At 43.0% G+C, this 121,896-nt stretch overlaps 2 protein-coding genes across 2 annotated transcripts; one reads left to right on the top strand and one right to left on the bottom strand.

Moving 5' to 3' along the window:
* Positions 1 to 792: 792 nt before the first annotated feature.
* On the top strand, positions 793 to 96,971 carry gabrd (gamma-aminobutyric acid type A receptor subunit delta). Its single transcript, XM_072244751.1, has 9 exons — positions 793 to 845; positions 51,162 to 51,274; positions 63,947 to 64,014; positions 78,133 to 78,353; positions 79,781 to 79,863; positions 80,687 to 80,824; positions 91,802 to 91,957; positions 93,105 to 93,316; positions 96,640 to 96,971. Exons 1-9 carry the CDS (start codon positions 793 to 795, stop codon positions 96,937 to 96,939), a joined length of 1,344 nt encoding a protein of 447 aa, XP_072100852.1. The 3' UTR covers positions 96,940 to 96,971.
* An 11,891-nt stretch (positions 96,972 to 108,862) lies between these two features.
* Positions 108,863 to 109,819, bottom strand: LOC140188461 (olfactory receptor class A-like protein 1). The gene has a single exon (XM_072244750.1). The coding sequence runs from the start codon at positions 109,817 to 109,819 to the stop codon at positions 108,863 to 108,865; it is 957 nt and encodes a 318-aa protein (XP_072100851.1).
* Between the last annotated feature and the right edge of the window lie 12,077 nt (positions 109,820 to 121,896).

Genomic DNA, 121,896 nt, shown 5'->3' with positions numbered 1-121,896 from the left:
TTAGCTCATAAGACCATAAGATATAGGAGAAGAATTAAACCAACACTCTATCTCCTTCACCATAACACTAGAGAGGGATAGGAGCAAACAATTTGGGAAAACATTCGATTGGGGTACGGGGAAAATATGATGCTATTCGGCAAAAACTTAGGAGCATAAATTGGGAGTAGATGTCATCAAAAGGTTTAGGTCATTGATAAAGTAATTTCTATGAGGGCATCCTAAAGATCGCTGGCCTGGGCAGGTGACTGATGCTAAGGTAGATCTTGGACACAGTAGGGGTCTTGGCAAGTTCTACTCATAATAACTATTACAGGATGTCGGGGCTTCAAACAAGGATATTTACTCCGTTCTGAGAACAAGGAAATTCTTCACATGATACCGACATCTTGTATCTGATGTAGCATTAAGTTAGGCACATGAGATTCTATAAGTACATTAGGAGCCAACAGGGTAAATGGGGAAAGGATCTTGGTCTGTACAGTTGACTGTTTATTCCTCTCCATGATGCAACCCGACCTACTGAGTTCCTCCAGCTTTTTGTATGTGTTTCCCTGAAGGATCAGTGTGGTTATCTGTGTCTGGAGCCATGGAAAGTGTGCAAGGTCTTAAATGAATATTCTCTCATTGACTATGGAAAAGGTTAAGGAAGCTAAGAAATTTAAGGAAGAGAACAGTGATGTCTGAGACACTTGGGCTTCGGCAATAACGGGTCGAGGTGAGGTAAGTTATCTGTGAGGAATGGAAACAGGAGGTATATCCGTGAGGCCAGTGTTTTGTACTGGTTGTCAGATGCGGGAAGTCCGGGAGACTCCCAGCCTCCCAGACGGCCACTTCTGTGCCAGGTGAGTCAAGCTGCAGCTCCTTAGGGACCGCATTAGGGAACTGGAGATGCAGCTCAATGACCTTCGTCTGGTCAGGGAGAGTGAGAGGGTGACAGAGAGGAGTTACAGGCAGGTAGTCGCACCGGGGCCTCAGGAGACAGATAAGTGGGTAACAGTCAGAAGGTAGAACGGGCAGGAGTCAGATACTAGAGAGTACCCCTGTGGCTATCCCCCTTAAAAATAAGTACTGCTGTTTGAGTACTGTTGGGGGGGGGAACAACCTACCTGGGGGAAGTTACCTCTGACTTAGAGTCTGGCTCTGTGGCTCAGAAGGGTAGGGAAAGGAAGAAGGCGGCAGTAATAGGGGACTCTATAGTTAGGGGGTCAGACAGGTGATTCTATGGATGCAGGAAAGAAACACGGATGGTAGTCTGCCTCCCAGGTGCCAGAGTCCAGGATGTTTCTGATCGCGTCCACAGTATCCTGAAGTGGGAAGGTGAACAGCCAGAAGTCGTGGTAGATATTGGTATCAACAACATAGGTAGGAAAAGGGAGGAGGTCCTGAAAACAGACTACAAGGAGTTAAGAAGGGAGTTGAGAAGCAGGACCGCAAAAGTAGCAATCTCAGGATTACTGCCTTTGCTGCACGACAGTGAGAATAGGAATAGAGTGAGGTGGAGGATAAATGCGTGGCTGAGGGATTGGAGCAGGGGTATGGATTCAGATTTCTGAATCATTGGGACCTCTTCTGGGGCAGGCGAGACCTGTACAATAAGGACAGGTTGCACTTGAATCCGAGGGGGATCAATATCCAGGCAGGGTGGTTTGCTAAGGGGAGAGTTTAAACTAGAATTATTGTGGGGTGGGAACTGAACTGAAGAGATGGAGGAAGGGGCAGTTGGCTCACAAATAGAGAAAGCTTGGAGACAGTGCGAGAGGACAGAAAGGCAGGTGATTGAGAAGGGATGTGCTCAGACCGATGGTCTGAGATGTGTGTATTTTAATTCAAGAAGCATCTTAAACAAAGCAGATGAGCTTAGAGCATGGAACAGTACTCGGAGCTACGTTGTTCTGGCTGTTACAGAGACTTGGATGGCCCAGGGGCAGGAATGGTTACTTAGAGTGCCAGGCTTTTGATGTTTCAGAAATGACAGGGAAGGAGGCAAAAGAGGTGGGGGAGTGACACTGCTGATCAGAGATAGTGTCATGGCTGCAGAAAAAGAGGAAGTGATGGAGGGCTTGTGTACTGAGTCTCTCTGGGTGAAAGTTAGAAACAGGAAGGGGTCAATAACTCTACTGGGTGTTTTTCATAGACCACCCAACAGTAACAGGGACATTGAGAAGCAAATAGGGAGAAATATTCCGGAAAGATGTAATAATAACAGGGTTGTCATGGTGGGAGATTTTAATTTCCCAAATATTGATTGGCATCTCCTTAGAGCAAGGGGGTTAGATGGGGTGGAGTTTGTTAGATATGTTTAGGAAGGTTTGCTGACATAATATGTAGGTAAGCCTACAAGAGGAGAGGCTGTACTTGATCTGGTATTGGGAAATGAACCTGGTCAAGTGTCAGGTCTCTCAGTGGGAGAGCATCTTGGAGATGGTGATCACAGTTCTATCTGCTTTACCATAGCATTGGAGAGGGATAGGAACAGACAAATTAGGGTTAGGGTTAGGGTTAGGGTTGGAGTGAGGGGAAATATGAAGCTATCAGGCAGGAACTTGGAAGTATAAATTGGGAACAGATGTTCTCAGGGAAAAGTATGGAAGAAATGTGGCAAATATTCAGGGCATATTTGTGTGGCGTTCTGCATAGGTACATTCCAATGAGACGGAAAGGATGGTAGGGTACAGGAACTGTGGTGTACAAAGGCTGTTGAAAATCTAGTCAAGAAGAAAAGAAAAGCTTATGAAAGGTTCAAAAAACTAGGTAATGATAGAGATTGAGAAGATTATAAGGCCAGTAGGAAGGAGCTTAAGAATGAAATTAGGAGAGCCAGAAGGGGCCGTGAGAAGGCCTTTGCGAATAGGATTAAAGAATACCACAAGGCATTCTACAAGTATGTGAAGAGCAAGAGGATAAGACATGAGAGAATAGCACCAATCAAGTGTGACAGTGGAAAACTGTGTATGGAACTGAAGAAGATAGCAAGGGTACTTAATGAATACCCTGCTTCAGTATTCACTACGGAAAAGGAGCTTGGTGCCTATAGGGATCACTTACAATGGATTAGAAAGCTTAAGCATATAGACATTAAGAAAGAGGATGTGCTGGAGCTTTTGGAAAGCTTCAAGTTGGATAAGTCTTCGGGTCCGGATGAGATGTACCCCAGGCTATGTGGGAGGTGAGGGAGGAGATTGCTGAGCCTCTAGTAATGTTCTTTGCATCATCTCTGGGGACAAGAGAGGTTCTGGAGGATTGGAGGGTTGTAGATGTTGTTCCCTTATTCAAGAAAGGGAGTAGAGATAGCTCAGGAAATTATAGACCAGTGAGTCTTGCTTCAAGCCGGCTGGTGGCGTAGTGGTACCAGCGCTGGACTTTGGTGCGAAGACTCCCAAGTTTGAATCCAGCCGACTCTCTTGGATGCTTTCCATCTGTGCTGGGTTGAGCGTCGAGCTAGCAACTTGGCCTTGTAAAAATAAGAAAGCCTGCTAAAAAAACGCCATCATGGCAGCGTTCCGAAGACCCCATTCGGAATTAAGAGTGGGAGGGGAGGCTTACTTCAGTGGTTGGTAAATTGATGGAAAAGATCCTGAAAGGCAGGATTTATGAACATTTGGAGAGGCATAATATGATCATGAATAGTCAGCATGACTTTGTCAAAGGCAAGTTGTGCCTTACGAGCCTGATTGAATATTTTGAGGATGTGACTAGACATGTCATTGAAGATAGAGCAGTAGATGTAGTGTATTTGGATTTCAGCAAGGCATTTGATAAAGTATCCCATGCAAGGCTTATTGAGAAGGTAAGGAGGTATGGATCAATGGGGACATTGCTTTGTGGATCCAGAACTGGCTTGCCCACAGAAGGCAAAGAGTGGTCGTAGACGGATGACACAAAGGTTGGGGGTGTTGTGGATAGTATAAAGGGACATCGATAGGATGCAAAACTGGGCTGAGAAGTGGCAGATGGAGTTCAACCCAGATACGGGTGAGGTGGTTCATTTTGGTATGTCAAATATGATGGCTGAATATACAAGCGTTTGTAGTATTAATGGTAATTCTCTTGGCAGTGTGGAGGATCAGAGGGATCTTTGGGTCCGAGACCATAGGACACTAGAAGCTGCAGCGTAGGTTGAGCCTGTGGTTAAGAAGGCATACGGTTCATTGGCCTTCATCAACCATGGGATTGAGTTTAAGAGCCGAGAGGTAATGTTGTGGCTATATTGGACCCTGGTCAGACCCCACTTGGAGTACTGTGCTCAGTTCTGGTCACCTCACTTCAAGAAGGATGTGGAAGCCATAGAAAGGGTGCAGAGGAGATTTACTAGGATGTTGCCTGGATCGGGGAGCATGCCTTATGAGAATAGGTAGAGTGAACTCGGCCTTTTCTCCTTGGAGCAGCGGAGGGTGAGAGGTGACCTGATAGAGGTGTATAAGATGATGAAAGGTATTGATCGTGTGTATAGTCAGAGGCTTTTTTCCAGGGCTGAAATGGCTAACATGAGTGCTTGGAAGTAGGTACAGAGGAGATGTCAGAGGTCACTTTTTTTATGCAGAGGGTGGTGAGTGTGAGGGGGCAGGGTTTTAGATTTTTAGATCATTGGGATTTCTTCTGGGGAAGGTGGGACCTGTACAGATTGGATGGGTTGCACGTGAACTCGAAGGGGAGAAATATCCTTGCAGGTAGTTTTGCTAGCATGGTTTGGGAGGGTTTACACTAATTTGCGAGGGGGATGGGACCCAGAGCGATAGAGCAGTGAAAGAAGTGCATGGAGTAAAGCCAGATCTAACATACAGAGAGGCTTTGAGGAAAGAGAAGCAGAATAAAGGGTGTAAAGGTAGTAAGGTAGAAGGGCTAAGGTGCGTGTACTTGAATGCAAGAAGCATCAGGAACAAAGGTGATGAACTGAGAGCCTGGATACATACATGGAATTATGATGTAGTGGCCATTACAGAGACTTGGCTGGCACCAGGGCAGGAATGGATTCTCAGTATTCCTGGATTTCAGTGCTTTAAAAGGGATGGGGGGGGGGTGGTAAAGGGAGGAGGGGTGGCATTACTGGTCAGGGATACTATTACAGCTACAGAAAGAGTGGGTAATGTAGCAGGATCCTCTTTTGAGTCAGTATGGGTGGAAGTCAGGAACAGGAAGGGAGCAGTTACTCTATTGGGAGTATTCTATAAGCTCCCTGGTAGCAACAGAGATACCAAGGAGCAGATTGGGAGGCAGATTTTGGAAAGGTGCAAAAATAACAGGGTTGTTGTCATGGGTGACTTTAACTTCCCTAATATTGATTTGCACCTGATTAGTTCCAAGGATTTAGACGGGGCAGAGTTTGTTAAGTGTGTCCAGGACAGATTCCTGTCACAGTATGTTGACAGGCCGACTAGGGGAATGATTAGATTATTTCATTAGATTAGATTATGAGGACACGCAGTCCTCTTCTATTGTCATTTAGTAATGCATGCATTAAGAAATGATACAATATTCCTCCGGTGTGATATCACAGAAACACAGGACAGACCAAGACTGAAAAACTAACAAAAACCACATAATTATAACATATAGTTACAACACTGCAACAATATCATAACTTTTTTTTAATATAATTTTTATTGAGTTTTCAAAATGATACAAGAGAAAAAAATATCTACCCTCCCCTCCCCTTAACCCTCCCCCCCAATATATACTCCTACCTAAAAAGAAAAGAAAAAAAGAAAAAAAAGGAACCGCCTGACTATTGGAAGGTTTGCACATGCTCCATGGGATAAAAATAAATTTAATATATGTTTGTTACTTTACCCCAAGGAACAAGATCTTCATCATCGGAGCTATAAATAAGGGCTCCAAATATTCAAAAATGTTACATATTTATCTCCTAAAATCTAAAACATTACTTAACTTCTCAGCTCTCATAGTTCCCTGGGGAATCTCTTTGAACTTCACCATGTTGCTATGTGTTTCCCTCCCAATCATCCAGGCAAAAAGAAAAAAAAGATAGATAAGATACAAAAAAAGAAAAAAACAAAATACCCCCCCACTAATGTTGTGAATGAAAGATACACAACACTACCCCCCTCCATTGTGCGGGTCGTGGCTATTGCCACGTTTGCACACATGAATAACGTAGCGATTGGTCAGTGTTTCTTCCAGCTCCCCTGTAACAAAAAATTATATATATATATAAAAAAAATTAATGTTATTATTTCCAGCTAATATTCCTCAAATTTTAACCTTTCTTCCCCTCCCTCATATAATTAATAATATATTTATATATTCATCTGCCTAAAAATTCAACAGGCCTATTCCTTGATCCAGTCTTCATCTTCAATCCATCTCGCTCCCGTAAGTTTGTTCTTGTATCTGGTGAATATTCAAAGAATCTCGCACAAACTCCTCTGCTTTCTGGTAATCGTCAAGAAATCTTTTTTCTCCACCAGGCAAAAAGATTTTCAAGGTTGCAGGATAACGCAATATAAATTGATAACCGTGATCCCATAGGGCTTTTTTCACTGAATTAAACTTCTTCCTTCTTTACAAAAGTTCATAACTTATGTCAGGGTAGAAAAAAATTTCCTTCCCTTCTATCATCAGTGGCCCTTTTCTCTTCTTGGCAGCTTGGGCAGCTGCCTGTAGAATCCTTTCTTTGTCTTGAAATCTTAAGAATTTTATTAAAATTGATCGTGGATATTGGTCATCTTGTGGTTTTGGTCTTAGAGCTCCATGTACCCGCTCAATTTCAATTGACCGGTCTTCCTCTTTCATTTGCGAGGTTTTCGGGATCCATCTTTGATAAAATTCTATTGGATTATCTCCCTCTATACCTTCTTTAAGACCAACAATTTTAATGTTGTTACATCTACTAAAATTTTCCAACACGTCCACTTTCTCCAAGAGTCGATTTCTTTCCGTGTTCCAGACAAGCACATTATTTCCTGTTTTTTCCACTCTATCGTTAATATGCTGCATTGTTCTTTCCATCTTCTGAAGTTTCTTATCCATTTTATCCTGTCTTTTCATAGCTTTATCATAGCACATCTTCACGTCTCTAAGCTTGGTTCTTAATTTTCTTAGTTCAGCCGTTAATTGCAATAAAGCCTCTCTTATGTCTCCGTCGTCTCCTTTACTTCCCATCTCTTCCAGTTCTTCCTCCTCCTCTTCATCTGTATTCTCTGCGATATCCAATTCTGACTCTGAGTCACTTTCAGTTGCAGTGGCCGTCGGTTCTTGTAGTTTAAATTGTGTCGATTTGCGCATGCGTACTTCTTTATGCATGTGCAATTCCGACATCTTCTTCCGAGAGACCGCTACCGCCGCCATTGCTCCCGTTCTTCTACGCCAGAGATAAAATGCGTCTCCTCTGAAGGAGATCCAACCTGAATCCGAGGCTCCATCACTGCAGTAGGCCCTTTTTTTTTCCCATCTCGCGGCGACTTTACAACAACAGACTTCTTCTGTTGCGGTTTACGAGGCATATCGTAGAGTAGTCTTACGAAGTTTATAAGTAGTTTTCGGAAAGTATTTATTAACTTTACTTTGTTTAATGGTACTTTGCTGATTTTTTATGGGAGAGCTGGATTTACACGTCTCAATCCCACATCATCACGTGACGCCCCCCAACAATACCATAACTTGATGTAGAACAGGCCATGGGCACAGTAAAAAAGTTCAAAGTCTCTCGAAAGTCCCACATCTTACGCAGGCGGGAGAAGGAAGAAAACTCTCCCTGCCATACCTGACCACAGTCCGACTCTGAGTTGTCCGAAAACTTCGAGCTCCGATCAGCCCTCCGACACCGAGTACCAAGCACCATCTCTGCCGAACGCTTTGACCCCAGCCTCAGTCGCCAGCAGCAGGCAAAGCCGGGGATTTTGGGGCCTTCCCTCTGGAGATTCTTGATTGCACAGTAGCAGTGGCAGCGAACCAGGCATTTCAGAAATTCCTCCAGTTGTTCCTCTGCGCTTCTCACGTCTGTTTCCATCAAATCAGAATTGTGCACAGCATCCTACAATTATGATATCATTTCACCGGAGAGCTGCGCACGCTGCGACGTGCCGCCATCTTCTCCTCCCGCGTCCCACCTAGAATGCCATACTAGATCTAGTATTAAGTAACGATCTGGGTCACGTCACAGATCTCTCAGTGTGTGAGCATCTGGGGGACAGTGACCACCGCTCCCAGGCCTTTAGCATTATCATGGAAAAGGATAGAATCAGAGAGGACAGGAAAATTTTTAATTGAGGAAAGGCAAATTATGAGGCTATAAGGCTAGATCTTGTGGGTGTGAATTGGGATGATGTTTTTGCAGGGAAATGTACTATGGACATGTGGTTGATGTTTAGAGATCTCTTGTAGGATGTTAGGGATAAATTTGTCCTGGTGAGGAAGATAAAGGAAGGTAGGGTGAAGGAACCATGGGTGACAAGTGAGGTGGAAAATCTAGTCAGGTGGAAGAAGGCAGCATACATGAGGTTTAGGAAGCAAGGATCAGATGGGTCTATTGAGGAATATAGGGAAGCAAGAAAGGAGCTTAAGGAGGGGCTGAGAAGAGCAAGAAGGGGGCATGAGAAGGCCTTGGCGAGTAGGGTAAAGGAAAACCCCAAGGTATTCTTCAATTATGTGAAGAACAAAAGGATGACAGGAGTGAAGGTAAGACTGATTAGAGATAAAGGTGGGAAGATGTGCCTGGAGGCTGTGGAAGTGAGCAAGGTCCTCAATGAATACTTCTCTTCAGTATTCACCAATGAGAGGGAACTTGATGATGGTGAGGACAATATGAGTGAGGTTGATGTTCTAGAGCATGTTGATATTAAGGGAGAGGAGGCGTTGGGAGTTGTTAAAATATATTAGGACGGATAAGTCTCTGGGCCGGACGGAATATCCCCCAGGCTGCTCCATGAGGCAAGGGAAGAGATTGCTGAGCCTCTGGCTAGGATCTTTATGTCCTCATTGTCCACGGGAATGGTACCGGAGGATTGGAGGGACGTGGATGTTGTCCCCTTGTGCAAAAAAGGTAGCAGGGATAGTCCGGGTAATTATAGACCAGTGAGCCTTACGTCTGTGGTGGGAAAGCTGTTGGAAAAGATTCTCAGAGATAGAATCTGTGGGCATTTAGAGAATCATGGTCTGATCAGGGTCAGTCAGCATGGCTTTGTGAAGGGCAGATCGTGTCTAACAAGCCTGCTAGATTTCTTTGAGGAGGTGACCAGGCATATAGATCAGGATGGTGCAGTGGATGTGATCTACATGGATTTTGATAAGGCATTTGACAAGGTTCCACACCGTAGGCTTATTCAGAAAGTCAGAAGGCATGGGATCCAGGGAAGTTTGGCCAGGTGGATTCAGAATTGGCTTGCCTGCAGAAGGTAGAGGGTCATGGTGGAGGGAGTACATTCGGATTGGAGGGTTGTGACTAGTGGTATCCCACAAGGATCTGTTCTGGGACCTCTACTTTTTGTGATTTTTATTAACAACTTGGATGTGGGGGTAGAAGGGTGGGTTGGCAAGTTTGCAGACGACACAAAGCTTGGTGGTGTTGTAGATAGTGTAGAGGATTGTCGAAGATTGCAGAGAGACATTGATAGGTTGCAGAAGTGGGCTGAGAAGTGGCAGATTGAGATCAACCCGGAGAAGTGTGAGGTGGTACACTTTGGAAGGACAAACTCCAAGGCAGAGTACAAAGTAAATGGCAGGATACTTGGTAGTGTGGAGAAGCAGAGGGATCTTGGGGTAGATGTCCACAGATCCCTGAAGGTTGCCTCACAGGTAGATAGGGTAGATAAGAAAGCTTATGGGGTGTTAGCCTTCGTAAGTCGAGGGATAGCGTTTAAGAGTCGCGAGGTAATGATGCAGCTCTATAAAACTCTGGTTAGGCCACACTTGGAGTACTGTGTCCAGTTCTGGTCACCTCACTATAGGAAGGATGTGGAAGCATTGGAAAGGGTACAGAGGAGATTTACCAGGATGCTGCCTGGTTTAGAGAGTATGGAATATGATCAGAGATTAAGGGAGCTAGGGCTTTACTCTTTGGAGAGAAGGAGGATGAGAGGAGACATGACAGAGGTATACAAGGTATTAAGAGGAATAGATAGAGTGGATAGCCAGTGCCTCTTCCCCAGGGCACCACCGCTCAATACAAGGGGACATGGCTTTAAGGTAAGGGGTGGGAAGTTCAAGGGGGATATTAGAGGAAGGTTTTTTACTCAGAGAGTGGTTCGTGCGTGGAATGCACTGCCTGAGTCAGTGGTGGAGGCAGATACACTCGTGAAATTTAAAAGACTACTAGACAGGTATATGGAGGAATTTAAGGTGGGAGGTTATATGGAAGGCAATGTTTGAGGCTAGGCACAACAATGTGGGCCGAAGGGCCTGTACTGTGCTGTACTACTCTATGTTCTAATACAACCCGCAAGAGACATAGACAAGGGTGACCACTGTGTCAGACTCTGTTTGGTAGAGTTTAGGAGATTGGTAAAACTTTCTCAAAAAAAATTCTTAAAGTTCCTTGTTACTGTAATGCCAAGATAAATGAATTGATTATTAACTACTTTAAAAGGGAGGTCCTGAAATACTAAAGTTCGTGCTTCTATATTGATTGGAAAGAGTTCACTCTTATGTAACTTAAGTTTATAATTGGGAAGTTGACTAAATTTATTAAGAAGTGAAAACATTGAGGGTAGGGAGGTGGTCGGGTTTGATATAAAAAGTAAAAGATCATCAGCATAAAGGGAAACTTTGTGCTCAACTCCTCCCCTCCAAATCCCCGTCACTTCAGCACAACTACGAAACGCAATGGCAAGTGAAGAGTGAGGTCCTTAAAGGCAAATGAAGAGTGAGGGACTTAAAGGGCAACCTTGACAAGTGCCGCGTTTAAGACTGGAAGTCTGGGATTGCTGAGAATTGGTCAAAACAGAAGTGGTGGGACATGAATAAAACAATTTAATCCATGTAATAAAACTTCGTCCAAAATCAAATTTTTCTAAAACCGCAAAAAGGTAATTTCAGTCGACACGATCGAACGCTTTCTCCGCATCGAGAGAAATAACACATTCAGGAATTCCAGTTGAAGGTGAATATAAAATATTAAATAAGCGCCGTATATTAAAAAGGGAAGACGATTTTTGATAAAACCAGTTTGCTCTTTGGAAGTAATAGAGGGTATAATGTTTTCTAATCTACGAGCCAAACTTCAGCCAAAATTTTAACAACGACATCTAATGAAGTAACCGGCCTATAGGAAGACACTCTGTCGGATCTTTACCTTTTTTGGCTAAAAGAATAATATATGGAAATTTTTGTATTTTCCTCAGCTACAGTTGAGGTTAACTCTATCATGGCTGCCAAAGGAAGAGGGTTGGGCAAGAGATGAACAATCTCATCCCCTAAAAACCCACAACTACAGAAATACTAACAGAAACTCCAGAGACCTCATACCTGGGATTCAAAGATGGGTTACACCTAGGGACATCTTACAAGACTAGCCCAAGACAGAGGAGTGACAAGTAGCTGTCAGTGTCCTATGCCCCAGTAGGGGTGAAGGACTAGTTATGGTTGAGGTGCTAAAAAGACTGGATGGTGTCTAATGGTGTACTTGATTTAAGAAGGGTTTGAAGGACAAGACCAGGAATTACAACCTGGTTTACCTAATGTTGGTGGTTGGTAAATTACTGGAGTGGATTCTGAGAAACTGTGTCTATCTGCATCTGGAAAGACAAGGATTGATTAGGGATAGTCAGCATGGTTTTGTGCCTGTATGATTGTTTTTCAGAAATGTATTGAGTGTTTTGAAAAAGTGACCAAGAGGATCGATGAGGATAAGGTTCTTAACAATGGCAATGCACTGTAGAGTAAAAAGTGAGAACACAAGGGATCCAGGGTAAGCTGGCTACTTGGATACAAAATTAGTTATTGGAAAAATTCGAAGGGTGATAATCAAGGGCTGTTATTCAGCTTAGAGGCCTGTGACCAGTAGTGTGCTGCAGACACCGGCGCCGGATCTCCTGCTCTTTGTCATATATTGTATATTAACAGTTTGGATGAGAATTTCGTAGGCAGGATTATTAAGTTTACGGATGTCACCATATTGGTCGTGTGCTGCACAGAGAGGAGGTTGTCTAGCGTTACAACAGGATCTAGATCAACTGGGAAAGTGGGCAAGGGAATTGTAGATGGAACTTGAATCAGATGAATGCAAGGTGATGCATATTGTAAAGTTAAATCAGGGAAGGAAGCATGTGCATATACCCTTGGGTCTGCCAGGAAGTGTTGTACACGGTTCCCTGAAAGTAATGATACAGGTAGACAGAGTGGTGGATAAGGTGTATGGCACACATCGAAGATATTTTTCAGGAGCACTATGTATGCATGGCCCTTAGCATTGTCAATATTCCCTCCCATTTGCCCAGAAATCTCTTAGACCCCCTATCGTCAAGCAGGAGGTACCGTAGCATTATGACAAGGACTTTTAGGAGGGAAGCAGCTTTTTCCCCCAGGCTGTGAGACTACTGAACTTGCTGCCATCACCCAGGTCTCATCATGTGCAAAGCACAGTAGCATTATACTCGCAAACAACAGGAATTCTGCAGATGCTGGAAATTCAAGCAACACACATCGAAGTTGCTGGTGAACGCAGCAGGCCAGGCAGCATCTCTAGGAAGAGGTGCAGTCAACGTTTCAGGCTGAGACCCTTCGTCAGGACTAACTGAAGGAAGAGTGAGTAAGAGATTTGAAAGTGGGAGGGGGAGGGGAAGATCCAAAATGATAGGAGAGGACAGGAGGGGGAGGGATGGAGCCAAGAGCTGGACAGATGATTGGCAAAGGGGGTATGAGAGGATCATGGGATAGGAGGCCCAGGGAGAAAGACAAGGTGGGGGGAACCCAGAGGATGGGCAAGGGGTATATTCAGAGGGACAGAGGGAGAAAAAGGAGAGTGAGAGAAAGAATGTGTGTATAAAAATAAATAACGGATGGGGTGCGAGGGGGAGGTGGGGCATTAGCGGAAGTTAGAGAAGTCGATGTTCATGCCATCAGGTTGGAGGCTACCCAGACGGAATATAAGGTGTTGTTCCTCCAACCTGAATGTGGCTTCATCTTTACAGTAGAGGAGGCCGTGGATAGACATGCCAGAATGGGAATGGGATGTGGAATTAAAATGTGTGGCCACTGGGAGATCCTGCTTTCTCTGGCGGACAGAGCGTAGGTGTTCAGCAAAGCGGTCTCCCAGTCTGCGTCGGGTCTTGCCAATATATAGAAGGGCACATCGGGAGCACCGGATGCAGTATATCACCCCAGCCGACTCACAGGTGAAGTGTCGCCTCACCTGGAAGGACTGTTTGGGGCCCTGAATGGTGGTAAGGGAGGAAGTGTAAAGGCATGTGTAGCACTTGTTCTGCTTACAAGGATAAGTGCCAGGAGGGAGATCAGTGGGGAGGGATGGGGGGAGAGCAGAAAGCATGGATGCAGAAAGCGGGGGGGGGGGAGGGAAATATGTGCTTAGTGGTGGGATCCCGTTAGAGGTGGCGGAAGTGCTCTCTGCTTTCCGCAGGGATCGCTCCCTACGCGACTCCCTTGTCCATTAGTCCCCCCCATCCCTCCCCACTGATCTGCCTCCTGGCACTTATCCTTGTAAGCAGAACAAGTGCTACACATGCCCTTACACTTCCTCCCTTACCACCATTCAGGGCCCCAGACAGTCCTTCCAGGTGAGGCGACACTTCACCTGTGAGTCGACTGGGGTGATATACTGCGTCCCGTGCTCCCGATGTGGCCTTCTATATATTGGCGAGACCCCACGCAGACTGGGAGATTGTTTCGCTGAACGCCTACGCTCTGTCCGCCAGAGAAAGCAGGATCTCCCAGTAGACATACATTTTAATTCCACATCCCATTCTGATATGTCTATCCACGGCCTCCTCTACTGTCAAGATGAAGCCACGCTCAGGTTGGAGGAACAACACCTTATATTCCGTCTGGGTAGCCTCCAACCTGATGGCATGAACATCGACTTCTCTAACTTCCGCTAATGCCCCACCTCCCCCTCGTACCCCAACCGTTATTTATTTTTATACACACATTCTTTCTCTCACTCTCCTTTTTCTCCCTCTGTCCCTCTAACTATACCCCTTGCCCATCCTCTGGGTTCCCCCCCCCCCCAGTCTTTCTCCCCGGACCTCCTGTCCCATGATCCTCTCATATCCCCTTTGCCTATCACCTGTCTAGCTCTTGGCTCCATCCCTCCCCCTCCTGTCTTCTCCTATCATTTTGGATCTCCCCCTCCCCCTCCCACTTTCAAATTTCTTACTAACTCTTCCTTCAGTTAGTCCTGACGAAGGGTCTCGGCCTGAAACGTCGACTGTACCTCTTCCTAGAGATGCTGCCTGGCCTGCTGCGTTCACCAGCAACTTTGATGTGTGTTGTGACATTATACTGTTAGGTTTTTAACTTATGTTGTAAATACATATTATTTGTTAATTTATTTGTGGTAATACTTTATGCATTGTACGTGAGTTATATGTACACTGTTGTGCTCCTTGAATCGGAGGAACATTGTTTTGTTTGGTGGTGTACGTGTATACGGTTGAATGAGAATAAACCTGAACTTAGCATGCTAGCCTTTGTTGGACAGGGCATTGAGTACAAGAGTTGGATGTCATGTTACAGCTGTTTGGGATGTTGGTGAGATCACATCTGAAATACTGTGCACAGTTCTGGTCACTATACTATAGGAGTGATGTCCCAGTGGAGGTTGATGAGAGTAGGCAGTTTAAATGGCTCAGTACAGAAGGATGGGCCAAAGGGCCTGTTTCTGTGCTGTACTTTTCTATTGACTATGACTGTATGTGAGTATGCTGAAGGGTGCAGGAAAGACTCACAAAATGTTGCTGGATTGAGTTATGAGAAGATGCTGGATTAGGCTGGAATTGTTTGCCCTGGAGTGAATGAGGCTAAGAGGTGACCTTGGAAAGGTTTATAACATCACGAGGGGCATAGATAAGGTAGATGGTCACAGACTTTTTTCCCTCTTTATGTTGAGGAATCTAAAACTAGATGGCCAGAGTTTAAAGTGAGAGGGAAAAGATTTAAAAGAGAACTGAGGGGCAAGTTTTTCACACAGAAGATGGTGGGTTCACATAAGTGGTTGAGGCAGGTACAATTACAATTTTTAAGTAACATTTTAACAAGTTCACAGATGGGAAAGGTTTAGAGAAATATAGGCCAAATGCAGGCAAATAGGACAAGGTGGCCCAAAGAGCATGGAAACAATAATATAACACAATGAAAAACACAAGGGAATCTGAAGATGCTGGAAATCCAGAGCACCACACACAAAATGTTGGAGGAACTCAGCAGGTCAGGCAGCATCTATGGAAATAAATGAATAGTCGATGTTTTGGGCCGAAACCCTTCATCAGGATTGGAAAGACAGGAAGAAGGAGGCTGGGGATAGGGGAAGGAGGACAAGCTAGAAGGTGATATGTGAAGCCAGGTGGATGGGAGAGGGGGGAAGGAAATGAGAAACTGGGAGGTGTTGACTGGAAAGGTAAAAGGGCTGGAAAAGAAGGAATCTGATAGAAGAGGAAAGTTGACCACGGACCAGGGGGAGGTAAAAGGCAGGTGAGGAAAAGACAGAAGAGGCCTGAGTGGGGAATTGAAGAAGATGGAAGGGGGATGACTCCGATTAGTTGATGTACACAACATAATACACCCTACTGCACCTACTTGGCTCCGAACCCTCTGCTCATTGACATGCACCGCTTCCTGGTCAGCAATGACTCATTTTAAAATTTTCACAATTGGCTTCAAAGCTCTGTGTGGGCTCATCCCACCCTATTTATCCAACCTCTTCTGCTCCACAAGCCTCCATGATCTTCATGCTCTCCAACACTGGCACTTCACTCTTCAACAACTTCCAGTCAAGGAGTCACCGAGGGATGGGTTTGGGGACATAGAAGGGAGTTAGGGGTCAGGTGAAGGTTTAAGAACAGGGATGTGGTCAGGCATTTGCTCCATGCTCGAAGGCCAGTGATGTGGAAAAGACAGAGGTCTGTTGTCCATAAGTCTGCTGGAAGACAGGAGCCCTGTCCTGAGGTTGGAGGACTGTCTGTGTGTGTGGGTGAGTCTGTGGGTGGGGGGGAGGACACATGGGCTGTCCCCAGCACATACTTAGGTTGTGTTAGTTGTTAACACAAATAACACATTTCAATGTATGTTTTGATATACAGTAGATGTGACAAATGAATCTGAATCTGAATTCACTCCATCAGCACTGGTGTCTCTGCTGTCTTGACTCTTGAACTCTGGAAATCTCTCTCCACTACTCTACCTCTCTCTCTCTCCACATGTTACAGGAGTTTATCCATAACCATAAGACCATAAAACAAAGGAGCAGAAGTCGGCCATTCGGTCCATCGAGTCTGCTCCGCCATTTTATCATGAGCTGATCCATTCTCCCATTTAGTCCCACTCCCCCGCCTTCTCACCATAACCTTTGATGCCCTGGCTACTCAGATACCTATCAATCTCTGCCTTAAATGCACCCAATGACTTGGCCTCCACTGCTGCCCGTGGCAACAAATTCCATAGATTCACCACCCTCTGACTAAAAAAATTTCTTCGCACTTCTGTTCCGAATGGGCGCCCTTCAATCCTTAAGTCATGCCCTCTCATACAAGACTCCCCTATCATGGGAAACAACTTTGCCACATCCACCCTGTCCATGCCTTTCAACATTTGAAATGTTTCTATGAGGTCTCCCCTCATTCTTCTAAACTCCAAGGAATACAGTCCAAGAGCGGACAAACGTTCCTCATATGTTAACCCTCTCATTCCCGGAATCATTCTAGTGAATCTTCTCTGTACCCTCTCCAACGTCAGCACATCCTTTCTCAAATAAGGAGACCAAAACTGCCCACAGTACTCCAAGTGAGGTTTCACCAGCGCCTTATAGATCCTCAACGTCACATCCCTACTCCTATACTCTATTCCTCTAAAAATGAATGCCAACATTGCATTCACCTTCTTCACCACCGACTCAACCTGGAGGTTAACCTTAAGGGTATCCTGTACGAGGACTCCCAAGTCCCGTTGCATCTCAGAACTTTGAATTCTTTCCCCATTTAAATAATAGTTTGCCCATTTATTTCTTCTGCCAAAGTGCATAACCATACACTTTCCAGCATGGTATTTCATTTGCCACTTCTTTGCCCATTCTTCCAATCTATCCAAGTCTCTCTGCAGACTCTCCGTTTCCTCAGCACTACCGGCCCCTCCACCTATCTTCGTATCATCAGCAAACTTAGCCACAAAGCCATCTATTCCATAATCCAAATCGTTGATGTACAATGTAAAAAGAAGCGGCCCCAACACGGACCCCTGTGGAACACCACTGGTAACCGCAGCCAACCAGAATAAGATCCCTTTATTCCCACTCTCTGTTTCCTGGCAATCAGCCAATGCTCTATCCATGTATGTAACTTTCCCATAATTCCATGGGCTCTTATCTTGTTAAGTAGCTTCATGTGTGGCACCTTGTCAAAGGCCTTCTGAAAATCCAAATATGCAACATCCACTGCATCTCCCTTGTCTAGCCTACTTGTAATTTCCTCAAAAGATTGTAATAGGTTTGTCAGGCAGGATTTTCCTTTAAGGAATCCATGCTGAGTTCTACCTATCTTGTCATATGCCTCCAGGTACTCTGTAACCTCATCCTTGAGAATCGACTCCTACAACTTCCCAGCCACCGATGTCAAGCTAACAAGTCTATAATTTCCTTTTTGCTTCCTTGCCCCCTTCTTAAATAGCGGAGTGACATTTGCAATCTTCCAGTCCTCTGGAACCATGCCAGAATCTATCGACTTTTGAAAGATCATCACTAATGCCTCCGTAATCTCCACAGCTACTTCCTTCAGAACACAAGGGTGCATTCCATCTGGTCCGGGAGATTTATCTACCTTTAGACTATTCAGCTTCCTGAGTACTTTCTCTGTCATAATTGTGACTGCACACACTTCTCTTCCCTGCCACCCTTGAGTGTCCGATATACCGCTGATGTCTTCCTCAGTGAAGACTGATGCAAAATACTCGTTCAGTTCCTCTGCCATCTCCTTATCTCCCATTACAATTTCTCCAGCATCATTTTCTATCGGTCCTAAATCTACTCTCACCTGTCTTTTACTCTTTATATACTTGAAAAAGCTTTTAGTATCCTCTTTGATATTATTTGCTAGCTTCCTTTCATAGTTAATCTTTTCCCTCTTAATGACCTGCTTAGTTTCCTTTTGTAAGGTTTTAAAAACTTCCCAGTCCTCTGTCTTCCCACTAATTTTTGCTTCCTTGTATGCCCTCTCCTTTGCCTTAACTTTGGCTTTGACTTCTCTTGTCAACCACTGTTGCATTCTGTTTCCATTCGAAAATTTCTTCTTTTTTGGAATATACCTGTCTTGCACCTTCCTCATTTCTCGCATAAACTCCAGCCGCTGCTGCTCTGCTGTCTTTCTTGCCAGTGTCCCTTTCCAGTCAACTTTGGCCAGTTCCTCTCTCATGCCACTGTAATTTCCTTTACTGCACTGAAATACCGGCACATCAGATTTCGGCTTCTCTTTTTCAAATTTCACAGTGAACTCAATCATGTTATGATCGCTGCCTCCTAAGGGTTCCTTTCCCTCAATCTCTCTAATCACCTCCGGTTCATTACACAATACCCAATCCAGTACAGCCGATCCCCTAGTGGGCTCAACAACAAGCTGTTCTAAAAAGCCATCTCGCAGACATTCTACAAATTCTCTCTCTTGAGATCCAGTGCTGTCCTGATTTTCCCAATCCACTCGCATGTTAAAATCTCCCACAATTATCATAATACTGCCTTTCTGACAAGCCTTTTCTATTTCCTGTTGTAATTTGTAGTCCACATCCCTGCAGCTGTTTGGAGGCCTATAAATAACTGCCATCAGGGTCCTTTTACCCCTGCTATTTCTTAGCTCAACCCATAAAGATTCTGCACCTTCCGATCCTATATCACCTCTTTCTAATGATTTAATATCATTTCTTACCAATAAAGCCATGCCTCCCCCTCTGCCTACCTTCCTATCCTTCTGATACATCGTGTATCCTTGAACGTTCAGCTCCCAGAGACATGCATCCTTTAGCCACATCTCAGTGATGGCCACAATATCATCCCTGCCAATCTGTAGCTGTACGACAAGATCATCCACCTTATTCCCTATGCTGCGTGCACTTAAGTACAACACCTTAAGACCAGTATTTGGTAATTTTCACTTTGATTTCACTGCAACTTTATTGCACTGCAACTCATCCCAATGGCTACAAATTTGCCCCATCACCTGCCTGTTTTTCCTGACATCTTTACTGCTCACTATCTTAGATTTATTTCTGTTTTCCCCTTCCTCCGCTCTATCATTCTGGTTCCCATCCCCCTGACGAATTAGTTTAAACCCTCTCTAACAGCTCTATTAAACTTTCCCGCCAGGATATTGGTCCCCTTCGGGTTCAGGTGTAACCTGTCCTTTTTGAAAAGGTCATACTTCCCCCAGAAGAGATCCCAATTATCCAAGAATCTGAAGCCCTGCCCCCTGCACCAGTCTCTCAGCCACGCATTCATCTGCCTGATCCTACTATTCTTGCCTCGCTAGCACGTGGCACAGGTAGCAATCCCAAGATTACTACCCTGGAGGTCCTGCTTCTCAGCTTCCTTCCTAATTCCCAGAAATCTCTCTTCGGGACCTCCTCCCTTGTCCTATCTATGTCATTGGTACCAACATGTACCATGACAACTGGCTGCCCACCCTCCCCCTTCAGAATATTCAGGACCCAATCCGAGACATCCTGTACCCTGGCACCTGGGAGGCAACACACCATGCTGGTATCTCTATCAGGCTCACAGAATCTCCTTTCTGTTCCCCTGACTATGGAATCCCTTATGACTACCGCATTCCTCTTCTCCCTCCTTCCCTCCTGCACAACAGCGCCAGGCTCAGTGCCGGAGATCCGGTCACCATGGGCGACCCCTGTCAGATCATGCCCCTCAACAGCATCTAGAACAAGATACTTGTTGCTGAGGGGGACAGCCACAGGTGTGCTCTCCACTATCCAGGCATTTTCCTTCCCTCTCTTGACAGTGACCCAGTTTTCTGACCCCTGTAGCTTAGGGATGACTACCTCCCTGTAGCTCCTGTCTATCACCTCTTCACTTTCCCTGATAAGCAGTAGGTCATCAAGCTGCAGCTCCAGATCCCTAACACGGTCTCTGAGGAGCTGCATCTCGGTGCACCTGGCGCAGATGTGGCCATCGGAGAGGCTGGAGGTCTCCCAGGATTCCCACATCTGACACCCTGAACAAAGCACTAACCCTGCAGGCATGCTATCTAATTCTACAGGAGTGAAACACGAAAAATAAGTCTAATCACCCACTTACCTCGCCAAACAGATGAACTTTTTAAACCTTTAGCTCGTACTTTTAGCTGTGAGAGCCCTGCTGCTCCTGTTTGTCTGGGCCGATTCATGAAGGGGGAGGGGAGAAAAAAAAGAGTTAGTGCCTCGCTCTCGCCTCTTCCCATTTACCAAAGCCCTACACTCTGCTACCACTCACTCCGCTGCCCGTTGCATAGGGTTGTCTCCTTTTCAAACTCTCTGCGCTGTCTGTTACGTCACACGCCTGTGCAGTCTCCTCCTTCTTGCACTCAAAGAAGTTTTTAAAAAAACTGCCTTCCTTCAGAATTCAGCTCCCACGCCACTCTGTGGTCCCGATCCAAAAGCCTATCTCTTTTACCAAGCTTTTGATCATCATCCCCTTTATTTAATAACACTCTTGCAATGTTTCTACTAAATTAACTATGCTGTATGCTCCTTATTATGTTTATTTTATTTATTTAGAGATGCAGCACTGGGAACAGTCCCTTCCGGCCCAACAAGCCACATCACCCAGCAACCCATCTATTTAATCCTAGCCTAGTCACAGGAGGTACAAACTCATTACAGACAGCATCGGTGTTGAACTCCAAATTCTGGCGCCTTGAGCTGTAATGGCATCAGCTAGCCGTTATGCTACCATGGTGTTCTAGTATTTTAAGCCTCTCTCTGTATATAGCCTTTATACATTTTGCAGTGATCTACCAATACACTAAAGATTCCTGAATGCACATTGACTGAAAATAATACTTATTATTCCACCTAATGGTTGCTAATTTATAATGTCAGTTACTATTTTTCATTATGTTAGATTATTATTCAATTAAGGTGGGTGTCTCCGTATGCTCCTGATGTATGGTGCACTGGTCATCACTGCTTATGCTTAGACAACTGAAGTATTTACTATTTTTAATGAGTTTATATGTTCACTCGTCAAGATATGGCAAAATGGAACCGAGCTGCAAAGTCCATCGACAATATGGCTCAGACTTTGTAATTTTATTTTGGTTTGGAGGGATGGCCTTGGAAACAATTCAGGAAGTTAGGGGGCAGGTTAACATTTAGGGACAAGGATGAGAGGGAGTTAGAAGACAGGTTATGGATTGGGGACAGGGGTGAGGGGGAGTTAGAGGACAGGAAGTTAGAAACCAGGAGCCAAAAGATTGAGCATAGTGCTACCAATGCCCTGAGCTGCGTGTATTTCAATGCAAGAAGTATCCTAGGGGAGGTAAATGAGCTCAGGGCATGGATCAACAACTGGAATTAAGATATTGTAGCCATTAGTGAAATATGGCTGCAGGAGGGGCAGGACTAGCAGCTCAATATTCTGGTTGTTCCGTTGTTTTAGAGGCTACAGAGGGAAAATGTCACGATAGTGCTCAGTTAGGACACACTGGAGAATTCATCTAGTGAGGCATTATGGGTGGAACTCAAAAATAAGAAGGGTATGACCATATTACTGGGGCTATATTAAGAGCACCTTATAGTCTGAGGGATTTAGAGGAACAACTTTGCAGAGAGATCAGAGACTGTTGCAAAAAACATAGGTTGTTACAGTAGATGATTTTAAATTTTCGCATATTGACTGGGACTCCCATAATGTAAAAGGACTAGATGGGATAGAGTTTGTCAAACGTGTTCTGGAAAGTTTCCTTAATCAGTATGCAGAAGTCCCAATGAAAGAGTGTGCAGTACTTGAACTTTTATTTGGGAATGAGACACGGCAAGTGGCATAAGTTTGTGTAGAGGGACACTTTGCATCTACTGCTCACAAAGCCACTAATTTCAAAGTAATTATGTAAAAAGATAAGTCCGGTCCACAGGTCGAGATTCTAGATTGGAGACAGGTTAATCTTGATGGTATCAGAAAGGATTTTGCGAGTGTGGATTGGAACAAGTTGTTTTCTGTCAAAAATGTACTTAGTAAGTGGAAAGCCTTCAAAAGAGAAATTTTGAAAATACAAAGCTTGTATGTATCTGACAGAATAAAAAGTAAAGATAACAGGTCAGCATCAGAATCGGCTTTAATATCACCAGCATATGTCATGAAATTTATTAAGGTATAGGGAACCTTGATTTTCAAGAGCTATTGAGGCCCCAGTGAAGGAGGTGCAGAGCAGGTATGGACTGCGAGGAACAATTTAGATACTTATGGAGTTTAAGCAATGCGAGAGAACATTTAAGAGAGTAATCAGGTGGCTAAACGAAGGTATGAAGTTGTCTTTGCAGATAAGGTGAAGGAGAATCCTAAGGGATTCTACAGACATGTTAAAAGCAAAAGGATTGGAAGATCAGAATGGTAATTCATGAGTAGAACCAAAAGACATGGGGAGATCTTAAATGTATTTTTACTCGGGAGACGGGGGACATCTTAAATGCATTTTTTACTTAGGAAAAGGACACAGAGTAGATCGAAGTGGGGCAAAGTGACATCAACTTCATGGACCCTATACAGATGGCAGAGGAGAAGGTGTTTGCTCTCCTGAGGCAAAGTAAGGTGGATAAATTCCCAGAGCCTGACATGATGTTCCCTTAGACCCTGCAGAAGGCAAGTGCAGAATTGCCATGGCCCTAGCAGAGATATGTAAATTATCTTTAGCAACAGATGAGGTACCAGAGTATTGGAGGATAGCCAATGTTCTGCTGGTCATGAAGGGCTCTAAAAATAAATCAGGAAAGTATAGGCTGGTGAGCCTGACATCAGTAGTGGGAAAGTTATTGGAAGGTATTCTGAGGAACCGGATATATAAGTATTTGGATAGATATGGCTGATTAAAGATAGTCAGCATGGCTTTGTACATGGTAGTTCACATCTAACCAATCTTGTAGTGTTTTTTTTTGAGGAAATTACCAGGAAAGTTAAAAGGCAAAGCAGTGGATGTTGTCTACATGGACTTCACTAAGGCACTTGACAAGGTCAACTCGGCATTCAAGATGGGTTGTAAATTGGATTAGATGTTGGCTTTGTGGGAGAAGCCAGAGAGTGGTAGTCACGGGTTGCCTCTCTGACAGTAGGCCTGTGACTAGTGGAGTGCCGTTGGAATCGATGCTAGGTCTGTTGTTGTTTGTCATCTATACCAACGATCTGCATGATAATGTGGTTAATTGGATCAACAAATTTGCAGATGACACCAAGATTGGGGTTGTAGTGGACAGTGGGGGAGGCTATAATGACTTGCAGTGGGATCTGGATGAGGTACCAGAGTAAAATGGCAGATGGGAATTTAACGCTGGTGAGGATGAGGTGTTACACTTCAGCAGGACCAACCAGGGCCGTCTTACACGGTGAACAGTAAGGCACTGAGGAGTGCTATAGAAAAAATGGATTTGGGAATACAGGTCCATAATTCTTCTGTATTATGTATTACATTGAACTGCTGCTGCCAAGGTCCAAAAGTAACATTACAGGTAGATAGGATCATAAAGAAATCTTTTGGCAACTTGGTCTTCATAAATCAATGTACTGAGTACAGGAGATGGGATGTTACATTAAAGTTGTATAAGACATTGTTTTTTTTCAACCATCCAGAATTGATCAGGCCTTTTTTAGAAAATGAAAGGAATAAACTGTTTTCGTGATTTATTTATGGATAACTGTTTTATGTCTTTTGAACAGTTATCTAATAAATACAATTTACCTAGATCACACTTTTTTTTAGATATCTGTAGATTAGAAATTTTTTGAATGTTACTTTGCCCACCTTTCCGATGTCACATCAAATCGATATTACGGAAAAAAAATTTAAATTTAAATCCCTTACAAAAGAGTGTAATAACAAATATATATGACTTGATCATGAAAATTCCTTCAGGGGTATTTGATAAAATAAAGAATGGGAATAAGAACTTCAAGTAAATATATCCATTGAAGAATGGGCAAAGATTCTTAAATTAGTTAATACTTCTTCAATATTAGCTAGACATACTTTAATACAACTTAAAGTGGTTCATAGAACATATATGTCAGAAGATAAACTAGCCCGTTTTTATTCCCATATAAACCCTATGTGTGACAGATGTAACTCTGAGGTTGCTCCTTTAGCCCATATGTTTTAGTCCTGTCCTCTTTTGAAAAAAAATACTGGATAGACATCTTTGATATTGTTTCAGCAGTTTTACGTTTTGATTTACAACCTCATCCTATTACTGCAATTTTTGGATTGCCAATGATTGATTCTAATTATTTATCATCTTCAGCCTGACGTTTGTTACACTGATGGCCAGAAGATCCATTTTATTTAAATGGATAGATTTTGATCCCCCTACTACACTTCAATGGTTTTCTCAAACTATAGCTTGTTTAAACCTAGAAAAAATAAGGAGTAGCACGGTTAATTCCTCAATTAAATTTGAGGAAACTTGTGAGTCCTTTATTCAATATTTCCATACATACGACTTGAGTTGATTTTCTTTTTGAATCCTTTTTCCTAATACTTAATTGTTTATGGAAGGAGGAATGGAGTCAAGGACAGAATAATTATAATTGACAAATTATGGCAGCCCGGTTTTTTTCTGTTTTGTTTTCTGTTTAGTTTGGGGGGGGTTGTTTTTTTTTTGTTTTTTTTCTTGAACAAATCTTTTGAACTTTTTTTTTCCAGTTTCAATTATCAAGAAATTGGGAGGACCAAAGGGTTTCTATAGTTATATTAATAGCAAAAGGATAGTGAGGGATAAAATTGGTCCCTTAGAGAATCAGAGTGGACGGCTATGTGTAGAACCAAAAGAGATGGGGGAGATTTTGAACAATTTCTTTTCTTCGGTATTCACTAAGGAGAAGGGTATTGAATTGTGTAAGGTAAGGGAAACGGGTCGGGAAGTTATGGAAACTATGATGATTAAAGAAGAGGAAGTACTAGCGCTTTTAAGGAATATAAAAGTGGATAAGTTCCTGGGTCCTGACAGGATATTCCCTAGGACCTTGAGGGAAGTTAGTGTAGAAGTAGCAGGGGCTCTGACAGAAATATTTCAAATGTCATTAGAAATGGGAATGGTGCCGGAGGATTGGCGTATTGCTCATGTTGTTCCATTGTTTAAAAAGGGTTCTAAGAATAAACCTAGCAATTATCGGCCTGTGAGTTTGATGTCAGTGGTGGGTAAATTGATGGAAAGTATTCTTAGAGATGGTATATATAATTATCTGGATAGACAGGGTCTGATTAGGAACAGTCAACATAGATTTGTGCGTGGAAGGTCATGTTTGACAAATCTTATTGAATTTTTTGAAGAGGTTACCAGGAAAGTTGACGAGGGTAAAGTGGTGGATGTTGTCTATATGGACATCAGTAAGGCCTTTGACAAGGTCCTACATGGAAGGTTGGTTAGGAAGGTTCAATTGCTAGATATTCAGCAGTGGCTGGATGAGAGACACCAGAGAGTAGTGGTGGATAACTGTTTGTCAGATTGGAGACTGGTGACTAGTGGTGTGTCTCAGGGATCTGTACTGGGTCCAATGTTGTTTGTCATATACATTAATGATCTGGATGATGGGGCGGTAAATTGGATGAGTAAGCATGAAGATGATACTAAGATAGGTGGCGTTGTGGATAATGAAGTAGGTTTTCAAAGCTTGCAGAGAGATTTAGGTCAGTTAGAAGAGTGGGCTGAAAGAAGGCAAATGGGGTTTAATGCTGATAAATGTGAGGTGCCACATTTTGGTAGGACTAATCAAAATAGGACATACATGGTAAATGGTAGGGCATTGAAGAATGCAGTAGAACAGAGTGATCTAGGAACAATGGTGAATCTCATGTGGATAGGGTGGTGAAGAAAGCTTTTGGTCTGCTGGCCTTTATGAATCAGAGCATTGAGTATAGGAGTTGGGATGTAATGTTAAAATTGTACAAGGCATTGGTAAGGACAAATTTGGAGTATTGTGTACAGTTCTGGTCACTGATTTATAGGAAAGATATCAACAAAATAGAGAGAGCACAGAGAAGATTTAATAGAATGTTACCTGGGTTTAAGCATCTAAGTTACAGAGAAAGGTTGAACAAGTTGGGTCTTTATTCTTTGGAGCGTAGAAGGTTGAGGGGGGACTTGATAGAGGTATTTAAAATTATGAGGGGGATAGATAGAGTTGATAGGCTTTTTCCATTGAGAGTAGGGAAGATTCAAACAAGAGGTCATGAGTTGTGAGTTAGGGGGCAAAAGTTTCGGGGTAACATGAGGGGGAACTTCTTTACTTTGAGAGTGGTAGCTGTGTGGAACGAGCTTCCAGTAGAAGTGGTAGAGGTAGGTTTGATATTGTCATTTAAAGTAAATTTAGATAGCTATATGGACAGGAAAGGAATGGAGGGTTATGGGCTGAGTGCAGGTCTGTGGGACTAGGTGAGAGTAAGCATTCGGCACGGACCAGAAGGGCCGAGATGGCCTGTTTCCGTGCTGTAATTGTTATATGGTTATAATTGATAAATATGACTCCTGAGCAGGTGATTCCACCCAGAGTGCAGAATTCAGGGAAAAGATATGTGAACACCGAGAGAGGTAAAGAGAGAAAGAAGTCAGTGCAGGGTCCCCCTGTGGCCATTCCCCTCAGCAACAGGTAAACATCTTTGGATTCTGATGGGGGGATTACCTATCTGGCCAAGGCAGCAGCTGTCAGACCAATAGCAATGTGGTTGGTTCTGAACCTCAGAAAGGCAGGGTGAAGTCAGGTGGAGCAATAGTCATAAGGGACTCGATATTTAGGGGAACAGAAAGGAGTCTCTGCGGCAGCAAAAGAGATGCCAAGATAGTGTGTTGCCTCCTGGGTGCTAGGGTCCAGGATGTCTTTGAGCAGTTGTACATATTCTTGAAGGAAAGGGTGAGCAGCTAGAAGTTGTGGTATTTATTGGTACTAATGACATGGGCAGGAGAGGGGTAGAGGTCCTGTGCAGTAAGTTTAGGGAGTTAGGAAGGAGGCTGAAGAGCAGGATCTCCAAGATGGTAATCTCTAGATTACTCCTGGTGCCACAGGCTAGGGAAGGTCAGAACAGGAAGATAGCACAACGAATGAGTGGCTGAGGAGCTGTTGCAGGAGGTCGAGTTTCAAGTTCTTGGATCATTGGAACCTTCTCTGGCGAAGGGCTGACCTGTACAAGTGGGACAGGTTGCACCTGGACTGGAGGGGAACCGATATCTTGGGAGGGAGGTTTGCAAATGCTATTGGGGAGGGTTTAAACTAGATTTGCAGTGGGGTGGGAACCTAAGTGAAGAGGCAGTGGATGGGGTGGTTGGTGCGCAAGTAGAGACAGCTTGCTGGGAATTTGTGAGGAAGGTTAGGCAGATGATAGAGCAAAGGTGCACTCATCCAGATGGGTTTGAGGTGTGTCTATTTTAATGCAAGGAGTATCATAAAGGCTGATACTTATACTTTATACTTTATTGTCACCAAACAATTGGTACTAGAACATACAATCATCACAGCGATATTTGATTCTGCACTTCACACGCTCTGGATTAAAAATATTAAATATTAAAAATAGTAAAAATTAGTAAATATTAAGAAATTTAAATTATATATCATAAATAGAAAATAGAAAAATGCAAAGTAGTGCAAAAAAACTGAGAGGCAGGTCCAGATATTTGGAGGGTACGGCCCAGATCCGGGTCAGGATCCGTTCAGCAGTCTTATCACAGTTGGAAAGAAGCTGTTCCCAAATCTGGCCGTACGAGTCTTCAAGCTCCCGAGCCTTCTCCCGGAGGGAAGAGGGACGAAAAGTGTGTTGGCTGGTTGGGTCGTGTCCTTGATTATACTGGCAGCACTGCTCCGACAGTGTGCGGTGTAAAGTGAGTCCACGGACAGAAGATTGGTTTTTGTGATGTGCTGCGCCGTGTTCACGATCTTCTGCAGCTTCTTCCGGTCTTGGACAGGACAACTTACATACCAGGTTGTGATGCACCCTAGAAGAATGCTTTCTACGGTGCATCTATAAAAAATAGTGAGGGTTTTAGGGGACAGGCCAAATTTCTTTAGTTTTCTCAGGAAGTAAAGGCGCTGGTGGGCCTTCTTGGCAGTGAACTCTGCTTGGTTGGACCAAGTAAGGTTGTTTGTGATATTGACCCCAAAGAACTTAAAGCTTTTGACCTGTTCCACTTGTGCACCACCGATGTAAGTTGGGTCGTGCGGTCCGCTACTCCTTCTGAAGTCAACTACCAATTCCTTCATCTTGCTGACTTTGAGGGATAGGTTATTGTCTTCGCACTATGCCACCAGGTTCTTAATTTCCTCTCTGTACTCAAACTCATCATTACCTGAGATACGGCCTACAATTGTTGTGTCATCAGCAAATTTATATATTGAGTTTGATAGAAACTTGGCTACACAATCATGGGTGTACAGTGAGTACAGCAGGGGGCTGAGTACATGGCCCTGTGGGGCACCGGTGCTCAGAGTGATTGTAGAAGAGAGCTTGTCCCCTATTTTTACATCCTGGATCCTGTCTGTGAGGAAGTTGAAGATCCAGCTGCAGATCTGAGTGCTAAGGCCTAGGTTCTGGAGCTTAGGAATCAGTTTATTTGGAATGATGGTATTAAAGGCAAAGCTATAGTCAATGAAACGGAGCCTTACGTATGCGTCTTTATTCTCCAGGTGTTCTAAGGAGGAATGTAGGGCCAGAGAGATGTCATCTGACATTGACCTTTTGCTCCGGTAGGCAAATTGCAAAGTGTCGAGGTTGACCGGTAGGCTGTGGTTGATGTGTGCCATAACCAATCTCTCGAAGCACTTCATAGCAATTGATGTCAGAGCTACAGGTCGATAGTCATTCAGGCATGCCACCTTGCTCTTCTTCGGCACTGGGTTTATCATTGCCTTCTTAAAACACGAGGGGATCTTAGACTGATGCAAGGAGCAGTTGAAGATGTCAGCAAACACTCCAGCTAGCTCGCTTGCACAGGCCCAGAGAACCCGTCCTGGGACGCCATCTGGGCCCGTCGCCTTCCTTGGATTTACCTTCAGGAAGACCCTTCTAACGTCCTCCTCGGTGATGATGAATCTTGATGCCACCAGTTCCGGTTCATTCAGAGGGAGCGGGACGCTCCTCTTCTGTTCGAATCTTACGTAGAATACGTTAAGTTCGTCAGGAAGAGAAGTGCCACAGTTATTGATATTCCCAGCCATTTCTTTGCACCCACTGATCTCATTTAGACCCTGCCATAGTCTACTGGCATCCCTTTGGTTAGCCTGGGCTTCCAACTTGGCTCAATATTGCCTCTTGGCGCCCTTAATGGCTTTCCGGAGTTCACGCCTGGATTCCGTGTAGCGACTGGTATCCCCGGACCTAAAAGCCGCAGCTCTAGCCTTTAAAAGGGACTTGAGTTCATAATTCATGCAAGGTTTCTGGTTAGGGAATACCCGGATCGTCTTGCGAGACACACAGTCCTCCGAGCATTTCTAAATAAAGTCTGTGACAGCTGAGGCATACTCATCAAGGTTAGCTGCCGAGTCCTTGAATACTAACCAGTCCACCGATTCAAAGCAGTCACGGAGGACCTCATCACGTTCCTCCGTCCAACGCGACACTACTTTCGACACCGTGACCTCCCACTTCAGTTTCTGTTTGTAAGCCGGGAGGAGGGGTACGGCTTGATGGTCCGATTTTCCGAAGTGAGGTCGTGGGACGGAACGGTAGGCATCCTTGACTGCTGTGTAGCAGTGGTCAAGTACATTCGGGCCTCTAGTGGGGCAAGAGACATGTTGGTATAACTCTGGCAGCGCCTTTCTGAGGTTAGCCTGGTTAAAGTCCCCGGCTGTAATGAGCAAAGCCTCCAGACTCCAGATACCTGGTCTCAAGTGTTGATCAGTAGGCAGACACCACCTTCCCTTGTCTAGCCCGAAACGCCGTGTGGTCTATCCGATGGATCGAAAATCCCTCCGATCGGGGGGCGTCACGTGATGATGTAGGATTGAGACGTGTAAATCCAGCTCTCCCGTAAAAAATCAGCAAAGTACAGTTTAAACAAAGTAAAGTTAATAAGTACTTTCCGAAAACTACTTATAAACTTCGTAAGACTACTGTACGATATGCCTCGTAAACCACAACAGAAGAAGTCTGTTGTTGTGAGGTTGCTGCGAGATGGGAAGAAAAAAGGGCCTACTGCAGCGATGGAGCCTCGGATTCGGGTTGGATCTCCTTCAGAGGAGACGCATTTTATCTCTGGCGTAGAAGAACGGGGAGCAATGGCGGCGGTAGCGGTCTCTCGGAAGAAGATGCCGGAATTGCGCATGTGCAAATGGACACAATTTAAACTACAAGAACCGACGGCCACTGCAACTGAAAGAGTCAGAATTGGATATCTCAGAGAATACAGATGAAGAAGAGGAGGAAGAACTGAAAGAGACTGGAAGTAAAGGAGACAATGGAGACATAAGAGAGGCTTAATTGCAATTAACGGCTGAACTAAGAAAATTAAGAACAGAGCTTAGAGACGTGAAGATGTGCTATGATAAAGCTATGAAAAGACAGGATAAAATGGATAAGAAACTTCAGAAGATGGAAAGAACAATGCAGTATATTAACGATAGAGTGGAAAAACAGAAAATAATGTGCTTGTCTGGAACACGGAAAGAAATTGGCTCTTGGAGAAAGTGGACGTGTTGGAAAATTTTAGTAGACGTAATAACATTAAAATTGTTGGTCTTAAAGAAGGTATAGAGGGAGATAATCCAATAGAATTTTTTCAAAGATGGATCCCGAAAACCTTGCAAATGAAAGAGGAAGACCGATCAATTGAAATTGAGCAGGTACATAGAGCTCTAAGACCAAAACCACAAGATGACCAATATCCACAATCAATTTTAATAAAGTTCTTAAGATTTCAAGACAAAGAAAGGATTCTACAGGCAGCTGCCCAAGCTGCCAAGAAGAGAAAAGGGCCACTGATGATAGAAGGGAAGAAAATTTTTTTCTACCCTGACATAAGTTATGAACTTTTGAAAAAAAGGAAGAAGTTTAATCCAGTGAAAAAAGCCCTATGGGATCACAGTTATCAATTTATATTGCGTTATCCTGCAACCTTGAAGATTTTTTTGCCTGGTGGAGAAAAAAGATTTTTTGACAAGTACTGGAAAGTGAAGGAGTTTCTGTGAGATTCTTTGAATATTCACCAGATACAAGAACAAACTTAGGGGAGCGAGATGGATTGAAGATGAAGACTGGATCAAGGATTAGGCCTGCAAACAACAGGAATTCTGCCGATGCTGGAAATTCAAGCAACACACATCAAAGTTGCTGGTGAACACAACTTTGATGTGTATTGCAAGGATTAGGCCTGTTGAATTTTTAGGCGGATGAATATATAAATATATTATTAATTATATAAGGGAGGGGAAGAAAGGTTAAAATTTGAGGAATATTAGCTGGGAATAATTACATTAATTTTTTTTATATATATATATAATTTTTTGTTACGAGGGAGCTGGAAGAAACACTGACCAATCACTATGTTATTCATGTGTGCAAGCGTGTCAATAGCCACGACCCGCACAATGGAGGGTGGTAGTGTTGTGTATCTTTTCATTCACAACATTAGTGGAGGGTATTTTGTTTTTTCCTGTTTTGTATTTTATCTATCTTTTTTTTTCTTTTTGCCTGGATGATTGGGAGGGAAACACATAGCAACATGGTGAAGTTCAAAGAGATTCCCCAGGGAACTATGAGAGTTGAGAAGCTAAGTAATGTTTTAGATTTTAAGAGATAAATATGTAACATTTTTGAATATTTGGAGCCCCCCTTATTTATAGCTCCGATGATGAAGATCTTGGTTCCTTGGGGGAAAGTAACAAATATATATTAAATTTATTTTTATCCCATGGAGCATGTGCAAACCTTCCAATATTCAGGTGGTTCCTTTTTTTTTCTTTTTTTCTTTTCTTTTTAGGTAGGAGTATATATTGGGGGGGGAGGGTTAAGGGGAGGTGGGAGGGTAGATATTTTTTTTCTCATGTATCACTTTGAAAACTAAATAAAAATTATTTATAAAAAAAAAGAAAATCCCTCCGATCGGATGGCACAGTCGGGGATTGCAGGGGAGAGCCAGGTCTCGGTGAAACAGAATACACAGCAGTTCTGCATCTCCCTACAGTAGGTGAGTCTCCCTGATGAAATTAGAGAGTGGATCAATTTGTGGAACTATGACATTGTGGCCATTATAGAGACTTAGATGTCTCAGGAGCAGGAATGGCTGCTGAGTGTGCCGAGCTTTAGATGTTTCAAAAAGAACAAAGAGGGAGGCAAAAGAGGTGGGGGGGGGGTGCGGGTGGCATTGCTAATCAAGGGTAGTGTCACAGATACAGAAAAGGAGGAAGTCACGGAGGGATTATCTACTGAGTCATTGTGGGTAGAAGTCAGAAACAGGTAGGGGGCAACAACTCTACTGGGTGTTTTTATAGACCCCTTCCCCAATAGTAGCAAGGAAATCGAGGAGCAGATAGGGAGGCAGATTCTGGACTGGTGCAATAATAATAAGATTGTTGTGATGGGTTATTTTAACTTTCCTAATATTGACTGGTGTCTCCTTAGGGCAAGGGGTTTAGATGGGGTGGATTTTGTTAGGGGTGTTCAGGAAGGTTTCCTGACACAAAATGTAAATACAAAGTGTAAACGAACTAGGGGAGAGACTGTACTTGATCTTGTATTGGGAAATGAACCTGATCAGATGTCAAATCTCAGTGGGAGAGCATTTTCCATGTACTGATCACAACTCTATTTCCTTTACCATAGCACTTAAGAGGGATAGGAGCAGACAATTTGGGAAAACATTTAATTAGGGTAGGAGGAAATATGATGCTATTAAGCAGGAACTTGTGAGTGTAAATTGGGAGCAAATGTTCTCAGGGAAATACACAGCAGAAAAATGACTAACGTTCAGGGAACATTTGCATGGTGCAGGGAAAGGATGGTAGGGTAAAAGAACCATGGCGTACAAAGGATGTAGAAAATCAACTGTAAGGGGTTTCTTCTTTGTTATGTTAAAAATAAAATGGCTTCTCTGTAATATTAACTGCTGAGACGATGGTTCTCTCTCTAGCAGCTTGTTTGGGTTATATTACTGATAATGAGAATTTTATTCATTTGCTGACCAATTGGGATAGATGTTATTCTTTCTTGTGTGTCTGTAAACTATTGTTTTCGCGGGCTTTGGGGCAGAAGGCGCGATGGGGACAGAGAGAGGAGACACGTTGCTGTAAGCTGGGCGACGTAGCGGACCCCGAGCGGGAGTTCGAGGCACAGGGTCTTCGGCGAGGAGAGGAGACGAGGACAGAATCATGTGGAGCATCTGGTCGACCACCGTGGTTGGTCCCAGGTGGCGGGTTGAGGAGGTAGGAGGGGATCGAATGGTGGAAAGAAGACTCCATTAATTGAGCTCCAATGGTTGTGCACGAAATGGTTGAACTTTGATAAGATTGGCACTTTTTACTTTCCTTTTATATTGTATATCTATTAATTACATGGTTCCAGTAAGATCTATAAAGTGTAATCATTTAATCGCATATGGTGTACTGTCTGTTATTTGGTGGGGTGGGGTACATCACACAGCATCCACACAAACTTGATTACCCAGTTTGGTGGGGCCAAAGGCTGCTCTCCCTAGATGAAAGCGAGCTGAGCGAGCCTCAGGCTTACCAGGGGGCTACACTACTTAAAAAGAAAAGAAAAGCTTACGAAAGGTTCAAGCAACAACGTTAGAGCTCTAGAAAATTACAACTTTGCCAGGAAGGAGCTTAAGAATGAAATTAGGAGAGCTGGAAGGGGCCATGAGAAGGCCTTGGCAAGCAAGGGTAAGGAAAACCCCAAAGGCATTCTACAAGAATGTGAAGAGCAAGAGGATGAGCTGTGAGAATAGGACCAATTAGGTGTGACAGTGAAAATGTATGCATAGAGTCGGAGAAGGTAGCAGAGGTACTTAATGAATTCACTAGGAAAAAGGACCTTGGTAGTTGTGGGAATGACTTACAACAGACTGAAACAATTAAGCATATAGAGATTAAGAAAGAGGATGTGCCGGAGCTTTTGAAAAGCATTAAGTTAGATAAGTCGCCGGGTCCAAACGAGATATACTACAGGCTACTGTGGGAAGCAAGGGAGGAGAATGGTGAGCCTGTGGTGATGATCATTGCGTCATCAATAGGGACGGGAGATGTACCAGAGGATTGGAGGATTGCAAATGTTATTCCCTTGTTCAAGAAAGGGTAGAGATAACCCAGGAAATTATAGTGAGTGATACTTCAGTAGTGGGTATGTTTTTGGAGAAGATCCTGAGAGGTAGGATTTATGAGTACCTGGAGAGACAGAATCTGATTAAGGATAGTCAGCATGGCTTTTCAAGGGCAGGTTGTGCCTTACGAACCTGAATAAATTCTTTAAGGATGTAACAAAACACACTGATGAAGGTATAGCAGTGGATGTAGTGTATGTGGATTTCGGTAAGACATTTGATAAGGTTCCCCATGCAGGGCTCATTCAGAAAGTAAGGAGGCATGGATCCAAGGAGACCTTGCTTTGTGGATCTAAATTGGTTCGCCCACAGAAGGCAAAGGGTAGTTGTAGTTGATTCATATTCTGCATGGAGTTCGGCGACCAAGGGATATGTTCTGGGACCCCTCCTCTTTGTGATTTTTATAAATGACGTGGATGAGGAAGTAGAAGGGTGGGTTAGTAAGTTTGCTGACACAAAAGTTGGTTGTGTTGTGTATAGTCTGGAGGGTTGTCAGATAAGATGCAGAACTGGGGTGAGAAGTGGCAGATTGAGTTCAAACCAGATAAGTGTGAAGTGACACACATCAAAGTTGCTGTTGAACGCACCAGGCCAGGCAGCATCTCTAGGAAGAGGGACAGTCGACGTTTCGGGCCGAGACCCTTCGCCAGGACTAACTGACGGAAGAGATAGTAAGAGATTTGAAAGTGGGAGGGGGAGGGGGAGATCCAAAATGATAGGAGAAGACAGGAGGGGGACGGATGGAGCCAAGAGCTGGACAGTTGATTGGCAAAAGGGATACGAGAGGATCATGGGAGAGGAGGCCAGGGAGAAAGAAAAGGGGGGGGGAAACCCAGAGGATGGGCAAGGGGTATAGTCAGAGGGACAGAGGGAGAAAAAGGAGAGAGAGAGAGAGAGAGTGAGAAAGAATGTGTGTATATAAATAATTAACGGATGGGGTATGAGGGGTAGATGGGGCATTAGCGGAAGTTAGAGAAGTCGATGTTCATGCCATCAGGTTGGAGGCTACCCAGACGGAATATAAGGTGTTGTTCCTCCAACCTGAGTGTGGCTTCATCTTTACAGTAGAGGAGGCCATGGATAGACATGTCAGAATGGGAATGGGATGTGGAATTAAAATGTGTGGCCACTGGGAGATCCTGCTTTCTCTGGCGTACAGAGTGTAGATGTTCAGCAAAGCAGTCTCCCAGTCTGCGTCAGGTCTCGCCAATATATAAAAGGCCACATCGGGAGCACCGGACGCAGTATATCACCCCAGTCGACTCACAGGTGAAGTGTTGCCTCACCTGGAAGGACTGTGTGGGGCCCTGAATGGTGGTAAGGGAGGAAGTGTAAGGGCATGTGTAGCACTTGTTCTGCTTACACGGATAAGTAAATTAAATCTCTTCCCACCCTGTTACTTGTAAAAATGCCATCCCCTTCTTTCAATTCCTCTGTCTCCGCTGCATCTGCTGTCAGGATGAGGCTTTTCATTCCAGAGCGAAGGAGATGTCCTCCTTTTTCAAAGAAAGGGGCTTCCCCTCCTCCACCATCAAAGCTGCCCTCAACCACATCTCTTCCATTTCATGCACATCTGCCCTCACCCCATCCTCCCACCACTCTACTAAGGATAGAGTTCCTCTTGTCTTCACTTACCATCCCACTAGCCTCCACGTCCAGCATATAATCTCTAGAACTTCCGTCACCTCCAACAGGATCCTACCTCCAAGCAAATCTTTCCCTCCCCCAACTTTCTGCTTTCTGCGGGTATCACTCCCTACGCGATTCCCTTGTCCGTTCATCCCTCCCCACTGATCTCCCTCCTGGCACCTATCCTTGCAAGTGGAACAAAGGCTACATATGCCCCTACATCTCCTCCCTCACTGCTATTCAGGGCCCCAAATAGTCCTTCCAGGTGAGGTGACACTTCACCTTCTGTTGGGGTCATATATTGTGTCCAGTGATTGCGGTGTGGGCTCCTGTATATCAGTGAGACCTGACATAGATTGGGAGACCACTTTGCCAAGCACCTCTGCTCAGTCCGCCAGAAGAAGCAGGATTTCCCAGTGGCCACCTATTTTGATTCCACTTCCCATTCTCATTATGATATGTCAATCCGTGGCCTCCTCTACAGTTGTGATGTGGCGACACTCAGGATGGAGGAACCAAAGGAGAAGGAATTAATAGAACATAGAACATACAACCCCATTTGCCAGCCTTCTCCCCATAATCTTTGATGCCATGTCCAATCAAGAACCTATCAATCTCTGCCTTAAATACACCCAACAACCTGGCCTCCACAGCTGCCTGTGGTAACAAATTCCACAAATTCACCACCCTCTGGCTGAAGAAATTTCTCCGCATCTCTATTTTAAATGGACGCCCCTCTATCCTGAGGCTGTGCCTTCTTGTCCTAAATTCTCCCACCATGGGAAACATCCTTTCCATATCTACCCTGTCTAGCCTTTCAACATTGCAAAGATTTCAATGAAATCCCCCCTCCTCCTAAATTCCAGCGAGTACAGACCCAGAGTCATCAAACGTTCCTCGGATGATAACCCTTTCATTGTCGGAATCATCCTTCTGAACCTCCTCTGGACCCTCTCCAACGCCAGCACATCTTTTAGATGAGGAGCCCAAAACTGTTCACAGTGCTCAAGGTGAGGCCTCACCAGTGCCTTATAAAGCCTCAGCATCACATCCCTGCTCTTGTATTCTGGACCACTCCAAATGAATGCTAACATTGCATTTGCCTTCCTCACCACCGTTTCAACCTGTAAGTTAACCTTTAGGGTGTTCTGCATAAGGTGTTGTGGTCTGTACTGTTTGGGTTAACCTAGTTTGTACAGTTTGGGGTCACACGGTTGGTTCTAGGTGGGTTAATGCAGCTTGTATAGATTGGGTTAACGTGGTTTGTACAGTTTGTGTTAATGTGATTTTTATAGTTTATGTTAACACTACTTGTACGGTTTATTTTAGTGTGGCTTATACAATTTGTGTTCATGTGGTTTTTATAGTTTGTGTTAACACTATTTGATTAGTTTATGTTAACGTGGTTTGTACAATTTGAGTGAATGGGGATTGTAGGTTTTGGGTTAAGGCAGTTTGTACAGTTTGTGTTAACACTGTTTGTAAAGTTTATCTGAATATGGTTTGTGCAATTTATGATAATGCGGTTTGTGCAATTTATGATAATGCGGTTTGTACAGTTTAGGTTAATGTGGTTTGTACAGTTTCGGTTAAACTGTTTCTATAGTGCTTATCTAATCTGAGGAAATTTCACAGTTGCTTGCTAACTCACTGCTCAGGGAGCTCTAATCTTTCTGACATTTGACAGCTGTGGATACTACAGTAGGAGGATTGTTTGGAATGTGCTGTCCTCCCCTGTGACACTTCTCACCTTGAAATCTACTCATCTTTGCATTACTGTAAACAGTGTTACTTAATATAGAATATAGCAGGTTGGAATTCTTGGCAACCAAGTGTCAAGAAATTGACAATATCTCCAACATTCAAGAAACTCTGTAAGTTGGAGAAACAGTTTTAATCAAAGGTTTATAGCATGTAAATTTTTCTCTCTTTTTCTTTAAATTTCAATCTCTCTGCCTGATTTTTTTTGACACAAGTGTAAATGAGAACGAAGTGATTGTTACTCTAGATCTGACGCAACACAAAACCACGAAAAATAAAGAAAACAATAAATGTAAATACATCAGATAGATTAATCCATAGATTAATTGTATGTCCATGAAGTGATGCTAAGCATTGTATTATCTATACATAAGTTGACTAACAGGAAATTCTGAAGTCGTGGTGGTTGGGGATGTGGAATGGTGGATGTGTTGACCAACCTTATTACTTGGGAAAAGTAACTGTTTTTGTCTGATGTTCCTGATGTGGTTGCTACATAGCCTTCTACCTGATGGGAGTGGGACAAACAGTTCATGAGCAGTGTGGGAGAGATCCTTCATGATATTACTGGCTATTTTCTGGCACCAGTTATTAGGGAAACTAATATTTATTATTTATGGAATTGTCAACATTTGACAAATTTTTGCAAAAAAATTTTTGATGTGAGTCATAACAAATGAGTTTTTATTAGAGGCATCTTCACTTCATCACTGACTCACAAGTGAAGCTGAGTTAAGCTACCAACTCCTTGACTTCAACTGTGTTGTCTGTCCAGGCTAAATATTCGATTCAGGATATTTTTACAGTCACTCAGCATCTAAGCAAGGTGTCCAGCTTCACGCCTGCTTTTCAGCTTGCTGGAGATGTCCACATTTTATTACCTTTCCATCTCTCATACATGGATCATACAGCTTGCAACATCTACCTGATGGCATGAGCCACGATTCATTTAACTTCCAGTAATTTTATCCTCACCCACTTCCCTCTTCTATTCCCCACTCTGGGTTCCCTCTTACTTTTCTTCTCCTCACCTGCCAGTGCCCTCCTCCTTCCCTTTCGCCCATGGTCCACTTTCCTCTCCTATTAGATTCCTTCTTCCCCAGCCCTTTTACCTTTTCCATCTATCACTTCTCTGCTTCATACTTCATCCCCCCTCCCCCACCCACCTAGCTTCTCCTATCACCTCAGAACATTTAGAAGAATGGAATTAAGAAGAATACAGGGCTCCTCATTGAAACCTACTGAATGTTGAAAGGACTAGATAAAGTGGATGTGGAGAGGGTGTTTCCTTTGCTGGGGGTGTTCAGAACCAGAGACCACAGACTCAAAATTGAGAGGCAACCCTTTAGAACAGAGGCAAGGAGTATTGTTTTTTAGCCAGAGAATAGTGAACCTGTGGAATGTTCTGCCACAGTCAGCTGTGGAGGCCGAGACTGTGGGTTTATTTAAAGTGAAAATTGATAGTTTCCTGATTGGTCAGGACATCAAAGGTTATGGTAAGAAGGCAGGTCTGTGGTTGAGTAGGATCCAGGATCATCCATGATGAACGGTAGAGAAGACTCGATGGGCTAAATGGCCAAATTATGCTCCTACATTTTATGGTCTTATAGTCTAACATAGAAATCTACAGCACATCACAGGCCCTTCAGCCCACAATGTACTGACCATTTAACCTACTCTGGAAACTGTCTAGAATTTCCCTAGCGCAAAGCCCTCTATTTTTCTAAGCTCCATGTACCTATCTAAGAGGCTCTTAAAAGACCCTATTGTATCCGCTTCCACCAGCACCGCTGGCAGTGCATTCCATGCACCCACCACTCGGTGTGTGGCACAACTTACCCCTGACATCCCCTCGGTACCTACTTCCATATAACAATTACAGCACGGAAACAGGCCATCTCGGCCCTTCTAATCCGTGCCGAACTCTTACTCTCACCTAGTCCCACTGACCTGCACTCAGTCCATAACCCTCCATTCCTTTTCTGTCCATATAGCTGCCCAATTTAACTTTAGACGACAACATCGAACCTGCCTCAACCACTTCTGCTGGAAGCTCGTTCCACACAGCTACCACTCTCAGAGTAAAGAAGTTCCCCCTCATGTTACCCCTAAACTTTTGCCCTTTAACTCTCAACTCATGTCCTCTTGTTTGAATCTCCCCCACTCTCAATGGAAAAAGCCTATCCACATTAACTCTATCTATCCCCCTCATAATTTTAAATACCTCTATCAAGTCCCCCCTCAACCTTCTACGTTCCAAAGAATAAAGGCCCAACTTGTTCAACCTTTCTCTGTAACTTAGGTGATGAAACCCAGGAAACATTCTAGTAAATCTTCTCTGTACTCTCTGTATTTTGTTGACATCTTTCCTATAATTCGGTGACCAAAACTGCACACAATACTCCAAACTTGGCCTTACCAATGCCTTGTACAATTTCAACATTACATCCCAACTCCTATACTCAATGCTCTGATTTATAAAGGCCAGCAGACCAAAAGCTTTCTTCACCACCCCATCCACATGATATTCCACCTTCAGGGAACTATGCACCGTTATTCTTAGGTCCCTCTGTTCTACTGCATTCTTCAATGCCCTACCATTTACCATGTACGTCCTATTTTGATTAGTCCTACCAAAATGTAGCACCTCACATTTATCAGCATGACACTCCATCTGCCATCTTTCAACCCATTCTTCTAACTGGCCTAAATCTCTCTGCAAGCTTTGAAAGCCTACTTCATTATCCACAACGCCACCTATCTTAGTATCATCTGCATACTTACTCATCCAATTTACTACCCCATCATCCAGATCATTAATGTATACGACAAATAACATTGGAACCAGTACAGATCCCTGAGGCACACCACTAGTCACCGGCCTCCAATCTGACAAACAGTTATCCACCACTACTCTCTGGCGTCTCCCATCTAGCCACTGCTGAATCCATTTTACTACTTCAATATTAATACCTAGCAATTGAACCTTCCTAACCAACCTTCCATGTAGGACCTTGTCAAAGGCCTTACTGAAGTTCATATAGACAACATCCACCGCTTTACCCTCGTCAACTTTCTTAGTAACCTCTTCAAAAAATTCAATAAGATTTGCCAAACATGACCTTCCACACACAAATCCATGTTGACTGTTCCTAATCAGACCCTGTCTATCCAGATAATTATACATACCATCTCTAAGAATACTTTCCATCAATTTACCCACCACTGATGTCAAACTCACAAGCTGATAATTACTAGGTTTAGTCTTAGAACCCTTTTTAAACAATGGAACAACATGAGCAATACACCAGTCCTCCAGCACCATCCCCATTTCTAATGACATTTGAAATATTTCTGTCAGAGCCCCTGCTATTTGCTCACTAACTTCCCTCAAGGTCCCAGGGAATATCCTGTAAGGAACCGGAGACTTATCCACCTTTATATTCCTTAAAAGCTCCAATACTTCCTCTTCCTTAATCATCATAGTTCCCATAACTTCCTCACTGTTTCCCTTACCTCACACAATTCAATATCCTTCTCCTTAGTGAATACCGAAGAAAAGAAATTGTTCAGAATCTCCCCCATCTCTTCTGGCTCCACACATAGCCGTCCACTCTCATTCTCTAAGGGACCAATTTTATCCCTCACTATCCTTTTGTTATTAATATAACGGTAGATAATATAATTTTATTTCTCACTATCATTTCGCTATTAATATATCCTGGTACAAGAGGGAAAGCAACCAGAAGTCGTGATACATGTTGGTACCAACGACATAGGAAGGAAGAGGGATGAGGTCCTGAAGTGTGAGTTTTGGGAACTAAGCAGAAAGCTGAAGAACAGGACCTCAAGGGTGGCTTTCTCAGGATTGCTGCCAGTGCTACGTGAGAGTGATGGTAAGAATTGGAGGAGATGGCAGTTGAATGCGTGGCTGAGGAGTTGGTGCAGGGAGCAGAGTTTTAGATCTTTGGATCATTGGGATCTCTTCTGGGGAAGGTGGGACCTGTACAGATTGGATGGGTTGCACCTGAACTCGAGGGGGAGCAATATCCTTGCAGGTAGGTTTGCTAGCATGGTTCGGGAGGGTTTAAACTAATTTGCAAGGGAATGGGACCCAAGGTGATAGAGCAATGAAAGAAGTGCGTGGAGTAAAGCCGGATCTAACATATAGAGAGGTTTTGAAAAGAGAAGCTGAATAAAGGGTGTAAAGGTAGTAAGGTAGAAGGGCTAAAGTGTGTGTACCTCAATGCAAGAAGCATCAGGAACAAAGGTAACAGGAACTGAGAGCTTAGATACATACATGGAATTATGATGTAGTGGCCATTATAGAGACTTGGTTGGCACCAGGGCGGGAATGTATTCTCAATATTCCTGGATTTCAGTGCTTTAAGAGGGATAGAGAGGGGGGAAAAACATAGAACATAGAACATAGAATAGTACAGCACAGTACAGGCCCTTCGGCCCACAATGTTGTGCCGACCCTCAAACCCTGCCTCCCATATAAGCCCCCACCTTAGATTCCTCCATATACCTGTCTAGTAGTCTCTTAAACTTCACTAGTGTATCTGCCTCCACCATTGACTCAGGCAGTGCATTCCACGCACCAACCACTCTCGGAGTAAAAAACCTTCCTCTAATATCCCCCTTGAACTTCCCACCCCTTACCTTAAAGCCATGTCCTCTTGTATTGAGCAGTGGTGCCCTGGGGAAGAGGCGCTGGCTACCCACTCTATCTATTCCTCTTAATATCTTGTATACCTCTATCATGTCTCCTCTCATCCTCCTTCTCTCCAAAGAGTAAAGCCCTAGCTCCCTTAACCTCTGATCATAATGCATACTTTCTAAACCAGGCAGCATTCTGGTAAATCTCCTCTGTACCCTTTCCAATGCTTCCACATCCTTTCTATAGTGAGGTGACCAGAACTGGACACAATACTCCAAGTGTGGCCTAACCAGAGTTTTATAGAGCTGCATCATTACATTGCGACTCTTAAACTCTATCCCTCGACTTATGAAAGCTAACACCCCATAAGCTTTCTTAACTACCCTATCCACCTGTGAGGCAACTTTCAGGGATCTGTGGACATATACCCCCAGATCCCTCTGCTCCTCCACACTACCAAGTATCCTGCCATTTACTTTGTACTCTGCCTTGGAGTTTGCCCTTCCAAAGTGTATCACCTCACACTTCTCCGGGTTGAACTCCATCTGCCACTTCTCAGCCCACTTCTGCATCCTATCAATGTCTCTCTGCAATCTTTGACAATCCTCTACAGTATCTACAACACCACCAACCTTTGTGTCGTCTGCAAACTTGCCAACCCACCCTTCTACTCCCACATCCAGGTCGTTAATAAAAATCACGAAAAGTAGAGGTCCCAGAACAGATCCTTGTGGGACACCACTAGTCAAAAAGGGGAGGAAGGGTGGCATTACTGGTCAGGGATACTATTACAGCTACAGAAAGGGTGGGTAATATAGCAGGATCCTCTTTTGAGTCAGTATGGGTGGAAATCAGGAACAGAAAGGGAGCAGTTACTCTATTGGGGGTATTCTAAAGGCCCCCTGGTAGCAGTAGAGATATAGAGGAGCAGATTGGGAGGCAGATTTTGGAAAAGTGCAAAAATAACACGGTTGTTATCATGGGTGACTTTAAATTCCCTAATATTGATTGGCACCTGATCATTTCCAAGGGTTTAGATGGGGCAGAGTTTGTTAAGAGTGTCCAAGACGGATCCCTGTCACAGTATGTTGACAGGCCGACTAGGGGGAATGCCATACTAGATCTAGTATTAGGTAACGAACCGGGTCAGGTCACAGATCTCTCAGTGGGTGAGCATCTGGGGACAGTGACCACCGCTCCCTGGCCTTTAGCATTATCATGGAAAAGGATCGAATCAGAGAGGACAGGAAAATTTTTAATTGGGGAAGGGCAAGTTATGAGGCTATAAGGCTGGAACTTGCAGGTGTGAATTGGGATGATGTTTTTGCAGGGAAATGTACTATGGACACATGTGGTCGATGTTTAGAGATCTCTTGCAGGATGTTAGGGATAAATTTGTCCCGGAGAGGAAGATAAAGAATGGCAGGGTGAAGGAACCATGGGTGACAAGTGAGGTGGAAAATCTAGTCAAGTGGAAGAAGGAAGCATACATGAGGTTTAGGAAGCAAGGATCAGATGGGTCTATTGAGGAATATAGAGAAGCAAGAAAGGAGCTTAAGAAGGGGCTGAGATGAGCAAGAAGGGGGCATGAGAAGGCCTTGGCGAGTAGGGTAAAGGAAAACCTCAAGGCATTCTTCAATTATGTGAAGAAAAAAACGATAACAGGAGTGAAGGTAGGACCGATTAGAGATAAAGGTGGGAAGATGTGCCTGGAGGCTGTGGAAGTGAGCGAGGTCCTCAAAGAATACTTCTCTTCGGTATTCACCAATGAGAGGGAACTTGATGATGGTGAGGACAATATGAGTGAGGTTGATGTCCTGAAGTATGTTGATATTAAGGGAGAGGAGGTTTTGGAGTTGTTAAAAAATTAGGACGGATAAGTTCCCAGGGCCTGATGGAATATTCCCCAGGCTGCTCCACGAGGCGAGGGAAGAGATTGCTGAGCCTCTGGCTAGGATCTTTATGTCCTTGTTGTCCATGGGAATGGTACCGGAGGATTGGAGGGAGGCGAATTTTGTCCCCTTGTTCAAAAAAGGTAGCAGGGATAGTCCGGGTAATTATAGACCAGTGAGCCTAACGTCTGTAGTGGGAAAGCTGTTGGAAAAGATTCTTAGAGATAGAATCTATGGGCATTTAGAGAATTATGGTCTGATCAGGGACAGTCAGCATGGCTTTGTGAAGGGCAGATTGTGTCTAACAAGCTTGATAGAGTTCTTTGAGAAGGTGACCAGGCATATAGATGAGGGTAGTGCAGTGGATATGATCTACATGGATCTTAGTAAGGCATTTGACAAGGTGGCACACAGTAGGCTTATTCAGAAAGTCAGAAGGCATGGGATCCAGGGAGGTTTGGCCAGGTGGATTCAGAATTGGCTTGCCTGCAGAAGGCAGAGGGTCATGGTGGAGGGAATACATTCAGATTGGAAAATTGTGACTAGTGGTGTTCCACAAGGATTTGTTCTGGGACCTCTATTTTTCATGATTTTTATTAACGACCTGGATGTGGGGGTAGAAGGGTGGGTTGGCAAGTTTGCAGGTGACACAAATGTTGGTGGTGTTGTAGATAGTGTAGAGGATTGTCGAAGATTGCAGGGAGACATTGATAGGATGCAGAAGTGGGCTGAGAAGTGGCAGATGGAGTTCAACCCGGAGAAATGTGAGGTGGTACACTTTGGAAGGACAAACTCCAAGGCAGTGTACAAAGTAAATGGCAGGATACTTGGTAGTGTGGAGGAGCAGAGGGATCTGGGGGTACATGTCCACAGATCCCTGAAAGCTGCCTCACAGGTGGATAGGGTAGTTAAGAAAGCTTATGGGGTGTTAGCTTTCATAAGTCGAGGGATAGAGTTTAAGAGTCGTGATGTAATGATGCAGCTCTATAAAACTCTGGTTAGGCCATACTTGGAGAACTTAAAGAAAGGGGCTTCCCCTCCTCCATTATCAACTCTGCTCTTAAACGCATCTCCCCCATTTCACGTACATCTGCTCTCACTCCATCCTCCCGCCACCCCACTAGGAATAGGGTTCCCCTGGTCCTCACCTACCACCCCACCAGCCTCCGGGTCCAACATATTATTTTCCGTAACTTCCGCCACCTCCAACGGGATCCCATCTCTAAGCACATCTTTCCCTCCCCCCCCCCCGCATTCCGCAGAGATCGCTCCCTATGCAACTCCCTTGTCCATTCATCCCCCCCCATCCCTCCCCACTGATCTCCCTCCTGGCACTTATCCATGTAAGCGGAACAAGTGCTACACATGCCCTTACACTTCCTCCCTTACCACCGTTCAGGGCCCCAAACAGTCCTTCCAGGTGAGGCAACACTTCACCTGTGAGTCGGCTGGGGTGATATACTGCGTCCGGTGCTCCCGATGTGGTCTTTTATATATTGGCGAGACCCGACGCAGACTGGGAGACCGCTTTGCTGAACACCTATGCTCTGTCCGCCAGAGAAAGCAGGATCTCCCAGTGGCCACACATTTTAATTCCACATCCTATTCCCATTCTGACATGTCTATCCACGGCCTCCTCTACTGTAAAGATGAAACCACACTCAGGTTGGAGGAACAACACCTTATATTCCGTCTAGGTAGCCGCCAACCTGATGGCATGAACATCGACTTCTCTAACTTCCGCTAATGCCCCACCTCCCCCTCGTACCCCATCTGTTACTTATTTTTATACACACATTCTTTCTCTCACTCTCCTTTTTCTCCCTCTGTCCCTCTGAATATACCCCTTGCCCATCCTCTGGGTCCCCCCCCCCCGTCTTTCTTCCCGGATCTCCTGTCCCATGATCCTCTCGTATCCCTTTTGCCTATCACCTGTCCAGCTCTTGGCTCCATCCCTCCCCCTCCTGTCTTCTCCTATCATTTTGGATCTCCCCCTCCCCCTCCAACTTTCAAATCCCTTGACGAAGGGTCTCGGCCTGAAACGTCGACTGCACCTCTTCCTAGAGATGCTGCCTGGCCTGCTGCGTTCACCAGCAACTTTTATGTGTGTTGCTTGAATTTCCAGCATCTGCAGAATTCCTGTTGTTTGCTTGGAGAACTGTGTCCAGTTCTGGTCGCCTCACTATAGGAAGGATGTGGAAGCAATCGAAAGGGTACAGAGAAGATTTACCAGGATGCTGCCTGGTTTAGAGAGTATGGATTATGATCAGTGATTAAGGGAGCTAGGGCTTTAATCTTTGGAGAGAAGGAGGATGAGAGGAAACATGATAGAGGTGTAGAAGATATTAAGAGGAATAAATAGAGTGGATAGCCAGCGCCTCTTCCCCAGGGCACCACTGCTCAATACAAGAGGACATGGCTTTAAGGTAAGGGGTGGGAAGTTCAAGGGGGATATTAGAGGAAGGTTTTTTACTCCGAGAGTGGTTGGTGCGTGGAATGCACTGCCTGAGTCAGCGGTGGAGGCAGATACACTGGTAAAGTTTAAGAGACTACTAGACAAGTATATGGAGGAATTTAAGGTGGTGGGTTATATGGGAAACAGGGTTTAAGGGTTGGCACAACACTGTGGGCTGAAGGGCCTGTGATGTGCTGTACTATTCTATGTTCTGTTCTAGAAACCCTTGGGATTTATTTTCACCTTACTTGCAAAAGCAACCTCATATCTTCTTTTAGCTTTTCTAATTTCTTTCTTAAGATTCTTTTTACATTCTTTATATTCCTCGAGCACCTTATTTTCTTCCTGCTGTCTATATTTATTGTAGATATCTCTCTTTTTCTGAACCAAGTTTCCAAAATCCCTTGAAAACCATGGCTCGCTCAAATTTTTAACCTTTCCTTTCAACCTAACAGGAACATAAAAATTCTGTACTCTCAGAATTTCACCTTTAAATGACCTCCATTTCTCCATTACATTCTTCCCATAAAACAAATTATACCAATCCACTCTTTCTAAATCCTTTTGCATCTCCTCAAAGTTAGCCTTTCTTCAATCAAAACTCTAAACCTTGGGTCCAGACCTATCCTTCTCCATAATTATATTGAAACTAATAGCATTGTGATCACTGGACCCGAAGTGCTCCCCAACACAAACCTCCGTCACCTGACCTATCTCTTTCCCTAACAGGAAATTCAACACTGCCCCTTCTCTAGTTGGTACCTCTATGTATTGCTGCAAAAAACTGTCCTGCACACATTTTACAAACTCCAAACCTTCCAGCCCTTTTACAGTATGGGCTTCCCAGTCTATGTGTGGAAAATTAAAATCTCCCCAATCACAACTTTGTGCTTACTACAAATATCTGCTATCTCCTTACAAATTTGCTCCTCAAGTTCTTGCTCCCCATTTGGTGGTCCATAATATACCCCTATAAGTGTTACTACTCCTTTCCCATTCCTCAATTCCACCCAAATAGCCTCCCTAGAGGAGCCCTCTAATCTATCCTGCTAGAGCACCACTGTAATATTTTCTCTGACAAGCAATGCAACACCTCCCCCTCTTGTCCCTCCGATTCTATCACACCCGAAACAATTAAATCCAGGAATATTTAGTTACCAATTACACCCCTCCTGTAAACATGTTTCACTAATAGCTACCACATCATACTTCCAGGTTCAATCCGCCTCCCCGTGGCACTGGTAGCAATCCCAAGATTGCTATCCTGGAGGTCCTGTCCTTTATCTTGGTGCCTAACTCCCTAAGTTCACCTTTCAGGACTTCCTCAATCTTCCTACCCATGTCATTGGTCCCTACATGGACCACGACATCCGGCTGCTCACCCTCCCTCTTGAGCATACCGAGAACTTGATCCAAAATATCGCAGACCTTGGCATCAGAGAGGCAACAGACCATCCAGGATTCTCAATCTCTTCCACAGAACCTCTATATCTGTCCCCCTAACTATCGAATCCCCTATCACTACTGCTCTCCTCTCTTCCCCCGTTCCCTTCGGAGTTGAGGGTTCCATCTCAGTGCCAGAGACGCAACCACTGCAATTTGTCCCTGGTGGGTCATCCCCATCAACAGTATCCAAAACGATGTACTTATTGGTGGGAACGGCCACAGGGGTGCTCTGCTCATTCTGTCTATTCCCCTTCCCTCTCCTGACAGTCATCCAGCTACCTGTCTCCTGACTCTAGAGGTGACTATCTCCCTGTAACTCCTCTCTATTTCTGCCTCTACTTCCCAAATGATCCGAAGTTCATCCAGCTCCAGCTCTAGTTCCCTAACTTGGTTTGTCAGGAACTGCAGCTGGATGCACCTTTCGCAAGTGTAGTTAACAGGGACGATTGTGCTCGCCCTGACTTCCCACAGCCTGCAAATGGAGCACTCAACTGCCCTAACTGCTGCCTCCATTACCTACTCCTAAGGTAATTAGATTTATTAAAGGAACTTACCCTTAAAACTATGCCCCCTCGTGTTAGCCATTTTAGCCTTGAGAAAAAAACTCTGGCTATCCACACGATCAATGCCTCTCATCATCTTATACACCTCTATCAGGTCACCTCTTATCCTCCGTTGCTCCAAGGAGAAAAGGCCAAATTCACTCAACCTATTCTCACAAGGCATGCTCCCCAATCCAGGCAACTCCTTGTAAATCTCCTCTGCACCCTTTCTATGTTTTCCACATCCTTCCTGTTGTGAGGTGACCAGAACTGACATAGAACATAGAACAGTACAGCACAGAAACAGGCCCTTCGGTCCACAATGATGTGCCAAACCAAATAAATAAGTACTCAATTGTCCAAATAAACTAATCTATTCTGCCTACATAATGTCTCTATCCCTCCAGTTCCCTCATATTCATGTACCTATCTAAACATCTCCTAAAAGTCCTGCCTCTGATATTAGACATTTATCTGGGATAAAGACACTGTCTGTTTACTGTATCTAAGATAAAGTAAAGGCATCCGTTAGTCTTGTGAGACCATGGATCTGCATCTGGAAAGTCTTCACTCTCCAGGGTGCAGGCCTTGGCAAGGTTGTATGGAAGACCAGCAGTTGCCCATGCTGCAAGTCTCCCCTCTCCACGACACCAATGTTGTCCAAGGGAAGGGCATTAGGACCCATACAGCTTGGCACCAGTGTCATCGCAGAGCAATGTGTGATAAAGTGCCTTGCTCAAGGACACAACACGTTCCCTTGGCTGGGGCTCAAACTCACGACCTTCAGGTTGCTAGTCCAATGCCTTAACTACTTGGCCATGTGCCCACTTACTCTATCTATGCCTCTCATAATCCAGATACTCTCTAATCCAGGCAACATCTTGGTAAGCCTCTTCTACACCCTCTCCAAAGATTCAACATCCTTTTATAATGGGATGACCAGAAATGTATGCAACCATAACACTCAAACTTCTGGTAGTGCCCCCACCCCACCCCTTCAACATTTCCCATCTGCTTTTCCCTCTCTCACCTTATCTCCTTACCCACCCATCTCCTCCCTCTGGTGCCCCCTTTTCTTTCTTCCGTGGCCTTCTGTACCTTTCACCAATCAACTTCCCAGCTCTTTACTTTATCCTTCCCCCTCAAGGTTTCACCTATCACCTTGTGTTTTTCTCTCTCCCTTCCACACCTTTTAAATCTACTCCTCAGCTTCTTTTTTCCAGTCTTGCTAAAGAGTTTTGGCCCAAAACATTGACTGTACTCTTTTCCTGGATGCTGCTTGGCCTGCTGAGTTCCTCCAGCATTTTGCGTGTGTTGCCAGTTTATATTAGGGAAGTTGAAGTCCACCACGACTACAAACGTATTATTTTTATACTTTTCCTTAATCCGCTTGCATATTTGTTCCTCAATGTCCCGGGGGCTATTGGGGAGGGGGTCTATAGTACAATCCCACCAGAGTGATTTGCACCCTTTCTATTTTTGAGTTTTACCCGTATATATTCAGTGAGCGAGCCTTCCAATCTGTCCCCTCTGAGTGAAGCTGTGATACTGTCTCTGATTAGTATTGCAGCTCTCCCACCTCTTTTACCTCCCTCTCTATCTTTTCCAAAACATCGAAACCCTGGGAAAATTAAGCACTCATCTCTGTCCCTTTCTCAACCAAGTCTCTGTAATGGCCACAACATCATAGTTACAAACATCCTTCTAGCTTGTACGCCTTCCCCTCCCCTGCCTTCTTATTCTGACATTTTCCCCTTCCTGTTCAGTCTTGATGACAGGTCTCAGTCACAAATGCTGACTGTTTATTTTCCTCCATAGATGCTGCCTGACCTGCTGAGTTCCTCCAGCATTTTCTGTGTGTTACATAGGACAGGAAGTGATTACAGAAGTAGGCATGAGCAAGGCAAAAAAAAAAAACAAAGCTCCCTTACTGGGAACCAAAAGAGGTAAATGGCCCAGGGTGAATGTTGAATTAGGACAACAGAGTTAAAGAATAGTTATGAAAACTGACTCAGTTCTGTTTCTCAGGGGTCATGAAGCCAGAAATAATGCCCCAGTCAGGCTGAGATCAGCTTACCCTGCACACCTCACTCACAGACTGCTTTAACAGATAAGTCCTTGACGTTGTTTTCATTGCTTTGAATTGGAATTTTTCTTTTGTTAAACAGGGCAATGAATGATCTTGGGGAGTACATAACCACTGATATAGAAATATCCTGGTTGCCAAATCTGGATGATTTAATGAAGGGATATGCTCGTAATTTTCGACCGGGAATAGGAGGTAAGTCCATATTCAATAGGGATCTCTAGAGTCATACAAAAATACAGCACAGAAACTGGCCCTTCAGCTCATCTAGTCCATGCTGAAACTTTAAACTGCCTACTCCCATTGACCTGCACCAGGACAATAGCTCTTCATACCCATACTATCCATGGACCTATCCAAACGTCTCTGAAACATTGAAACTGAGCTCACATGCACCATTTGTGCTGGTAGCTCGTTCACTCTCTCACAACCCTCTAAGTGAAGATGTTTTCCCTCATATTCCCCTTAAATTTTTCATCTTTCACCCTTAATCTTTGACCTCTGGTTGTAGTGCCACCCAACCTCAGTGGAAAAAGCCTGCTTGCATTTACCCTATCTATACCCCTCATAATTTTGTATACCTCGACCAAATCTCTTCTCGATCTTCTATGTTCTAAAGAATACAGCCCATTGTACTCAATCTTTCCTTATAACTCTGACCCAGCAGCATCCTTGCAAATTTTCTCTGTACTCTTTCAACCTTGTTTACATCTTTCCTGTAGGTAGGTGACCAAAACTGCACACAATACTCCAAATTAGGTCTCACCAACATCTTACACAGCTTTTATAGAACATCCCATCTCCTGTATTCAGTACATTGATTTATGAAGGCCAATGTGCCAAAAGCTTTCTTTATCACCCGACCTACATGTGACACCTGTTATGTACCCCGTAACTGGGTTGCCAAACCAGCAGAAATGGACCACTTAGTTGGAGTCTGGATTACTGGAACTAAGAAAGTTTTATTAAAGAAATATGTAACACAGTACTCTAATAGTAAGGATATAAATGCAATAGGTTAGCAATGATAAAACACACATGTACACAGAACTAGGATAATAGGATCAATCAAGCTCTATCGCAGTCTAGGGGTAAAATGATCAGTCTCAAGTGACGCAGAGTTCAGTTCTGTTTAGTTCAGTTCGCAGTAATCACTGTTGTGCCGTTGGGGAGGGGGAGAGAGAGAGAGAGAGAGCGAATGATGATATTCAAATCGGATTCAAACAGACCTTTGATATTCCTCGTGGTTAGCTTTCGGGTGAGCCCTTTGTAATGTCTTCTGAGGTCACCGACTGTGACCCCTCCGTTCCGGATACGATCGTTCTTCTGCAGTGAACCTGGCACCCAGGCAAGGGTGGACACACACACCAGGTTCCTGCCAATCGTACCTTTCCACCCTGTGCGTCTATGGTCGGTTCCGCGATCAGACCTTCAAAACTCCCACCAACTTGTGGGGGGGGGGGGGCACAACGCACTTCCAGGGTCTCGTTATCTCGTGGTGTCATGGTGTGTCACTTGCCTTAGCGAACCCGTTCCTTTTATCCCCCTGCTGGGGTATCACCTGTCCATCAAACTTCAAACAGTTCAGGTTCAAAGCAACCGGTCTGACAATACTTGGAACTGTGTCTCTTTTCGTTAATCTCTCTCGTCTCTCATATTAGCATTTTGAATGTTTCCCCATTGTCTCTCTTATTGGCATCAATCTTCTGATAACTTGGTCTTTTGTCACACCCCTACCCTTCAAAGGATTTTTACCGGGGTAAAAATTATAGGCATGAATACACTATTAGATACACACAAATATACATGTTCATCAGCTATTTGGCTAATACAGAGAACTTTAAGTTGTCAACCCTTGACAGACGGTCAGCAATCACATTTTCCGTTCCTTTTATATGTGTTATTTTAATAATCCTCTAAGACAAGGCTCCAACTTAGCAAACTTCATAGTGGCCAAAAACACTAATGAGTTGTGATCAGCGTAACTTCTCAGTGGTTTTCGTCCCGGGCACAGATAACAAGGGTCGTCCCACACCAACTTAGCATTCTTTGGCAAGGGCTTAGTAAGAGGGTGGGTCATATCCGCAAAGTTTTTTTTTGCAAAACTTCTGATAGTACCCCACCATCTCCAAAAACCTTCTCAGGGCTTTCTTGTCTGTCGGGGTGGGGACTTCAGAGATAGCCCGCACCTTAGCTTGCATCGGAGCCAGCTGCCCCTGTCCTACCACAAATCCCATATAAGTGACCTTCGCGTGGCCGAATTCACTTTTTGCGAGGTTCACTGTCAGGCTGGCTTCAAACAGCCGTTTAACCGGTGCCACACTGTGCTCCTCCCACGTGTCACCTCCAGACCACTACATCGCCAATATACACTTCTGCGTTCTTTAGCCCTTTTGTCACTGAATTAATCACCCTATAGGGGTGTTGCTCACTAGGCTAACCTGATGTGATGACAGCACCCTGTCCCAGCTCTTTGCATTGCCTTGGGACATCCGAACATACATGTGCGTGCCGTTTAATTAGCTCTCTTAGCGGGGCGCCTTGTTCGGGGATCAAGGGAGAGACTTTATCAGCAAAGCTGGCCAAAGCAATAGACTTCTCCCATCTGGTCGGCACCATACTTACCTTTTCAAAATGGGTTTTCCCCTTTTCAGGTGGCACACTAGCCTCATTAATTTTCGTGATAACACCGACTAGGTTTGTTCGCCTATCGTGGCAAGCTGTTAGCATATCAAAAGCCTGTAATTGTGTTAGCTCATGTCTACAATAGTCAATACCATCCTTCCTCCTGTGTGGCCAGTAGAACTCTTTCATGATTCCGCCGACTGTTTTCCTTCCCACAAAATGTCCACCGAGGGGTATCTTGTGGGCCAGGTTAAGAATCTCATCCCCATAAATTTTTGGCACCACCCCCCATTCCTCATCTGCGGGCACGGTACTTGGTCTCCATTTCTTCCTTAGCACTCTCTTCTCCACACAATAGCCCACTGGCTCCCTTTTTAATTCTGCTTCGGAGAGAGCTGTCTCCATCAAAACCATCAGCTCCTCGTCTCGCTCCTGTGCCTGTACAAATTCCTTCCTTGCTAATGATAAATCTACCTTAATTTCTGTTTCACTACGCTGCTCCTCATTTTCTAGCCCCTTCTGATACAAGGCTGGTAAAAACGTCTCAGCCAATTCTATATTTACTTCGGCAGCCTTTCTAGACATGCACTGAGTCACTGCGCAAACGGGATAAACCTGTGAGTCCATGTGCGGGGCCTCAATCCTGGCAGCCTGGCTTGTCAATCTTACTGCTGGGTACACCTCTCCGCCGGCGAGGTTCTTACCGAGTAAGACCTCCACGTCTTCCATCGGTAGTTTGGGCCTCACCATGATCATGACCGGTCTGGAGACCAAGTCGCTTTGTAGGTGTATCTGGTGCAAAGGTACTGCTTCAGTCCCTTTCCCAATGCCTTTGATCACACTGACCTCCCCAGTCTCGGTCTCTGAACTAAAGTCTAAAATACTCCTTAAGATCAGTGACTGACAAGCTCCCGTGTCTCTCCAGATCCGCACTGGAACTGGGTTTAACCCCTCCTTCACCGACACCAATCCAGCTGAGATAAACCTCTCGCGCCCTTCCTGAACTTTATCAGACCTCTTCTCCCCTAGCGGTTTGTTTGCCGGCTCAATACAGCCAGTCAGAACTGCTGTTTTTCCTTTCCCTGTCTCCTTCTTTGGGGCAAAGCACCTGGACACAAAGTGACCGGCTTTCCCACAATTATAGCATACGACCCCAGGAGACTTCCTACCAAACTGCTCCCGGTCTACCTTATCCTTCTCACTAGTCCCTGGCTTACTTTCTGACTTTTCTGGTGAACTCTCTCCGCCCTCTCGACTACCCTTCTGGTAGCCTTTACTTGGGGCAAACTTTGTTTTATGTGTCAACGCGTACTCATCCGCTAACTTAGCAGTTGCTGCTAAAGTGTCTGCCTCTTTCTTATCTAGGTAGGGTCTCATACCCTCAGGGACACAACCTTTAAACTGCTCAATCAGGATCAGCTGCAGCAGTCTGTCATAATCCCCATTGACCCCTTTCAAGGCGTACCAATGCTCACAATATGTCTGCAGCTCACGGGCAAACTCTAAATACGTGCGGCCCCACTGCTTCCTTGCATTCTGGAACCTCTGCCGGTATGCCTCCGGGGCCAACTCATAAACCCTGAGTATGGCCTCTTTCACCACCTCATACCTCTGGGCATCTTCTGCGGACAAAGCCGAGTATGCTTGTTGGGCTTTTCCTTTAAGTACACTGTGAAGCAAAACAGCCCACTTATCCCTCGGCCAGTCCTGCCTTGCAGTAACTTTTTCAAAATGGAGAAAGTACCGATCAACATTGGTCTCATCAAATGGGGGAACCAGCCTAACCTCCTGGGTCGCCCTGAACCCTCCACCTTGGTTCGGCGCGGACCCCTGCTGTCATCTTTAACCTCACCAGCTCAAATTCCCTTTCCCTCTGTTTCTCCAACTGCCTCTCTTCTCGCTCCAACTGCCTCTCTCTCTCTCTCTCTCCTGCCGTTCTAACTGCTTCTCTCTCTTTTGCCGTTCTAACTGTTCCTCTTCGTGTTCTAGCTGCCTTACCTGGAACTTGTGCTCGAGTCTCAGTTTTTCAATCTGCACCTGTACTGTGTCTCCACCAGGTTTTCCAATAGATATCACCTCCAGCTCCCCTTGGGGAAACACACCTTTAGACACATAATGCTCTATGATAGCTCTGTGCATCTCCTCTCTCCTCATGGTCGACTTCCCCTTAAAAAGATTCAACTGTTTGGCCACAGTTACCAATTCTGCTTTCCTGGCATCCTCTAATGCCTCCAAGGTTGGCGCCTTTAGAAATTCCTCAATCTCCATTTCTGCTGTTTGCCTTTTCTTTCTTTCAGGAATTTTAACCCAATCAATTTACCCAGTCCCAAATTTAGCGTTCAAAATCGCTGACGAGAACCCCACTTATGTTACGTACCCCGTAACTGGGTTGCCAAACCAGCAGAAATGGACCACTTAGTTGGAGTCTGGATTACTGGAACTAAGAAAGTTTTATTAAAGAAATAAGTGACACAGTACTCTAATAGTAAGGATATAAATGCAACAGGTTAGCAATGATAAAACACACATGTACACAGAACTAGGATAATAGGATCAATCAAGCTGTATCGCAACCTAGGGGTAAAATGATCAGTCTCAAGTGACGCAGAGTTCAGTTCCGTTTAGTTCAGTTCGCAGTAATCGCTGTTGTGCCGTTGGGGAGAGAGAGAGAGAGAGAGAGAGAGAGAGAGAGAGAGAATGATGATATTCAAATCAGATTCAAACAGACCTTTGATATTCCTCGCAGTTAGCTTTCGGGCGAGCCCTTTGTAATGTCTTCTGAGGTCACTGACTGTGACTCCTCCGTTCCGGATACAATCATTCTTCTGCGGTGAACCCGGCACCCAGGCAAGGGTGGACACACACACCAGGTTCCCGCCGATCGTACCTTTCCACCCTGTGCGTCTATGGTCGGTTCTGCGATCAGACCTCCAAAACTCCCACCAACTTGTGGGGGGGGGGGCACAACGCACTTCCAGGGTCTCGTTATCTCGTGGTGTCGTGGTGTGTCACTTGCCTTAGCGAACCTGTTCCTTTTATCCCCCTGCTGGGGTATTGCCTGTCCATCAAACTTCAAACAGTTCAGGTTCAAAGCAACCAGTCTGACAATACTCGGAACTGCTTCTCTTTTCGTTAATCTCTCTCGTATCTCATATTAACATTTTGAATGTTTCCCCATTGTCTCTCTTATCGGCATCTATCTTCTGATAACTTGGTCTTTAGTCACACACCACTTTCAATGAATTATAGACCTGTATTCCCAGATACCTTTGTTCTACCATTCACTGTATAAGACCTACATTATTTGGTCCTACTGAAGTACAAAACCTTGCACTTGCCTGCATTAACTTCCATCTGCTATTTGTCAGCTCATTTTTCCAGTTGATATGTTCTAAGGAATACAGCCTATCCTATTCAATCTTTCCTTATAACTCAGGCCCTCCAGACCTGGCAGCATCCTTGTAAATTTTCACTGTACTCTTTCAACCTTGTTTAAGGCAAGAGTTTGTCAAATGTGTTCAGGAACGTTCCCTCTGCAAGCCATGATAGCCTTCCTCACCGTCCACCACACCCCCAAACTTCGTGTCATCTGTGAATTTGTTCATCCAGTTAAGCACATTATCATCCAGGTCATTGACATAGATGACAAATATCAAAGGATCCAGCCGCGATCCCTGTAGCACACAACTAGTCACAGTCCTCCAGTCAGAGAAGAATCCATCTACTACCACTCTCTGGCTTATCCCACAAAGCCAACATCTAATCCAATTTACCAACTACCTCATATTGAATGCTGAATGACTGAACCTTCTTGACCAACCTCCCATTCAGAACCTTGTCAAATACCTTGCTCAAGTCCTTGTAGACAACTTCCACTGCCAAGGTATAACATATCCAAGAGTAATTTCTCCTAGCATGAATCAGCCCTCAGGAATGAATATAGAAAAAACAGAAAAATTCAAACAAAGGAACAAAAAGTAAAAGCCGTTATCTTTATCTGGTGTTTTATTGAATAAACAAAACCACCAGAGAGGATTGATCATGACCTGGTGATGAAGACCAGAGGAGACTAATATCCTGGGGAAAAGTTTGTTAAAGCTGCATGGTGGGGTTTAAACTAGAGTTGCAGGGGGATGGGAACCAGAGTGAATATATTGAGGAATTATACCAAACAAAACTGTCAATTTATTAGGTTGTAAATTGATTTTTAAAGCTTTAGAAGTTGTAGAAAAAATAGATTTCCAAAACTGTTTCAGTACAGAACACGACTAAACCATATGTGTCAATGTAGCTATCTCAGTTTTACATCTATCACACTGACTATTTACTTTAGGAAATATTTTAGACAATCTCTCCTTTGTCAAATAATAACGATGTACAATTTTAAATTGAATTAGAGAATGACTGGCACAAATCGAAGAAGAGTTCACAAACTTCAAAATTCACAACCAATCCTGTTATCAAGGTCATGTTAAGCTCTCTTTCCCAATCTTGCTTAATCTTAAGTAAAGGATAGTTATCCTGCTGTAACAGTAAATTATAAATTTTCCCAATGAAACCTTTCACTAAAGGGTTCATTTTTAAAATAATGTCTTACAGGTCAGAATCTTGTATATATGGAAAATTACTTAAATATTCTTGTAAGAAATGTCTGACCTGAAGATATTGCAAAAAATGTGAATATGAGAGAGAATATTTAGTTACTAATTTCTCAAAGGACATCAATCAGCCTTCTTGAAACAAATCCATAAAGGAAAAAAATTCCTTTATTCCTCCAAAGAGAAAAGGTAGGATCACGAAGTGAAGGTTTAAATAAATAGTTTTGATAAATTAAACTAAAAAGGTTAAATTTTTTAAGATTAAAAAACTTAAGAAACTGGTACCAGATTCGTAATGACTCCTTAATCATAGAATTTATATTTAGAATAAAAATTCTGGCTAATTGTACAGGTAAAGGAGCTCCTAATAATGAAGTTAAATAAAATTGTTTCACAATTATCAATTCCAGATCAACCCATGGTGGTCATTCCTTTTTATCGGTCCAATATAACCAAGAACACGCATAACGTATATTAACCGCCTAATAATACATTCTTAAATTAGGCAAAGTAAGACCTCCATCCTTTTTTTAATTTTTGTAAATGACATTTTCCAATTCTTGGTCTTTTATTATTCCAAACAAAAGATGAAATAATAGAGTCAACCTGATCAAAAAACTTCTTAGTTAGAAAAATAGGAATATTTTGAAATACATATAAAAATTTTGGTAAAGTCATCATTTTAACTGCATGAATTCGGCCGGCTAACGAAAGTGTAAGTGGATTCCATCTATAAAAAAATTGCTTCATAAAAACCACTAAGGGAACTAAATTAGCTCTATAAAGGTCTCCATAATTTTTAGTGATGATAATATCTAAATATTTAAAAGAATCCGTAATTTTAAAAGGAATGTCATCATATATAGAAGCAGGATCAGTTAAAGGAAATAATTCACTTTTATGCAGGTTTAATTTATATCCTGAAAACAATCCAACTTCATCTAATAATTTCAATAAACTAGGAATAGATTCTTCAGCATTCGAAACATAAACCAAGAGATCATCCGCATAAAGGGAAATCTTATGAATAGTCCCATTTATGGAAATTCCTTGAATATCTTTAGCTTCACTTCACTGAACTTTTAAGAAAGAAATCAGAAAGGCTAAAAGAAGGCATGAAGTTTTCCTAGCAGACAAGATGAAAGAAAATCCTAAGGAATTCTTCATATATGTTAGGAGCAAAAGGATTGCACAGGACGAAATTTATCCTCTGGAAGACCAGAATGGTAAACTATGTGTGGAGCCAAAGCAGGTGGTGGAGATCTCAAATGCATTCTTTGCATCTGTATTTACTCGGGAGACGAATACAAAGTCTATAGAAGTGAGGCAAAGTGGCATCAACTTCATGGACCCTGTACAGATTACGAGGAGGAGGTGTTTCCTATCCTGAGGCAAATCAGGGTGAATAAATCCAGAGGCCCTGACAAGGTGTTCCCTCAGATCCTACGGGAGGCAAGTGTGGAAATTGCCAGTGCCCTAGCAGAGTTATTTAAAACTTCCTTAGCGACAGGAGAGGTACCAGAGGACTGGAGAAAAACCAATGTTAATCCGCTGTTTAAAAAAAGGCTCTAAACAGAAACTAGGAAATTTTAGGCCATTGAGTCTAACAGCAGTTGTGGGAAAGTTATTGGAAGGCATTCTAAGGGACAGGATATATAAGTATTTGGATAGACATGGACTGATTAAGGTTAGTCAGCATGGTTTCATGTGTGGTAGGTCATGTCTAACCAATTTTACAGAGTTTTTTGAGGAAGTTACCAGGAAAGTGGATGAAGGCAAAGCAGTGGATGTTGCCTACATGGACTTTAGTAAGGTGTTTGACAAGGTCCTGCGTGGGTTCAGATGCTTGGCATTCAGGATGAGGTAGTAAATTAGATTTGACATTGTCTTTGTGGGAGAAGCCAGAGAGTGGTAGTAGAGGGGCACCTCTCACACTGGAGGCCTGTGACTAGTGTTGTGCCTCAGGGATCAGCACTGGGTGCTTTGTAGTTTGTCATTTGTATCAATGATCTGGATGATAATATGGTTAACTGGATCAGCAAATTTGCAGATAACACCTACTCTGGGAGTGTAGTGGATAATGAATAAGACTATCAATTCTTGCAGAGGGATCTGCATCAGCTGGAATAATGGGCTGAAAAATGCAGATGGAATTTAATGCAGCCAAGTGAGAGGTTTTGCACTTTGGTAAGACCAGTCAGGGTAGGTTTTACACAGCATATGGTAGGGTAGTGAGGAGTGTGGTAGAACAAAGGGATGTGAGAATACAGGTCCATAATTTGTTGAAAAAGGTGTCACAGGTATACAGGGTTGTAAAGAAAGCTTTTGACACATTGGCCTTCATAAATCAATGTATAGAGTACAGGAGATGGGATGTTATGTTGAAGTATAAAAGACATTGGTGGGTCCTAATTTAGAGAATTGTGCAGAGTTTTGGTCAACTATCTACAGGAAGAAATGAAAGATTGCAGAGAAAATTTACAAGGATGTTGCTGGGTCTGGAGGACCTAAGTTATAAGGAAAGGTTGAATAGGTTAGGACTGTACTCTTTAGAATATAGATGATTGAGAGGAGACTTGGTTATAGGTATACAAAATTATAGAACATAGAACATAGAATAGTACAGCACAGTACAGGCCCTTCGGCCAACAATGTTGTGCCGTACCTCAAACCCTGCCTCCCATATAGACCCCCACCTTAAATTCCTCCATATACCTGTCTAGTAGACTCTTAAACTTCACTAGTGTATCTGCCTCTACCACTGACTCAGGCAGTGCATTCCATGCACCAAAGACTCTCTGAGTAAAAAACCTTCTTCTAATATCCCCCTTGAACTTCCCACCCCTTATCTTAAAGCCATGTCCTCTTGTATTGAGCAATAGTGCCCTGGGGAAGAGGCGCTGGCTATCCACTCTATCTATTCCTCTTATTATCTTGTACACCTCTATCATGTCTCCTCTCATCCTCCTTCTCTCCAAAGAGTAAAGCCCTAGCTCCCTTAATCTCTGATCAAAATGCATACTTTCTAAACCAGGCAGCATCCTGGTAAAACTCCTCTGTACCCTTTCCAATGCTTCCACATCCTTCCTATAGTGAGGTGACCAGAACTGGACACAGTACTCCAAGTGTGGCCTAACCAGAGTTTTATAGAACTGCATCATTACATCGCGACTCTTAAACTCTATCCCTCAACTTATGAAAGCTAACACCCCATAAGCTTTTGTTAACTACCCTATCTACCTGTGAGGCAACTTTCAGGGATCTGTGGACATGTATCCTGAGATCCCTCTGCTCCTCCACACTACCAAGTATCCTGCCATTTACTTTGTACTCTGCCTTGGAGTTTGTCCTTCCAAAGTGTACCACCTCACACTTCTCTGGGTTGAACTCCATCTGCCACTTCTCAGCCCACTTCTGCATCCTATCAATGTCTCTCTGCAATCTTTGATAATCCTCTACACTATCTTCAACACCACCAACGTTTGTGTCGTCAGCAAACTTGCCAGCCCACCCTTCCACATCCAGGTCAATAATAAAAATCACGAAAAATAGAGGTCCCAGAACAGATCCTTGTGGAACACTACTAATCACAATCCTCCAATCTGAATGTACTCCCTCCACCACCACCCTCTGCCTTCTGCAGGCAAGCCAATTCTGAATCCACCTGGTTAAACTTCCCTGGATCCCATGCCTTCTAACTTTCTGAATAAGCCTAACTTGTGGATTCTTGTCAAATGCCTTACTAAAATCCATATAGATCACATCCACTGCACTACCCTCATCTGTATGCCTGGTCACCTCCTCAAAGTACTCTGTCAGGCTTGTTAGACATGATCTGCCCTTCACAAAGCCATGCTGACTGTCCCTAATCAGACCATGATTCTCTAAATGCTTATAGATCCTACCTCTAAGAATCCTTTCCAACACATTTCCCACCACAGACGTAAGGCTCACTGGTCTATAATTACCCGGACTATCCCTACTACCTTTTTTGAATAAGGGGACAACATTCGCCTCCCTCCAATCCTCCGGTACCATTCCCATGGACAACGAGGACATAAAGATCCTAGCCAGAGGCTCAGCAATCTCTTCTCTCGCCTCATGGAGCAGCCTGGGGAATATTTTGTCAGGCCCCGGGGACTTATCTGTCCTAATGTATTTTAACAACTCCAACACCTCCTCTCCCTTAATATCAACATGCTCCAGAACGTCAACCTCACTCATATTGTCCTCACCATCATCAAGTTCCCTCTCATTGGTGAATACCGAAGAGAAGTATTCATTGAGAAGTATTCATTATGAGGAGTATAGATAGGGTAAATGCAAGCAGGCTTTTGCCACTGAGGTTGGCAGGGACTACAAGCAAGGGTTATTCTTAAGAGTGAAAGGTGAGAATTTTAAGGGGAACATGAGGGGAAACAACTTCATTCAGAGGGTTATGACAGTGTGGAATGAGATGCCAGCATAAGTGCCCCATGCAATTTCAACATTTAAGAGAAGTTTGGATAGGTACATGGATGATAGGGGTATGGAAGTCTATGTTCCTGGTTCAGGTTGATGGGAGTAGGAAGTTTAAATGTTTTCGGCATGGACTAGTTGGGTTGAAGGGCCTGTTTCTGTGCTGTACTTCTGACTCAACGAGAGTTAAGTGAACGATGTAATGGAATCATTGTCACTTGTATCACTGAGCCCAAATGATAGCAATGAGACCGTGATGATCACTGTAGCACAGGTATAAATATTTACCCTGATGAGGGGTCTTGGCTCGAAACATGGACTGTTTATTCCTCTCTATAGATGCTGCTTGAGCTGCTCAGTTTCTCCAGCATTTTGTGTGTCTTCCCAAACATTTATAATCTGTTTTTGCATACTTGTTGCCAGGACTTGAGGTCCTGAGTTACAAGGAAAGGTTGAATAGGTTCGGACTTTATTCCTTAGAGTGTAGGAAAATGAGGGGAGATTTAATAGAAGTATACAAAATTATGAGGGTTATAGATAGGGTAAATGAAGCAGACTTTTTCCACTGAGGTTGTGTGAGACAAGAACTAGAGGTAATGGGTTAAGGGTGAAAGGTGAAATGTTTAAAGGAAACATGAGGGGTATCTTTTTTTCATAATGGTTACATAGAAAACCTACAGCACAATACAGGCCCTTTAACCCATGATGTCGTGCCAAACATGTACTTATTTTAGAAATTACCTAGAGTTACCCATAGCTCTCTATTTTTCTAATTTCCATGTACTATCTTCTTTACTCAGAGGGTGGTGTGAGTGTTGAATGGGCTCTCAGCAGAAGTGATGGATGCTGGTTCAATTTCAACACTGAAGAGAAATTTGGATAAATACATGGATGGGAGAACTATGAAGGGTTATGGTCCTGGTGCAGGTTGATGGGATGAGGCAGAATAATAATTCAGCACAGTCTAGGTGGCCAAAAGGCCTGCTTCTGTGCTGTACTGTTTTATAATTCTATCGCTCAATAATTCTCACTAGTATTCAGATTTTCTAGTTTGCTGTGGTGTTCCTCATTGGGTTTCTGTAGGCTAGATAAAATGTTGTTTATTTAATGTTTATTTGAATCAAATCTATAATATTTAAACCTATTAATCTTTAATTCAGTGATGTACTTTGTGTTTGACACACAGGACCTCCTTTGAACATAGCATTGGCTATAGAAGTTGCCAGTATTGACCACATATCAGAAGCTAATATGGTAATACTTCTCTCCACTTAAAGAAAAAGACGTGTTTAATGTCAAATTTAGTTTTAGTCCATTCACTATCTGATATATGGTGACTAATGTTATATAATTATACAGAATGTGCAAGGCAACGAGTCTGTCACTGTGAACAAGCAAGCAGTAAGTGTTCACACAAATGTTTCAGCCCCGGTATTAGTGGCTTTTCACTACAGGAAAACTGATGCCTTGTATCTTAGCTATATCTGAATTTGGTTAAAAGGATAGTATCAACTATACCCTAAATACGGTTTCACGCAAAAATGAAGTTTATAATAAGACCAGGGCAGACATTATTAGTTTCCAGTATATGTGGCTCGCATATCTCAGATGGTCTTTAATCTTTGCTTCAAGTTCTGGTATGATGCATTGATAGAGGATTCATTATTTAAAGAGAATCAACATCTGTTGCAGGCTTTTCACCCTGATCTGTTATCCCCTATCAAGTTTCTAAAGTAAAAGTTACACATCCAGTTAAGAAATAAGGGAAGAATTACGCTGTTTGGCCCATCGTCTGTTCTGCCATTTCATCATAGCTGATTTATTACTCATCGCAACCCCATTCTCCTGCCTTCTCCCCATAACCTTTGATGTCCTTACTAATCAAGAACCTATCAACCATCACTTTAAACATACCCTATAAAATGGCCTGTATAGTTGTCTATGGCAATGATTTCCACAGATTCACAACCCTCTGGCTAAAGAAATTCCTCCTCATCTTTGTTCTAAATGGATGTCCCTCTATTCTGAATCTGTAACAAATTACAGCCATTCACAATAAGGTGAACTGAGTATGTAACATTTACTTTAGGAGTGGAGGTTGATAGATTCTTGATTAGTCAGGGCATCAAAAGTTACAGAGAGGAGGCAGAAGAATGGAGTTGAGAGGGATAATAAATCAGCCATGATGGAATGGTGGAGCAGAATTGATAGACCAAATGGCCTAACTCTTCTCCTATGTCTTATGGTATCACTGTTTTTTTTAACAAGTTTGGAGACAGATAATTTTACAGTCTCTTGAGGTGGGAATGAAAATCCAGTGAGCTTCCTTTAAATGGTCAGTGAAAGAATGAATAATGGCCAGATCTCTGCATTTGCAGTCTTTACTAAAATAGACCAAGCTTCAGTTTCTATCTAAATTGTCATTGTGGGAAATGACATTCTAATAGGGCAGCCAATGAAACAACTGCTCGAAGGACCACACCACCTCAAAATGCAAAAAACCTACTTCAGTCCGACTTGTCATTTCACAAATCTATTACTGCCCTGGTGACTAACCATTTTAATCCTATCCCATTTCCATTTTGATACTTTTGGTCCGTGGCCTCCTCTTCTGCCATGATGAGGCCACTCTCAGGTTGAAGGGCAACACTTCATATTCTGTTTGGGTAGTCTCTAACCTGATGGCATGAACATAACAAAGAAATTAATGTTCATGCCATCAGGTTAGAGAATACCGAGACAGAACTTTCGATTTTCCCTCCTACTTCCCTCTTCTTCAATTCCCCACTCTGGCCTCTTATCTCGTATCACTCTCCTATCATCTCTCCCTGATGCCCCTTGTGCTTCCCTTTCTTCTCTCCTCTCCTCTCCCTTGATCCTCTCTTTCTCTAGCCCTTTATCTTTCCACCTACCACCTCCCACTTCCTACTTCATCCCCTTCCCCACCTACCTGGCTTCACCTATCACCTACTAGCTTGTCCTCCTTACCCTTCCCCACGTTCTTATTTTGGCATCTTCTCCCTTCCTTTCCAGTTCTTTTGAAGGGTCTTGACCAGAACCGTCGACTGTTTATTCCTCTCTATAGATGCTACCTGACCTGCTAAGTTCCTCTACTATTTTGTGTGTGTTCATCTGGAATTTCGGCATCTGCATGATCTCTTGTATTTGAAATTACAGTGTTGCTGTTCTGGACAATTGTAATTCCTGTTCAGTCTCATTTGATTTTGAGTCTTAGCACAAAGAATACATTATACCTAGCTACCGGCAGCATGGATCATACTTCAAAAGTGATCTGCTGGTTAGGAAGTCCTTTGAAGTATGCTGGAGATGCAAAGGATGCTGGCTAAGTATACATTCATGCAGTATTTTGTATAAATTTCAATGTCTTTCACAGATAAACCAGGCAGTTTGGATAAGACAATTTAACATTCAAGATTCAAGATTGTTTCATGTCATTTCCTGTACATGACTGCAAAAGAAAATTAAATTATTGTTACTCTGGATCCGATGTGGCACGAAAAATATAATAAGATACAGAAAACAAAAATAATAAAAAACACAATATTATAAATACAAAGGTTTGTGAGCAATTTGGAAGGCACAGGATAGATATATCTCAAAGGAGATGTATCCTAAAGGCAGGAGGACACAACCTTGGCTGACAAGAGAAATCCAAAGCCAACATAAAAGCCAAAAAGAGGGCATAGAGCAAAAATTAGTGGGAAGTTAGAGGATTGGGAAGCTTTTAAAAACCAATAAAAGGCAACTGAAAATCATGAAGAAGGAAAAGCTGGAATATAAAACTAAGCTAAGTGAGCCAATAATATTAAAGAGGATACCAGATGCTTCTTCAGATATATAAACTGTAAAGGAGAGACAAGAGTAGATATCAGACTGATGACTGCTGTAAAATGATGCTGGAGAGGTAGTAATAGGGGAAAAGGAAATGGTGGACAAACTGAATAAGTATTTTGCATCAGTCTTCACCGTGGAGGACACTAGCAGGATCTTCTGGTGGAAGTTCCAAGTTTCAGGAGTCATGAAGTGTGGAAGTTGCTATTAGTAGGAAGAAGGTTCTCGAGAAAATGAAAGATCTGAAGGTAGATAAGTTACCTGGACCGGATAGTCTACATCCAGAAATGCCTGAAAGAAATGCCTGAAGAGATTGTGGAGGTATTAGTAATAATCTTTCAAGAATCACTTGATTCTGGCATGGTTCCAGAGAACTGGAAAATTGCAAATGTCACTCCAAGAAGGCAAGGGGGGAGAAGAAAGGAAATTATAGGCCAGTTAGTCTGATCTCAGTCATTGGGAAGATGCTGGAATTGATTATTAAGGATGTGGTTTCAGAGTACTTGGAGGCACATGCTAAAGTAGGCCAGAGTCAGCATAGTCTCCCATAGGGAAAATCTTGCCTGACAACTCTGTTGGAATTCTTTGAAGAAATGACAAGCAAGATAGACAAAGGAAATCGGTGGATGCTGTGTACTTGGATTTTCAGAACACCTTTGACAAGGTGCCACACATGAGCCCACTTAACAAGTTATGAGCCCATGCTATTACAGGAAAATTACTATGATTCATAGAATATTGCTGAGTGGCAGGAGCCAAAAAGTGGGAATAAAGGGAGCCTTTTCTGATTGGCTGCTAGTGACAAGTGGTAATCCATAGGGGTCTGTGTTGGGACCACTTCTTTTTACAGTATCTGTCAATAATTTCGATGATGGAATTGATGGCTTTGTGGCCATGTTTGCATATGATACAATGATAGGTAGAGAAGCAGGTAACGTTGAGGAAGCAGGGAGGGTACAGAAGGACTTAGACAGATTAAGAGAACAGGCAAAGAAGTGGCAGATGGAATATCGTGTCAGGAAGTGTGTGGTCATGCACTTTGGTAGAAGAAATAAAAGCTTAGATTATTTTCTAAATGGAGAGAAAATTCAAAAATCTGAGGTGCTAAGGGACTTGGGAATCCTTGTGCAGGATTTCCTAAAAGTTCATTTACAGGTTGAGTCAGTGGTGAAGAAAGCAAATGCGATGTTTGAGAGGTCTGGAATATAAAAGCAAGGATGTAATGTTGAGGCTTTATAAGACATTGGTGAGACCTCACTTGGAGTATTGTGAGCAGTTTTGGGCCCCTTTTCTTAGAAAGGATGTGCTGAAACTGGAGAGGGTTCAAAGGAGGTTCACAGAAATGAATCCAGGATTAAAAGTCTGATCGTATGAGGAGTACTTGATGGCTCTGGGGGATCGTATTGGAACCTATTGAATGTTGAAAGGCCTCAACAGAGTGGATGTGGAGAGGATGTTTCCTTTGGTGGGGAATTCTAAGACCAGAGAACATAGTCTCAGAACAGAGAAACATCCATTTAGTGCAGAGATTAGGAAAATTTCTTCAGCCAGAGAGAGGTGAATCTGTGGAATTCCTTCCAGGTGGCTGTGGAGGCCAAGTCATTAGGTATAGCTAAGGCAAAGTTTGAAAGATTTTTGATTAGGCTGAGCACGAATAGATAGAGGGAGAAGACATTAGATTGGGGCTAGGAGGGAAATGGATCAGCCATGATGAATGGGTGGAGCAAACACAAGGGGCCAAGTGGACTACTTCTGCTCCTATACCTTATGGCGACAGCAAACAATGCAACCAATGGTGCATCCTCCAGAAAGTTCACAAAATTACTTCTTTCACTTCTTTTACGAGTTCTTTTTCTTTCAGATGTGGGTTTGCTTGTGTTGGAACCTGCAATCTACATTTTGGTGGTGTGTTTTTAGTATGATTGAGTGATCTGCTACTTTGCTGTCTCAAAGGGGGTTCTGTGAGGCTTCGAGCAAAGGGTGCAGCCTCGAGGTCAAGAAGCCTGGAGTTGGTATGAACCAATGATTAACTCTATTTTTCAGTAATCTCGATGATTAAAGCACCAAGGAAGATTGAAATCATTGAGGAGTGGGCAGAAGGCGAGAGGGTGTTCAGCACCATCTACAAGCTTCTTTCTCCCTGCTACTGGAGGGAGGTGCCTGTGTATAGCAGTCTCTCTCTCTCCCTTACACTTGCTGCCCAGGAAGGAAGGATATAGGAGCAGAATTAGGCCATCTGGCCCATCGAGTCTGCTCTGCCATTCAATCATGGCTGATCCTTTTTTTTTATCTCCTCCTCAACCCCAGTTCCCGGCCTTCTCCCTGTAATCTTTGATACCATGTCCAATCAAGAACTTATCAATCTCTGCCTTAAATACACCCAACAACCTGGCCTCCACCACTGCATGTGGCAACAAATTCCACAAATTCACCACCCTTTGGCTAAAGAAATTTCTCCGCATCTCTGTTTTGAAAGGGTGCCCCTATATCCTGAGGCTATGCCCTCTTGTCCTAGACCATCCCACCATAGGAAACATTCTTTCCATGTATACTCTGTCTACTCTTTCAACATTCAAAAGGTTTCAATGAGATCACCACCCCCCCCACCTTTCTGAATTCCAGCAAATACAAAGAGCCATTAAGCGTTCCTCGTATGATAACACTTTCATTCCTGAAATCATCCTTGTGAACCTCCTCTGGACCCTCTCCAATGCCAGCACATCTTTTCTAAGATGAGGGGCCCAAAACTGTTCACAAAACTCGAGGTGAGGCTTCACCAGGGCCTTATAAAGCCTCAGCATCACATCCCTGCTCTTGTATTCTAGACCTCTTGAAATGAATGCTAACGTGGCATTTGTCTTCCACACCATCAACTCAACCTGCAAGTTAACCTTCAGGGTGTTCTGCACAAGGACTCCCAAGACCCACTGCATCTCAGATTCCTGAATTTTCTCCCCATTTAGAAAATAGTCCTCACATTTATTTCTACTACCAAAGTGCATGACCATACATTTTCCAACACTGTATTTCATTTGCCACTTTCTTGCCCATACTCATAATCTGTCTAAGTCCTCCTGCATCCTACCTATTTCCTCAACACTACTAATCTTCATATCATCTACAAACTTGGCAACAAAGCCATCTATTCCATCATCTGAATCATTTATATACATCATAAAAAGAAATGGTCCCAATCTGACCACTGCGGAACACAACCAGACAAGGATCCTTTCATTCCCACTCGCTGTCTCCTACTAATCAGCCAATGCTCAAACTGCGCAGGCGCGGGTGACGTCAGCGGCGAGCGCGGCGTTTAAAAAGAGGCCCACTTTCAGGCGCGGGCAGCGTCGGTGCGGGAGCAAGGAGTGCTCGAGGTTGACGGACGACTGGATATCAGAGGATCGGAGGATCAGCCATTGTAGGTAGGCCGAGGAAGATCGGGACTACCTAGGCATTACCTGAGGAGGAAGGTAAAACTGCACAGGCGCGGGTGACGTCAGCGGCGAGCACGGAGTTTAAAAAGAGGCCCACTTTCAGGTGCGGGCAGCGGGCAGCGGAGTGCGCGGGAGCAGAGTGCTGGGCTTTGGCTCAGTGGGCTTTGGAGTAAGGGGGTCTTCGGTGAGAGGTAATCAGTGAGCCTGAGTACGTGCTTGCTGAGGAAAAAAGGTAAGGTCAGTAGGTATTTTTTCATTTATTCTGATTAATCTGGGATCAGGTAATGGGGGAGATAGTTCGAGCAGTGGTGTGCTCCGTATGCAGTATGTGGGAGGTCAGGGTCAATGCAGTTGTCCCTGATGGCCACACCTGCAGTAGGTGCATCCAGCTGCAGCTCCTATCAGAGTGAGTTAGGGAATTGGAGCTGGAGCTGGATGAACTACGGATCATTCGGGAGGCAGAGACAGAGATAGATAAGAGTTATCGGGAGGTAGTCACACCGAAAAGATGGGAGGTAGGCAACTGTGTAACTGTCAGGATATGGAGGGGGAGCAGGCAGAGAGAGCAGAGCACCCCTGTGGCCATTCCCATCAACAATAAGAATACTGTTTTGGATACTGTTGGTGGGGATGACCTACCAGGAACAAATTGCAGTGGTCCTGTCTCTGGCACTGAGGTTGGACCCTCGACACAGAAGGGGAGGAGCAAAGAGAGGACAGCGGTAATGATAGGGGATTCTATAGTCAGGGGGGCAGATAGGAGATTTTGTGGGGGAGATTGGGAGTCTCGGATGGTATGTTGCCTCCCTGGTGCCGGGGTCCAGGACATCTCAGATCGGGTGCAGGTTATTCTCGAAAGGAAGGGCAAGAATCCAGATGTTGTGGTCCATGTAGGGACCAACGACGTGGGTAGGAAGAGTGAGGGGGTCCTGCGTAGTGAGTTCAGGGAGTTAGGTGCGAAGCTGAAGGACAGGACCTTCAGGGTAACAATCTCAGGATTGCTACCTGTGCCACGTGCAAGTGAGGCAAGGAACAGAAGGATTATACAGATCAATACGTGGTTGAGAGGATGGTGCAGGAGGGAGGGCTTCAGGTTTTTAGATAATCGGGCTTTGTTCCAGGGAAGGTGGGATCTGTTCCGACGGGACGGTTTACACCTGAACTGGAGGGGTACTAACATTCTTGCAGGAAAGTTTGCTAGTGCTGCTTGGGGGGGTTTAAACTAAATTTGCAGGGGGCAAGGATCCAGAATGTGAGAGAGGATAGCGTGATGAAGTATAAAGGACAGGTGGGGATTACACGGTTCCGGAATATTAAGTGTGAAGTAGAGAAAGGTGAGGCAGAACGAGTGATAAGGAGGATACATGTGCAAAGGGATGGTCTGACGGAGCATAGAGTTAAATGTGCAGAAAGAGTAAGTAAATTTAAGAAGGACAACAAAATTCAAGGGGCGTATAGCCCGGTGAGAGTTCGGGGAGCTGGGTTATGCACAATAGGCAGCGATTTAAACAGAGAAGAAATGGGTTAAAAATTCTATATCTGAATGCACGAAGTGTCAGAAATAAGGCGAATGAGCTTGAAGCTCAGGTGCGAATGGGTAACTATGATGTTGTTGGGATAACGGAGACATGGCTGCAGGGGGATCAGACCTGGGAATTGAATCTACAAGGGTATACGTGCTATCGAAGGGACAGAAAGGTGGGCAGAGGGGGTGGGGTGGCCCTGTTGGTGAGGAATGAGATTCAGTCCCTTGCAAGGGGGGACATAGAATCAGGAGAAGTAGAGTCAGTGTGGACAAAACTGAGGAACAGTAAGGGCAAAAAGACCCTAATAGGTGTTATCTACAGGCCCCCAAACAGTAGCATGGATATTGGGTGCAAGTTGAATAGGGAGTTAACGATGGCATGTGGCAAAGGAAATGTCGCAGTAGTTATGGGGGATTTCAACATGTAGATGAACTGGGGAAAACAGGTTGGTACTGGACCCCAGGGTAGGGAGTTTGTAGAATGCCTATGGGATGCATATTTGGAGCAGCTTGTACGAGAGCCGACCAGGGATAAGGCTATTCCGGACTTAGTGTTGTGCAATGAACAGGATTTGATAAGTGATCTTGAAGTAAAGGAGCCATTAGGAGGTAGTGACCATAATATGATAAGTTTTTATCTGCAAGTTGAGAGGGATAAGGGCAGATCAGAAGTGTCAGTATTGCAGTTGAACAAAGGAGCCTATGGAGCCATGAGGGAGGAGCTGGCCAAAGTTGACTGGTCGGATATCCTAGCAGAAAAGACAGTGGAACAGCAATGGCAGGTATTCTTGGGAATAATGCACAAGGTGCAAAATCAGTTCATCCCCTGGAGAAGGAAGGATTCAAAGTGGGGAAAGTGGCCACAGTGGTTGACAAAGGAAGTCAGAGATAGCATAGCATTAAAAAAGAAGTATAACAGAGCTAAGGTGAGTGGGAAGACGGATGATTGGGAAATTTTTAAGGAGCAACAGAACTTAACTAAAAAGGCAATACGGGGAGAAAAAATGAGGTATGAATGCAAACTAGCTAGGAATATAAAGGAGGATAGCAAAAGTTTTTTTTAGGTATGTGAAGAGAAGGAAGATAGTTAAGACCAATGTTGGGCCCTTGAAGAATGAGTTGGGAGAAATTGTTATGGGAAACAGAGAAATGGCAGACGAATTTAATAAGTACTTTGGATCTGTCTTCACTAGGGAAGACACAAGCAATCTCCCAGATGTATGGATGGGCCAAGGACATAGGGTAACAGAGGAACTGAAACAGATTGACATTAGGAAGGAAACGGTGATGAGTAGACTGATAGGACTGAAGGCTAACAAATCCCCAGGTCCAGATGGTCTGCATCCTAGGGTACTAAAGGAGGTGGCTCTGGAAATTGTGGATGCATTAGTGATCATTTTCCAATGTTCCTTAGATTCAGAATCAGTTCCTGAGGATTGGCGAATGGCTAATGTTATCCACTTTTTAAGAAAGGAGGGAGGGAGAAAACAGAGAACTATCGCCCTGTTAGCCTAATATCAGTAGTGGGGAAGATGCTAGAGTCCATTATTAAAGATGAAATAGCGGCATATCTTGATAGCAGTGCTAGGATTGGGCCGAGCCAGCATGGATTTACCAAGGACAAATCATGCTTGACTAATCTATTGGAGTTTTTCGAGGATGTAACCAGGATGATAGACGCGGGAGATCCAGTGGATGTGGTGTACCTTGACTTTCAAAAGGCATTTGATAAGGTACCACATAGGAGATTGGTGGGTAAAATCAGACCTCATGGCATTGGGGGGAGGATATTGACATGGATAGAAAACTGGTTGGCAGATAGAAAGCAAAGGGTAGCAGTGAATGGGTGTTTCTCGGAATGGCAGGTGGTGACTAGTGGGGTGCCACAGGGCTCGGTATTGGGACCACAGCTGTTTATGATTTACGTCAATGATTTAGAGGAAGGCATTGTGAATAACATCAGCAAGTTTGCTGATGATACTAAGCTGGGTGGAAGTGTGACATGTGATGAGGATGTTAGGAGAATTCAAGGTGACTTGGATAGACTGGGTGAGTGGGCAGAAACTTGGCAGATGGCGTTTAATGTGAATAAGTGTGAGGTTATTCACTTTGGGAGCAAGAACAGGAAAGCAGATTATTATCTGAACGGTGTGGAGTTAGGTAAGGGAGAAATACAAAGAGATCTAGGAGAAAGCAGGATCTCCCAGTGGCCACACATTTTAATTCCACATCCCATTCCCATTCTGACATGTCTATCCACGGCCTCCTCTACTGTAAAGATGAAGCCACACTCAGGTTGGAGGAACAACACCTTATATTCCGTCTGGGTAGCCTCCAACCTGATGGCATGAACATTGACTTCTCTAACTTCTGCTAATGCACCAGCTCCCCCTCGTACCCCATCCGTTATTTATTTTTATACATACATTCTTTCTCTCACTCTCCTTTTTCTCCCCCTGTCCCTCTGACTATACTCCTTTCCCATCCTCTGGGTTCCCCCCCCCCCCACCGTCTTTCTCCCCGGACCTCCTGTCCCATGATCCTCTCATATCCCCTTTGCCAATCACCTGTCCAGCTCTTGGCTCCATCCCTCCCCCTCCTGTCTTCTCCTATCATTTTGTATCTCCCCCTCCCCCTCCCACTTTCAAATCTCTTACTAACTCTTCCTTCAGTTAGTCCTGACGAAGGGTCTCGGCCTGAAACGTCGACTGTACCTCTTCCTAGAGATGCTGCCTGGCCTGCTGCGTTCACCAGCAACTTTTATGTGTGTTGCTTGAATTTCCAGCATCTGCAGAATTCCTGTTGTTTGAGATCTAGGAGTACTTGTTCATCAGTCTCTGAAGGTGAATGAGCAAGTGCAACAGGCAGTGAAGAAGGCTAATGGAATGTTGGCCTTTATTACAAAGGGAATTGAGTACAAGAGCAAGGAAATCCTTTTGCATTTGTACAGGGCCCTGGTGAGACCACACCTGGAGTATTGTGTGCAGTTTTGGTCTCCAGGGTTAAGGAAGGACATCCTGGCTGTGGAGGAGGTGCAGTGTAGGTTCACTAGGTTAATTCCTGGGATGTCCGGACTGTCCGGACTGTCTAAGAGAGGTTAGAGAGACTGGGCTTGTACACGCTGGAATTAAGGAGATTGAGGGGGGATCTGATTGAGACATATAAGATTATTAAGGGATTGGACAAGATAGAGGCAGGAAATATGTTCCAGATGCTGGGAGAGTCCAGTACCAGAGGGCATGGTTTAAGAATAAGGGGTAGGTCATTTAGGACAGAGTTGAGGAGGAACAACTTCTCCCAGAGAGTTGTGGAGGTGTGGAACGCACTGCCTCAGAAGGCAGTGGAGACCAATTCTCTAGATGCTTTCAAGAAGGAGCTAGATGGGTATCTTATGGATAGGGGAATCAAGGGTTATGGGGACAAGGCAGGAACCGGGTATTGAAAGTAGATGATCAGCCATGATCTCAGAATGGTGGTGCAGGCTCGAAGGGCCGAATGGTCTACTTCTGCACCTATTGTCTATTGTCTATTGTCATATTAGTAACTTTCCTGTAATACAATGGGCTCTTAACTTGCTTAGCAGCCTCATGTGTGGCACTCTGTCAAAGGCCTTCTGAAAGTCCAAATACACAACATCCACTGCAACCCCTTTATCCATCCTACTTGTAATCTCTTCAAAGAATTCCAACAGATTTGTCAAGTAGGATTTTCCCTGAAGGAAACCATGCTGAATTTGTACTCTCTTGTCCTGTGTCACCAAGAACTCCATCACCTCATCCTTAACAATTGACTCTAACATCTTCCCAACCACTGAGGTCAGGCTAACTGGTCTATAATTTCCTTTCTGCTGCCTTTCTCCCTTTTTAAAGAGTGGAGTAACATTTGCAATTTTCCAGTCCTCTGGCACCATGCCAGAGTCCAATGATTTTTGATAGATCATTTCTAATGCCACCACAATCTCTAACATTATCTCTTTCAGAACCCTAGTGTGCAGTTCATCTGGTTTGGGTGACTTATGAACGTTTAGGTCTTTCAACTTTTTGAGCACCTTCTCTCTTGTAACAGTAACTGCACTCACTTCTCTTCCTTCACACACTACAACATCAGGCATACTGCTAGTTTCTTCCATAGTGAAGACTGATGCAAAATACTCATTTAGTTCTTCAGCTTGTCCCCCATTATTATTTCTCCTGCCTCATTTTCTAGCGCTCCTATACCTACTCTCATTTCTCTTTTATTTTTAACATACTTGAAAAAAACCCTTACTATCCACTTTGGTATTATTTGCTAGCTTGCTTTCATATTTCATCTTTTCCCTTCTAATGACTTGTTTAGTTGCTCTGTGTAGGTTTTTAAATACTTTCCAATCCTCTATCTTCCCACTAATTTTTGCTTTGTTGTATGCCCTTTCTTTTGCTTTTACAGTAGCTTTGACTTCCCTTGTCAGCCACGGTTGTACTATTTTACCAGTCACGGTTGTACTATTTTACCATCTGAGTATTTCTTCATTTTTTGGAATACACATGTCCTGCACTTTCCTCACTTTGCCCAGAAATGCACACCATTGCTGCTCTGCTCACATCCTTGCCAGCAGCTACTTTTAATTTACTTTGGCCAACTCCTCTCTCATACCACTGTAATTTTCCTTATTCCACTGAAATACTGCTATAAATGGCCTCTCTTCCCACCCTCCCTTGATGCTGTCGGAGGATGGTGCCTGAGTTTGGGGTCTGTGGTTTGTGAATTGGACTCTATAGTTCATGTTATCATTTGTTTCTTGTTTTGGTCACTTTTTTTTTGGTATTTTGGGCAATTTTGAACTGGGTGGCCTGCAGATAACGTGCACTGAGCTGAACAGAATATGCCTGTACTCTTTCGATTTTGTGTTTTATATTCTGTGTTTTTTGCTCATTTATTTTTGTTGCCATTTTTGCAATTCATTTTTTTTCACAGGGGGGTGATTTGATGCTTTTCTTAGAACGGGTTCTAAGATGTTCTTTGTTTCATTGTTCTCTGTGGGAAGAGAAATCTTAGGATTGCATACTGCATACATTGATAATAAATTTACAGTACTTTGAATTTTTGGTCTTATGGTCTTATAGATTGATTGTATGACTATAAAGTGGCACCGGGCACAGACGTGTCTGTACATAAGGTGAATGACAGGAAATGATTAGTAGTGGTGGTTGGAGGTGTGGAGGGGTGGGTAAGTTGGTGGAGGTGTTGTTTTTGAGTCAGGTGTAAACAATGCCTTAAGAGCCAGCAAACAGAATTGCAACTCTAACCAGGAACCCCTCAGTTATGTCTAATATTTTGCCTTTATTCATTTATGGGTACTCAGTGGGTTACACCTAACATGATTGCTTCGTGGCATTTGACCCCAGACATTGCAAGGTAGGATAAACACAATTTAATGCTTATTCTACTCATGACCGGCAAAATTCAGAGTGGGGAAATTTTATCCTTTCATAAAACATAGAACCCCGCAGGCCCAGAGATAGAACACAGAACATAGAACAGTACAGCACCGTACAGTCCCTTCAGCCACGATGTTGTGCCAATATTATGAGATCAATCTTACCCTTCCCTCCTACATAGACCCGCATTCATCTACCATACCTGGCAGGGCACTCACCACTCTGTGTTTTTAAAAAATAAAAACCTCTATCATCACCATATACTTCCCTCAAATCAGTTTAAAATTATGCCCCCTTTTCCAGGATTTACATTCTGGAAAATAAAATCTCTGGCTATCCACTTGATCTATGTCTCTTATCATCTTACACACTTTTATCAAGTCACCTCTCATCCTCCTTCACTCCAAAGAGAAAAGCCCTAGCTTGCTCACTCTTTCCTCATAAGTCAAACTGTCTACTCCAGGCAGCATCCTGTTAAATCTCTTCTGCACCTTCTCTAAAGTTTCCACATCCTTGCTTTAATGAGGGGACCAGAACTGAACACAATTCTCCAAGTTTGCATATTTTCTATGGAAATTATTCTAACTCACTGAAATGGGCAACTGGAAAGTGATGGTAGAGAATGGCCATGGCTGTAAGTTATTCGTCCATGTTGTCCTTTACAGGAACGTAAATAGAGTTAAGAGAAATAAACAGCTCATAAAGTTCGTACTCTGCCAAACGGAAATTCATAAATCTGAATGCTAATTGCCTAAAGGAGTATAAAACCAGGCTGAGAAGCAGAAAGGCTGCCTGAAGTGCACCTTGGCACTGTAGCAGTTAGCGTGACGCTATTCCAGCTGAATGCTTTGGAATTCAGCATTCAGTTCCAACACAGTCTTTAAGGAATTTGTATGTCCTCCGGTGTGTGCATAGGTTTGCTCCAGGTGCCCTGGTTTCCTCCCACAGTCCAAAAACATATGGGTTAGTAGGTTAATTGGTCATTGTAAATTTCCCTGTGATTAGGCTAGGGTTAAATACTGTTGGTGAGATGCTGGGTAATGTGGCTTGTTGGGCCAGAAGAGTCTGTTCTGCACTGTATCTCTAAATGCATAAATAAATAAACAAACACATAAATAACGTGTTTTTCTCCACTGTTTGCCAGGAGTACACAATGACAGTTTTCTTGCGCCAGATTTGGAAAGATGAACGTCTCTCATACAATCACACAAACAAGACCCTTGGACTGGACAGTCGTTTTGTGGATAAGCTGTGGTTACCAGACACATACATTGTGAATGCAAAGTCAGCCTGGTTTCATGATGTTACCGTTGAAAACAAACTCATCAGGCTTCAACCAGACGGAGTCATCCTCTACAGTATCAGGTTTAATTGAATGTGCTAAAGGGAGATATCTGTGTAATTTTACAAATACAGTATTGTGTTTTCAAATAATACTGAGGTCCTTGGGAGTGAATATCAGAATTTATGTGCAGGCACATTGTCTATGATTCTGACCAGCTTAAAATTGGGAAATAGTGAAGGAAAGAAAGAAAGATTAATGTTATTCGTTACCTGTACATCGAAATGTGTCATTTGTATCAAATCAAATCAGCAGGGATTGTACTGGGGCAGCCCACAAGTGTCACCACGATTCTGGCATCAACCTATCACGCACACAACTTACTTACCCTAAAGTGTACTTCCTTGGAATGTGGGAAGAAACAGGAACACCCAAAGGAAACCTGCACAGTTATTGGGAGCCTAATACAGTTGATGTTCTGGTTATAAATTATGAATTATGAAAATTTATACACAGCTGTCTCCTTTGCTATTGTTGTGTAATTCACCACTGTACAACCACAGAAAATTTATGCTGTGTAATGTACAGATATATCAGGCTGACAAGGAATCATTTCAAATGCCCTGTACCATTAAGTCCACATAATTGCTGCCCACGGATATTTTTTGAGTTTAATTGCAAGATAGTCGGTGCTTGTTCCTTAAGGTTGTCGTAGTCCGAGATTGGTGTAGTGGGCAGATAGTGGGTTTAAGCTCCCACTATCTATTAAAAGCTCTTAATGGCATGCATCTCAAATAGCCTCCAACAACCAATTCTAGTTCCTGACCTTCACATGTAGCTTAGCTACTAACCTGGTGGAAGCGTTTCTATTGACAGGAGAAGCGGCAGAGGCAGATAATTTAAAACCAGTCACTCCAGGCAGATGGGGCTCGTCAACAATGGCTGGTATTTCATCTAAGTGAAGATCTGAAATATCAACTGCCTTGCAGCTGTACCCATTCATGGAGAAGGCTTTGGGAGTAAACCCCTGAGGAAAAATCCAGAGATGGCATCCCTAAGGCAGCCCTACGTGGAGTTCAACACTAACTGGCAACTCCTGCAATACCTCTGGTGCCAAATTGTATTAGTCTCTGCTGTTCCTTTGGAATCATCAGCCGTGTGATAAGGTGGGTGGGGGGGTGTTGCTGCTGGATGGAGAACAACGTGCTCTCCATATCACACTGCCCAGGCTTGCTTACTGGCTTGGGTATCATGTAAATAGCTATGACACAAGATCCAAGTTTGATCCTGACCAACTGAGTCCCTCAATTGGTACTGGTCCTGGAAGAGAATTGGCTGGATGCTGCTTGAATATTTGCAGTTTCAAGTTTGGTTTAAAGTGTGATCTTTTGCATTTGTTATCTTAATTGGGGTTGATTTACAAATTTCTAAGCAGATGTCACTTTGGAATTGCTGTAATGAATCACTGTTTGGAATTTGTCATCTAATCTGGACACCATTTCTTTGGTAGAATTACTTCCACAGTTGCTTGTGACATGGATCTCACCAAGTACCCAATGGATGAGCAAGAATGCATGCTGGATCTTGAGAGCTGTGAGTTTACTTTTTAACTACGCATTATCACTTCCTCCTAGATTTATGTTCCTTGGCCAAAAAGTCTGAAGATGCTGAGTGGGATGGTGAATTGTGTGGTGGATGCAGGGAACCTTCAAGGGAACAAAAACAGGCTGAGTAAATAGACAAGGATATTGCAAGGGCCATCAGGATCAGAATCAACTTCAATATCACTGGCACATGTTGTGAAATTTGTTGTTTTGTGGCAGCAGTACATTGCAATACATAATAAAAACTATAAATTCCAATAAGTAGTGCAAAATGAGAGCAAGAAAATATAGCGAGATAGTGTTCATGGGTTCATTGTTCATTCAGAAATCTGATGGTCGAGGGGAAGAAGCTGTTCCTGAAATATTGAGTGTGTGCCTTCAGGCGACTGTACTTCCTCCTTGATGGTAGCAATGAGAAGACGGCATGTCCTGGGAGATGGGATCTTCAATGATGGATGCCCTCTTCTTGAGGCATCACCTTTTGAAGGTGTCCTCAACTGTGAGGAGGCTAGTGCCCATGATAGAGATGGCTGAGTTTACACCTTTCTACAGTTTTTTCCAATCCTGTCTTGTCTTGTCTTGTCTTATCTATACTGCACCTTCTATACCAGACAGTGCAGTGGCCCTTCCATACCAGACAGTCATACAACCAGTTACAATGATCTCCATAGTACATCTGTAGAAATTTGTGAGACTCTTTAATTACATACTAAGTCTACTGAAACTTCTAATAACGTATAGCTGCTGTTGTGCCTTCTTTGTAATTACATCAATATGTTGGAATCAGGATAGATGCTTCTTCATTTTTCCAGATGGCTATTCAGCAGAAGATATTGTCTATCGATGGTCAGACAATCAGGATCAGATACATGGACTGGACCAAATCCAGCTGGCTCAGTTTACAATAACCAACTACTATTTTGTTACTGAAATGATGAATTTTAAATCAGGTAAGTGACATTTTCAACAAGACCGACATGTTGGCAGCTCAGTAAAGTCCAAGGAAGAACGTGCTTCTCTGGCATTAGGGCCACAATGGGTATTGTGGCCACTCCTCATTGGGCACATGCTGCAGAAATCATGTAATGTGGGTCTAACGTGACAACAAAGTTCAAAGTAAATTTATTATCAAAGTACATAGAGTAATAGAGTATAGAAAAGTATAGCACAGAAACAGGCCCTTTGGGTCACCTGGTTTGTGCCAAACCATTTTAACTGCCTATTCCCATCGACCTGCACAGGGACCAGAGCCCTCCATACCATCGACGTACCCATCCAAACTTCTCTTAAATATTTAAATCGAGCTCGCAAGTATCACTTGCTCTGGCAGCTTGTTCCATACTCTCTCAACCTTCTGAATGAAGAACTTTGCCCTCTAATTCTCCTTAAACCTTTTACCTTTCACACTTAACCCATAACTTCCATTTGTAGAGCCACCCAACCTCAGTGGACAATGCCTGCTTGCAGTTACCCTAGCTATACCCCTCATAATTTTGTATACATCTATCAAATCTCCTCTAAATCTTCTATGTTCTAAGGAATACAGTCCCAACCCATTCAATCTGTCCTTGTAACTCAGGACCTCCAGAGTAGACAACATCCTTATAAATTTTCTCTGCACACTTTCAACCTTATTTACATCTTTCCTGTAGGTAGATGCCCAAAACTGCACACAATACTCCAAATTAGGCCTAACCAATGTCTTGTATAACTTCAACATAACATCCCATCTCCTGTACTCAATACTTTGATTTACGCAGGCCTATGTTCCAAAAACTTTCTTTATGACCATAACAATCTGTGATGCTACTTTCAATGAATTATGGACTCGTATTCCCGGATTGTTCTACTGCACTCTTCAGTGCGCTACCATTCACTGTGTATGACCAACGCAGGTTGGTCCTACCGTAGTGCAACACCTCACACTTGTTTGCATTAAATTCCATCTGCCATTTTTAGCCCACGGGTCTATAATTTCCTGTTATATTTTTAGAGGCTTTCTTAAACAGCAGAAAAATGCTGTCTATCCTTCAAACCTCTGGTACATCACCTGTTGCTAAGGATTATTTATATACCTCTGCTAGGACCCCAGCAAATTTTGCATTTGCCTCCCATGGGGTCCAAGGGAACACCTTGCCAAGCCCTAGGGGTTTATCCACGCTAATTTGCCTCAAGACAACAAACACCTTCTCCTCTGTAATCTGTATATAGAGCCCACAAAATTGATGCTGATTTGCCTCACTTCTGTAGATTGTGTCCGTCTCCTCAGTAAATACGGATGCAAAAAAATCCATTTAAGATCTCCTCCATCTCTTTTGTCTCCACACATGGATTACCTTTCTCATCTTCCAGAGACCAATTTAGTTCCTTCCCATTTTTTGCTCTTATGGTAGTCTTATTCAGAAAGTTAGAAGGCATGGGATCCAGGGAAGTTTGGCCAGGTGGATTCAGAATTGGCTTGCCTGCAGAAGGCAGAGGGTGGTGGTGGAGGGAGTACATTCAGATTGGAGGATTGTGACTAGTGGTGTCCCACAAGGATCTGTTCTGGGACCTCTACTTTTCGTGATTTTTATTAACGACCTGGATGTGGGGGTAGAAGGGTGGGTTGGCAAGTTTGCAGACGACACAAAGCTTGGTGGTGTTGTAGACAGTGTAGAGGATTGTCAAAGATTGCAGAGAGACATTGATAGGATGCAGAAGTGGGCTGAGAAGTGGCAGATGGAGTTCAACCCGGAGAAGTGTGAGGTGGTACACTTTGGAAGGACAAACTCCAAGGCAGAGTACAAAGTAAATGGCAGGATACTTGGTAGTGTGGAGGAGCAGAGGGATCTCAGGGTACATGTCCACAGATCCCTGAAAGTTGCCTCACAGGTGGACAGGGTAGTTAAGAAAGCTTATGGGGTGTTAGCTTTCATAAGTTGAGGGATAGAGTTTAAGAGTCGCGATGTAATGATGCAGCTCTATAAAACTCTGGTTAGGCCACACTTGGAGTATTGTGTCCAGTTCTGGTCGCCTCACTATAGGAAGGATGTGGAAGCATTGGAAAGGGTACAGAGGAGATTTACCAGGATGCTGCCTGGTTTAGAAAGTATGCATTATGATCAGAGATTAAGGGAGCTAGGGCTTTACTCTTTGGAGAGAAGGAGGATGAGAGGAGACATGATAGAGGTGTACAAGATAATAAGAGGAATAGATAGAGTGGATAGCCAGCGCCTCTTCCCCAGGGCACCACTGCTCAATACAAGAGGACATGGCTTTAAGGTAAGGTGTGGGAAGTTCAAGGGGGATATTAGAGGAAGGTTTTTTACTCCGAGAGTGGTTGGTGCGTGGAATGCACTGCCTGAGTCAGTAGTGGAGGCAGATACACTAGTGAAGTTTAAGAGACTACTAGACAGGTATATGGAGGAATCTAAGGTGGGGGCTTATATGGGAGGCAGGGTTTGAGGGTCGGCACAACATTGTGGGCCGAAGGGCCTGTACTGTGCTGTACTATCCTATGTTCTATGTTAATATAGCTGGAGAATCCTTTAGGATTCTCGTTCACCTTGTCTGCAGAGCAACCTCATGCCTTTCTTTTAGTCCTCCTGATTTCTTTGTGTCCTCTTGTATTTCTTATACTCTATAAGCACCTCATTTGTTTTTACCTGCCTATACCTGCAATGCACCTTCTATTTATCTCTTGAAAACCAAGGTTCCCTATACCTGTTATCTTTACCTTTTATTCTTACATACACATGCAAGTTTTGTACTTTTGAAGGCCTCCCACCTAGCATGTACATTTGTGCCAGAGAACAGCCTGTCCCAATTCACACTTGTCAGATTCTTTCATCAAAATTGCCCTTTCCATAATTTAGAATCTCAACCCACAGACCAGACCTATCTTTTTACATATTTACTTTGAAAGTAATGGCATTGTGGTCACTAGATTCAAAGTGTTCCCCTGCACAATCTTGTGTCACCTGCCCTATCTCATTCCCTAATAGCAGATCAAGTATCATGCACTCTTTCGCTGGGACTTCTTGATACTGATTTAAAGAACTTTCCTGAACATGTTTGACAAACTCTATCCCATCTAGTCCTTTTACAGTATGGGAATCCCAGTAAATATGTGGAAAGTTAAAATTACCCACTATAACAACCTTATGTTTCTTGCAACTGTCTGTGACCTCTCTACAGATTTTTTTTAAATCCCTTGGACTGTTGGGTTGTCTGTAATATAGACCCATTAACGTGGTCGTACCTTTCTTATTACACAATGCCACCCATATAGCCTCATTATGCGAATTCTCCAGTATGTCCTTACGGAGCATGGGTGTGACATTTCCTTGATTAGTGACGTCACTTCTCCTTTAATCCCTTCCCCGCTGTTGCATCTAAAACAATGGAACCCCAGACTATTGAGCTAAAAGTCCATAAGACCATAAGACAAAGGAGCAGAAGTTGGCCATTTGGCCCATCAAGTCTGCTCCGCCATTTTATCATGAGCTGATCCATTCTCCCATTTAGTCCCACTCCCCCGCCTTCTCACCATAACCTTTGATGCCCTGGCTACTCAGATACCTATCAATCTCTGCCTTAAATGCACCCAATGACTTGGCCTCCACTGCTGCCCGTGGCAACAAATTCCATAGATTTATCACCCTCTGGCAAAAAAAATTTCTTCGCATTTCTGTTCTGAATGGGCGCCCTTCAATTCTTATGTCATACCCTCTCGTACTAGACTCCCCCATCATGGGAAACAACTTTGGCACATCCACTCTGTCCATGCCTTTCAACATTCGAAATGTTTCTATGAGGTCTCCCCTCATTCTTCTAAACTCCAAGGAATACAGTCCAAGAGCAGACAAACGTTCCTCATATGTTAACCCTCTCATTCTTGGAATCATTCTAGTGAATCTTCTCTGTACCCTCTCCAACGTCAGCACATCCTTTCTTAAATAGGGAGACCAAAACTGCCCACAGTACACCAAGTGAGGTCTCACCAGCGCCTTATAGAGCCTCAACATCACATCCCTGCTCCTATACTCTATTCCTCTAAAAGTGAATGCCAACATTGCATTCGCCTTCTTCACTACCGGCTCAACTTGAAGGTTAACCTTAAGGGTATCCTGTATGAGGACTCCCAAGTCCCGTTGCATCTCAGAACTTTGAGTTCCTTCCCCATTTAAATAATAGTCTGCCTGTTTATTTCTTCTGCCAAAGTTCATAACCACACACTTTCCAACATTGTATTTCATTTGCCACTTCTTTGCCCATTCTTCCAATCTATCCAAGTCTCTCTGCAGACTCTCCATTTCCTCAGCACTACCGGCCCCTCCACCTATCTTCGTATCATCAGCAAACTTAGCCACAAAGCCATCTATTCTATAATCCAAATCATTGATGTACAATGTAAAAAGAAGCGGCCCCAACACGGACCCTGTGGAACACCACTGGTAACCGGTAGCCAACCAGAATAGGATCCCTTTATTCCCACTCTCTGTTTCCTGCCAATCAGCCAACGCTCTATCCACGTATGTAACTTTCCCGTAATTCCATGGGCTCTTATCTTGTTAAGTAGCCTCATGTGTGGCACCTTGTCAAAGGCCTTCTGAAAATCCAAATATACAACATCCACTGCATCTTCCTTGTCTAGCCTACTTGTAATTTCCTCAAATTGTTCTGCCCCTCCTGCAACCAAGTCTCACTAAAGGCTACAGTATCATAATTCCAGGTGTTGATCCATGCCCTGAGATCACTTGCCTTTCCTGCATTGAAATATATGCAGCTCAGAACACGAGTCGGACCATGCTCAACTTTTTGATTCCTGACTTTGTCTGAGGTCTTAACAACATCAGTCTTCACAACCTCTCCGCTATCTATTCTGGCACTCTGGTTCCCATTCCCCTGCAACTCTAGTTTATATGTCACTATATATTACCCTGAGATTGAACAAGCATTTACAGTATAGAAAATAAATACAATAGAATCAATGAAAAGCTACACACAATGACTGACAAACAGTCAGTGTGCAAAAGATGATAAACTATGCAAATACAAAACAAAACAAATAATAGATGCATACACGTATACATACATAGTTGTGGAATCAGTTCAGTGTTGGGATGAGTGAAGTTATCCCTTCTGGTTCAGGAGCCTGATGGTTGAAGGATAATAACTGTTCCTGAACCTGGTGGTATGAGTCTTGAGGCTCCTGTACCAGCTTTCACATGGCAGCAACAAGAAGAGAGCATCGTCAGGATGGTGGAGGTCCCTGATGATAGATGCTGCTTTCTTGTGGCAGTGCTCCATAAGAATTAGAAGCAGGAGCCTGCAAGAATTTTGTTAGTTTATTTGCTACAATGTAGGATAGCAGGTCATGAGGATTGGAATATAAGATTTATGAGTATGAAGGACAAATTTCCAGCATAAGTTTAACTGCTAATTACTAATTGATTAGGGTTCTCCGTTGGTTGGGGTTGACCATGGATGTTGCACCCTAGCATTCTACGTTCGATATGAAAGCCAGGACAGTAAAATATTGAGAGAAAGCTGTTGCCCATGCAGCAGGCTTCCCTTCTCCATGCAGCTGATGAATCTAAAGGAACAGTAAAGACTGATACAGTTTGAAACCAGCAGCATTGCACAAGTTGCTAGTCAGTGCATAACTCAATGTCGGACTGCCTCAGGGACTCCATCTATGGACTTTTCCTCTGGGTTTACTGCCAAAGCTTTCCCCAAGAGTGGGTATAGCTGCAAGGCAGTGGAGATTTGAGGTCAGAGTTTTCCTTTTCCTAGATGAGCTACAAACCATGGTTGACAAGCCTCATCTGACTGAAGCAACTGGTTTTAAGGCACCAGTCATCCACCTTTGCTCCTCTCCTGTCAGTGGAAACAGTTCTATCGGGCTTAGTAGCTTAGCCACACATGAAGGCCAGGAGCTGGACATAGTTGTCGGAGGCTATCTGAGATACATGCCATTGGGAGCTTATCCCCGCGACTTCATCTGATTCCTCAAGGCTGTCATAGTCAGTAATTGTTAGGAGCTGGAATTTCAATAATGCTTAATAGCAGCTATTTTTCAATGTGACCACTGTACATCCAGTGAGTTAAACAATGATGATGAATTCTGATGTGGTTCTCTGTTCTCTTAACAAGTATTTTTCAATTTAGGCTTCCATTCCCAAATTTTTCCCAGTTCTTAAATGATCTTATCCAGCTCTGATCTTGAATCCTCAGAATCAGAATCAGGTTTATCATCACTGGCAGGTGTCATAAAATTTGTTAACTTAGCAACAGCAGTACAATGTAATCAATGATAATACAGAAATAAAGAAAAGTGTAAGTAAATAAATTACTGTAAACATGTGTATTAAGTAATTAAAAATAGTGCAAAAACAGAAGTAATACTGTATACTGTATGTATTTTTAAAAAAAGTGAGGTAGTGTCCAAGGATTCAATGTCCATTTAGGAATCGGATGGCAGAGGGGAAGAAGCTATTTCTGAATGGCTGAGTGTGTGCCGTCAGGCTTCTGTACCTCCTACCTGATGGTAACAGTGAGAAAAGGGGCATGCCGTGGGTGATGGGGGTCCTTAATAATGAACATTGCCTTTCTGAGATACAGCTCCATGAAGATGTTTTGAATGCTACAGAGGCTAGTACCAAATTTGGAGCTGACTAATTTTACAACTTTCTGTAGCTTCTTTCGGTACTGTGCAGTACTACACCAACACCCCCCCCACCCGCCCCCCCGCATACCAGGCAGTGATGCAGCTTGTCAGAATGCTCTTCATGGTACATCTATAGATGTTTTCTAGTATCTTAGATGACAAACCAACTGTCTTCAAACCCCTCATGAAATATAGCACCTGTCTTGCCTTCTTCAAAGCTACATCGATATGTTAGGACCAGGTTAGATCCTCAGAGATCTTGACACCCGGGAACATGAAATTGCTGACTCTCTCCACTTCTCATCCCTCTGTGAGGATTGGTTCATGTTCCTTCATCTTACCCTTCCTGAAATCCACAGTCAGCTCTTTCACCTTACTCATATTGAATGCAAGGTTGTTGCTGTGACACCATTCAACTAGCTGGTATACTCAACTTCTGTACGTCCTCTCTTCTCCATCTAAGATTCTACCAACAATGGTTGCATTGTCAGCAAATTTATAGATGGTATTTGAGCTGTGCCTAACCACACAGTCATGGTTATAGAGGGAGTAGAGCAGTGGACTTAGCACACACCCCTGAGGTGCACCAGTGTTGATGGTCAGTGAGGAGAAGGAATTATCATCAATCTGAACAGATTGTGGTCTTCCTGTTAGGAAGTTGAGGATCCATTTGCAGAAGGAGATACAGAGGCTCAGATTCTGTAGCTTATCGATCAGGACTGTGGGAATGATGGTGTTAAGCGCTGAGCTATAGTCAATAATGTCATCCGGACATAATGTTTGTATTGTCCAGGTGATCTAAGGCCGTGTGAAGAACCATTGAGATTCCTGCTGAACTCCTTCCTCTGAAGTTCAAAGTAAATTTATTATCAAATTACACATACCATACACAAGCCTGGGATTCATTTTTTTTGTGGGTATTCGCAGAGAAACATCAAAGGATCCATGAAAGACCAGACACAACGAGAAAAACAAACAACCAATACGCAAATACAAAAAATAATAATAAATAATTAAACAATAAATATCAAGAACATGAGATGAAGAGTCCTTGAAAGTAAATCAGTAGCTTGTGGGAACAAGTTGATTGTTGAGTGAAGTTATTCCTTTTGTTCAACAGACTGATGGTTGAGGGTTAATAACTGTCCCTGAACTTGGTGGTGTGCATCCTGAGGCTGCTTTACTTCCTTCCTGCATGAGAAGAAAGCGTGTCCTGGATGGTGGGGGTCCTTGATGATGGATGTTACTTTCCTGCGACAGTATTCCAGAGAATTGCCTGAAACTATAAATTCTGTTCACACCATAGGCTGAGTGATACACTCTTTTCCCGCTGAAGAGCAGTCATTGCCTTGAAGAGCTGTTCAAACTCCATTACGATTAAAACAAGGTTTAAGAAATGTTTGTGATCACGATGAAGGGCATCATTGGTATGTGCTGTCTATACACATTCTGACCCTCACCCATCCACTAACCCATGTCACACTTTAGATACGATCCCAACAAATAATGCCTCAAAGTGCAAAATGAGTGTGAAAATAGGTGTTGCAGCAAGTTCTTTTCAAGTTCAAGTTGAAGTTTAATTGTCATTTAACCATACAGTATATATGAATACAGCCAAACAAAACAGCTTCCTTTGGGGTCAAGGTACAAAATATAGTACCAACAGCACAATCACATATAGTTACAATAGCAGAAATACATACAGTTACAAATAGTATATAGCCCAAGTGCCTGGATGGCATGGTGTGTAGATTGATGGTGCATGGGATGCACTGAACAAACACTGGAGGGCAGCACTGACAGGATGTGCCAGCGGATTCCGGTTAATTAGAACACATCGGGACCAGTATTTGGCCCAGTTAGCCAAAATTTCCTGGAGATTGTTAAAAAGGTATGAAACAAGACAAACAGAACTAATTACAACACTACAAGTACAATAAAACTGTGTATTAGTTCCTAATAGTTATAGACAGAGGAATTCATCCGGTGTATGCCATTAACAAAATCAGTGCAGATAATGGACTGCCTTTATACAATGATATCAACAATTGCATCCTCTTTCATTGTAACATTAAAGTTGATTGTTTATACCTTCAAATGCTTTGTAGATTCTAACTTGTTGAAGCAGTGAAATCATTTCATTTTCACTCCCGAAGGCTTCGGGCATTGCCATGCCAGAAAGCTTAAAACCACAGTAAGCAAACTAGTTCAAAATTGTCTTACTGCTTATTTCTCGCCAACTGTCAATGGACAAAAATCACTGCTTTTGAACACAAAAACACTCAACTGATGCTATTTTAAAAAGTTCACTCTAAGCACAATTTACTATCTAACAGTCACACAAAGTGCATGCAACTGACGCTGGTTAGAACTTTTTTGGCAATCGTCTGTTGCCCCAGTTAAGCAGTATAGTATCCTAAATAAATGAAGGGAAACTCGGCTATTTTCAAAATTAGTTTTTGCTCTTTAGTATGCGACTGTCCTGATAATGGGAAGTGGCAGCCAATTTATGTATGGTGGGATCCTGCGATGATCAAAATCATTTTGCAGTGATGTTGTTTGAAGGATAAGTATTGGTCAGAGCAGTGGAATATTTAATATTCCATGGTTTAATATTTACGTAAAGCATGCTGATCTATTAATCTTTATCAGAACATCCTGATTATTAATTTATCTCATGGAAGGCTTCCATTTTCTGAATCAGTATCTTGTTTATTATCACTGACATTTGCTACGAAATTTGTTGTTTTATGGCAATAGTACAGTTAAATATATAAAGTATATAAAGTATATTGTAAGTTACAAGAAGAAATATATAAAAAATAAATATGCAGTGCAAAAAGAGACCAAGGTAGTGAGTTTAGGTTCATAGGTTCAGTGTCCATTCAGAAATCTGATGACAGAAAGGAAGAACCTGTTCTTGAAACAATTATTAAGGCATCCTTTAGTCTTGCGAGACCATGGATCCGCGCCTGTGTGGAAGACCAGCAGTTGCCCATTCTGCAAGTCTCCCCTCTCCACGACACCAATGTTGTCCAAGGGAAGGGCATTAGGACCCATACAGCTTGGCACCAGTGTCGTTGCAGAGCAATGTGTGATTAAGTGCCTTGCTCAAGGACACAACACGTTCCCTCGGCTGGGGCTCCAACTCACGACCTTCAGGTAGCTAGTCCAATGCCTTAACCACCTGACCACGTGCCCACACTTGAAACAGTATACTTTATATATCATGTGTTTGTGTCTTCAGACTCCTGTACCTCCTCCCTGATGGTAGCAATGAGAAGAAGACATGCCCTGAATCATGGGGGTCCTAATGATGGCTTCCTTTTTGAGGCATCACGTTATGAAGATGTCTTTGATCTTTGTTTTATCTGCACTGGTGATAGAAATTGCATAATTGTTGTCTCCGTGCTTCAGAGGGACTTAGCCCCCATATCCTTCACCCTAGTCACTGGTGAAAGGGGCAGGGACACTTGCAGACAAGGCCAGAATTGGGTTTAATCTTGTCTGTTGCTTTCCATAGCTGCTGTTCATTTCCTGCCTCTCTCCATCTGGAAAGGCTCTTGGCCACCATGCTCATGGTAGACCCATGTTCATGGAATTACAATGGAAAATAAGTTGGGGAAGGTACATGGACACCTATGGAGCATGTGGTGACCAATGTCACACCCAGATCAAGATTGTTTTATATCATTTCCAATATACATGTAAAGCAGAATGAAATAATTGTTACTCCAGATCCAATGCAGCACACAAAAACACATTAAGATAAAGGACACAATATTAATAAAAAACAATAAATATAAATATATAGCTTATGTACTTAAATTGATTGCATGTTTATAAAGTGGCACTAGGCACAATATCTGTACATAAGGTTGCTGACAGGAATTGATTTCATAGTGATGGATGGGGATGTGGAGGGGTTGGGGAGTTAGTGGGTGAAAGTGTTGATCAACCTTACTGCTTGGGGAAAGTAACTGTTTTTGAGTCTGGTGGTCCTAGCTTGGATGCTACATAGCCTCCTCCCTGATAGGACTGGGACCAACATTCCATGAACAAGGTGGGTGGGATCTTTCTTGATGTTACTGGCCCTTTTCTGGCACCTTTCTGTATGTATATTATGATGGTGAGTAGGTTGGTGCTAGTGATGCATTAGGCAGTTTTGATTACCCGCTGTACAGCCTTCCCGTCCTCTGCATTTTAGGTTCTATACAATACAGTGATGCAGCACTGACAGTAATTCAAACCCTGAGCTTGTCCACTGTTTCTCCAGCAGGTCAATTTCCACGGCTAAGTCTTCGTTTCTGTTTGAGGAGGAACAGAGGTGTCTACATCATTCAGTCATACATGCCTTCAATCCTATTGGTGGCAATGTCCTGGGTATCGTTCTGGATCAGTCAGTCAGCTGTGCCTGCCAGAGTCTCCTTAGGTGATGTTCTCATAATTCACAGTTGGCTTCCAAAGCCAAGTTACTTTATCAGCTTCAGTTTTTTTTTTATTGTCTTCTTTTTCCTATCTTTGTGTTCAGAGGTTCAAGTTTCAGGTTGAAGTTTAATTGTCGTTCAACCATACACATAAATACAGCCAAATGAAGCAGCATTCCTCCTGGGCCAGTGTGCAAGGCGCAGTAGCAACAGCACACAGAACATATAGTTATAATTGCAGAAAAAACATACAATCACAAATATATATTGTGTTGCATTTAAACCATAAAACTGTAAGAAGTGGGAACAGGAGGAGTTTCAGTTTGCTCTTATATTCAATTGGATTTTTGTATAATGACACCAAGATTGGGGCTATAGTGGACAGTGAGGAAGGATATCAACACTTGCAGCAGGATCTGAACCAACGGGAAGAAATGGGCTGAAAAATGGTAGGTGGAATTTAATGCAAGCAAGTGGTGGTGTCATATTTTGGCAGGACAAACCAGGATAAATTCTTGATCTTTGAATTGAAGAGCATTCATATGAGGATAGGTTAAGCAATCTCTTTAGAGCGGAGGAGGATGAGAGGTGACAATAGAGGTGTACAAGATGATAAGACAGGCAGATTGAGTAGATAGCCAGAGACTTCCCTAGGCCAAAAATGTCGAAACAGGTTCCAGACAAACAGCGTTCCAAGCAAGACCTCCACGGTGGAGCTGGCGGAAGATGACGGCACATCACAATGGCAGAAAAGGTGGAGGAAGGCTGCAGCAATGAAGGGTCCTCAGTCGTCTTACATTCCACACCTCTGGACCCTGACCCCGATCTGTCAAGGACTGTGTGGTAGCTGCCATGTATCAGCCTCCCCACATTAAACAAAGTCATGGACAGACATTCTCCATTAAGAGAATCCACCTTAACATCCTGGATTATGTGGATCAGCCTCTACAGGCGCCCAAGGACCCACCAATAGACAACCTCTTTGGAGAATATCATACTCCGCTCAAGTGATCGCACCAGTACTTTGAGATTCATTTTCTTGCTGGTATTTACAGGAAAAATAAAGGAAAAGAGTAGAATTTATTTTTAAAAAACTATACATGAACAAAGACCTGCAAACAACTGATGTGAGCATCTGTCCCTGTACTTCAGGTATCACCACGGTGCTGACCATGACAACCCTAATGATCAGCGCGAGGAAGTCCCTGCCTAGGGCGTCTGCCATTAAAGCGCTAGACGTATACTTCTGGATTTGCTATGTCTTCGTCTTTGCTGCTTTGGTTGAGTTTGCGTTTGCTCATTTCAATGCAGACTACATGAGAAAGCAACGCGCCAAAATTAAGACCAATAAACCAGGTGGGCAGGTGGGTATTGCTGTAATAGAGCACTGAACAATTTTTAGGTTGAAATGTGGGTGTGAATGTTTATTTACTTATTTAGAGATACGGCATGGAACAGGCCCTTCTGGTCCACCAAGCTGCATCGCCCAGCGTCCACCGATTCAACCTGAGCCTAATCACAGGACAATTTACAATGACCAATTAACCTACTAACAGGTACATCTTTGGATCATGACAGGGAACTGGAGCGCCCAGAGAAAACACATGCACACATGGGAAGGTACATACAAACTCCTTTCAGAAGATACTGGGATTGAACTCCAATGCCCCAAGCTATAAAAGCATCGTGCTAACCACAGTGCTGCCATGGCATCTGTGTTACAGTACAAAATCAAACTCTTTACCTGAAGGTGTTGTGCAAAACTACCCTTTTCACCATAAACACGAGATTCTGCAAATGCTGGAAATCTAGATTTACACAGACACAAAATGCTGGAGGAACTCAGCAGGTCAGGTTGCATCTATGGAGGGAAATAAACAGTCGACATTTTGGGATGAGACTATACATCAGGGCAGCAAACAAAGGGGGTAAAAAGCAGAATAAGAAGGTGGGTGGAAGGGAAAGCAATACAATCTGGCAGGTGATTGGTGAGTGGGTTGGCGAAGGATGAGGTAAGAAACTGGCAGATCATTTGTGGAGAAAGTAAAGGGCTGAAGACAAAGGAATCTGAAAGGAGAGGAGAATTCTGACTATAAGGGAAGGAGGAGGGTTAACCAAAGGGTGATAATAGACAGAATAAGATAACTGGGCAGAGGAAGGAATACAAGGAATGCACCATCCTCTCCTATTAGATTCCTCCTTCTTTGGAAGGGTCTCAGTTGTTTATCAACTGTTTATTCCCCTCCGTAGATACTGACTGATCTGCTGAATTCCTCCAGTATTTTGTCTTGCTCACCTATCTGCTCTCTGCCTAGAAAACAATAGGCACCACCAATGGGTAGGCATACGGTTAATGTTCTCCCTATCCAATGAACTACCCTGAAACCTCTCCCAGTAGTATGGTCCAGTTGCAGCAGTGTAGTGTAGTGGTTAGCATGACGCTATTACAGCTTGGGGTGTTGGAGTTCAGATTTCAGTTCCATTGTCCTCTGTAAGGAGCTTCTATGTCCTCCCTGTGAATATGTAAGGGGGTTTCGATTTTTATGTTACTGCGAAGGCTAATTAAAATGGCGTTTTTGTTATGTTAATCTGGGGAATGCGGCTTTGTTGTGCTTTAACGCTGAGAAAGTTTGCGCTAGCAGCTTATTGTGGTTTAGAGGGTGATAAGAGGGTGCTATTAACCAATTCGGATAGTTGTTATGGTTTTGGGGTACTTGGAGATACTGTATGCGCGGGGTTTTGGGGCAGAAGGCGGGAGAGCGAGACAGAGGATGGACCAGGTGCTGTGAGTCCGCTAACGGGTTCGGACCCCGAGCGGGACGTTCGGCGAGGAGACGGAGATGGACTCGGACTCGTGTGGAGCGTCTGGTCGACCACCGTTGTTGGTCCCAGGCGGCCGGTCGAGGTGGTCCGAGGGGGTCGCAGGGTGAAGAAGAAGGTCCTTGAGCTCCAACGGTTTTTGTGCACGAAGAGATTGAACTTTGATAAGTGTGGCGCCTTTTATTTTCCTTTTATATTTTATTCTCTTTTAATTATATAGTTCCAGTAATATCTATAAACTGTAAATCATTTAATTGCATCTGGTGTATTGTCTGTTATTTGGGGGGGGGGGGGTACCTCACACAGCATCCACAGAAACGAATTACCCAGTTTGGCGGGGCCGAGGCTGTTTCCCTAGACGACAGCGAGCCGAGCGACCCTGAGGGTGGCCAGGGGGGCTACAAATATATGGATTTCCTCCAGGTGCTCCACTTTCCTCCCACAGTCCAAAGACAAAGACATACTGGTTAATAGGTTAATTGGTCATTGTAAATTGTCCTGTGATTAGGCTAGGATTCAATTGGAGGTTGCTGGCGGCATAGCTTGAAGGGCTGGTAGGGCCTATTCTGTGCCGTATCTCTAAAATAAATAAAATAGCCAACTGTATGAGTGTCTGCAGAAGAACAGTGATTACAGATGGTTGATATAGTTACTGGGATCTTCTGGTGTTTGCCTTTGTGGTAGTTCTGGCCCCATCTGTGTACTTGCCAGCTTTGACTCATTCTCTCAACCCTGGCCCATGTTCAGGCCCCGCAGCAGACTCTCCAACATAAACCTAGTACTGACGCTCCCATGCAATGCATGGGGAGCACCACGATGTCCAAGGTGCCCTCTTGGCTGAGACTGTAGAAGCAATTTGTGCCTGCTCTCTGGGGAAGTTCAGGACATTGCACCAAATAAGAGTTAGAGTGAGGAGAACATTGTCCTGGGGATGATGTTTATTCTCGAACAGTAGATGTGAAATCATGATGTTGTTTGTGGGGCCTTGCTGGGTTTCCCCACACCAGTATTTCTTTGACTGTAAGGTGTCCTGGGCATGAAATGCACAAGAGAAATGCCTTATGGACACTTCCACACCCCACACCTCTGAAAATTACCTTTTCCAAAATCTGCATTCTGGAAAGCACTATAGGGATATTGAAACAAGAACATCACACCATCTTAAAAGCTTTGTCCCCCAGGCAGTCAATCAGATCAACCATTCTAGTCAGCCTCTCCCAACCCCCTCTATCCATTATCCCTGGCACTGCACTGCACTGTAAATACTTTAAATCACTTCTTATAATGCTGTTTACATTGTAAGTGCATGCAGGTATTTATACACATTTTATTCCCTATCTGTACTTTAACTTGTAACATTTTTATATAATTCTTTATTATTTATAATTGTTGAATGTTGTTTTTTGGTGCATGTCATGCCCTAACCAACATACCCAGCAAATTCTAATCCATGTAAATGTATATGACAAATAAAGTTGATCCTCTTTGATCACTTAGAATCATAGAGTCATAGAGAAGCACACCACAGAAGCAGTCCGTTCAGCCCACCTAGTCCATGCTGAACCATTTAATTGCCCACTCCCATTGACCCTTATCATGTTGATCCTTGATTACTTATTCAATTTTAGATGACATATAAAATTATCAATGAGCCCCATCTGCCCAGAGCAACTGGTTTTAAGGAGCTAGTAATCCGCCTTTGCCCCTTCTCCTGTCAGAAGAAGTGGTTCCGCTGGGCCTAGAAGCTAAGCCACATACATACACACAGACATATCTAGATACAAAACAACAAATTCCATGACAGATGCAAATCATAATAAACCTGATTCTGATTCTGATCCTTGATATGTAATCCTTCTTTTTGCAGGAAATTAAGAGAACCGGAAAGCAGGCAATTGTCTTGTTCTCCTTGTCGGCTGCTGGGGTGAATCAGGAGCTGCTCATGTCCAACAGACTGCACAGAGCCAACAGACTGCTCCACAGAAATGAAATCGAGAATGGGAAAGCACGGGCAGACAGGCAGAACACAGCTCTTCACAAGAAGCTGACGCTCAAGTCCATATTCAGACCTATTGATTCTGACACAATTGACATTTACGCAAGGGCAGTCTTCCCAGCTGCCTTTGCTGCCGTGAATGTCATTTACTGGGTGGCGTACACTATGTAAAAATCTAAGATTGCAAAGGAGAATGAAATAATTGTTACTCCAGATCCAATGCAGCACAAAAAAACACAATAAGATAAAGAACGATAATAATAAAAACGCAATAAATATAAACACTTAAGATAGGTTATATACATAGATCGATTGTATGACCATAAAGTGACACTGGGCACAGAAATGTCTGGACGTAAAGTGACTCTGACATGAAATGATAAAGTAGTGATGGTTGGGGTGTGGAGGGGTGGTTTAGTGGGTGGAGGTGTTAATCAGCCTTATTGCTTGGGGAAATTAATTTGAATATGGAAGTCCTGGCCTGGAAGTCCTTGATGGGAGTGGGACAAACAGTCCATGGACAATGTCGGCGCAATCTTTCATGATGTTACTGGCCCTTTTCCAGCATGTTTCTGTATGTATGACCTTGATGGTGGGTAGGCTGATGCTGGTGATGTGCAGGACAGTTTTGATTACCTGTTGTAGAGCCCTTTATAATGAAGAAACTGGGGTTATGTTAATATTGGACAGGAAAAGTGAACAGATAATGCCAAACCTCCAGAGAGACAGTGCTCCAATTTCTAAGGTGACTCTCTCGGCCCACTAGCTTTAAAATCACTCTCTAATTTACCGAATTGGATGAAAATAAGGTATCAGGTCAGAAACAACTAAATGAATTATACCTTGACACACCTTTTATATGTAGATGATTTAAAATGATACCCTCATCAGTAAAATTAAAACAATTAATTCAAATAGTAGAAACACTTTCAAAAGGTATAAGCATGACCTTTGGACTAAATAAGAGCAGAACATTAAATATAAAGAAAGGTGCATTCGAGCTCGTAGAATATAAAACAAAGCAGCATGATATGATGCAACTGAGGGATGATATGAAACATATAAGTATTTAGGATATCAACAAGCAAAGAAATAAGATCATAGTGAGATAAATGAAAACATTTGACAGAATTTACTTCAAGGCTTAAGAATATCTACCAAACAGAGCTAAATAGTAAAATATAATAAATGCAACAAACTGTTTTGCTATATCCATATTAATGTATTCTTTTTGCATAAAACCTTAATCTGAAATTGATCCGGAAAATTTATAAAAAAAATAATAAGAACTGAAATGACAATTTTTAGAAAACACTATGTACACTCAAATGCACTTAGATTAACACTTCCAGGAAAAGAGGAGGACGAGGAATACCAGACATTAAAAATTTACACACCAGTCAGATAAAACTTCTATAGATATACTTTCATCAATGAAAACAGGATTCAACATTCTATGTAAGTGTATGCAATTCTGATAAGAAGTCTATACCACTAAACTTAAGTGAAAGCACAACCCAGAAAAATCAAGAAGTTATCACCAGAGAAGAAAAAGTTAACCACTGGAAGAACATGACCCTCCACAGAAAACATTCCAAGATCTGAGCAGACTAGATGTTGACAAGTAAGTGTTGAATACCTGGCTCGGAGTTGGAGACCTCTGCCCAAAAACAGAAGGGTTCCTTTTGAAAATACAAGAACAGGTGGGTAACACAAAAAGTGATCAAAATGTACAGGAAAAGACCAACAAATTCAAGATGATAAATGCAGAAAATGCCAAGAGAAACCAGAAACAATCCAACACATTACAGGATCCTGGGGCAGTTCAAGTCAAGTCAAATCACTTTTTATTGTCATTTCGACCATAACTGCTGCTACAGTACACAGTAAAAATGAGACGTTTTTCAGAACCATGCTGCTACATGAAAAAATACAAAAATGACACTGAACTACGTAAAACAACACAAAAACTACACTAGACTCAAACTGAGTACTTACACAGCACAATCAAATGGCAAACATCATTCACCAAAATCTTGCTTTAAAATACAAACTCATAAGGCCACAATAGCTTGCTATAAGTACAAGCCTGATCTAGTTTTAGAGTCAGAGTCCTACAAAAAATATTATGACTGATCCATTATTACAGATAGGACAATCCATAATAACTGTCTGGATATAATACTGTATTACAGGATAAATAAGCAAGAGCAACTTAATTAATAGATAAAGCCATTCCAAACACACAAAACATACAGAAATCAATAGATGAAAAAGACCAGAAATATGCTGAATTAAAAGAGGAAATTGAAAGACTTTGGGACATGAACAGGGTATACGTTGTCCTGATAGTAATAGCTACAACTGGTATCATCCCAAAGTCACTACACAATAGCATTAAACAATTAGGCCAGCACAGCAAATGTAAATCTTCAGAAAACCACAATACTAAACGACACTAGAATAGCCTGGAAGTTCTTAGCAATAGCGAAATGATTGTGCTTAGCTATGCCCATCCCTCGGTTTTACCAGCTTGAGCTGAGAAAAAAACTTATTTATAGAGAACTTTTCATAAAGAAAATGTAGTTCAAAGTGCTTTACAATGGGATAAAGTGCAAATATGGAAGTAAAATTAAAGAATAAAAATAAACACAAAAATAAAAAAACAAAAATATTTTAGCTAAAAGCAAGGTTAAATAAATAGAATTTGAGCTGACGTTTAAGTGGCTTAAACATAGCCGACCAAAGGTGTTATTGCCTTTTTAAACATTTTCCCATGATCATAAGACCCTACTGCACATTAAGAACTTAAAGCACTGCAGATCCATCCATCATCGTGCTGCTCATTTTCAGAGGAATTGAAGGAATTGGACTTAATGCGGACTCTGTTGCTGCCTGCTGCAGAGAGGTATCGGAGTCAGTGCACAAAGGCAGTGTGCAGTCTAACAGGGAGTGATTGTCTTAGTCTTTTTCCTTGTGATTACAAGACCCTGTTGTACATTGGTAAGATGAAATGCTGCAAGTCCAGTTCGCTGGTTTATTAGCAGGACCGATGGTGAAGGAGCTGCATGGCTTCAGTCATAGTGAGAACTGGACCTCAAGCTGCTGGGTCACCTGTTCACAGCCATCCAGGAGAGAGGTGTTGGAGTCACTGCTAGAGGCAGTATGGCACAGCGACCATGCTGGTGCTGCTGGCCTTCAGTGTTCATTCGGAGGAAGACAAACTGTATTGTGTTCAACTGCAGATTGCTGCAACATTCATGGACTCAGGAACTTGGAATATATTTGTTTTTTTTTTGTGACTGTATTTTACTGCTATCTTGTATGTGCTATATGTGTCGTGCTGTGTGTGGCTATTGATACTATGTTTTGCACCTTGGCTCTGGAGTAATGCTGTATTATTTGGCTGTATTCATGTATGATTGAATGAAAAATTAAACTTGAATTATACAATTAAATTTGAACTAAAAGTGTCAACTGAGTCTGCATCCCTTGTTGCTTTAGGTTTAGAATTCCCCAGTTTAGGAGTGTAGTTTGTTACGTACCCCGTAACTGGGTTGCCAAACCAGCAGAAATGGACCACTCAGTTAGAGTCTGGATTACTGGAACTAAGAAAGTTTTATTAAAGAAATAAGCAACACAGTACTCTAATAGTAAGGATATAAATGCAACAGGTTAGCAATGAATAAACACACATGTACACAGAACTAGGATAATAGGGTCAATCAGCTCTATCGCAGTCTAGGAGTAAAATGTTCAATCACAAGTGACAGAGTTCAGTTTAGTTCAGTTCGCAGTAATCGCCATCGTGCCGTTGGAGAGAGAGAACGAATGAATATGCAAATCGGATTCCAAACAGAGCTTCGATATTCCTCGCAGTTAGCTTTCGGGCGAGCCCTTTGTAATGTCTTCTGAGGTCACTGACTGTGACCCCTCCGTTCCAGACATGATCATTCTTCAGCGGTGAACCCGGCACCCAGACAAGGGTGGACACACACCAGGGTCCGGCCGACCGTATCTTTCCACCCTGTGCGTCTATGGCTGATCCCGCGCTAGACCTCCAAAACTCCCACCGACTTGTGGGGGCGCACTGTTTCCAGGGTCTCGTTACCTCATGGTGTCGTGTGTGGTGTCTTAGCGAACCTGCCCCTTTTTATCCCCCTGCTGGGGTATCGCCTGTCCATCACACTTCAAACAGTTCAGGGTTCAAAAGGAGCCGGTCCTGACAATACTCAGACCGGTGTCTCCTTCCGTTAAACTCTCTCGTCTCTTCATTAACATTTCCAAATGCTGCTCCATTGTCTTACTTATCTCTCTCTCCTGAAGACAGGTGGCAGATCAACTGTTGATCCCACTGGTGCTAGCACAGGACAGTTAACATCTTAGTCCATGTGTACTTTTGTAACCCTCTTTTGTCACAAGTTCAAAAAGGTTTACCTGCCAATTATCTTTTGAGCGAGGTGGTTTAAATTTAAGAGACCAGCAGGGGGAAGCCTGAGAGATCAAGCAGGAGTACAAAATGGAGGATTCTATGATGTACTCTGGTCCCAGACCATTGAAAGCTTTAAGAACAAGGGCAAGAACTTTAAAATTAATTCTGAAAGATACAGGAAGCCAGTGCAAAGTAGCTAGGATGGAAATTATATGTTCCCTCATCCTGGTTTTGATTAAAAGTCAAGCAGTGGCATTCTGAATGAGTTGAAGCTTGTCAATAAAAAGTGTATTACAGTAACCTAGTCTATTCATTTTAAAGGCATGAATTAGTTTTTCAGCTGTGATGGAAACAGATGTACCTTTGCAATATTTCCTAAGTGTAGTGGTCACTTTCTTCATGTGAGAAACTACTTCCAGCTGGACAACCTCTGGGTTTTACTGAGGTGGAAGAAAGTGCTGGCAGATGCCCAGTGACCAGCTGGCAGCGGCTGGGATATGTTACCCTACAGGGTCCAGAGGAGGCTTACAAGAATGATTCTGGAAATGAAAGGATTAAAATATGAGGAGCGTTTAATGACCTGGGCCTGTACTCACTGGACGTTAGAAGAACAAGGAGGTATCTCAATGAAACCTATTAAATATTGAAAGCCCAAGATAAAGAGCATATGGAGAGAACATTTCCTTATAGTGGGGGAGTCTAGCACCAGAGGGCACAGCCTTAGAATAGAGGGACATCCCTTTAGAATAGAGAAGAGGAAGAGGAAGTGCGTAGTGAATCTATGTAATTCATAGCCACAGATGGCTGTGGAGACTAAAGTCGTTGGTGATTTAAAGCAGAGGTTGATAGGTTCTTGATTAGTCAGGTTATGGGGAGAAGGCAGAATGGGGTTGAGAGGGATAATAAATCAGCCATGATTGAATGGTGAAGCTAACTTGATGGGCTGAAGGGCCTAATTCTGCTTCTATGTCTTATGGTCTTAATGTTTCAGTGACATTCCATTGATCCTGTTTGATTGAGCTCAGTAATCTGTAGCATTAATTGTTTCTCTCCCCACAGACACTGCCCAGCCCGATGGATTGTGCTTGGCTATGCCCGTCCCTCGGTTTTACCAGCTTGAGCTGAGAAAAAAACTTATTATAGAGAACTTTTCAACTTTTCAGCTATTTTCTCTTTTTTTATTTCAGATCAGCATCATCTACATCATTTTGAAATTGTTCCTTCCTGTTCTCTTGTTTAGGGATGACCTACAGTGGACTCTAGTCTGATCTGTATAGCAATCTATTTTCTGCTATACAGCTCTTTGAGATTGTTCCACCATTCCATATGTTCAGCACAAACTAGATAGGCTGAATGGCCTGATTCCATGTTGTAATGCTCTATAACTCTAGGAAGTTCTGTAAGATGGTGGAGAAGCCACATTTGGGGTATCATGTGTAGTTCTGGTTACCTACCTACAGGAAAATTATCAATAAGAGAAAATTTACAAGGATGTTGCTGGGACTTGAGGACCTGAGTGATAAGGAAACATTGAATAGGTTAGGAAGTTTGCCCCCTAGAGTGTAAAAGAATAAAGGGAGATTTGAAAGAGGTATACAAAATTATTAGGGGTATTAGGGTAACTGCAAGCAGGCTTTTTCCACTGAGGTTGGGTGAAACTAAAACTAGATGTCATAGGTTAAGGGTGAAAGGAGAAATATTTAAGGGGAACCTGAGGGGGAACATCTTCACTTAGAGGGTGGTGTGAGTGTGGAACAACCTGCCAGTGTAAGTAGTAGACATGGGTTCGATTGCACTATTTAAGAGATGTTTGGATAAGTGCATAGATGGGAGCTGTATGCAGGCCTATGGTCTAGGAGTAGGTTGATGAAACTAAGCAGAATAACAGTTCAACGTGAACTGAATGTGCTGCAGAGTGCTATGACCCTATGATCATGTCTGATTCAATTTTGTCTTCGACACCACTTTCCCCCGCTCTCCCACACCTCTCAGTCTAACATCGGTCAGTGTCTTCAATAGATTCCCTCTACTGGTCTCTAGAGGGGACATTATCAAAGGACCACAATCCACTAAGAAGAAATTTCTCTTCACCTCCATCTGAAGTTGGCAAATCCTTAATTCAATACCATGCCCTCTAGTTCTGAACTCTCCTGGAGGCCCTGAGGTGGCCTGCCTGTGAGTATGAGTGTGTGGGAAAGAGGCTTTTTTTTTTGCTGTTGTTGTTGCTGCTGCTTGTGTTATTCTGTTGAGTATTGTAGGCATGCTATGTTGATTCCATAATGTCCGGCAACATGTGGGCAAAAATAGTTTGCAGAAAGAATGTTTCCTTTGCTCTTCGACTGGTCCAAGGGCTTCTTAAGAGAGCATTAGTGTTCAGTCCATGTGGAGATTGCAGAGACTGAGAGAGATCAGTCCATGGAATAGATCACAGAGACAGGGAGGGTTTAGTCCATGGAGGAGATCACAGAGATACAGATGGTTCAGCCAATGGAGTAGATCACAGAGAGGTGGGTCAGTCCCCTCAGTAACTTTGGAAACTATTAGGGGTAGGTGACCTACCAGGGTGAAGCCACAGCGACCATGTCGCTGGCACTGAGTCTGATTCTGTGGCTAAGAAGGGAAGAGATGGAGAAGAAGAGGAGTGCAGTAGTGATAGGGGATTCCATAGTTTGAGGAGAAGACAATAGATTCTGTGGACATGAAAAATAAACCTGGATGGTGTTTTACCTCCCAGATACCAGGGTCAGAGATATCTTGGGTCAGGACCATAGCATTCCAAAGAGGGGTGGTGAGCAACCAGAAGCAGTAGTACATATTGTTACAAACGATATAACCAGGAAAAGGGAGGAGGTACAGAAGAGAGAAGAGAGGGAAATGGGTAGAAACCTGAGAAACAGGACCTCCAGGGTAGTATTTTATGGATTGCTGCCTGTGCCACATGCCAGTAAGGGCAAAAATAGGCAGGTGAATGTGTGGCTGAGAAATTAGTGCAGGGGGTAGGTTTTTGGATTTCTAGGTCATTAGGATCTCTACCGTGGAAGGTAGGACCTGTATAAAAAAGATGGGTTACACCAAAACCCAAGGGGGACCAATATCCTTGTGGCAGGTTTGCTAGAGTTGCTGGAGAGGGTTTAAATTAATTTGACAGGGAGACAAGAACTGGAGAGATAGGGCTGAAGATGAGCAGTTAGTATAGAGCTAGATGCAGTATGTAGTGAGAGTATGAGGAAGGACAGGCAGATGACACGGCAAAATGGCAGTCAGTGGAATGAGTTGAAATGTAACATACGGGCAAAATCGAAAAGGCTGATGAATACAGGACTGACAGTGTTATATTGGAATTCGTGCAGTATGCAGAATGAGGCAGGTGATCTTGTAGTGCAGTGAGAGATTGGAAGGTATGATGTTGTGGGTTGAAATAAGATTATGGTTGGGAGCTTAACATCCAAAGGATATATCGAAAGGAGAGGGTGGGGTTGGCTCTGTTAGTAAAAAATGAAATCAAATCCTTAAAAAGAGGTGACATAGGATCACAATCAGAATCAGGTTTAATATCACCAACATATGTCATGAAATCTGTTGTATTTGCAGCACCACTACAATGCAATACATAATAGAAACATAGAAAATTTACAGCACAATACAGGCCCTTCAACCTACAATGCTGTGCTGAACATGTACTTACTTTAGAAATTACCTAGGGTTAACCTTAGCCTTCTATTTTTCTAAGCTCCACGTACCTATCCAGAAGTCTCTTAAAATACCCTATCGTATCAGCCTCCACTACTGTTGCCAGCAGCACGTTCCACGCACTCACCACTCTCTGCTTAAAAAGCTTACCCCTGACATCTCCTCTGTACCTGCTTCCAGGCACCTTAAAACTGTGCCCTCTCGTGTTAGCCATTTCAGCCCTGGAAAAAAGTCTCTGGCTATCCACATGATCAATACCTCTCATCATCTTATACACCTCTATCAGGTCACCTCTCATCCTCTGCCACTCCAAAGAGAAAAGGCCAAGTTCACTCAACCTGTTCTCATAAGACATGCTCCCCAATCCAGGCAACATCCTTGTAAATCTCCTCTGCACCCTTTCTATAGTTTCCACACCCTTCCTGTAGTGAGGTGACCAGAACTGAGCACAGTACTCCAAGTGGGTTCTGGTCAGGGTCCTATATAGCTGTAACATTACCTCTCGGCTCTTAAACTCAATCCCATGGTTGATGGAGGCCAATGCACCGTATCCCTTCTTAAACACAGAGTCAACCTGTGCAGCAGATTTGAATGTCCTATGGACTTGGACCCCAAGATCCCTCTGATCCTCCACACTGCCAAGAGTCTTACCGTTAACACTATATTCTGCCATCATATTTGACCTACCAAAATGAACCACTTCACACTTATCTGGGTTGAACTTCATCTGCCACTTCTCAGCCCAGTTTTGCATCCTATCAATGTTCTGCTGTAACCTCTGACAGCCCTCTACATTTTCCACAATACCCCAACCTTTGTGTCATCGGCAAATTTATTAATCCATCCTTCCACTTCTTCATCCAGGTCATTTACAAAAATCACAAAAAGTAGGGGTCCCGGAACAGAACCCTGAGGCACACCACTGGTCACCGACCTGCATGCAGAATATGACTTACCTACAACCACTCTTTGCCTCTGTGGGCAAGCCAGTTCTGGATCCACAAAGCAATGTTCCCTTGGATCCCATGCCTCCTTACTTTTTCAATAAGCCTTGCATGGGTTACCTTATCAAATACCTTGCTGAAATCCATAAACACTACATCTACTGCTCTATACCTCAAAAAATTCAATCAAGCTCGTAAGGTACAAGTTGCCTTTGATAAAGCCATGCTGACTATTCCTAATCATGTTATGCCTCTCCAAATGTTCATAAATCCTGCCTCTCAGGATCTTCTCCATCAACTTACCAACCACTGACATAAGACTCACTGGTCTATAATTTCCTGGGCTATTTCTACTCCCTTTCTTGAATAAAGGAACAATATCTGCAACCTTCTGGAACTTCTCCCATTCCCATTGACGATGCAAAGATCATCGCCAGTGGCTCAGCAATCTCCTCCCTTGCCTTCCACAAGCACCTGGGGTACATCTTGTCTGGTCCCAGTGACTTATCCAACGTGATACTTTCGAAAAGCTCCAGCACATCCTCTTCCTTAATACCTACATGCTCAAGCTTTTCAGTCTGCTGTAAGTCATCGCTACAATCGCCAATTGATGCCCCAACCACTGTACGCTGTACACCTTCTTTACCACCCCACCGACTTGCGTGGTCACTTTCAGGGAGTCACTGGGCCATTCCAATTCCTATTTCTGGTGTTCATGTGTATAGACAACTTATTGTTCTAGAAATGGAGCCTGAGATTTCTAAAATTTATTTCTTTGTACTACATACCTTAATTGAAAAACACATCTTGAAAAATGTTCACCTGCAGTTAGTCAAATTAATGTTTTTATTTTCCAAGATTTCAAGATTTTAAGATTGCTTCATTTTAATTTTTAGTACACAAGTCTAAAGGAAAACTAAATACTTGTTACTCCAGCTCTAACGCAGTACAAACAAAAGCTCACAATAATATAAAGAATGCAGTAATATTAAACACACAATAAATATAAGGTAGCTTATATATTTTATAGGCATCCGTTAGTCTCATGAGACCATGGATTTGTGCCTTGGAAGGTTTCCAGGGCACAGGCCTGGGCAAGGTTGTATGGAAGACCAGCAGTTGCCCATGCTGCAAGACTCCACTCTCCACACCACCGATGTTGTCCAAGGGAAGGGCACTAGGACCCATACAGCTTAGCACCGGTGTTGTCGCAGAGCAATGTGTGGTTAAGTACCTTGCTCAAGGACACACACGCTGCCCCAGCCAAGGCTCGAACTAGCAACCTTCAAATCACTAGACAAACACCTTAACCACTTGGCCACACGCCAACACCTTATATATTTAGATTGATTGTATATCCATAAAGTGACATTAGGCACAGGAATTCTGTACAGGAAATGATAAAGTAGTGGTGATTGGGGTTTGGAAGGGCGGGTTAGTGGGTGGAGGGGTTGATCAGCCTGACTTCTTGGGGAAAATAACTGTTTTTGAGTCTGGTGGTCTTGGTATGGATATTACGTAGCCTCCTCCCTGATGGGAGTGGGACAATGAGCAAGGTGTGTGTGACTCTTCATGATGCTACTGGCCCTTTTTTGCACTGTTCTGTATGTATGTCCTTGGTGACAGGTAGGTCGGTGCTGGTGATGCACTGGCCAGTTTTAATTACTCATTGTAGATCCATCCTGTCCGCTGCAGTGCAGTTTCCGTACTGCACAGCTGTAGAATAATGTGTGTCTGGATGTGCATAGTTTAGCTCTTTCCGGCCTCCTTAGAAAGTAGAGGCATTGGTGAACTTTTCTGGTTGTATAGGATGTGTTCAGGGACCATTCGATGTTGTGTGAGATGTGCACTTCCAGGAGTTTGAAACTGCTCACTGCTATGAATTCAATAACCATCTCCTTTGTCTTGTTGACATTGAAGAGGAGGTTTTTTGCCTAGCACCAGGCTTTGAGCTGTTCCACCTCCTCCCTGTAGGCCACCTCATCATTGTTGGAGATGAGCTTCACCATTGTCATGTCATCAGTGTCCTGACAAGGTGATTACTCAGGTGTTTAGCCATACAGTCACGTATGAAGAGAGTGTACAGCAATGGGCTCAGCACACAGCACTCAGGGGAACCATGTTGAGGGTGATGGGTGCCCATGTTGAAGTGATGAAGTGACATTGTGAATTGGCTATAGCATGAATTCATAACCTTTTAATATATATATAAATAGCAAGTCAGATTCTTGAAAAGAAGAAAATCATTAAGGACTTTTAATATGTATCTTTAACCCCGGTATGATCCACTTCTGTTCATTTTAAAGTTGGAGAAGGATTAGTTCAGGCTTTTAATGTGACAGTAAAGCAATCATCATCATTATGTGCAATGTCATATGACGTAGGTGATCGTGGTCTTCGACCATGATTACTCTTGACTAATTGTTCTACAGAGGCTTTGCCATTGCTTTCTTCTGGGCAGTTTCTTTACAAGATGATTGACACCAGACATTATGAATACACTTCAGAGATTGTCATCCTGGCATCAGCGGTCACATAACCAAGAAATGTGATATCCAGTACTTGACTTCACGTGACCCTGATCGGGGGGGGGGGGGTGCAGTCTAAGCAGGTGCTACACCTTGCCCAAGGATAATCTGCAGGCAATCAGATGGGAGGAATGCCTTACACCTTCTTTGGTAGAGACGTATCTCCACCCTGCCAACCAACTGTAAAGCAAATCATTCCATAACAACAATAAAATAAGTGTAAATGAAAGCTGAAGAGGTGAGTTTCCTCTGATATTTCAAGTTAAACAGCGATAATAAAATGAGAAATCCAAATACATAATTTGCATACAGTTCATTTGAAGTCTTGAAATGTTGAACACTACTTAGTAATCATCAAAGTTAATTGTTTATAACTAGCAAAATGTATAATTCTGAGTATAAATTACACAATGAATAAGGATATAATATTAACTCCAGACTGGAAATTTGTTCAATGCTGTGTCAAATACAGACATTTTCTTTTGATTAGTTGCGTATGTTTAAACTTGGGGAACAGTTTCTACCAAACTTGCATCTGGGTTTGCCCTTGCACAATTTAATTTGTTGTGGACTTTACGGTTAGAAACAATGATAACAATGGGGCTGATAGAGGCATAGAGAGAAGAAAAAAAGACTCGAACGTCTGAAATGAAAGAGGTCTGCATGGTCTTAGGAATAGTCAAAGTGTAAACCCATAGAATACTATCAACCCCAAAAAAAAGAGCATAAAGTGTAACCAAAGTGACCACAGCTTTGGCTACACGGGTCTCAATAGTGGATCCATTGCTTTTATTTGAGTTCCGAATACCTTTTACCTGCTGCTTGTGTCTGTACAGAATCAGCAAAATATAAACACTGGAAAGTATCATAAGGACAATGGGAATGACATCTCTGGATGTTTGAACTGCACCATTAGCAAGCTTCACCATCTGTGAGGGAAACTTCACAAAACAATACTCAAGATTCACAGCAAATTGTTTGCCGGTGGAATTGTTTGATGAGGAAATGGAATATAATACCGCTGGAGTACTTAAAGACATATTCATCAACCACAGAAAGACAAGAGCTGCAGAAAGGCATTTTCCTGCTTGCCTCTTGACCTTAGTCCAAGTTGAAGTGATGGGAGTCAAGCTAATGCATTGAAAGCCACTCAATAGAAAAGTCAGCCAAATTGACAAGGACCTGCTGCTTCTGTACGTGAAAATTACAATTTTGCAACCATTGTCATCGAAGAGTTGCTTGAGTCCAAATGCTGCTGTAGCTTCTGGAATGCACCTTACCAAAACCACTAATAAGTTGACAGTAGCTAAATTGTACACAATTGTATCTGCTGGCAAAAGTTTATGCTCAAAGTAAGCGATGTGGATGAATGACACAATGATTGCCAGGTTACCTGGGATTCCAATCACTGTCAACAGCAAGTACAAAGTACCCTTCACGATACTCCTTCCTTCCATAATATTCTATTATTTTAATTACTTATATTTGTGTTGTCTTGTACCTGTGTTAAATAAAAAGACAATAACAATACTGTAACAGAAGCAAGTGAACTTAGTAATACAATTAGCAATATTTTATGTCTGTATGAGTTTTGGTTAGATTGGAATAGTTACTGATTTTGATTAAATATGGAAGTTTTGTAATTTTTGATTCAGAATTCAGAAAACTGAAAACACTTGGAATGCTGTGAAAATGATGATGCTCAAGGACGAAAGTGACAATATTAAATTTCAACAATAGTTCTACATCTACATCAGTTTCCTAAGTATTGACCATAGCTCCACCTTCAACACTGTAATTCCAAACAAACTCATCATCTTACACCCACATCTGCAACTGGATCTTTGACTTCCCTGGCCAAGAGACCACAATCAACAAGGGTAGGCAACTACACCTCCACCATGCTTATCTTCAGCATTGGTGCTCAGCAAGGCTGCGATCTCAGCTTCTTACTATGTTCCCTATACACCCAAACTGTGTGGCCAAATTCCACTCTAACTCCATTGACAAATTTTCCAATTACACCACCATAGCGGGCTGGATGTCAAACAACAACCAGATGGAGATAGACAGCCTAGTGACATGGCGTAAAAGTGACAACCTTGCCCTTCATGTCAGGAAATGAAAGAGCTGGTGACTGATTCAGGAAGTGAAATGGAGTGCATGTCCTATGTTATCAGAGGTATCAAGATGGTTGAAGCATCAAGTTCCAAGGTATAAATATTATGAAGAATTTGACCTGGACCAGCAAAGAAATCACGCCAATATCTCAACTTCCCCAGTAGACTAAGAAAATCCATCATGTACCAAAAACCCTTACCAAACATTACAGATGTACCATAGAAAGCATCCCATCCAGATACAGTATGTCACAACTTGGTGTGGCAACTGCTTTGTCCAAGAAATGTATCACTGGTGTATACCACTGGTCACAGTCTGTAAAGCAGCCCTCCACTACCATATAACTTGTGAGATATGATCTTTAAGTCTATAAGACCATAAGATATACGAGCAGAATTAGGCCATTTGGCCCATCGAGTTTGCTCCACCATTTCATCATAGCTGATCCAATTTTCCTCTCAGTCCCAATCTTCTGCCTTCTCCCCATATTCCATCATGCCCAAATCAAGCAAGAATTTATTAGCTTCTGCCATACATATACATAAAGATGTGGCCTCCACAGCTGCCTGTAGCAAAGAATTCCACAGGTTCACCATCGTCTGGCTAAAGAAATTCTTCCTCATCATCTTTCTAAAAGGTCACTTGTCTATTCTGAGGTTATGTTTTCTGGTCTTAGACGCTCCCACCATTGGAAACATCCTCTCCACATCCACTCTAACATGCCTTTCACCATTCAATAGGTTTCAATGACACCACCCCTCATTCTTCTGAATTCCAGCGAATACAGGCACAGAGCTATCAAACGCTCTACATATAACAAGCCATTCAATCCTGGAATCATTTTCATGAACCTCCTTTGAACCCTCTCAAGTTTCAGCACATCCCTGCTAAGGTAAGGGGCTCAAAACTGCTCACAATACTCCAAGTGGGGCCTACCAGTGCTTTATAAAGTCTCAACTTTACATCCTTGCTTTTATATTCTAGTCCTCTTGAAATGAATGCTAACATTGAATTTGCCTTCCTTACCACAGACTCAACCTGCAAGTTAAACTTTATAGAATCCAAAGACTCCTAAGTCCCTCTGCACCTCAGTTTTCGTATTTTCTTTCCACTTAGAAAATAGTCAACCCTTTCCTTTCTTCTACTAAAGTGCATGCCCATATACTTCCTGACACTGTATTACATCTGTCATTTCTTTGCCCATTCTCCTAATCTGTCTAAACCCCTCTGTAGCCTCTCTACTTCCACAAAACTACCTACCCATCCACCTATCCTCGTATCACCTGCAAACTTTGCAACAAAACCACCAATTCCATCACCCAAATCATTGACATATAACATAAAAAGAATTGGTCCCAACACAGACACCTGTGGAACACCACTAGTCAGAGGGAGCCAACCAGAAAAGGCTCCCTTTATTCCCACTCTTTGGCTCATGCCAATCAGCCACTGCTTTATTCATATTAGAATCTTTCCTGTAATATCACGGGTTCATAACTTGTTAGCAGTCTCATCGGTGCCACCTTGCCAAATGCCTTCTGAAAATCCACGTACACAACATCAGCTCTTCTCTATTGTCATACTGCTTGTTATTTCTTCAAAGAATTCTAACAGATCTGTTAGGCATGATTTTCCCTTAAGGAAACCATGCTGACTACAGCCTATTTTATTATATGTCTCCAAGTACCCAGAGACCTCATCCTTAATAATCGACTCCAAAATCTTCCCAACCACTGAGGTCAGACTAGTTGGCCTATAGTTTCCTTTCTTCTGCCTCTGTCTCTTCTTGAAGAGTGGAGTGACATTTGCAAATTTCCAGTCTTCCGGTACTATTCCAGAATCTAGTGATTCTTGAAAAATCATGACTAATGCCTCCAGCCACCTCTTCAGAACCCTGGGGTGTACACTATCTGGTCCAGGTGATTAGTTTACCTTCAGATGTTTCACTTTGCCAAGAACCTTCTCTCTTGTCATGCTAACTTTACACCTGGAACTTTCACCATACTGCTATGTCTTCCACCATGACGACTGATGCAAAATACTTACTCAGCTTGTCTGCCATTTTCATGTCCTCCATTACTACCTCACCAGCATCATTTTTCAGAAATCTGATATCCACTCTCACCTCTCTTTTACACTTTATGTATCTGAAGAAACCTTTGATATCCTCTTTGATATTATTGGCTAGATTACTTTTATATTCCATCGTTGCCTTCTTAATGACTTTTTAGTTACTTTTTGTTGGTTTTTAAAAGCTTCCTAATCCTCCAACTTTTCACTAATCTTTACTCTATCATTGGCTTTGACTTCTCTTGTTAGCCATGGTTGTGTCATCCTTCCTTTAGTCTTTGGGATGTATATATCCTGTGCCTTCTGAATTGCTTCCGGAAATTCCAACTATTACTACTCTGCTGTCATCCCTGCCAGTGTTCTTTTCCAATCAATTCTGGCCAACTCCTCTCTCATGCCTCTAGAATTCCTTTATCTCCACTATAATACTGATACACCCGACCTTAGCTTCTCCCTCGCAAATTTCAGGGAGAATTCGATCATATCAGTTCTGATAAAGGGTCTTGGCCCAAAACGCCAACTGTACTCTGTTCCTTAGATGCTGCCTGGCCTGCTAAGTTCCTCCTACATTTTAGAACCATAGAACCATAGAACACGACAGCACAGAAAACAGGCCATTCGATCCTTCTAGTCTGTGCAGAAACATTATTCTGCTAGTCCCATTGACCTGCGTCCAGTCCATAACTCTCCAGGCCTCTCCCATACATGTACTTATCCAATTTATTCTTAAAACTTAAGAGTGAGCCCACATTTACCATGTCAGATGGCAGCTCGTTCCACACTCCCAGCACTCTCTGAGTGAAGAAGTTCCCCCCCTAATGTTCCCACTAAACCTTTCCTCTTTCACCCTAAAGCCATGTCCTCTCGTATTTATCTCTCGTAATCTAAGTGGAAAGAGCCTATTCACATTATCTCTGTCTATACCCCTCATAATTTTGTAAACCTTTATCAAATCTCCCCTCATTCTTCTACGCTCCAAGGAATAATGTCCTAACTTGTTCAATCTTTCCCTGTAACTCAACTCCTAAAGACCCAGCAACATCCTAGTAAATCTTCTCTGCACTCTTTCAATCTTACTGATATCCTTCCTATAGTTAGGGACCAGAACTGTACACAATACTCCAAATTTGGCCTCACCAGTGTCTTATACAACCTTCCCATAACATCCCAACTCCTGTACTCAATACTTTGATTTATGAATGCCAGGCCAAAAGCCTTCTTTACAACCCTGTCTACATGTGACGCCACTTTCAGGGAATTATGTATCTGAACTCCCAGATCTCTTTGTTCCTCTGCACTCCTCAGTGCCCTACCATTTACTGTGTATGTCCTATCTTAATTTGTCCTTCCAAAATGCAACACTTCACACTTGTCTGCATTAATTCCATCTGCCATTTTCTGGCCCATCTTTCCAGTAGGTCCAGAACCCTTCGCAAGCTTTGAAAGCCTTCCTCGCTGTCCACAACGCCTCCAATCTTAGTGTCATCAGCAAACTTGCTGATCCAGTTTACCACATTATTATCTAGATCATTGATATAGGCAACAAACAACAATGGTCCCAGCACAGATCCTTGAGGCACACCACTAGTCACAGGACTCCAGTATGATAAGCAATCATCCACTACCACTCTCTGTCTTCTCCCATGCAGCCAATTTCAAATCCAGTTTACAACCTCTCCATGGATACTTAGTGTCTGAACCTTCTGAACTAACCTCCCATGTGAGACCTTGTCAAAGGCCTTACTAAAGTCCATGTAGACAACATCCACAGCCTTTCCTTCATCTACTTTCTTGTTAACCTCCTCGAAAAGCTCTACAAGATTCGTTAAACATGATCTACCATGCACAAAGCCATGCTGACTATCTTTAATCAGCCCTTGGCTGTCCAAATATATGTATATCCGAGTTCTCAGAACACCTTCCAATAATTTACCTTCTACAGATGTCAGGCTCACTGGCCTGGTTTACTTTTGGGGCCTTTCTTAAACAACGAAACAACATGAGCTACTCTCCAATCCTCCGGCACCATACCTGTGGCCTAGGACATTTTCCCAATGCATATTGAAGTCCCCCGTGACTATTGTAACATTGTCTTTTTGGCATGCATTTTCTATCTCCCTTTGTAATTTGGAACACAGAACATAGAATAGTACAGCACGGTACAGGCCCTTCTGCCCACAATGCTGTACAGACCCTCAAACCCTGCCTCCCATATAACCCCCCACCTTAAATTCCTCCATATACCTGTCTAGTAGTCTCTTAAACTTCACTAGTGTATCTGCCTCCACCACTGACTCAGGCAGTGCATTCCACGCACTAACCATTCTCTGAGTGAAAAACCTTCCTCTAATATCCCCCTTGAACTTCCCACCCCTTACCTTAAAGCCATATCCTCTTGTATTCAGCAGTGGTGCCCTGGGGAAGAGGTGCTGGCTATCCACTCTGTCTATTCCTCTTATTATCTTGTACACCTCTATCATGTCTCCTCTCATCCTCCTTCTCTCCAAAGAGTAAAACCCTAGCTCCCTTAATCTCTGATCATAATGCATACGCTCTAAACCAGGCAGCATCCTGGTAAATCTCCTCTGTACCCTTTCCAATGCTTCCACATCCTTCCTATAGTGAGGTGACCAGAACTGGACACAGTACTCCAAGTGTGGCCTAACCAGAGTTTTATAGAGCTGCATCATTACATCGCGACTCTTAAACTCTATCCCTCGACTTATGAAAGCTAACACCCCATAAGCTTTCTTAACTACCCTACCCACCTGTGGGGCAATTTTCAGGGATCTGTGGACATGTACCCCGAGATCCCTCTGCTCCTCCACACTACCAAGTATCCTGCCATTTACTTTGTACTCTGCCTTGGAGTTTGTCCTTCCAAAGTGTACCACCTCACACTTCTCTGGGTTGAGCTCCATCTGCCACTTCTCAGCCCACTTCTGCATCCTTTGTAGGCCACATCCTTACTACTGTTTGGGGGTCTGTATATAACTCCCATCAGGGTCTTTTTACCCTTGTAGTTCCTTAGCGCTATCCACAATGAGCCTGCACTTTCCAACCCTTTGTCACCTCTTTCTAAGGATTTTATTTATTTTTTTTTGCCAACAGAGCAATGCTGCACCCTCTGCCATTTTGCTGTCCTTTTGATACAATGTGTATCCTTGGACATTAAGCTCTTAGCTGTAATCATCTTTCAGCCATGATTCAGTGATGCCTACAACATCATACCTGCCAATATGCAACTGCGCTGCAAGTTTATCTACCTTATTCTGTGTACCGTGCGCATTCAAACCTTCAGTCCTGTTTTCACCCTTTTTGATTTTGTCCACCTGTTACATTGCAATTAATCCTGTTGACTGCAATTTTGACCTATCAACAGCCTCTCCTCACTACACATTGCCTCTGTTTGTAAACCAGCCACCTCATGTTCAGCACTATATTCCACCTTTCCCACGATACTTATTGTATTGAAATACAGGCAGCTCAGGACACCAGTCGCAAATGCTCAAGCTTTTGATTCCTAACTCTATCTGAGATCTTATCAACATCTTCCTCCACAATCTCTCCGCTAGCTGTTCTGGCACTCTGGTTCCCATCCCCCTTCAACAGTTGATGAAATTTAAAAAATAGAAACGTAGAAACATAGAAAACTTACAGCATAATACAAGCCCTTTGGCCCACAATGCTGTGCCGAACATGTACTTACTTTAGAAATTACCTAGGGTTACCCATAGCCCTCTGTTTTTCTAAGCTCTATGTACCTATCCAGGAGTCTCTTAAAAGATCCTATCATATCCGCCTCCACCACCATCACTGGCAGCCCATTCCATGCACTCACCACTCTCCATGTAAAAAAATTACCCCTAACATCTCCTCTGTACTTACTTCCAAGCACCTTAAAACTGTGCCCTCTCATGTTAGCCATTTCAGCCCTGGGAAAAAGCCTCTGACTATTCACACAATCAATGCCTCCCATCATCTTATACACATCTATCAGGTCACCTCTCATCCTCCGTCGCTCCAAGGAGAAAAGGCCGTGTTCTCATAAGGCATGCTGCTTGTGAGATGTGAGATTATTAAAGGATAAATGTTCTGGTTCCTTTTCTACTTTTATCTGTAGCCCTCTCAAAAATCTAATAATTTCTAACAATTCTGTTTGAAACCTTTAAATAACTCTATTTTGAACCAAGTTATTAGAGGTGAGTTCCACATTATAACTAGGCGATATATCTAGAATCCGCTTGATATATTTTCACTCACTCTCTTAACCAATGATACTATGAGCCATGAGTGTATTTTTCTTCTAATTGCACAGCCATCATGAGCTTCTATTGACGCACTATCAATTTTCAATTTTCTTTTCATTAAAAGAACCACCCCAAGCTTCTTTACTCAAAGATGCTGAAACCTTTTATCTCTGGAACGACCATTCTAATCCTTTCCTGCACACATTATAAGACCCACACATCGTCTTAAAGTATCACTGCCAGAATCAGATGTAATATCCTTGTATTTTATAAAGACTTGATGAAATTTCCCTTTGTTTGTTAATTTCACAAATCACTATCTCAAATCAACCTGCCATTTTCGAAGACCTATGCACTTGTACACAAAAGCCTTTGTCCCCGCATACCCTTTAGAGCTAATTTCCCATTTTTAGAATTCTAAATTAAGTTTAAATTTTAGCTGCCATTTTCACCACTCTATGGACACTTGTAATAGAACATAAAAGACTGAACATTGAACAGTACAGCACAATGCAGGCCCTTTGGCCCACAATGTTGTGCCGACATTTAAACGACTCCAAGATCAATCTAACCCTTCCCTCCCACAAAACTCTTTGTTTTTCTTGCATCCATGTCATAAGAGTTTCTTCAGTATCCAAAATGTATCTGCCTTTATCACCACCCCCACAGCACGTTCCACACACTTAGCACTCAGTGTAAAACACTTGCCTCTGACATCTCCTCCCATCTTTCTCCAAGTTGGAACAATTTGATCCATCCTGGAAAAAAATGGTTTAACTGCATAATACCTCATAGGCCTGATTTTATTCTCACAAGTCAATGAATATGTTGTAAAAAAAAAGATCACTCCCTACTCTGTACATAGTTTTCTTCTTTCAATTGTTCTTTCTTTCCTCTCCTTTCTATAAGTGTAGATAAATATTATGTGGAGATTTGTGACAAATATGTTTATATGATATATATGTACAGTATCTGAAATACATCTTATGGAAATGCTTGTTTGATGATGAAATTCAATAAAAAATAAATTACAAAAAAAAAGACTTTTATATTAGCCATTTCCACCTTTGGAAAGATATCTCTGGGTGTTCACTCTATGCTTCTTATTATTTTGAACACCTCTATCAAACCACCTCTCATCCTTCTTCGCTCCTAAAAAGAAAAATCCTAGCTCACTCAACCTACTCTAATAAGACAGGCTCTGTAATCTAGGAAACACTCTTGTAAACATCTCTGCACCCTCTCTAAAGCTTCAACATCCTTCTTATAATGAGAAAGTATACTCCATGCAATAATACTGCATATGCCTTCTTAATCACCCTGTCAGCTTTCCTGGCAGCTTTGAGGTATCAATAATATGGACCCCAAGATCTTCTCTGTCCTTCACACCGCCAAGAATCCTACATTAACTTTGTACTCTGCCTTCAAGTTCAAACTTCCAAAGTGTATAACTCCACACTTTTCCTAAATTGAACTCCATCTGCTATTTCGCAGCCCAGCTCTGCATCCTATTTCTGTCCCTTTGTGACCTTCGACAGGCACATGCTATCTATAGCAAAACCACAAAACCCTTATCTCTGGTATCCATACCACACTGGCCACAAATTCCCTGATCTTGTAAAACTCTATTTTTCTGCAAAACTGTGGTCCATTACTGAGGCAAAAATAGAACTATGTGTTTTAGATGCTCTAAGTTCATTCATCATGTTTCATTCACCACTTTTCCTAGGTTATACTCACCTCTCTACTGTATACACAACAGTTAAAGAGATTTTCTCATTTACATAAAACTATTGAATTTCATCTGTTCATACAGAATGTATTTTATTATGATAGTAAATGCATTGGGATGAAGTTCTATTTAATTCACTTTTTCAATATTAACTTACTAACTTCATCTCTTTCAAGATAAGCACCAGAATTTGGTGATAAAATTGCAGTCTCTCATTAAAATACACACATGTAGAACTAAAACCCAAAGTGATGAAAATCATACAGTCACAGTTACAGAACAATACAGCACAGATGTAAGTGCTTTGGTCCAATGAGTCCATGCCAACCACAGTGCTCACCCAGCTAGTCCAAATTTCCTGTGTTCGACCCATACCCCTCAAGACCCTTCCCTGCATGTACCTATCAAACTGCTTCTTAAATTATACCATTGTACCTGCCTCTTTCACTTCCTCTTGCAGCCCATTCCATATACTCACCATCCTCTGTATGAAAACATTGCCCCTCAGGGCACCGTCTCACCCTAAGATTGATCGGTTGGAAATAAAATAATGATAATACTTACCTCTCTATGTTAAGGTTGATTCACATTCACTTCAATTGCATATATACTCCTTTCCAATACATTTGAGAATAAAGCGCTCAAGGAAAATGTTTATATTTAAAATGTGATATATACAATTGGGAGTAGCATCACTGCAGATGGTCCACACCATAAAAACAGTACTGTTATTAACAACACAAAAAAACACTAACTAATCAACCAGCGCAATAGCAATATGGAACATAGATCTTGCTTATTCATTTTGACAGGTAGCAGGGTTAGCTTGACTAATGTTCCAAGTTCAAAGTACATTTATTATCAAAGTAGGTGTACATTATACAACCTTGAGATTGATCTCCTTACAGGCAGCCACAAAATAAAGAAACCCTAATAGAACCCATTAAAAAAAGAAGACAGTCAAACACCCAATGTGCAGAGAGAAAAAAAAAACAAATTGTGTAAACAATAAAAGAAAGAAAATAGCATTAGAGTATGAAGCTTTACGAACAACACGAAGCCAAGCATCATGGCAGCTGGCGCAGGCCTCAGCCTCAGTCCAGCGCAGAACTGAGTAAACATCGTGGAGCAGCGATCAGAACTGGCCTGTCTCTCACCCCTGGTCCAGAAAGCCTAACCTTTTCAATCTGTCCTGGCGCTTAGATCATCAAACATCGTATCGCTCCTTGCTCTTGAACCACTCTAGGGCCTGGATTCCCCATGCCACAATTTGGCCCTTACCCAACCTTTCCAATTCAGCCCAGTGCTTAAATCAATGAAACATCAGGCAGAAACACCTCGACTCTGCTTTGACCGCACCTCCACCTCTGTTTGCCTCAACCATGGCTCGTCTCCACTTTCACTTTACTCGCCTTGCCTCTGTTCACCTCTCCACGATTAACAGTGGTGATTGTTATTTTTAAAAAAGTGTTATTAATGAGGTACTTAACAGTTTTGTTTTTTTGCTTGCCACCAATAAGTAGACATTGGGCATCACCAGCACCATCGTATACTGGAAGTAGATACCTTACAGATGTTTTTCTCATTTAATTTTCAACAGGTCTTCTGAAAGTTCTAAGATAAATTGTGGACAAGGAATGTTGAGGGAAGGAGAGATTAATAAAAGTGTGTTTCTTTTTTTTCAGGCTGAAAAGTTCTTTATCTAAATGCATAAGAAGAATGATTAATGCCATCAATGCAGGTTAATTGTAATTTAACGGACATTGCAGGGGTATGATTGCAAGGTAAACATAGCTGAGAATTGAATATTCCAAGGATTTTGGAAGGATCAGCAAAATGAGGATTTGCTCTGGCATTAGGAAAGCTGGGTGGGGATAATAAGTAGCAAAGAAAAATGATAATAATTTATTATAGTAGTCTATAAACAGCTAATCAGAAGATGAAGTGTTGGGCAGGAGATTTATCAAGATACAATGGCAATGTTATAACTGCGGAGGTGAAAGATTAATGTGAAAGATAAATTGGGCCCTTGAAGACAGAAGCGAGTGAATTTATTATGGGGAACAAGGAAATGGCAGACGAGTTGAACAGGTACTTTGGCTCTGTCTTCACTAGGGAAGACACAAACAATCTCCCAGATGTAATAGTGGCCAAAAGACCTAGGGTAATGGATGAATTGAAGGAAATTTATATTAGGAAGGAAATGGTGTTGGATAAAAACATAGAAACATAGAAAATAGGTGCAGGAGTAGGCCATTCGGCCCTTCGAGCCTGCACCGCCATTTATTATGATCATGGCTGATCATCCAACTCAGAACCCTGCCCCAGCCTTCCCTCCATACCCCCTGACCCCCGTAGCCACAAGGGCCATATCTAACTCCCTCTTAAATATAGCCAATGAACTGGCCTCAACTGTTTCCTGTGGCAGAGAATTCCACAGATTCACCCCTCTCTGTGTGAAGAAGTTTTTCCTAATCTCGGTCCTAAAAGGCTTCCCCTCTATCCTCAAACTGTGACCCCTCATTCTGGACTTCCCCAACATCAGGAACAATCTTCCTGCATCTAGCCCGTCCAATCCCTTTAGGATTTTATACATTTCAATCAGATCCCCCCTCAATCTTCTAAATTCCAACGAGTACAAGCCCAGTTCATCCAGTCTTTCTTCATATGAAAGTCCTGCCATCCCAGGAATCAATCTGGTGAACCTTCATTGTACTCCCTCTATGGCAAGGATGTCTTTCCTCAGATTAGGGGACCAAAACTGCACACAATACTCCAGGTGTGGTCTCACCAAGGCCTTGTACAACTGCAGTAGTACCTCCCTGCTCCTGTACTCGAATCCTCTCGCTATAAATGCCAGCATACCATTCGCCTTTTTCACCGCCTGCTGTACCTGCATGCCCACTTTCAATGACTGGTGTATAATGACACCCAGGTCTCGTTGCACCTCCCCTTTTCCTAATCGGCCACCATTCAGATAATAATCTGTTTTCCTATTTTTGCCACCAAAGTGGATAGCTTCACACTTATCCACATTAAACTGCATCTGCCATGAATTTGCCCACTCACCCAACCTATCCAAGTCACTCTGCATCCTCTTAGCATCCTCCTCACAGCTAACACTGCCACCCAGCTTCATGTCATCTGCAAACTTGGAGATGCTGCATTTAATTCCCTCATCCAAGTCATTAATATATATTGTAAACAACTGGGGTCCCAGCACTGAGCCTTGCGGTACCCCACTAGTCACCGCCTGCCATTCTGAAAAGGTCCCGTTTATTCCCACTCTTTGCTTCCTGTCTGCTAACCAATTCTCTATCCACATCAATACCTTACCCCCAATACCATGTGCTTTAAGTTT

The sequence above is a fragment of the Mobula birostris genome, chromosome 27 (genome assembly GCF_030028105.1).
Source record: "Mobula birostris isolate sMobBir1 chromosome 27, sMobBir1.hap1, whole genome shotgun sequence".
In the NCBI taxonomy this organism is placed as follows: domain Eukaryota; kingdom Metazoa; phylum Chordata; class Chondrichthyes; order Myliobatiformes; family Myliobatidae; genus Mobula; species Mobula birostris.
Note: the sequence above shows the minus strand (reverse complement) of the source record. Positions and strands in the feature narration are given on the sequence as shown.

Coding starts and splice junctions, on each gene's coding strand:
- LOC140188461 (XM_072244750.1), bottom strand. CDS start 109,819: ATGGAAGGAAGGAGTATCGTGAAGGGTACTTTGTACTTGCTGTTGACA.
- gabrd (XM_072244751.1), top strand. CDS start 793: ATGCGGGAAGTCCGGGAGACTCCCAGCCTCCCAGACGGCCACTTCTGT. Junction 846..51,161: donor GACGGCCACTTCTGTGCCAG/GTGAGTCAAGCT, acceptor TTTGTTAAACAG/GGCAATGAATGATCTTGGGG. Junction 64,015..78,132: donor ACATATCAGAAGCTAATATG/GTAATACTTCTC, acceptor ACTGTTTGCCAG/GAGTACACAATGACAGTTTT.